Below are 144,179 nucleotides of genomic sequence, written 5' to 3' on the forward strand. Positions count from 1 at the left end.
GGTAAGGAAGAAGTAAAAGTATCTCTATTTGCAGATGATATGACCTTATACACAGGAAGCTCCAAAGAATCCACAAGAAAACTACTGGAACAAATAAAAGATTTCAGTAAAGTATCAGGATACAAGATAAACATACAAAAATCAGTTGGATTCTTCTACACGAACAAAGAGAACTTTGAAGAGGAAATCACTACCATTGCAAATCAATACCATTTGCAATAGCCCCCAAGAAGATGAAATACTTAGGAATAAATCTAACCAGAGTTGTAAAAGACCTATAAAGAAAACAAGACATTACTTCAAGAAACCAAAAGAGACCTTCATAAGTGGAAAAACATACCTTGCTCACGGATAGGAAGACTCAACATTGTGGAAAATATCAATTCTACCCAAAGGGATCTACATGTACAATGCAATCTCAATACAAATTCCTATGGCATTTTTTAATGAGATGGAGAAATAAATTACCAGCTTCATATGGAAAGGGAAGAGGCCCCAGATAAGTAAAGCATTACTGAAGAAGAAGGATAAAGTGGGAGGCCTCACGCTACCTGATTTTTAGAACCTAACAGCCAGGTACTAGTACAACTAGTACAAGATGCATTAATTGGTCTCAACCCACCTGGAGCAAGGGAGAATGAAGAACACTAAAGACACTGTAATAAATTTGAAAACCTAGAAGAAATGGATGAATTCCTAGAGATATACTACCTACCTAAACTAACACAAACAGAGGTAGAACAACTAAATAGACCCATAAGAAAAGAAGAGATGAAAAAGGTAATCAAAAATCTCCCCCCCTCTACCAAAAATGCCCTGGCCCGGACAGCTTCACTGCTGAGTTCTACCAAACTTTCAGAGGAGAATTAAAACCACTACTACTAAAGGTACTTCAGAACATAGAAAAGGACAGAACACTCCCAAACTCATTCTATGAAGCCAGAATATCCCTGATACCAAAACCAGGTAAACACACCCCCCCCCAAAAAAAAAAGAAAATTACAGACCTATATCCCTTATGAACTTAGATGCAAAAATTCTCAACAAAATTCCAGCCAACAGAATTCAGCAACATCAAAAATATAATTCAGCATGACCAAGTGGGATTCATGGTATGCAGGGACGGTTCAACGTTAGAAAAACAATTAATGTAATCAAGCATATAAATAAAACAAAAGACAAGAACAACATGATTTTATCAATCAATGTAGAAAAGGCATTTGACAAAGTTCGACACCCATTCATGATAAAAACTCTCAGCTAAATAGGAACAGAAGGAAAATTCCTCAGCATAATAAACAGCATTTATACAAAGCCAACAGCCAATATCATCCTAAATGGAGAGAGTCTGAAAACATTCTTCTTGAGATTGGGAACAGACAAGAATGCCCTTTATCACCACTCTTATTCAACATTGTGCTGGAAGTCCTAGCCAGAGCAATTAGGCTAGATAAAGAAATAAAGGCATCCAGATTGGTAAGGAAGAAGTCAAAGTATCTCTATTTGCAGATGACATGATCTTATATACAGAAAATCCTAGTGAATCCTCAAGAAAACTACTGAAACTAAGTGAAGAGTTCAACAGAAGATCAGAATACAAGACAAACATACAAAAATCAGTTGGATTCCTCTACACCCACAAAAAGAACGTCAAAGAGGATATCACCAAATCAATACCATTTACAGTAGCCCCCAAGAAGATAAAATACTTAGGAATAATCTTACCAGAGACATAAAAGACCTATACAAAGAAAACTACAAGACACTACTGCAAGAAACCAAAAGAGACCTACATAAGTGGAAAAACATACCTTGCTCATGGATAGGAAGGCTTAACATTGTAAAAATGTCTATTCCACCAAAAGCCATCTATGGATACAATGCAATTCTGATCCAAATTCCAATGATATTTTTTAATGAGATGGAGAAACAAATCACCAACTTCATATGGAAGGGAAAGAGGCCCTGGATAAGTAAAGCATTACTGAAAAAGAAGAACAAAGTGGGAGGCCTCACTCTACCTGATTTTAGAACCTATTATACCGCCACACTAGTCAAAACAGCCTGGTACTGGTACAACAACAGATACATAGACCAATGGAACAGAATTGAGAATCCAGACATAAATCCATCCACATATGAGCACCTGATATTTGACAAAAGCCCAAAGTCAGTTAAATGGGGAAAAGAGAGTCTTTTTAACAAATGGTGCTGGCATAAGTGGGTATCCATCTGCAAAAAAAAAAAAAAAACAAGACCCATACCTCACACCATGCACAAAAATGAGCTGTAAATGGATCAAAGACCTGAATATAAAATCTAAAAGGATAAAGATCATGGGAGAAAAAATAGGGACAATGTTAGGAGCCCTAATACATGGCATAAACAGTGTACAAAACATTATTAACGATGCAGAAGAGAAACCCGATAACTGCAAGTGCCAAAAAATCAACCTCCTATGCTCATCCAAAGACTTCACCAGAAGTATAAAAAGATTACCTACAGACTGGGAAAAAGTTTTTAGCTATGACATTTCTGATCAGGGTCTGATCTCTAAAATCTCCATGATTCTGTAAAAACTCAACTATAAAAAGACAAATAACCCAATTGAAAAATGGGCAAAGGATGTGAACAGACACTTCGCTAAAGAAGGCATTCAGGTAGTTAACAGATACATGAGGAAATACAACCATTAGCCATTAGAGGAATGCAAATCAAAACTACAATGAGATTCCATCTCACTCCAACAAGGCTAGCATTAATCCAAAAAACACAAAATAATAAATGTTAGGTTGTGGAGAGACTGGAACACTGCTGGTGGGAATGTAAAATGGTACAACCACTTTGGAAATTGATTTGGCACTTCCTTAAAAAGCTGGAACTAGAACTATCACACAATCCAGCAATCCCACTCCTTGGAACAGATCTTAGAGAAATAAGAGCCTTAACACAAACACATATATGCACACCCATGTTCACTGCAGCACTGTTTACGATAGCAAAAAAATGGAAACAACCAAGGTTCCCATCAATGGAGGAATGGATAAATAAACTATGGTATATTCACACAATGGAATATTACACATTTAGAAAGAACAATGATGAATCTATGAAACATTTAATAACATGGAGGAATCTGGAAGACATGCTGAGTGAAATTAGTCAGCCATAAAAGGACAAATATTGTATAAGACCCCTATTATAAGAACACGAGAAATAGTTTAAACAGAGAAGAAAATATTCTTTGATAGTTACGAGGTGGGGAGGGAGGGGAGAAGGGAGGGAAGGAGGGAGCTAGAGGGGTTTTCACTAATTAGATAGTAGATAAAAACTATTTTAGATGAAAGGAAAGACAGCATGCAATACAAGAGAGGTCAGCACAACTGGACTAAACCAAAAGCAAAGAAGTTTCCTGAATAAACCGAATGCTCGAAGGGCAGCGTAGCAGAAGCAGGGGTTTGGGGACCATGGTTTCAGGGGACATCTAAGTCAATTGACATAATGAAATCTATTAAGAAAACATTCTGCATCCCACTTTGGAGAGTGGTATCTGGGGTCTTAAATGCTAGCAAGTGGCCATCTAAGACGCTTCAATTGGTCTCAGCCCACCTGAATCAAAGGACAATGAAGAACACCAAGGACACAAGGCGATTACCAGCCCAAGAGACAGAAAGGGCCACATAAAGCAGAGACTACTTTAGCCTGAGATGAGAAGAACTAGATGGTGCCCGGCTACAACCGATGACTCTCCTGACAGGGAACACAAAAGAGAATCCCTGAGGGAGCAGGAGAACAGTGGGATGCAGACCCCAAATTCTTGTAGAAAAAACCAGACTTAATGGTCTGACTGAGACTAGAATGACCCTGGAGGTTATGGTCCCCAGACCTTCTGTTAGCCCAAGACAGGAACCATTCCCAAAGCTAACTCTTCAGACAGGGATTGGACTGGACTTTGGGATAGAAAATGATACTGGTGAAGAGTGAGTTTCTTGGATCAAGTAGACACATGAGACTATGTTGTCATCTCCTGTCTGAAGGGAGATGAGAGAGTAGAGGGGTTCAGAAGCTGGCCATATGGACAACAAAAGAGAGAGTGGAGGGAAGGAGTGTGCTGTCTCATTAGTGGGAGAGCAGTTAGGAGTATATAGCGAGGTGTTTATAAATTTTTGTATGAGAGTCCAACTTGATTTGTAAACTTTCACTTAAAGCACAATAAAAAAAAAAAAAAGAAGAACACCAAATACACAAGGAAACGATGAGCTTAAAAGACAGAAAGGGCTGTATTAACCAGAGACTCCATCAGCCTGAGAATAGAAGAACTAGATGGTGCCTGGATACCACCAATGACTGCCCTGACAGGGAACACAACAGAAAGTCCCTGATGGAGCAGGAGAAAAGTGGGGTGTGGAACTCAAATTCTAGTAAAAAGACCAGGCTTAATGGTCTGACTGAGACTGGAAGGACCCTGGAAGACTTGGCTCCCAGGCTCTCTGTTAGACCAAAACTAAAATCGTTTCTGAAAGCCAGTTCTTCAGACAAACATTAGACTGGAATATAAGACATAAAATGATATTCGTGAGAATTGTGCTTCTTAGCTCAAGTAGACACATGAGACTATATGGGCAGCTCCTTTCTGGAGGCAAGATGAGACAGCAGAAAGGGATAGGAACTGGTTGAATGGACATGGAAAATCCAGGGGTGAAAGGAGGTGTGCTGTCACGTTGTAGGGAGAGGAACTAGAGTCACATGTGTGTATAAATTTTTATATGAGAAATTAACCTGAACTGTAAACTTTCACTTAAAATACAATAAGAAAAAAATATATAAGCTTTAGGGAAATCCCCAGAGTAAATAAATATGCTGTGTTTTAACCTTTTTCATGCAACTAATATTAAAAAAAAAAAAAAAAAACTTCTATTAAAAGGAACCTCCAATGAACAAACTTGAAAAGGACATTAAGAAAACAATTTCATTTACAATAGCACTGAAAAGAATAAAATATCTAGGAATAAATTTAACCAGGAGATGAAAACTTGAATGCTGAAAACTATAACATTGTTGAAAGAAATTAAAGGACATCAAAATAAATGACAAAATATCCCATGTTTGTGGATTGGCAGAATTAATATTGTTAAGATGTCAATACTACCCATAATGATCTATAGACTCAACTCAATCTCTATCAAAATTCCAACAGCTTTTTCTGCAGAAATGGAAAAACCAGTCCTCAAATGCATATGGAATTGCAAGGGTCTCTGAATAAACAGAATAACCTTGGAAAATAAAAACAATGAAGGAGCTCTCACACTTCCCAATTTAAAAATGTACTACAAAGATACAGTAATCAGAACAGTGTGGTACCAGTATAGGGATAGATATACAAACCAATAGGATAGAATTGAGAATCCAGATACAAGCCCATATATCTATGGCAAATTGATTTTTGACAAGGGTGCCAAGTCCATTCGATGGAGAAAGAATAATCTCTTGAACAAATGATTCTGTACAACTGATCTCTACATGCAAAAGAATGAAGTTGGACCCGTACCTCACACTATACATGAAAATTAATTCAAAATGGCTTAATGACTTATACGTAAGAATTAAAACCATAAAATTGTTAGAAGATAACATAGGGGTAAACCTTTAAGACCTTGTTTTGGTAATAGATTCTTAGATATGACACCAAAAGCAGGAGCAACAAAAGAACCAAAAAGATAAATTGGACTCAACAAAATTAAGTTTTGTGCATTAAGGGACATTCAAGAAAGTGAAAAGAGAACCAACAGAATGGTAGAAAATATTTGGAAACTATACATCAAATAAGGGTTTAATATCCAGAATACAGAAAGAGTTCTTATAATTTAACAAAAAAAAGACAAAATAAAAAAGTAAAAAAATGGGCTTGGCTAGACAGTTCTCCAAAATGATATATAAATGGCCAATAAGCACATGAAAAGATGATCAACATCATTAGTCATTAAGGAACTGCAAATTAAAACCACAATGAGATACCCATTCACTCCTGCTAGGCTGGATAACATTTTTAAAAAAAAGGAAAATAAAAAGTGTTGAAAGGATGTAGAGAAATGGGAACTCTTGTGCATTGCTGGTAGGAGTGTAAAATGGTGCAGCTGCTGTGAAAAAGTCTGGCAGTTCTTCAAAAAATTAAACATAGGATTACCATAGGGCCCAGCAATCCATTCCAGGGTATTATATCCAAAGGACAGGAAAGCCAGGAGTCACACAGGTATTTGTATACCAATTGTTCATTGTGGCACATTCACAATAGTCAAAAGTGAAAATAACCCAAGTGTCTACCAACAGATGCAGGGATACACAAAATTTAATATTAAACCTTCAAAAAGTAAAAAAGAAGAAAAATCTCAAAATTCTTTACATACAATAAAGTTGCCATGGCATGTTAGGTCTGGTTCATTTTCCAAGGATAAGACAGCACCCTCCTGGTCTTTTTAATATACAATATGTAAAAAAAAAAACATGACAATATGTTCTCTCAACAAAAGTAATAATATATGAATACGGAAGACAATCGGGGCCACAAGAAAATAATTAATTTAGAAATTGTGACGACCTTCCAAAAAAAATTTTTTTTTTCAGTTAACAATCTTTTAAAAAATAAACATATTTCCTTCATTATGACAATAAGTTTTATGTTCCAAAAACATAGTTTTAGCTTCTGAAAAAAAGAGAGAGAGAAAAAAAAAAACTAGCCCATTTGAGCTCAGTGTTTTCCGATAGAACCTAATGTATGTGACTGCATATCTAGATGAGGTGTCTGTCTAATAAATTGTGATGGAAATGTATCTGAGAAAAGCTTAAGTTGAGATTTCTATAGAAAGCTGGGCCTGAACTCAAGGTGGACTTAGAGTAGAATTCTTCTAATGGGCTTAATTTCGGGAACTCTGTTTAGAGCTGATTCTCTTGTTCCCAGGGCCACTCTCTGAAGAAACAGTGTGAAAATTATCTGAATCCAAGGACGAAGGGGAAAGCTCTTAGAAAGCTAATGGGCTCTAAAAGCCACATCATTTCATCTCGCTCGAACCCTTATTGGCAGCATTAAGCAACTGAAAGATGAAAAGTACTCTCTGAGGGCATGATTTTCAATATTATTAATCTTCTCACAGTTGAAGTTTTGTGTTCAGAAAAGTGCTGAAGAAAACCTCAGCCCTGTTAAGCAGTAATAATGTGGAAACCTGGAGGGATAAAACACAACAGTAATTGGAAGATGATACAGTGGTGAAAGAGAAAGGGGTTCACCTTAGAGTTCAACAGCAATAAAAAACGAGGGAGAGAGATTTTTCATGGTCAGTAGAGATGAGGCCAGGATCCTCAAATTTGCTCGCCTCATCTTAACAGCAGTAATTGTGTCATAGAGAGCTACGGTCGGTACATTTTCTCATCTAGGGCAAACCAGGTCTTCCAAGACACCAGAACTTCCTTTCTCAATATATTAAAAAATATCCAAATGCTTTAGAAGAAAGCATTTTCCATTCCATAAAAGCACCCCCAGTGAATATTCTTTAAAAAACCAAAACCAAACCCAGTGCCGTCCAGTCAATTCCGACTCATAGCGACCCCATATTCTTTAGTGGCATAAAATTCAAACTGCCGGCATTTTGGTGAGCAGCTAAAGCTCTTAGGACACCCTGGTGGCATAGTGGTTAAGTGCTACAGCTACTAACGAAAAGGTCGGCGGTTCAAATCCACCAGGTGCTCCTTGGAAACTCTATGAGACAGTTCTACTCTGTCCTGTTGGATCGCTATGAGTCAGAATCAACTCGACGGCAATGGGTTTGGCTTTGGAGCCCTGGTGGCTCAGTATTTAAGAGCTGTGGCTGCTAACCAAAAGGCCAGCAGCTCAAATCCACAAGACATTCCTTGGAAACCCTATGGGGCAGTTCTACTCTGTCCTGTAAGATTGCTATGAGTCAGAAGGGACTCCATGGCAACGGTTTAGGTTTTGTAGCTCTTAACCACTAGGAAACCAGGGTTTTCTATTCAGAAAAAGCACGATGAATTTTGTGGTTTGAGCAAGTCAGAGCTCTAGAAAGTGCTTCTGGGTAGAATGGGGCCATCACAAATGCAAGCCCTGCCTCCTACACTGTGATTTTTATACCCATCCCAAAAGATTCTCATGTTAATTTTCAGGGTGGTTTTTTTCTAGACCTAGCTCCCAGAAATTCTCTGCCCCTTTCTTTAAGCCTCTAGCCCCAGAACACCAAACCCTTCAAGTGTTCCAAAAACCCAAACCCACTGCTGTCGAGTCGATTTCTACTCTGCCCCATAGAGCTTCCAAGAAGCGCCTGGTGGATTAGAAGTGCTGACCTCTTAGTTAGCAGGGTTTCCCTACAAGTGTTACAAACTTAATTTTTCTTTTTATTGTAAAAATTGTTAATTAAATAAAATCAAGAACTTTTAATAATGCAAAACTTAAGAATATTACCATCGAGAGCTATTTTATATACTAAGATTAACGTGAAGGAGATTTCTACCTTTACCGTAGTAAAAACAGAATTATTTTTAGAGAGAAAAAGATAATCTGAAGTCCTTAGGAGATAATTTAGTACAACACATATTATTACAGAAATCAGAGATCCTGAGAAAATTACTCCAGAGAGATCCTAGTTTCCTCATTCCTGATATTATACAATTTGAGGAGCTATTTTTCCATGGATCCATGGGCTCATAGATGGAGATCGTGGAGGCTGGGAACCAATTACAGTAGTACGATTTTGTCCATGTATTTATGTATAATTTTTCCTAGGGAAATAGTGCATAGTTTCCATCAGATTCTTAAGGGGGTCCACGACTCAAGTGAAACTAAGAGTAACTACTTTAGTCAGTGTTCAGTCAAGTTTCTTTACATATTTTGAGGTGGACATTTGTAATCGGCTTCCCCACCATTCATCCTCCTCTTTTACAGGGACAATTCCAATTTTTATTTGGGGATACACATTTCTTTACACTTAGTCCATGCCTGAACTAGCTTTACCTTTGTCTAGATCCAATGCCTTCTTTTTTTGTTTAAGCTAATCTAGTTTGTGTTCTTCTCAATTTCCAATGGAAAGTGTTCAACAGGTCACTTTATCAAGCACAGGTTATTTGTCCTCAAGTATTTGGCTTTGCTTTTTGCAGACAAAGCAAAGATTGGCCACCATAAGTGCTCTGACATCCATTTGCTGGAGCAGGTTAAATAGAATATGGGAAAACAACGACCTTGTGTTACTTTCAGGTCTCTATCAGTCAATTTTGCTATCATCAGATTTGGCTTTTTTTTTTTTTTTGCTACCATCATAACCATTATCTTTTCTGCTGTTGCTTCGTTGCCTCAGGGGCTGTGGTTGCTGCCAGTCGTGCTGCTTACTTGCTGTTGTAGCCTTAACATTACTCCTACCTGAGGAGGTGAGAGGTCACTTTGTTACTTGCCCTTTATTATAGGAAATCGTACATATTCAGAAAAGTAGAAGGAGTAGGCATCTGGTTAGGATGTAGTCATATCATATCCACCCTTCCACCAAAACAACTAGAGAAAGTCAGATAAACGATAAACCCACTGCTGTTGAGTCAATTCCAAATTCATAGCGACACTACAGGACAAAGTAGAACCACCCCATAGAGTTTCCAAGGCTGTAAATCTTTATGGAAGCAGACTGCCACATCTTTCTCCCAGGGAGCAGCTGGTGGGTTTGAACCACTGACCTTTCAGTTATCAGCCAGGTGCTTAACCACTGTGCCAGCTAAATCATGCACACCAGAATTTTAAAGGTATTATACAGCTGTGGAAGCAACACGGATGAGAGAAATAACAATTACAGTGAGATGAGACCCTTTCTAAGTAAGTGGGTAATGACAGCTAGATGTCTTTCCTCTGAGGAGTATTTGCCAATTCTGAGCATGGGCTGAGGATAGGGATTAAACCACACAGAGGGGTTTGTTTGTTTTGTTTTGTTTTACACACAGAGGGATTTTGCAGGAGGAAAGAGAGATCAACAAAACTTTTAGATAACCCACAGAGTGGAAGAAGATACTCCTTTACATAATATCTGAAAAAAAATTTTATCCAGAATATATAAAGTACTTTTACTGATCAATAAGAAAAAAATAAAGAACCACACATCACAAAAGAGGATATCCAAAGAGCCAATGAACCCACAATAAGGTGCTCAACTTCACTGTTATTAGATAATTTCAGTTTTAGACCACAACATGATACCACTAAACTTCTGCCAAAAACGAAAAAGATGGAAAAAAACCAAGTGTTAGCAAACATGTGGAGAAACTGGAATGCTTATATAATGCTGGTAGGAATGTAAATTGTTATAATTCCCCTTTGGAAAACAGTTTAATGATACCACCTACAACAAAACACATACCTACCCTATGACTCAATAATTCACTCTCAGGAAAATACTGAACAAAAAACATGCAATTATGTTCACCAAAAGATATGAATTTGAATTATTCGTAATGGCACAATTTGTCACAGCAAAAAAAAAAAAAAAAAAAAGGAAATGACAAATGTTAATCGATAGTAGAATGGGTAAATAAATTATGTTTAAATAAACATTCATGTATTGGAATATATCAGCAATCACACTGAAGGATTTATAAACAACTCAGAAAAATCTCAAAAGTCCAACGTTGAGTGAAAAAGCAAGTCACAAAAGAGTATACACTCTATGATTGCATTTATATAAAGTACATAAAGAGGCAAAGGAATGATGTTAGCAATCACCCTTGGGAAAAAGGGGTGTTATTAAAAAGAGCACAAATGGGATCTTCTGAGGTTCTAGTAATGTTTTGTTTCTTCATCTCGGCGCAGTTACATAGGCCTGTTGACTTTCTGAAAATTAACTGAGGTTTTCCTTATGATATATGCAGTTTTTGTTATGTACGTAATATACTGATATATGTATGTAATATATGAATACAATGTTTTAAAAAGAATAGACAGAATAGTATTACAAACTGCCATGTAACCATATCTCAGCTTCAATTATCAATTTATGACTAATTTTGTTTCAACTTTACTCCCACTTCGCATATTATTTTGAAGCAAATTCCAGATATCACATCATTTAATCTGTAAATATTTTAGTCTGTATCTATAAATCATAACAAAGAAACAAACAAAGCCTGCTGTTGCTGTTGATTTCAACTCACGGCAACCCCATATGTTAACAGAGTAGAGCCGAGCTCCGAGCTCCGAGGGTTTTCTGGGCTGTGATCTTTACAGAAGGAACCCAGGGGAGCAATGATTAAATATTAGGCTGCTAACTGAAATGCAGGTATTCTATCCCTCCCAACAGCTCCATAGGAGATAAACCTGGCCATCTGTTCCCGTAAAGATTATAGCCTAAAAAAATCTGTAGGGCAGTTCTAGTCTGTCTCATGAAGTCGTTTAGAGTAAAAAATCGACTTGATGGCACTTAACAACAATCTTTACTGAAGCAGGTAACCAGGCCTTTCTTCCAAGGCACTGCTGGGTCGGTTTTAACCACCAGTCTTCAGGTTAGTAGTTGACTGCAAACAATTCGCACTACCCAGCAACTTTATAAATCATAAGGAATCTTTTAAAAATACAGCCACATAGTAAAACGTTATTACACTAAAAAAATTACCAATAGTTCCTTAATATAAAAAGATGAATCTAGTGTTCAAATTTCCAAACAAAGCACGTACACTTTTTTTTTAACGCTAAAGAGCCATTATCTAGCTTCCCCTTTTACCCATCTCCCTCATTCTGTCTTCCTAAATAATCCTGGAATAGTCCCAGAATGCCAAGTTTTGAGTTGTAGCTCTACAGTATCCTGCTGAATTACATCAGTTAAATATTTCTTAGGTAATTCCCTACAGATTCAGTCCTAGATATTTTGCAAAGAGAAACAAGGAAAGCATAGGATGCAACTGACTATAGACACTTTGGTAAAAATTTTAAGTCTCAGAATCAAATTTATCACATTTTTGCTTTCAACCTAAACAAAAGTAGAAGTGTGACTGGCCTGAGTACTTGAAAGATCATATTATATAACTCCATCTGTGTACAGAAGGATAAGGGAAAGCTGGGGTACTTTCTCTGGATCCAGAAGTCTATTCTGTAGGGACGGGATCTTATTTCTGCAGTCTTTCCTGTGCTTTTTTTTTTTAATCTGTTTTTTTTTTCCAGCCCTGTGAATATCTATATACACACAACTAATTTTAGTTAATCAACAATAGTTTGTTTAATGAATAAAGGATGATATTCCCTGAATATTTTATACACACATGCACACACACATGAATTCTATGTGTAAAATCACCCTTTCCTATGGACCTCTATAATAGCCCTTTCTGGGTTTATTTAAAAATTTTTTACTATATATTCTATTTTCAGAATGATTCATATAAGCAAGTATACTTGATGAAATTTCTTCTTAAAGATCAATACTTGCATTTTCACAATACATTATAAGAAGGCTCATATGATAATTCCAATGGCAAAAAATGGGAATTTAGCTTTCTGTAGTGTATTGTAGCTTTGTGGATTAAAATGGCATATAGTGATAAACTGGTCATGTTTATCACTGTGGTTTGGATATTTATATAAAGGATTTATGGTGCTTCTTGAACACAGGATGTTTAAACAAATGATACTCTATTTTATGATGTCAAGAGGAATTTATATTACCATACCCACATTTACTCAGAATGTCTTAATGTTAGAAGCTTGAGTCATCACTGAGGAGGTTAGTGTAAGCTCCTGAAATACTGTGGTACATTCCCAGTTAAGTTTTCGGCTGATAAACTGTGGTGACCAAAGCAGGCAAGTACATTGGCGGAGCTATGGATACTAATTCTTCCCTGACCACGGTATGCCTCAGCAGCAGGTAAGCAGAAGATGGAAGAAATTCCTGCTAGTTTAATCTCTTCTTGAATATATGGGCACTGAGTGCACCCTTCCAATAAAAAATAAATACATCCAAAATTAATGGGGAAATTCCTGCTTGATTTTGATCAGTTCTTTCTTCTTCCGGTGTCCAAGAGACATCTTGCTTTTTTTTTTTTAAGAATGAATTTTAGTGTTGCCGAACACAGGAAGGTGAGTCCTTGTCTGGTGCGCTCAGACTTGACACCGGTCTTTGAGAAAGAGAAAAGTAAGTTTATCGCAATGCGCAGAGCAAGGAGCCAGGAGGAAGTTCCTCAGATCCGACTCCCCAAGCTATGGGGAGGGAGGGCTTATATGTTATTTGGGCAGCAAGATGGCATCCACACAGGCATACTGGGGAGGGAAAATTCTAGAAGGCAGCCAAGAAACAGGCGACGTAGTTCTCGTTGGACCTCTCGCTTCAGAATAGGGTCCGGGTGATGATTTTCCTTCTGATTCATTCCATCTGTTGCTGCATCCTCTGTTGAGATCAATTAACCATCATAGCAGGCCCTTCTGAGAACATGGGGTGGGCTAAATCTGGCAGTCTTTTCTGACTAATGGAAAATCACTGGCATTTGTAGGGTCAGGTTACAATAGTACTTTTTCTGGGTTATCACAGGCATTTTGGTGAGAAATTGGGAAAGGCTATGTATTAAAAGGAATGTTTTTTGCTGTAAGGAAAAAAGAAAACCTTTATTGTTTTATTAGCAAAAATACAGAGCAACGCAGTTCCGGAGTTGGTTCAGTAGCTCAATGAATGATGATCGATGATAGTGTCACAGAATCAGTTCATTCTCTGTACTACCCTTCTTACAATGCCAGCTTCCACTATCACGTTGGTTGCCTCATGGTCACAATATAGATGCCATGGCTCCAGGCATTAAATCCTCCTGTGGCAATGCCCAAGGATGAAGAAAAGATACAGACAGAAAAAAAGAGTCTTTCATCATGTGGTTCTCTTCTTTAGTCAATTAGAAAAATTGTTTCCAGAATCTCACTTCCTCCAGCCAATCTCCTCATGTCTTGAGTTCTAGGTATTCACATTCAAATCAAACACTGAAAAAGTCGAATAAGATTGCCATGATTCACTCAGACCAATTATGGTTTATCCCCTGGAGCTCGTCCAATGGAACTCAATATTAGAAAAAATACACAGCAAATGGACCTCATGTAGGCAGATAACAACATCTACCTCAGCCTGCACTGTGGTGTTGGCCATGTACCGTTTTGAATAAAATTCTTTCCATGATCTTTACAACATTGCATTCTCCAAAATGCATGTGCACAGAATGTCAGATGTAGGTAAAAAAATAAAAAATGTGTAGAGCAAATAAATAAACAAGTCTGTACAACTTGACCAGGGCAAAGTTATAAAAGCTTCACAGAAACATCCAAATGCCTTGTGAGACCGAGTTACTGGGCTGAGGGCTGCAGACCATGGTCTCCGGGGACATCTACCTCAATTGGCATAACACAATCTACAAAGAAAATGTTCAACATCTGACTGGTGAGTAGCAACTGGGATCTTAAAACCTGTGAGCATTCATCTAAGATACATCTACTGATCCCATCCAGGCTGATACAAAGCAGAATTAAGAAGACTAAAGATACAAGGGAAAGATTTGTCCAAAGGATTAATGGATCACAACTACCACAACCTCTACCAGACTGAGCACAGAACAATTAGATGGTGCCCGGTTACCAGAAATGACAGTTCTGTTGAGGATCACAATACAGGGTCCCGGACAGAGCAGGAGAAAAATGTACAGCAAATACAAATTCACAAAAAAAAGAAGACCAGACTTGCTTGTCTGACAGAGACTGGAGAAACCCCAAGAGCATGGCCCTTGGACACCATTTTAACTCAGTACTGACATCACTCCTGTGGTTCACTCTTAGGGCAGAGGTTAAACAGGTCTATAGGGCCAAAAATAACACACATGAGGGACATGCTTCATAGTTCAATCATGTATATGAGACCAGTGGGTACACCAGCCCAAAAGCAAAGATGAGAAGGCAGGAAGGGGCAGGAAAACTGGACAAATGGAAACGGGGAAACGGGGGTGGAGAAAGGGAGACTGTTGACACATCAGGGGTTTGGAACCAACGTCACAAAACAATTTGTTATTAACTGATGCAAAACTAATTCACTCTATATTCACCTAAATCACAATAAAATAAATAAGTAAACAAATAAACCCAAGTTATCATTTCTTAGTATTTTTAGTGCAAAGATATAATATTATACTCTTCATATTTTAATAGAAGAGTCGTAAGTCAGTTTACATATTAGAACATAAACTTGCTCTAGCTAAATGAGTACCTTGAGAAGAGGACAACATTAGAGAAGAGATTTTCAATCCTATGGTAACACTGCAAAGAATCAGTAGGAAGGAGTATTAATAAATGAATGCAAATTATTTCACCACCATGCAAAACTAATTAAAAGTGTATGTATTTCTAGTGATAGTTCATCTTTATACCCCAGACTACCAAGTTATTTTAGTGTAATCAGAATCAAATAGTATTCTGAAAATGTATCAAAGAACCAAAAAAGACAGCACAAAGACCGCTGGAGGAAGGGAGGATCAACAAACGAAAATGAAGATTACATCATTGTTACTATTCCACAACAAATGCATCTGAGTTTATCTTTTTCCTAAATATTTATTTTATTTGCTAAGATGGATTTCCTGATGTTCTAAATTTTTCATATGGTTAGACACACTGTGGCCAGATAACAACACTAGCTTCTAAAACTGGGAAATTGCTTCTTAAAAAATCAGAAGACTTGACAACACTAGGTCCATGTTCCCATATGGAAACACTTCTCTTGAGCATAATAAAAATTGCATCCTTTAGACCTGTGTATCCCAAACTTTAGTGTGGATGAGAATCAGCTGGGATCATGTTAAAATGTATAACGGGATTCAGTAGATCTGGGGCTAGGCCTGAGATTCTGCATTTCTAATAAGCTCTCAGATGATGTTACTGTTGCTGGTCTGTGGGCCACATTTTGAGTAATTGGGCTTTAGACAGGACATGGGCTCACCATTTTGCCCCAGTCCTCATTTATATCACCTGTCTGGTTTCTATAGGCATATGAGTTTTCAACTTTTGCTCTACTTACTCACTTTGGTCGATTACATTTACGCCAAAGGCCTCAAATACACCTCAAGCTTAGAAATTTATCTTAATCTTCAGCCCAATGACACCACCCATCACCCAGAAATAGAGTTATCTCAGAAAAAAGCAGTCCCCATTCACCTACCCACATTGAATTGCTTACAGCTCCTGTTTCTTCTACTTTCTACAAGTCTTTTCTACCCACCAGGCCTCGTTATTCTCACATCCACTTCCCCAATCAGGCCCTCCTCATCTCCTGCTTGTTAGGACTTCCTAACCTGTCTCCCTGTCTTTAATTTTTATGCCTTTCAATCCTTTTCCTCAGACCAGCACCAGACTGATTTTTCTAAGAAACAAGTTGGATTTTGCTCCACCTTTTTTAGTGTCTCGCACAACCTACGAGATGATAGACAAAGTCCTTAACGATCTAGCTTCTACTTACCTACGCAACCACTCACCTCTCAACTTTATGCTCCAAGAGTTGAAAAACTTTATCAGACTCTTTCGAACTCTCAGGTTTTTGTCCGTATCGTTTCTTCTCCTAAAATGCCTTCTTCACTATCTCTTGACTTCCGTAAGCATACCTAAGTGCCTTCCCTTCTAGGAGAAGGTCTTCACGCCGGAAGCCATGTCTTTCTGTTTTTGTTGGTATCTTTAACATGTAGTCCAGGAGGTATTCAGCCAATGGTAATTGAATGAACATATGATTTACAATTATTAGTTAATATTTGGTCATGTATTCATCCTAACATTTGATTTCAATTTGTATGCTAAGATTTATTTGAAATGTTGTTAGGTATAAAGGAAAGTTATTCTTCATGATATTGGATTTGGTAATGGATTCTTAAACATGACACTAAATGCACAAGCAACAAAAGAGAAAGTGAATAATGTGGGCTTCACCAAAACTAAAAACTCCTGTGTATCAAACAATTCCATCAAGAAAATGTTAAGTTTGTAAAGAAAATGTTCTACATCCTACTTCGGTGAGTAGCGTCTGGGGTCTTAAAAGCTTGCGAGTGGCCACCTAAAATACATCTATTGGTCCCATCACGTGTGGAATAAAGGGGAACGAAGAGAATGAAAGACACAAGGAAAATATCGGTCCAAAAGACTAATGGACGGGATGGTAGGGATGTGGGGAAACTGGAGCTGACGTGCATTACTGCTGGGAATGTAAAAGGGGGCAGCTGCTGTGGGAAACAGCTGTAGTGGTTCCTCAAAAAGTTAAACATAGAATCACCATGTGACCCAGCAATTCCACTCCTAGGTATATACCTAAAAGAAATGGAAACGGCAGTTTAAACAAAAATGTATATATGAATGTTCATAGAAGCACTATTCACAGTAGTTGAAAGGTTAAAACAACCCAAATATCCATCAACAAATGAATGGATAAACAAAATGTGGTATATCCATACAATGGAATATTATTCAGCCACAAAAAGAAATAAAGCACTCATGCGTATTCCAGCATGGATGCACCTCAAAAATGTTATGCTAAATGAAATAAACTAGACACAAAAAATCACATTTTATATTACTCCATTTAATGAAATATGTGGAACAGGTAAATCATAGCCACATAAAGCAGATTAGTGGTTGCCAGGGAAGGGGAGAAACTACTTAAGAGGTGCAAGGTTTCCTTTTGAGGTGATGAAAACGTTTTGGAACCAGATAGAGGTGATGTTTACACAACGTTGTGAATGGCTAAATGCCACTGAATTGAACGTTTTAGGATGGTTTTTTTAATGTTATGTTATGTGAATTTTTTAATGTTATGTTATGTGAATTTTTTTTTTTTAATGAAACCCTGGTGGTGTAGTGGTTAAGTGCTACGGCTGCTAACCCAAGGGTCAGCAGTTCGAATCCGCCAGGTGCTCCTTGGAAGCTCTATGGGGCAGTTCTCCTCTGTCCTATAGGGTCGCTATGAGTCGGAATCGACTTGATGGCACTGGGTTAATGAAAAAAAGAAAATTATAGTATTTCCCTTGGTGTTTTGAATAGCAGTGAAGTGACTTTCAATTTACCTTTTGTTAGCTATCAACTGGTTATTTCCCTGGGGTCCTGTACCCAGAACCTCCCAATGAGAATGATAAATGATTCATCAAATATTAACCTTAATTTGGATAAATTTTCTACTTTAATGTGCAAGTGAGTAATCCTAATTTGTTTTATTTTCTTTAAACACAACACAGGATATCTATATTAGGAAGGATTTCCTTTTCCCGTATTGACAGCAATGTTTTTTTTTTTTTTAATTGAGCATGGTCAAGATGAATCACACTCTCAAGGCTCAGTGTTTATAAATGAAAATAATCACATGCGGAGCGCGACAGAAGGAGTAGGTGAGGCAACTTGCTGATGAATGGAGAGGATTAAAAGTTCGAACAGACAACGGGAGATACTGTGGAATCTCTTTCCCTAACAGTCCTTTGAAGTCAGATAGTCAGATACATTGTCTTTGGGCAAGTCACTCCAGCACTCTGTGCCTTATTTTCCTCATCTGTAAAATGGGGAAAAGAAAGGATCTGCCTCATATGTTGTGAGAATTTACTGGGTTGATAAATGTAAAGCACTAAATGAGATAATATGAAATTTGGCACATTGTGATCATTCCATAAATGTTATATATCAGTATAGTGAACACGGTCCAGTACTTAACTGTAAGTATCTCGGTGACTCTGGAATAAAGAGTTTTGACAAAGCAGAAGGCACTATTTTCCCTTTTATTACAGCAACTCGAAATTACCCTACAGTCATTAAAAAGTACTCTGTAGTCACTTCCTCAAAGGTTTATCATGTTCCCCAAACCACAATAAAGCACCTTTGACTTTAGAAGATTCCAAGATTTACTGTTTCTCTACTTGAAAGTTTCATAAATGTTGTCTTGACTGTGTTCCTAACGCTTTCTCTGTTACTGAAAAATGATCATCAGCATAATAAATAAGCATTTTGTAATGCTACTCTTAAAATCCAGATGAATATGCTATACAGTATTTTATCTAATAAGTGTTTTTTTCTCATACTTGGTCTACTTTGTTACCTACATAACCTTGGTGAAGCTGGTTTTACTATTTCCATTTTGTGGGTAATGGATCGGAAATTCAGAGAAATTAAATGACCATCCTAAGATTTTAAAACTTCCAGGTAGAGGGTTGGAGCTCAAATTCTATGCCTTAACATGACTTTTTCTTCTCCTGGAAAGGTCTGGGTTAGCAAAGCTTAGGTGGGGTCTTCTGTGGGTAAAAGTAGCTTGGAAAAATGGCATGGGTTTACTGATTTCCTACTGGAAAGACAAGACTTGTTTTTTTTTTTGGTTTTAACAAAGAGAAATTTATTCTCTCACAGCCTAGTAGGCTACAAGTCCAAATTCAGGTGGTTAGCGCAAGGGGAAGACTTTTTTTCTTTGTCAGCTCTGGAGGAAAGTCCTTCTCATCAATCTTCCCCTGGACTAGGAGCTTCTCCGTGCAGGAACTGCAGGTCCAAAGGATGAGCTCTCCTTCTGGTGCTGCTTTCTTGGTGGTATGAGGTCTCCCACTCTCTGCTTGCTTCCCTTCCCCCGCCTTTTTTTTTTTGAATAATTTTTATTGTGTTTTATTTCTTTGTATTGCTGAATCTTCCTCTCCATATGGAAGGTGAATGATTACATTTCTTAGTCCCTCTTTATTATTTTAATGTTGTCTTATTTTATATAATACCATCGCCTTTACCCTGTGTTGGGCTTTTTTTTTTTAATCTTGCTTTGTTTTTTTTTTTGGATTTCTCTGTCTGGGTTGACTTCTGGTTGCTCTGCCCAGTGTTCTAGTCTTGGGTTGATACCTGATATTATTGATTTTCTAACCGAAGAAATCCTTTTAGTATTTCTTGCAGTTTTGGCTTGGTTTTTATGAATTCCCTCAACTTGTGTTTATCTGGAAATGTCTTAACTTCACCTTCATATTTAAGAGACAGTTTTGCTGGATATATGATTCTTGGCAGGTAATTTTTCTCCTTCAATTTTTTAAATATGTCATCCCATTGCCTTCTTGCCTGCATGGTTTCTGCCGAGTAGTCCGAGTTTATTCTTATTGGCTCTCCCTTGTAGGTGACTTTTCTTTTATCCCTCGCTGCTCTTATAATTGTCTCTTTATCTTTGGCAAGCTTGATTATAATATGTCTTGATGACTTTCTTTTAAGATCTACCTTATGTGGAGTTTGATGAGCATCTTGGATAGATATCTTCTCATCTTTCACAATATCAGGGAAGTTTTCTGCCAACAAATCCTCCACAATTTTCTCTGTATTTTCTGTTATCCCTCCCTGTTAGGGTAATCCAATCACTTGTAGGTTATTTCTCTTGATAGAGTCCCACATGATTCTTAAGGTTTCTTCATTTTTTAAATTCTTTTATCTGATTTTTCTTCAAATATATTAGTGCCAAGTGATTTATCTTCGAGTTCGGAAATTCCAGCTTCGACTTGCTCAATTCTGCTCCTCTGACTTTCTATTGAGTTATCTAATTCTGTAATTTTATTGTTAATCTTCTGAATTTCTGATTGCTGTCTGTCTATGGATTTTTCCAGCTTATTAAATTTTTCATTATGTTCCTGAATAATCTTTCTGAGTTCTTCAGTTGCTTCATCTGTGTGTTCCTTGGCTTGTTCTGCATATTGCCTGATTTCCTTCCTGATGTCCTGAAGCGTTCTGTATATTAAACTTTCGTATTCTGCATCTGATAATTCAAGGAATGCACTTTCGTCTAGAAGATTCCTGGATTCTTTGTTTTGACAGCCTGTTGAGGTGATCATGGTCTGTTTCTTTATGTGACTTGATATTGACTGTTGTCTCCAAGCCATCTATAAGTTATTGTATTAGTTTATGCTTGCTTACTGTGTCATAGCTTCTTGCTTTGTTTTGTTTTGGTATACCCCTATGGGTTGCTTGAGTGAGCTATCTTGATTATTTTCTCCTTTGGAGCTCTGGTGTCCTGTCCCCAGGTGGCTAGAGCTGTTATCAGGTATATCAGTTTAGGAGTCCATTCAGTTTTCTTGTATGAATTCAGCTCAGGTTTCCGGGTAGCTGATATCAAGTGTGTGGTACAGGCTCTGTCCTACAGTCTTAGAGCGGCAGGGGTGATTGGTGTATATACCTGTATCTGATTGCAGCAGGGGATCATGCTCTGAACAAGGCTGGGGGCTGAGAACCGACCCCCAAGTGTCTCTGAGGAAAACATGTCTCTGTTCCCTAGAGCGTGCTGGTGGGTGGGCTCTGCAGAGGGACCATGGGCACCCAAAGTTTTTGTTATAAGGACTGGGAGGTACCAGTTATCCCTGGACCCCTGTCATGGGTGGCTGAGTGACCCAAGTGGAGCCACCAGTCCTTAGGTCCACATTGTGGGTAGGTGAGGACCTTGTTTAATAGGCAAAGCAATGTCAAACGTCAAACACCCACCTCTCCACCACACAGCTGAAACAGTTGGAGTTTGCCAACAAGGGCCTATTCTCCCGAAGTAGGCCCTCACGTCCATGCAGAAGGGAAAGGTGCTCAACAGCCATGGACGATTTATGCCTGGACAGGAGCTGCTTCTGTCCTGAGCTCCCCTCATTAATAAAAAAAAATATATATAATGGAGCTAGCAAATTATCTTTTCCCCCCAGTTGCAAATTTTTTCCTTCCCCAAGGCCGGTAGGACGGCTCCAGGTGCTCACCACGGTCTATCTCAGGCCTAGGGATTCAGCTGCTGAAGCTGGCTTGTGGGTGGAGGGGGGCGCGGTAAAATATACACAAGTGCTTAGCTTTTGCAGAGAGTGCCCTTCTCCTCAGGTTCCGGAGGTGTGAACGGGCTGTGTGGCTGGCTGCTTCTCCCTGAAGAAACTGCGGCCGAACACTAGTACCAGCCTGCCGCCATTCCAGGAATGGTGCCTGAGGGCTCTCTAGAATTCAGGTCCGGTAACTCCTCTCCGCTTCTGAACGGCCTCTTCCTCCCCCTGCCCCTCAATTCATTGTCTAAGCTTGCTTTTGATGCTCAGGGCTCCCAGCTTGTCACAAATATACTCGTTTCACTTGTTTTTTCGGGACTTTGTGGTAAAGAGGGCTCAATGGAAGTGTCTGTCTATTCCACCATCTTGGCTCCACCGGCTTCGACAGACTTGTTTTTTATTGTGTTCTCTATAGCTGTCCATATCAAAACCAAACCAAATGCCATCAAGTCAATTCTGATTCATGGTGACCCCATGTGTTTCAGAGTAGAACTCTGTTCCATATGGTTTCCAGTGGCTGTGATCTTTTGGAAGTAGATCTCTAGGCCTTTCTTCCGAGGTGCCTCTGATTGGATTAGAACCACCAATCTTTCAGTTAATAGCAGAGCACATTAACTGTTTGTACTACCCAGGGACTCCCACAGTGGGGCATAGTTTTAATTTATAATGTTGAAATATTATATTTATTTTATCCCTGGTAAGTCCACAGAAAAATAAAACCAAAGACAAATCCATTGCTGTTGAGTCAATTCAGACTAGAGGACAGAGTAGAACTGTCCACAGGGTTTCCAAGGAGTAGCTGGTGGATTCAAATGCCAACCTTTTGGTTAGCAGCCAAACGCTTAACCATTAAGCCACCAGGGCTTAAACAAACATTAAAGATCAGCTACTTTTTTTTTCTTTTTAATAACCCACCATTTTATAATTTTAATGTAAATGTAGGTCATTCTCTACTTAAACTTTTGAGTTTCTCAAAGAATATGGTGAATAAGGTACACCATTTCAGTTTTTAAGGGGATCAATGATTGTATAACCAAACATATTTAATAGGTACTTTTCTGTATCACTTCTGGTTCTTTGAAATTCTATTATTTCAGATAATTCAGTGCTGTATTTTAATTTTGAGAAGTTATTTTCTTGTAAAACCACAGTATTTCATCCTACCAGTTCCAGTTTTGGTCATTTTCTTTAAGTTGGCTTCTTTGTTTTTGTTTCGATTTAAACCTTTCAGAGATTTTGTAATGCAAATGATATGTCTGTTATTAAAAGTTTATCTTTGACCACTAAATAATAACCAGAGCTTATTAGTGTTGAAAAAATCCTTACTGATTTAGCATCCTTTGGGGAAAATTTTTTGTAACAATTTCCATAGTCATCACTTTTTCACTCATGGCATGATTTGCTATCATTTTCATGTTGAATTTTAAAAATCATGACTGCAAATTGCAATACTCTGCGCGCTGTTTAATGATAACAATCATATGCATAATTATCATCAAATTTTCCAACTAATTTAGGCATAAATGAAAATCTTCTGCACGGAGAAATAGCAGAGTTGGGACTCCAATAGTATTTTTATATTCAGGCTATTGATATTCAGAGAAGAGTCAGATTCATGTTAAACTTTGCCCAACATCGTTATGATAAACACAGAAGCCCCTTCCCATCTATAACTAGGTCATTTAAACACTGGGGTAGATTATACTATTATTTACCATAACAAAAGTCTGGCACGATTGTGATGTTTTATTATGCCCAATGTTATTGAAATACTTTTAATCAATAACCAAAAAACAAACAAACAAACCCATTGCCATAGAGTCAAATTCCAATTCATAGTGACTCTACAGGACAGAGTACAACTGCCCCATAGGGCTTTCAAGGCTGTAAATCTTTATAGAAGCAGGCTGCCATATCTTTCTCCTGAAGGGCCACTGGTGGGTTCAAACTGCCAACCTTTTGTTTATCAGATGAGCATTTAAGCACTATGCCACCAGGGCTCCTCTTACTAATCAATAATAGGTGTAAATTATCAAACCACTCTAAGCAAGATCACAGAGAGGCGTTAGTTTTCACACTAAAAGGATACTTTCTGGACATCATTTTCTTCATTTTTTATGCAGATTTCGCAAAAGCTAAAATTTTCCACCATTTAGAAATGCTCTCATCTCACGAGGTTCTGGATGGCAGTCTCTTTTTTCCTTCCCTTTTCTCTGAACATCCTCATTTTTTCCTTCCTTTGCTGTCTCCAGCAAGTCAGAAACCTTGAAGTCATGCTAATCTCTTCTTTCACTAATTCCTACCCTCAAACTTCTGTAGTGTATATGTCCCAAAGGTCTGATAATTCTACCACCACTGTTCAGAACTTTTTTCTTTTCCATCTGATGACTACAACACCCTCCTTATTGATTTCACTGACCTTACTCTTAGCTTGATTACTTAATCCCCTACAATGCTGCCAATGTAATATAAAAAAACAAACAAGCAAGCAAAAAAACATGAACAATCCCATTATGAACAATACGGGCAACCCTGTTACAAAAGCACCAACAATATGGACAACCTACAGTATGGAGAACTCCATTACAAAAGCACCCAAAGTCCTTCATGCTCTTCTCTCCTGCCATTTCTGCATGAGAATTCATGTTGCAAACAAGCCGTACTACTTTCAATTCCTTGATTGCAATATCCTCTCAGTTCCTTGATTTTCACATGCTATTGCTTCTACTTGTAGTCCCTGGGTGGTATAAACCACTAACACACAGCTGAAAGGTTGAAGTTTCGAGTTCATTGAGGGACTTTGGAAGGAAGTCCTGGGGATCTACTTCTTAAAAATCAACCATTGAAAGCACAACGGAGTACAGTTGTATTCTAGGACTCATGGGGTATCCATGAGTTGGACTCAAGGACAACTGGTTATTCTTTCTACCTACAATGATCTTGCTTGTATGCCTCTTCCCTACTATACCCAATTTTCTCCTTGTTAGCTGCTACTTGTTAAATAAGATCCAGCATGGATCCAGCACTTTCTTCACAAAGCCGCTCCTGACCAACCTCCCACTCATAGCTGTGATCCCATAGCACCTGTGGAGGAGACTATCAACAAACACTCTCTCTGTTTCTCCTAGGCACTACATGTCCTAGCTTTACTTGCAGTTATTGTGGCCATGTAGCCACAAAGGCATGGCCCAAAGCAATGCCCCTTGAGCTACTCCATGCTCTTTTCCTATCCATGGCTGGATAAAAATAAACATGGCAACTTAGGAAGGCATGAGTTGAAGATTGCAGAGTTACTATGCGGTAGGATCTTTGCTCTCTGAACCACCACTTGAAGAAAAGTTTCTGGTTGGTTACAAATACTTGTTTTGAACTTTGACTGAAATTGATGTTGTTAGCTGCTGTTACATTGGCTCCAACTCATGGCAACCTTATGTATAACAGAATAAAACATTGCCTGGTCCTGCACCATCTTCATGATCATTGGTATGTTTGAGTCCATTTTTGTGGTTATTTTGCCAATCCATCTCATCAAGTGTTTCCCTAGTTTGTATTGAGCCTCTACTTTTACCAACGATGATGTCCTTTTCCAGCAATTGGTCTTTCCTGATGACAAGTCAAAAGTGAGTAAGTGAAAGTCTCCCATCCTCACTTGTAAGGAGCATTCTGTTGTGTTCCTTTTAAGGTTGATGATTAAGATACCAACTCTTATTACTACAACTATCCCATGCTAATACACTCTGTTGCAAATGTCTACTTCTTTCTTCCTCATTAAGCTGGCAGCTTGGGAGAGCTTAACATACTACCTAGTAAATAGTTACAGCTCAATCGATGCTTTAATTAATAACTGAATGAGTGAATGAAAATGGTTTAAAGAAAGAAAACGGAGAATACATCAGATAGAGGCACCTTCAATCAAGCTGTCACATTTAACGTTCAAATTTAGCTAGAGTTAATAAACAGCTTTCACAAGGTAATGAGCTACTCTGTTTAGAAATATGTTTTTCTTTGGACTGTATCTCTAATAGAAATAGATATATAGCCTGAGGCATTTGTCATAATTTATTTTGGGTAATTTTGTCTTGGATAATTCAGTCTTTCTCCAATTTACTGGTATATAACAGATTTTAGCAAGTAAATGAGAAGTCTGCAGTCCTTTATTTACTTTTCTTTTATTCAGTAGGAGGATGGCAATTAGTCTTCTGTAAAAGTTAGGTAATTCTCTCAGGGCCACCACTGCTAACTACTTTGATTTATGATATTGCATTATAGAGAAGCCATGGTAAATCAAATTTACAGGCAATAAAAATTAGACGATTGTTTTCGAGTAGCCAGTAATCAAATTTCAAAGCTCAAATTATGAAAACTTAGAGTTCATCCATTAGTTATATAAGGTAGCATAATAAAAAGGCATAATATTGACTCTTAGAATGAACCACTCCTTTTATAATTATATAGGACTATAAAAGTGGGTGTAACCTACTAACTGTGAGAAAAGGAAAGTTCTCTACTCGGTTACTGATGTCCGCCCGAGTAACATCAGAAATATGATGTCCATGAATAAAGGTAACCATAATTTTTATTCAATGCCTTATAACTTTCCTGTTTTAAAAGGAGAATGCCTCAGATTTCAGATGTTACAGGAGTCAAGGTTTCTGTTATTTGAAAAAAAATCTTGTAACTATGCTAATTATATAGCTGGAATGGCAGTTTGGGTTTCAGTTGTCAAGAATGTATGTTCTCATCTTATGTTTCATATTATTTATTCTATCTAACCTAGTGCCCATGATGAATTGGATAAGACAAAAAAATTATTATACATTTAACTATTTAAATTGTTTGAGCCACCATTCTTAAAAATTTACCCAGTGGCTTATGTCTTGGGAATCTGAAAAAGTTTTTTTTTTTTCAGAGCTAGTATAAATTAACTGATATATACACAGATGGTCCAAACCAGCCCTTGGCAACTGCATACTAGAGTGATTATTAGAGCAATCACTAAAAATGCAAATCTGATAAAATTATTTAAAATGTGAGGTATACAAAAAAGCTGATTAAATTAGCCACCCCGTCCCCACAGATAAGAAATAACTTGCTAAGAATCAATTATGTAATAGCAAATAGTAATTCAAATTTTAGAATAAAATAAAATATGTACTTTTATTTTATTTGTATCATATGATTATAAACCTGCATACCCACTGCCCCAAAAAAGGCATATATGTTATTATTTTATTTAATCAGTTGGTGGAATTTATCTTTACGTTGTGAATTTTTAATTTTTAAATATTTTCAAGTTAACCTAAAGCAATAGGCAAAATTAAAAATGTGTTTCAATGGTACCTGGCAGTGAATGAGAGATACAACAGATTTCTCATACTACTCATTATGAAAGTACAATTGAACCCACCTATTTTTTTTTTTTTTGATTGATTACAGGAATTCTATATGGTCCAACTTTACCTGCTATGCATATAATTAATTTGGTCCCATGCCATTTTAGATTGAGACACTAAGAGCACAAAGGAAAGTTCTTTTCTTTTTAAGCATCTCTGTTATTTACCTTAATAATTTTATTATATTATAGAACTTTTCACAGAGAATTATTATATGTACACATTTTATGGAATACAGAGGCGGCCTTCAAGCATCTATCACAGCAGTTATTAATAGGGAAACAACAATCAGAGCTAGGCCAAGCAGCACTTCTTCCCTGTCTGCTTTGTATTTAGCAGCAGGCAGCAGTAGTGTTTGCCTGTGTGCTGAAGCAGAGTGTGCTCCAGGAAGACAGGGAGCTTCTGTATCCAGGAGAGAAGACAAGGCACAACCCTCTCAGCAGCACATGGGGCTCCTCCCACATAAACACCATCTACTTGCCTTAATGGATAGAAGAGCATAAAAATGGTGGCGTGGCATCAGACCTCCTCTAACTTCAGGAGGGAGAAGGAGAATCACCATTAGCCGCAGCCCAAAGCTGATTCCTATGAGATGAAGGTCAGACACCTCCTCTATCCACCCTTTTTACCAATTCTGACACCAGCCGTCCCTCCCACAGCATTCTCTACTTCTCTGCTGGGTTCAATAGTTCATTGCAATGGCCTCACAGAATTCACAGACCATACTCACAGTTATGAGGTCTATTGGGGAAGTACCAGGCTACAACTCAGGATCAGGATCAAGATCAGGAAGCATGGAGGCAAAGTCTCCCTTCAGTGCAGGACAGCTCTCTCTGTCTCTTCTTGGCAGTGCAGGACTCCTCTCAGCCCACTGAGGACTGGCCTCCTCTCGGCCCCTCAGGACAGGCCTCTCTTCTTGGCTCTCAGCCTCACTCAGGCCTGGCCTCTGCCCTGCTCAGGCAAGTATTACAAAGCCCTTTAGCTCCACTGATAAATACCCGGAAGCACCCCACTCCACCAGGAACCCTACTGCCCAAAGGCGCTCAGCTCTCTCGCTCCATAGGTAGGCACATCCACTACTTCTCCTCACTTGGTGGGCCAGGAAGCCTAACACAGCCAACTTAAATTGGTCTCCTGGTTCTGCTGCTGTCATTTCTCTGCCACTGGATTCTGCCGTTTTTACTGTCACTTCTTGCCATCTCTGGTGTTACAGCTCTCTCCTGGGTCTAGGAGGTTCTCAGAGCAGGGACCCAGGGTCCAAAGGAAGCATTTCACTCCTGGCTCTTCTTCTTGGTGGTAGTGAGGGCAAGTTAAGAAGAATATGTGTTTTAGGGGATATAAATGGGTGCAGCAGTAAGAATGCAGAAGATAACATTCCACAGAGATTCTGTGCTGCCAGCTGACACCAGGGACAATTACAAAGGAGGGGTTGTGGCTTTGTGCAGCCTTCTTCACAGCACCTCTTCCACCACTGGAGCTCCCTGATCCTGATATCCCTCTCTCCCAAAGGCCACTACTGCCATCTGATGCTTGCCACCATGACAAGCCCTCTGTCCCAGCTTCCAAAATGATCCCTTCAAGACTCTTCTTAATTCCCTTTTTGCCTTAGCGTACTTGTTCAGTGAAGTGTTAAGAGAAAAGCAATTGATCAAAGTAATTCATGCTAATTTTAAACAAGTAATGAGTCCTAATATACCCATAAGGCATTCCGTTTTAAAATGAGGACATAATGTATGTAAAATGCCAGGCAGAGTAGTGGCTCAATGAAAGTTATTCTATTTCCCCTGCACCTCTGGTTCTTTTCCTTATTGGTTTTTCCAAATACATTACCTACGTCAACTAAATAATAGCAGGGCATGCAGCTGATCCCTGTTCTGTATTCCCTAATCATAGATGCTGGTGGGAAAACTGTGCAGGCGGTAAAGCTGGACCACTGCATCCTCCACCAATCTTTCAGCAAGCTACATTAGTGAGTCGACGCCTGGGTAGTAACTTCAATACTACCCTTCCAAGGAATTACATTCCACTGGCGGAAGGTGGAACTGATGGCAATTTGCCATGCTGATTAGAAGATTTTGGGGTATCTCCCCATAGTTCCTCAACATTATCATGACTACCCTACATACCCCGTGTAGCCTCTAGCTCAGGCAGTCCACACACATTTATTGAGTGCCCTCGGCTCTTTGTGGGTTCTGGATCCATTCGGGTCTTGCGTTAAGTGCTGCAGATCACAAGGTGAATGTGACATAATTCGAGGCTTTAAACCATCAGTTTGTTGCACTGTGGTGGCCTGAGTGTTGCTATGATACTGGAAGCTGTGCCACCGGTATTTCAAATGCCAGCAAGATCAGTCATATTGGACAGGTTTCAGTGGAGCTTCTAGACTAAAACAGACTAGGAAGAAAGGCCTGGAGATCTGCTTCTGAAAATCAGTCAATGAAAACCCTATGGTTCACAGCAGAATAGTGTCCCATGTAGTGCTGGAAGAAGAACCTCTGCGTTGGAAGGGACTACACAATGTCTGCAACATGCTAACTTAATATTATTAAAATGTTTCATTTTGTCCTAGATAAGGTTTCTAAGAATCAGAAGGGACTGGAAGGCAACTAATAACAACAAAGGGCTCTAGAGGAGTAGTTTTGGCCTGGGCAAAGTATAATCAGCGTTGAAAAGAAGTTTTCCTGCTTTCTAACTTGGAGCTTAAATGTAGTAGCAACAGTTTCAGAGGCTCCTTTGTCTTTAGGAAAGGCAGGGAAATGTACAACTAGCCTGTCCATTCTGCAAAATTTACACCTCTGCGGTTGACTAATTCAGTTCAGGTCCATGAAGACAATAAGCCTTTCAAACAAAGTTCAGGATAAACAAGCTTACGCCAGTCAAAAATGACTTAGGTTCAACTGTCATTATTAATAGTCATTCTTAAACACCAAGCAATAAGGAGGATTAATAACAGGAGGGGCCAGTCCCTGGGAGACATCATCCTTGCAAAGCAGAGGGTCAGTGAAAAAGAGGAAAACTCTCAAAGAGATAGATGGACAAAGAGGCTGCAACAATGGGCTCGAACATAGTAGCAATTGTGAGGATGGTGCAGGACCGGCAGTGTTTTGTCCCACCTGATGGCACCTAAGAACAACAACGTTGTTATCCACAGGAAATGGGTCCTCAAGTTCAAAGATACTCGATCAAGTCCCTCAAGTTAGTGCTAGAATTTAGTCCTTTTCTAAGTGCCTGGAAAGAGAAGTGTTTTTGAAATCCTTATTTCCACATCAAAAAGGCCGCAAAAGGAGGTGGACCTAGGAAACTCACGGGGACTTTAGTGACAGGAGACCCCAAAACGAAAATATCTTCCGAACGTACCGTGTTTTTAATTCTGTCTCTCCTTCTCACACCCCCCCCCCCACAGTTGGGGACTGCAGACTGGAGGCGGGAGGTGGGGTGGGGAGAGGTGGAATCAGTGGATTCCACCCTGACCTAGCACACTTGACAAGAGCTGTGCTGCTGGAGAGAGCTGGAGGGACGGGTAAATCGTGCTTTCTATCTACTAGCGGCGAGTCCTGGGCAGACGCAGCGTGGCCACCTCCTTGTTCTTCTTGCACAGGAGGTCTGTGTCCCTGCCTCCTCCCTGCGCCCCGCCTGGCATCTGCGCTATAAGTACCCTGGGCCAGAGAACTCCCTCCAGAACTTCTCTTGGCCCTTCGCAGAGGGAGTTTTCCGCAGCCGGAGGACCGCACGGGGCGTGGGAGCTCGGGGCTCCAGGCGCGGACCGCCGGAGCGCTTCTGACGCCAGCCACCGCCTCCCGGCCGCCTCCCAGCCACCTCCGCCGCTGTTTGGCCGGGTTCCGGCCGCTCACCGCGCCTTCCCCCAGGTGCCGGCGCCCGCGGGGAGCAGGTGCACCAGGTGGCGTCCGGGGTGGGGTCAATGAAGCGCAGCCTGAAGAAGATGCTGCGCCTTGGAGAGAAGAAGGAGCCCCAGGATGTATTGTACGAGGGCGTGGAGGAAGCCGCGGGCGACTCGAAGGACTCATTTAAGGTACCCAAGGCGATCGGCGGGCGGGACAGGGCTGAAGTCCGAGTGGGGGCCGGTTCTCAACTTTGTCCTCCTCGGTTCGAGGTTTCCTTGTTGGCAGCGCCTGGAGAGGAGGACCCGAAGCCTGAAGGGCGAGGGGGGTGCTGGCTTTGGGTTGTGTGCGCAGCAGAAGGGGAGATCTCAGAGGTGGAATCCCGGGAGGCCACGCTGGGAAAGCCGGGAGGCCACGGGGCGTGCTTTGCCGTTTTTGTTTTCTTGCGTCCGTGTTTTACCTATTCTTGCTCTCAGATGGGCATCTACAGTTGGGGGAGACATACCCAGAAAGTACCTTCGGCAGGAGGTAGAAGCAGGCAGTTGCCTAAAATCAAGACACTTTTGGAGCAGCACTTTGGGTGCTGTTTCACTTGGAGAGTTTTGTAGGTTTTATTTAGAATCACACAGCTAAACGGGTGTATCAGAAAGTGGAACAGCTGTTAACGAGGTACACTGGGGTTGAGAAGAATTCCTGTCTAGTAGAGTTAGACAGAAACCATGCTTGCAATGAGGTATTGCAGGGAATGCTCCGGGTGAAATGAAGACAAAAAAAAAAAAAAAAACCCGCCGCCACCAACAAAAAACAAAACTCATTGCCTTATTTTTCAAGTTGATTCCGACTCATCGCGACCTTATAGAACAGAGTGGAACTGCCTCATAAGGTTACCAATGAGAGGCTGGTGGATTCGAACTGCCTACCTTTGGGCTAGCAGCCGATTCCTTAACCATTGGGCCACCAGGACTCTGAAACAGAGTCAGGACTGGCAAATTCCTCCAGGGATTGAGGGGTCAGGAAAGAATTTATGGCGACCCTTTAAAGACAGGTGGGTGTTCTCTAGAGGACTCCTTAAGGACTGGATGGCACCTTCTATCCCTTATGTGCGTCCAGGAACCAACTTTCTGACTCAAAGGCAGCACTAGCTACCAGCTGCTGGCGCAGCTTGAGGAGCAGAGGGTATCGGGATGCTCAGAAAACCGCTGCTGGATTACTGGGATCCTGCAGAGCACGTAGAGGTAGAGAGTTACATATTTTGTTTTATTAACTGCAGTAATTCCAGATAATTATGTCAAAATCCCAGTGGTTGGACTCATCACAAAGCAACATGTATAACGCTGGAGAGTTCTGAACTCTAGGGATTTCTTGGTGGCTTCCTGATTAAAAAGATATGGTGTATAGCATATTTTCTCCAGCAGACACACACACACACACACACACACACACACACACAAAATCTCAGGAATGCTAACAAAATCAAAGGATTGCAGAAAACTGAAAAGATGAGAAATGTGGAGAATGACCTGACTAATGTCTTTAGCCTTTTCCAGTTACTTTCGTTGAAGAGAGTTAAGACTTTAGCATTTGACCTTTCATTTATTATCTTTCAACTTAGTTTCCCTCCTTTTTTGTCCGTTTTCTGCTTATATGCATTTCAGTAAAGCAATATAAAAACTGTGCTATTTAATGTCTTGGTTTTTAAGGGTTTAGAATTAGCTTTTCTAAGCATTCTGGTTTATTCTCTGTACCTTGTCATATAGTTCAGAATCCAAAGGAATATGAAGTGGCCTGTGACAATAGAAATATGTATTGAATGAATACAGTAATTTGTCTAAATGACACCCTCAGCTTACTTTCAGAATATTAGAAAATCTCTTAACGTGTCAAGGACTAAATTCAGAGAGTTGGGGGCTCTTTAACACTTCCAAAGAGCTTGGGTAAAGTACTTAGCTGTTGTCTTTGTCGTCGTGAATTCAGTAGTACCTTGTGGGCATCCGAATCTAGTACTTGCTCTAAAGCGCGTGTAATTGGCTTTGTGTTGACAGCACAGCTCTGAACAAGCGTATAACTTGCTTTTTCTGATGCCCTGGAATGAGCAGTGTAGTTCCTTTATTATCTCCCTAAGAACCTACCAAATTCAAATGCTAAAATGCTTCCAGATGGATTCAGGTAAACGTTTTCTTTGGTGAGACATTGAGAAAAAGCCAATTTTTGCAAGAAACTCGTATTTCTTTTATTACTGAAAATGTAAGTTTGGAAATGGCTGGATGCTTATCATCGTATCCTGCATTCACTGAAGATACTACTAAAAAAAAAAAAACTTTTTTTTTTTTTTTAGCTTATAAAAAATTCGGTTTTATCTTGAGGAGTAATACATCTCTATTTAAAGGACTACCATAGAAGAATGGTTTCTTAGGTACTTATCTATGGCCAAAACCCGTTGCCCAGAAGTCATTCCAACCCAAAGCGACCCTACAGGACAGAATAGAACTGCCCCGTAGGGTTTCCAAGGAGTGGTTGGTGGAATCAAACTGCCTAGTTTTTGGTTAGCAGCTGAGCTCTTAACCACTGCACAACCAGGGCTCTTTATCTGTGATAGCAGAAGCAAAAACCAAAGTGCAAAATTTTAAGAGACTAAACCCCAAACCAAACCCACTCCCATTGAGTCGATTCCCACTCTTAGCGACCCAATAGAGTTTCCAAGGAGTGCCTGGCAGATTTGAACTGCTGACCTTTTGGTTAGCAGCTGTAGCACTTAACCACTACGCCACCAGGGTTTCCTTTAAGAAACCAAAAAAAAAAAAAAAAAAAAAACCCAGCGCCATCGAGTCAATCCCGACTCATAGCGACCCTAAAGGACAGAGTAGAACTAACTGCCCCATAGAGTTTCCAATCCCTTAAGAGACTATGTTTTTATTTATTCCAACCTGACATTTCCTGTTTGAGTCCTAATATGCTCAATTCTTTATTAGCTGTATTAAATTACATTAAATACTTTAACATTTTATTTGATGATAGTTTTTATTTTTTAAGTAGTGAGAAATGCTTTGGTTGTCTTTCAAATGCAAATTAAAGTTTCTGAGACATATTACCCAACCCACTGCCGTCAAGTCGATTCCAACTCATAGTGACCCTATATGACAGAGTAGAACTGCCCCATAGAGCTTCCAAGGAGCACCTGGCAGATTTGAACTGCCAACCTCTTGGTTAGCAGCTGTTAGCACTTAACCACTATGCTACCAGGGTTTCCATATTACCATGTGTCAATTGTGCCCAATCGTAGGTAGAATTAAAGCAAGTATCTGGGTCATTTGTTTTGAGGAGGTTTTTGCATTTTCCAAGAATAGTCATTTTACAGTAGGTTTCCTGAAAAGCTACAGTCTTGCAGAACATTTTGCTTGGATCCATGTGAAAAAAATATTTGCCAAGAAATAGTTTTGGGAACTTTTCAGGCAAGCGTATTTTTTTGACCACATACTTGGAAAGCTAGAAGGAACATTGAGAAGTCATTTTAGTGTATATATTGCTGTAAGTCTAAAACGAAGTTCCATTCGCCAACCCCCAACCCCCCTCCCCTTTTTTTCTATTCGTTCTTAAAATCTCTAGGGAACTAACATTCATCGAGTAGTCCAGGGTCATTCTAGAGTGTGTAAGAGTCCATATGGCCTCACCTGCTGCCCTATAAGAGACCTGGTATTTCCTTTCTCCCTCCCAACCTCCCTTCCTTCCTTCTTTTTTTGTTTTTCCCTCCTTTTCCTTCTTTCTTTTTTTCTTCCTTTTTCTTTTCCTCACTCTCTGTCTGGAAAACTTACTTACACATATAAAACTATTATGGAAAATTAAGTATACAAATGTGTAGTACACATTTAGTGTAAACGATGAGTAAAACGAGAAATCAAGAAACAACTAGGGAGTGATCTCAAACTCTTTTGTTTGGTCTCAGAAGCCTTTTAAACTCTTAAAAAAATAATGAGGATCCTAATAAGCATTTATCTTATAAGTTAAAATACAAAAAAAAAAAAATTTTTTTAAAGTTTGAGAATTCATAGCACACATTCCAGTCACTGTCAGAACCGTGATGTCACCACACATCTTGTGGCCTCTGGAAATCTCTGCTGCACACTCATGACAGGATGAGAGTGAAAAGGGCTAGGTTAGAGGATGGCACAGTCCAGCTCTCACGGAAGCCTCATGAAGGAAATGGGCTTTGGGAAGGCTGTAAGAATATGTAGCCCTGGTGGTACAGTGGTTAAGAGCTTGGGTGCTAACCAAAAGGTTGACAGTTCAAATCTACCAGCTGCTCCTTGGAAACCCTATGGCGCAGTTGTACTCTATCCTATAGGGTTATGATGAGTTGGAATTGACTCAAAGGCAACAGATTTTTTTTTTGGTTTTTTGTGGAAATACAGGCAGGTTGGAAACAGGGAAAGAATAGAGGTGCATGTCATTTAGGTGGAAAACATAGTAAACACAAGCATGGTGTGAATGGAGAGCGTGGCATGTACTGGAAGGACATATCTTCTAGAATATACCATTAATGTTCAATTTAGGTTCATGCCAAAGTTTGGCTTCAGACTCAATTTTGGGCCAAAATCTTCAATTATCTTTGGCTTTTGCCTTATCTTTGGCAATCAAATAGTGAAATACCTAACTTAGTGCCATTTCTGGCCTATTTGACCTGGTGTGTGATCAATGACATCATCATATCTAAACAGTGTAACCATGTTAGCAATAGAGAGTAATGTATGTCACTCATATTTATTGATCATACCTAAATATTTACTTTCAGATACAAGCAGGAATTCTAGAAGCATCTTTTAATAAAGCTCTTATGGGTCAATTGAAGTATAATTAAATACTGCTGATTTTGAAAATTCTTAATTTTATATTTCAGTCAGATATTAAGACTTTTAAGCAGTTGAATAGGGACATAGAATGTCAGTTAATACAGATATTAAGAGAGGATGCATTGGTTAATTTTAGGAAGAATATTATATATTTTTTGTACCAAAATATTTATACAAAATCTAAACAATTATACAAAGCAATATAGAGACAGGTTACAACATAAGTCATGAAGGCCTTTAACAAATTTGTTGTTTACTGTTGTCAGTGTTCTTATGGCAAACAAAATGTACAAAGATTAATTTTTATCAAGTTAATTCTATTTAGGGCATTTTAAGAAAAAAAAATTCTATTTGAGAATTGTCTTAGTTATCTAGTGGTGCTATAAGAGAAATATCACAAGTGGCTGGCATTAACAAACAGAAGTTTATTCTCTCACCAAAGTCTGAAATCAGGGTGCTAGCTCTAGGGGAAGCCTTTCTCTGTGTCTGCTCTGGGGAAAGGTTCTCATCAATCTTCCCCTGAATCTAGGAGGTTCTTAGTGCAGTGACCCTGGATCCAAAGGGTGTGCTCCTCTCCAGGCTCTTCTTTCTTGGTGGTAGTAGGTCCCTCTCTCTCTGCTCCTTCTCTCTCCTTTTTTCTCTTTTAAGATAAAAGGTGATGCAGGCCACACCCCAGGAAAGTACCCCTTACATCAGATCAGGACTGTGACCTGAGTAAGGGTGTTGCATCCCACGCTAATCCTTATTAACATAGCCTAATTTACCTAATTAACCACAGACAGGGATTAAGATTTACAACACACAGGACAATTATATCAAATCACAAAATGGAGGACAACCGCACTATTGAAAATCATGTCCTAGCTAAGTTGACAAATATTATGGGGGGAAACAATTCAATGCATGACAGAAATTCTTCAGATCTTATGAGATAAATTAAAAGTAGAATGTCAACTCTGCTGCCTCAACATTTTACAAGGAGGAAACATAATGTCATCCATAATAAATCATCTTCAGTCCAGACATAATAAAAAAGGAAGGGTTAGAGAAAAATGAGTTATTCAAAAAGCTCTTGTTCCCCTCCTACCTCAGTGGGAAGTGAGGGTCTGTTTGGAATTGCAATTTTCCAGGCTAGTAACAGCAGCCAAGCATGCTAAAACTTATTAAGCCTGTTCTATGAAGTGTCTAATTTTAAAAATCTTATTATTAAAAGTTTGAATAATTTAAACAGCTTCAGCAAAATTTCATATTTATTCTTATATTCCATGGTTCATTCTATGATGGTCAAATTAGACCTCAGCTTCAGCTTCTGCTGAATGTTGATTTTTATCATTCATCGTTCAGCCAAGATATATATTCCATGAACCCTTGCTCAAATTCTGACTGTACTTACTGTGGCTTGGGCAAACTACGTAACCTCTCCGTGCCCTGGTATCTGGCCCAAAGTATGTGCACACTAATGTTAGCCTTTACCACGTGCAGAGAGGAAGGAGGAGGAGATAGACCTGACTCCAGTGACCCAGTAGCAGAATCCCAGTGGCACAAAGAGGAGGCATTACTTGTCCCAGAGGAAGAGGTGTACCTAGGGTTATGGTAGGTGTGGCAGATGTTGCACTGGCTCTGGGCACCTGGTGCTACTGAGGAGTTCGGTATGGCCAACAGCATGTCTACAAAAAATGGCCCCTATGGCAAGTGCTGAAATTGCACCCCTGTCCAAACATCTGACACCCATCTTTTAGATAACTTTACCATAATATCAGCTAAAAAATAAAAGTCAAGCTCATTAATCTTTTAATTAACATATTACTGTGCTTGAAGAAGGATGTTGGGCCATACCGGGTTAATAGAAACTGCTCAGTTTTGCACAGGGCTGGTGTAATACTCTAGATGGGCCACTGCCCTGGGGTGAGTGGGCAGCCATTTTAGATTACTGACCGAGCAAAGTACATGCTGGTGCTTCACAAAGATTATTCTAGCTGTGGTATATAGGGAAACGTTGGATGGGAATAGATGGTAGGGAGGCAGGCCAGTGAGAGGACAGTTAGTTCAGATTCCCAGATTGAACAGTCCTTGTGTTCTCGAGAACCTTTCTATCTAACCAGAATTCCTCACACTGTATTTAAGTACATTTTCTGTTGACAAAGCGAATTCCTTTGTATCTTCATGACGCTTACCATTTCTCAGATCACATTCCTTAAGTTTACTTGAAAGCTTTTCTCAAGGCCTTTATTTCTATAGAAAATACAGGTGTATCATTAGAAAGTCAAAATATTTCATTAATGTACTTAACCAAGCATTTTCTTGCACCTTCTTTATATTTGTAAGCATTTTGTGCTTCTCATGAAAATTATTTACCTAATCATAAGTATGATAAATACTTTTGAATGATGATAACCTTTTCTCAGACTATAAAATTATTAACTTTATTGTACTTTAGACGAAGGTTTACAGAACAAACTGGCTTCTCATTAGACAATTAGAACTCATATTGTTTTGTGACATTGGTTACCAACCCCAAGACATGTCAACTCTCTCCCATCTCAACCTTGGGTTCCCTATTACCAGCTTTCCTGTCCCCTCCTGCCTTCTAGTCCTTGCCCCTGGGGCCGGTGTGCCCCTTTAGTCTTGTTTTGTTTTACAGAACTGACTAATCTTTGGCTGAAGGGTGAACCTCAGGAGTGACTTCATTGCTGAGCTAAAAGGGTGTCCAGGGACCATACTCTTGGGGTTTCTCCAGTCTCTGTCAGGGCAGTGAGTCTGGTCTTTTTTTGTGAGTTAGATAAAATGATTAATTTTAAATACACAAGTTTTACATATGCTTGTCTGCGGTAACAATTTTTTATATACACCTAGGTGATTTTTGAAAGGCATGCATGTAGATTACAAAACATGATCAAGAAACGAAGCAGATCGAGTCGCTATGATGATGTGAATGCCTGTCCTTTGCATCATGCTGCAGCGGAAGGTCAAGTGGACCTGATGGAGATGATCATCAATGACTCCTGTTGTGACGGTATCATAATGTTGCAATGTGTGCGGCATAAATCCACCCCCCATTAGATTTATTGGGAAACATGGTATGAGGTGATTCTGAAGGGTATATCAGTGCCAGATTGTAAGGGCCCTGAATATCTCACTCAGGAGTCTGAGTTTCCTTACAGGCCAGTGCTCCTCAAATTTTTCCACGGAAATACTGCAGAGGAGAATGCAGATGCACCCCTAGGGATCCCGGACACCCTCCATATAACTTTTATGTACTGTTCTATAATATTTCTATTGATATTATTCTACATTCTAAATTACTTATTGAGTAAAATGGATACTACAAGAAGATGTAACACTCCTCCACTTTCCATCAGGACACCTAACCTTGTTAGAGAAACTCAACCATAGGCAGTGGGGTGGTGGCTGCCCCAAGAAGTTTTTAAGCAGTGAGGTGGTATGATAACATTTTTATTATATAAGATAATTCCATCAGTATTGTGTAAGATGGATTAGAAGTGTTAGGCCAATTAAAATGCTATAAAGGTATTTTTGTAGTAAAGAGAAGAGTCCACCAGGGTTTTGCCATTGGAATAAGGAGAAAAGGAGCGATTCGAGAGACATTTTGCATGTAGAGTCAACAGTGCTTGAAAACAGATTGAATGTGAGGAGAAAGTGGCAGAGATTTGAAACTTTGAGGTTCCTAATTTAGGAAATTAAGCTAATAATATAACCATCCTGAAAAGAGGGCGTATAAAAAACAAAAGAGAGGTGAATGCGAGAGTGTGAGGAGATAATGAATTTGATTTTGGTCATACTGAGTTCGAAAGGCCCAGGGGACATCCACTTGGATGTCCACATCTTTCTTCCACGGAGCTGTTGGTGGATTTTAACAGCTGACCTTTCAGGTAGCAGCCAAGCTCTTAACCACCTCACCACCAGCACTCCTGCAGGTCACCACAAAACCCTTAAACTAAAAGTCCTCAGTGACCTTTCCAGAAATGATTCCTGAAGAGTGGTAAAGATAAAAGCCAAATTCAAGTTGTTTGATTAATGAATGAGCCCTTATTTAATTAAGTTTGGTGTGGAATGGAATGTTGAATGGAGTGCTTTGTCATGATCAGAAAGAATGGTCAAGGAATGTGTATGTGTGTGTGTGTGTATTGTTGAAAATGAGAGACTTGGATGAATGAAAGGAGATAGTGGAGAAATAAAAACAGGAGAGAAATTGGAAACATCCCAGATATCCTAGATGGTCCCCATATTATATCTGAGTGCATAATTTTTCCCCTTCCTCAGACACACAACTATACCAACACTAATTAATAAAGTTGATAAAACAGAAAGCCGTATCTATTTTAGAATAGATCTGAGACACCACAGGGTGAAAAGGCATATTCTTTAGGCTGAGTTCACAGGGTCAATAGTGCAATATATTGTGTCATAGAACTATGTGGGCACCATATATGTGGTATGCGGGGCTCAAGCTCAAATGCTAACCCTGTGCTCTATTAGCTGTGTATCTTTTTTTCATTACCATTTTCTGAGCCATTGCTATGGGCCAGCCACTCCGCTAAGGTCTTTGAAGACATTATTTAATATTAATTTCTCAAGAACTTTGCAAAGTTATGAGAAATAGAAGAAAACTGACGATCAAAGAGGTACAGTAACTTGCACAAGTCCTTACTAGCTGTGTGAACTTGGCAAGATTTTTAACCTCTCTGAACCTCAACAGTTTCATCCGAAAAACAGTCATGGTAGATTGCAGGACTCTTGGGAGGGTTGAATAATTGTCGTATGGAACCTAGTAAAAAGCCTGGCGTGTAGTTATTGCTTTTATGTAATCTCAAAACCTTATGACAAACCCAAAATTCATATTGGAGATAAAAAAAAACCTGTAGCAATAGGAGGATCTATTCTTAGGTGGTTAGTTTTGTCTTTTTGACAAGGTCAGTGATATGTTTTGCACCCCCTAAAGGTGCCCGGTACCCTATTTTAAGCAAATAATGCTTGTTATAAATTTTTGCATATATTGCTCAACCCCCGCACATTTTTCGTAAGCGCAAAATAGCAATATTTTTTTACATGTCGCTAACATCAATTTCAGTTTTGGCTTTTTTTTTTTCTGCCCAACAAATTTAATGTTAAGTCTTTGTTTTTGTGCCTATTGATATGGAGATTTGTTTGCCATCAGCAGACCCTCGCCAGCCTACCTTGAGTTTCTAAAGCAGCCTCTCTCCAGACAGGCTTCCTTCTCTGTTTTGCAAACCACTTTCTTCAATGCAGGACGAAATCACTTTTTACACCCCAGAAACAGCCCTCGCCAGGCCCCAGCCCAAGAGTTGCATGGATCTCCGCACTCAGGGCCGGAGAGGCCACTCAGGCCGGACAAGGACAGCACACCAAAGATGAGCCCATTGAGCCCCGCCATCCTGCTGGCTGGTGGCGGTGCTCAAGCCCTTTGACTCTCCTGCCCCTGCTGACGCCACTAGGCAGGTATGAGAGCCAGTCACAGAGGGGCCAAGCATCCCTCGCTCGGACGGTCCGGCTGGCCACTCGGGGCCCCACAGGGCCGGGGCAGTAGTGTTAGCACCCGTATCGCCCTGCTGCCCAGCTTCACGCCATTTGCACCACTCAGGGAGGGTGGCAGCCCCGGGCCCAGCCCTCCGCCCCACCTACTTGGAGGCAGATTGGCTACAAGGAACTCCATGCTCTCAGGCCCAGCTGCGAACTGTCCCAGAGCAAATGCACAGTTTCAGTTGTTTATTTTCCAATTACAGGGTACTACCACACACTTGATCCATGACTTCTTGACCGTGGCCTATACCTTTATTATACAAATATGATCAAAAGTAACATTTTTTGGATTGTCAATTGAGGATGAACGAGGCTGAAATTCACTTCTGGAAATGTCACGGAACATGCATAGTGTATGCATGGGCATGCTATGCCAGAATTTTTTTACATAATTTTGTCATTTCCTCCGTGTTACATGGGTGGTTGCGCGTTATTTACGTGGGCACACTATTTGTGAAAACATGGTGTATGTTTCTTAAGAACCAAAGCTATATTTTTATTTTCAATAGAGAAGGCATCGACTGTTATAACACCACTTGGCGCGGAATTTATATTCAGACTCGAATATAGTCGAAGCCAAATCTAATCCATATTTTGGTGTCTTTTTCTAGTGCTGAATGTGATGGACAATTATGGAAATACCCCTCTGCACTGGGCCACAGAAACAAACCAGGTCGAAAGCGTTAAATTTCTTCTCAGCAGAGGGGCAAACCCCAACCTCAGAAACAACAACATGATGGCGCCGCTCCACATAGCTGTGCAGTGCTGGCACAACGAGGTGGTGCAGGTGAGGCTGCCAGTGGCGCACACACGGCCGGGCGTGGGCTCCCCCTGCCGGGGAAGAGTGGCCCGCCAAAGCTGCCAGGGCAAACGAAGTGAAGTGGTTCCACGTTTTGATGATGATAGTGATGGAGAGGCTGATGATGACAATAACAACAACAACAGTATTTCCAGGATTATTTACTAGTCCTTATGTACCAAGCACTTTTCTAAGAGCTTTTTTATGTTTTAGTTTATTTAATCCTTATTTTAAAAAAAGACTCTGAGTTAAAATTTTTATTATCCCCATTCCATAACTGAGGAAACTGAGACACAGAGAGAATTACGTAACTTGCCTACCATAGAGTAAATGGCGAAAACAAGAGTTTGCCAATTTTGTTTTCATCTTTGTTTCCAAGTTAAGGCTTTCCCACTTTTACCTGAGTGATTTAATGACTAAAAGGAGAGCTAATGAGTGACTTGGGGAAAAGGGAAAACATAATTTTGATTTGCTGTTTTAGTTGAAGAATAGATGGCTTGCCATACTATTGGTATATTTCTTATTTTGTTTCCAAAGCTTGAGCGTGGTTTTGGTCAGTAGAGGAAAGCATGGAAACAACAAACAAAAATAAAAAGCCAGATCAGCTGGTGTTCAGTGGACTTCGTCTCATGGTGACCCTGGGTGTGTCAGAGTAGAACTGTGCTCCACAGGCTTTTCGGGGGCTCATTTTTTGGAAGCACGTCCAGGAATTTCTTCAGAGACACCTGTGGGTGCAGTCAAACCTTGTAAGGCACCTCTGGGTGGACTCGAACCTTTCAGTTAGCAGCTGAGCACTTAGGCATTTGTACCACCCAGGGAGGCGGCCCTATAAATGCCTAAAGGATAAGATTAAGGCCATGGCTTTTAAACTACATCTTAGGGTCTCACAGTGTGTTTCCACATACTAGAAAACAAACATGCATACTGAAGTGGAGTGCAGTTTCCTAAAGGATCATACTCCAGGGGTTCATTTCTAAGATAGGCGATTTGGGACTCATAATAAGTTTTCTGGTAGAAACAATATTGCGAGTGATGATGTGGCTATTGTGATGTTGTGCTAGGCCAAGCCAAAACTCACTTTATCTGTGAGTCAGCAAATAGGTCCCAGAAGTGTCAGTGAACTTCTCACTCCCGTTAGCCCAGACGTGGTTCTCCCAGAAGCCTGAGTCCTGACTTCATTAAGCCTGTAGAGAGGCTGTGGGGGAGCCCGTTTTCCACTTTCCCACTGTACCTTACATGTAGCTTTATCATAACACCTAGCACATGCAAAATTATAATCAAAGACTCATAGGTTTTTCTCCCGCACTTGCCAGTTATGTCCTTGAAAGGGGTGGGACCATGTCTTACTAATTTAAATATCTCTGTTCTTCAGTGCAGTGCTGGTAAATGATGGCTGTTGAATGGAGTTAATTAGTTAATTAATGGGTATATGGGGGTACTGACTAAAGAAAGTGAGAGCTGAGATACCAGTGTACAAGAAGATGGGTGAGGTTCCCTCAGTGGGAGCAGCCCTTGAGAAGGTTATTTCTGATAATAGACTTCTTTTTTTTTTTTAATCTACATTATCCATGGGCCAGGTGCCTGCTTCTGTATCATCTGGGTTGGGCCACTAGTGACTGGAGGGATCGCCTGAGATTTCACGTGTTTCCCCATGGAGTTTCTTCTGAACACTCTTCTCAGAAACAAATGACCATTGGCTTAATTAACCTTGGCTGTGAAAGCATGATTTGGGAGTTCAGTGGCAAATAGCAATTGAAAAACTCTTGTAAATTAGAAATCAGAAGTCTTCAGACCAAGAAATAAAGAACGACAGGTATCCCATAGAAATAGAAAAGATTGTTCAGAAATTAGCCCATACGTGATTTATGAACTAGATGGTGGACATAATGGAGATTTTCCTGCATGACACTAGAAGGAGAAGAAAAGCAGAATTATAAAAGAACTGGAATTGTTTCTCCCTTACTTGATCTTATAAGCTACAGAAAAATGTAAAAATGTTTCCAATTCCCTCTGTTTTACCAAAAGTGAAGAGGAAAAGAGAAGAAGGAGAAGGAATTTTGGATGTCTCCCTGCATGCTTGCGAGCAATAGTCCTACTGGTCTGCCTCCCCAGTTATGCCCATGGGCCAGGCCTGCAGGGATGGCCCACCAGCCCATGCCATTTTAGAATGTTTCTCCACTGTCTGCTTCGGCAGCCTTCCCCAAAAGCCTTTCACAGCTGCCTATATGATTTTAAAGTAAAAATAATCATTACCCGTGTATCACCTAACATTTTTGCACAGACTCCCAATGGCATACATATTTTCCTTGAGGCACATTGGCCTCAGGGGTTAGGGAGAGGCCCTTGTTCTCAATGGCCTGTAGGCCTCAGTACTCGGGGTTGAACTTTAAATTATCCAGTTGTTTGATCTTTCTATGAGACTTCTAGATTCTCATCTAAGAAACCCCTGGAGGGCTCACTCACTTGCTAAGCTTCCAGACTTGCCAGGTAGTGACTGAATTGAAGTGGGTGCCCAATTTAGTTGCTTTCTCTGGGACCCCTGCCACAGAGAATTTAACACAGCTTTTTAAACAGATTGTGGTTATGGTAGAACATTAGTAACACTCAAATGTTACAAATCTAATGATCTGTGATTCCAAGAAAGCAAAATCCCTTCTTATAGCCATTTATAATATACTTTAAGGAAACCCTGGTTGCGTAGCAGTTAAGTGCTATGGCTGCTAACCAAGAGGTCGGCAGTTCAAATCTGCCAGGTGATCCTTGGGAACTCTGTGGTGCAGTTCTACTCTGTCTGTAGGGTCGCTATGAGTCGGAATCGACTCGACAGCAGTGGGTTTGGTTTTTTCTTTGGTTTTGGTAGGTTACTTTACATGTGAATTTATAGCTTCTTAGGTACAGAAAATAAAAGTGCTTAAGTCTGTATGTTTCCACCTGCCTTCATCCACCAATAATTTCCTTATATGTCCTTAAAACAAAATATACTAAAAATTGCACTATTATTTTCTTTTTTATGAGCAGTACTAATTAGTAAGCCTAATTTTTTTTGCTGATACTCACACCAGGGTATTCTATTAAGAGGGGGCTGTGGTAGGATGTTGTATGCTTTTTTTTTTCAAGGTTTCTAAGAAACAGCCTGTTTAAAAAAAATCTTCTTGAAGAATTTAGTTATGAGTATGTGTTATAGTGTTATTATAGTCTTGCTGTAAGAGAAAAGGCCTCTAGTAGGTCAATTCAAAGATTTCCCTCTTTGAAGAGACATTTATATGAGATAATTATTTTTGCGGTTAATTATTGTTAGACTGAATATAAAATAAAAATTGTTTAAAGATTTACAGATTCTTGACCAATAATTGGCTGACAGTAAACCAGTTGAGGGAGTAAGAGATCTTCAATTAAGTTCCTTTAGAAAAATTGCTTAACCATTTTATCAAGCATGCTGATTTCTTACATCTTAGAATGTAAAGAACTGTTCCAGACCAAGTTTGAGTTAATTAAGTTAAGCTATGCCAAAGTCACACGAAACTCGATTTTCTTTCCTGAAGAGAAAGGAGTTTCAATTGACATTTTCCAGAATGCTTACAGTAGAGGTAAAATAAAAATAATGGGCGGGGGAGGAGGCAGTGGGCAGGGAAGAAACTCTCTCTCTCCCACACATACATTCCAATGGCCGTAAATTTATTGTCTCAAAGCTGTTGGTTAACATACCAAAAAACAAAAAACAAACCCGTTGCCTGCGACTCGATTCCAACTCATAGCGACCCTATAGGACAGAGTAGAACTGCCCCATAGAGTTTCCAAGGAGTGCCTGGCAGATTTGAACTGCCAGCCTCTTGGCTAGCAGCTGTAGCACTTAACCACTATGCCACCAGGGTCTCATAGCTTACTTAAATAAGAAGTATTGAGAGAGCTACGTTAATATTGTCGATTCTTACTCTATTTCCAATTCCATTATTCAACATCGGCTTAGTCGGTGTTGTGCTAGAGAAATCAACATTATTTCTATTTGAGAAATTTATTTAGTAGCCATTATGTGCAAGATTTTTAACCAGATGATTTTTTTTTTATTGTGCTTTAAGTGAAAGTTTAAAATTCAAGTCAGTTTCTCATATAAAAACTTATACACACATGGTTATGTGACCCTAGTTGCTCTCACTACAATGTGACAGCATACTCCTCCTCTCTACCCTGTATTTCCTGTGTCTATTCAACCAGCTTCTGTCCCCGTCTGCCTTCTCATCTTGCCCCCAGACAGGGGCTGCCCACTTAGCCTCATGTGTCTCCTTGAGCTAAGGAGCACACTCCTCACCAGTAGCATTTTTGTCTTATTGTCCAGTCTAATCTTTGCCTGCAGAATTGGCTTCGAGAATGGTTTTAGTTTGGGCTAACAGAGAGTCCAGGAGCCATGACCTCTGGAGCCCCTCCAGTCTTAGCCAAACTGGACAATAAGTCTGGTCTTTTTACTAGAATTTGAGATCTGCGTCCCACTTTTCTCCTGCTCCAACAGGGATTCTCTGTTGTGTACTGTCAGGGCAGTCATTGGTGGTAACCAGGCACCATCTAGTTCTTCCAGTCGCAGGCTGATGGAGTCTGTGGTTTATGTGGCCCTTTCTTTCTCTTGGGCTCATATTTACCTTGTGTCTTTGGTGTTCTTCATTCTCCTTTGCTCCAGGTGGGTTGAGACCAATTGACGCATCTTGGATGGCCGCTTGCTAGCTTTTAAGACCCCAACCACCACTCACCAAAGTGGGATGCAGAACGTTTTCCTAATATACTTTATTATGTCATTTGACCTAGATGTCTCCTGAAACCATGATCTCCAGGCCCCTGCCCCTGCTACTCTGTCCTTCAAAGTATTTGTTTGTATTTAGAAAACTTCTTAGCTTTCGGTTTAGCCCGGTTGTGCTGACTTGCCCTGTATTGTGTGTTATCTTTCACTTCACCTAAAATAATTCTTGTCTACTCTCTTTAGCCAGATAACTTTTAATTGTCTGAGGAGGGAGAGATATAACGATGGTCCCTGGCATCAGAAGGCTTGTGATCTAGTGGAAGACATACCGTATTTTTACACAAATAATGAGCACTTTCTATGTTTGTTTGCACGTCGTTCCTGCCCCCTACCCCCGCCACCACCCAGGTATTTTCCTAAGTGCTGCTGTGCCAATTTTTGTTACAGGTTGCTGCAAAAAAAGTATCATAACGAGCTTACGAAAGTATCTGGGGGAAAGGAGCGGTTGGCAAACAAACATAGAAGGCACACGTTATTTGTGTAGAAATACAGTAATATCCTATTTGGAAACCGGCAGTTTAGCTTTTTGATGGTTATTCTACCTTCTTTTGTGTAGGTCTTAACTGAGCACAGAAGTACTAATATTAATTTGAAAGGAGAAAATGGAAACACAGCTGTGGTTACCGCCTGCTCCAAAGATAATAGCGAAGCACTGCAGATTTTGGTTTGTATATTAATTGCTTTTTTCTTGTGTCTTTATCTTTTTGTTGGTACAACATGATATTTTTTAGTACAACATGTTGATACTTACAACAGGTCTTCCAGTTTCTTTCCTTAGCAAAATATAAATTTTAGAAAATATGTGAGAAAAAATTGTTCTGTGTGTTTTTGGGGTATATACACATACCCCTTAGTTCCTAAAAGGATCTGAGATTGCTTACAGAAGACTAACACAAAAGTATTAAAGAAGATAGAGAGAAAATTGAAATGAGTCATAATAGTAATTCCAGATCTTGACAACTACCCAAACAAGAAAACTGTAGACTAATTTCACATGTAAATAAACATAAATGCAAATCTTAAATAAAATACTAGCTAATTAATCCATCAAAATAATTAAAAGAGTAATATGCCCTACTGTGTTGACCTTGTCCAAGGAATGTACAGACAGTTCAATATTAGAAAATGCATTGATTATTGTACATCAATTGGCCTGAGGAGATAAGACTTATTTATCTAGCAAGTCTTCTACAAATCTGTAAGAAAATGACGATGTTCTAATAAAAAATTGGAAAGGACACAGAAAATTTAAGTAATTTTTCTAATAATGAAAGAGAAACAAAACGATGAGACATCACATTTTTCATCTTTTAATTTTAAAGGATGAAAAAATCTTGTTGATAACTAGTGTTAGGGAAATTTTGATGAGTCAGGAAATTTCATTCACTGCTGATGAGAATACCTTTTGACTCATCAATTCCCATTCTTGGAATATATCCCAAGGAGATAATGAAAGCTCTAACAAAGTCCTATGATTAAGGACATTAGCTTCAGTGTTACAAATATCAGAGTGAGAAAATTGGAAAAAAAAAGTTTGAAGTCCACTAATAGGGATTGATTACACAGTTTTGAGTATGCAAGAATGTTCTTGATAATAGCATGTAATTGATTAACCACTGAAGGTATATACTTGAGTATTAAAATTATATTCTTTATTATAAAGAATATTATTAAGTAAAAGTTTTTGTGAACAGTATGATAAAAATTACCTTAAAAAAAAAAAAAAAACCTGTTGCTGTTGAGTCAATACAGGGACCCTATAAGACAGAGTAGAACTGCCCCATGTGGTTTTCAAGGGGTGGCTGGTGGATTCAAACTGACCCAAAAATTACGTATGCAAAGAAATAAGACTTAAAAAAATACTCTTTTAAAATGTAAACTGATTCTGTCTCTGGGAGGTGAGATTAAAGGCGGTATTTTCTTTATCACACTTTTCTGCCCTTTCAACATCTTTTCTTTGTGACAATAAAAAGGTATTTAAAACAAAAGTACAGTTCAATAATCCTTAAAAAATGGTAGTTGAAAATGATGGGCACAGTTAGAAAAATAATATAATATTCAGTTGTTCTAATGTCCTTTTAGTAAAGGTCTTTTCACGAATGAAAATACCTAACTCCATAGTTTAACAAGAGTGCTGGTCTAATCATTTATTAATTTTACAGAAATGAAGAACAAAGGGTCTGGAAAATATTATTTTATTTGCATAAAGAATGGGGGTTGGTTTGGATAAAGAATGGTAAATGTATATAGGAGGAGTCATGATAATGTTTAAAATGTTCCCAATAATCCCCTTGAAAATGTGTGAATTTTCATTTTCTTGGTATCCTGTTGATATTTTGTGTCTATAGCGTACTTCATTTGGAAAGGACAGATGGAAAACAAAAAGTGTCTTTATATCAGAATCTTGGCCTAGGGCCAAAATTACTTTCTTGCCTAGATTTCATACCATATGAAGTTTTTCCAGGTATTTTTAAATAAATTCCAAAGTTCATCAATATACTAGGATTAAGGGCTCAGAATGTGGTCTGGGAGAGACACATAAATTCTTGTTCACCCTTGTGGTTTGGGGTTTAACTCACGCAATTTATTTGACTTTTTTTTGGTTCTTTTTTTTTTTTTTTACCCTCCAGTTTAATAAAGGAGCTAAGCCATGCATACCAAATAAATGGGGATGTTTCCCTATTCACCAGGCTGTGTTTTCAGGAGCCAAAAAATGCATGGAAATAGTATTAAAGTTTGGTGAGTAGAGGCTTTCCTACATTACTTACCTTAAAGAAGTCTATTATTGGGGAGGTGGGGAGGGAGGATGCTATTAATCTGACAAATATTTAATAGAATTTGCACATGGGCTTTTATGTATGCCTAAGTGTTTTCATTATTGATTTTAAACATTTAAGTTACCTGGAAACTTATTTTTCTTCTAAAGGTGAAGAACATGGATACAGCAGACAGTGTCATATTAATTTGGTCGATAATGGAAAACATAGTCCTCTCCACATGGCGGTTCAAAGTGGCGACTTGGAAATGATCAAAATGTGCCTGGACAATGGTGCACAGATAGATCTGAGGGAGGTAATTGTTACTATTTTATGTAACATGCTTATTTTAGAATTTCCCAAAATGCTTTGTAACACTTTTACAATTAATTTAGATTGAAAATGCGTACCAAAAAAACCCAAACCCTTTGCTGTCAAGCAGATTCTGACTCGTAGTGACCCTTATAGGACAGAGTAGAACTGCCCCATACAGTTTCCAAGGCTGTTAACTTTATGGAAGCAGATGGCCACATTTTCTCCCAAAGAGTGGTTGGTGGGTTCGAACTGCCAGACTTTCAGTTAGGAGCTCAACGCTTTAACCACTGTACCACCAGAGCTCCTGAAGATAAATACAGCAGGAAGAAAATAGATACTGAGAAGCAAAACAAGGAAACATCCCAAATTTCAACCTATATAAAGAATTTCGAGAGCTACCAAAAACAATTGCAGCCACAAACACAGATGCAATAGAGTATGTATCCAATTTAACTGCCGTGAAATTAATCCAATTTAACTGCCATGAAATAAGTTATGGCTAACATTCAAAAGATAATGTATGAATGTTGTCATCTAGGTACATTAAAGCCTACTCATGAACCTTTTGTGTTCATAGTTCTCTTCTGAAGAGTTATCATATTTTAAATTAAGGACAGCTTAACTAATTTGTAAGGATCTGTATGTGGAGTTTAAATAAATAAATAAATATATATATTGTAACTAATTTGTAAGGATCTGTATGTGGAGGTAAAGGCAGAGCTAAGGTGCTCACCTCATGCCAGTCATCTGACTGCAAGTATAGAGTTCTGGCTTCCTTTTTGCCTTCATCTGTCCTGGTGTCCAATCCCTTGGGGCTTTTGGGTGGTAACATGCTTGTTTCCCAACTACTACAAAGTACAGTCATTTTTGAAGGATGAGGAGATTAGGAGGAGAGGTACTGCCTCTAAACCCCTTCAACACAGAAATGAAGAGCTTGCATCAATGATTAAGGGTCTGAAATCACTTTATACACTGGATACTTACAGTAGTGATGGTTTTTACACTTCTGGGAGAAGAATGTCATTCAGATAACAATGGTAGAAGTATACATTAAGAGCTGACGGATTTCAAGGAAGCCTAGTTGCTACCTATAATGTTTATATTGATGACTTTCGGTAGCTGAAACTGATCACCATCTTCTTAAATTCAGTATTCCTTAATTTCGCTGACCTGTGAAGAAACTCACAACTGAAATTGTACTATAGCCTTAAATTGAGATGTAAACATTGATTCTGGTGTCAAAACTGTTCACAGAGTGGCAAGTGCACAGCCCTTCATTTTGCTGCCACCCAGGGAGCCACAGAGATTGTTAAGCTGATGATATCCTCCGATTCCAGTGATAGTGATATCGTTAACGCAGTGGATGGAAATCAGGAGACGCTGCTTCACAGGCAAGTTTCCCACCTAGCTTTCCACCTGTCGGTCTTTACCTGTTAAACTACACCCTGCAAGTGTAAGTTAACAGACTAACAGAGATTCGAGAGTTCAAAAGAAAAGAACAAAGGTAACAAAGATCCAGTGGTTCAACTGGGATCGCTGTGTTCCTCTAGAGTCAGAGTGCAATGCTAAAACCCTTTCAAGACCATATTACTTTCACTTAAAAAAATTTTGTTTTGATGCTATGTGTTTTCAATAAAGGGAGGAATGTTTACTAATTGAGTGTGTTAAAATTTTTGGTTGGTAATATAGGATTTGGAGAAATATCACATGGGCAGAGATTTTTCCACAAAACGTTGGCAGCAGTCTTGTACCCTGTTTAATGGGTTCAATCTGTTCCAAGAATTTTTGGATGGTGGAGCCTTCCATTTTGTTACATTGAAAACCTCTGGTTCTCCAAATATCACACACACACACACACACACACACACACACACACACACAAACCAAACTCACCAGGGCTCCCAAACTATCATGTAGGAAGCCATAAGTATGCTTACAAGGATTATCTAGCTGTACAAAAGCCAAAAGAAACAAAACTGTAACCCATTCACACTTCCTGGATGCACTGTCACATACATAGCCTCCTACCTTAGTGAATTTTTGCCAAAGAATGCTTCTTTCATTTTTCACCATTACACAAGGGGGCAGCAAATACTTTTAGTGAGAAAAGGAGCCTCCCAAGAAACCTGAGAGCCCAAAAATGTTTGTGGACAGCTTCTCTCCCAAGATTCAATAAAGTTTAAATAGATTTTCACAAAATAAAATCTCCAGTGGCATATTCTGAACCAATTCTTAGGCCAGTGAATATAGGCCCAAGATTAATTTCCTAGACACTGAGAAGGTCAATATACAAGTTTTTCCAGGCCCTTTCTAAACTGTTCCAGTTCCTCATGTACGTCTTATAATTTTTCATGAAGATAAGGGAGCAAGATACATATGAATATTCCACTCATTTCACCCTATTCCCTTACCACCCACTCCCATAAGTGTAGATATTTTCAAAACATCAGAAAACTATGGCCAAGCCCAAAACAAGCTAAATACTTCTGTGGAGTATAGCAGAAAGCATCTGAAGATGTAGGTTTACTAGATGTTAGGACAGGAAACAGGCAGTGTAGACTGAAGGTTCAATACCTTTGTGAAGACGAGGACTAAATGCTCCCTATGTGTGTGAAACAGGAGGCTGAGATGAGCCTACTCAAAAAAACCCAAAAACACTGTGACCATGACAGAAGCCAAGAATCACAGAAAAGAGCTGAGATATTCCTGATAGATAACTGGACCAGAAAATCTACAATATCCCGCAGGGAAAAAGAGCCTCCAGATACCAATATAAGGATGTGGTTCTAAACTGGGGAGGAGGAGGTGGATGTACACATTAGCAAAACCACCACACGCAATGGGATAAATGAGTAGAAAGGAACTCCAAGGAACTCCCACTTAGAATGGATTTGCAAGCTAAAATCCCATACCATAAAGGAAACTAAGACAAAACAGCAAAGTCAACAAAAGGCTAACTTACTTCCAAGGAAATAGAGATCATGGGGCAATCTTGAAAAGAATTTGGAAATAAAGATATTTAAGACCCTCAAAAATTTAAGAGAAGGAATAAATATTCATGTAAATATCATGTAAATATACATACATTAAAACAACAGAAAGTTATGAAAAATGAATTAGCATATATGAATCAAAAAAAGGACTGGTGATATAAAAAAGATCAAGTTAGAAACGCTAGAAATTTAAAAAAAAAAGGAGGCATTGACCATTGAAATATAACTTAGATACAATAGATAGACTAATCTCTAGACCTGAGATTCTCAAACTGCTGCACATTAGAATCACGAGGTGTGCTTTAAAATGCCAACACCAGTTCCTACCCCAGATTAAATCAGAAGGGCCCACAGGAATCCATGTTTTATTTTTAAATTCCTTAAGTGACTCCAATATTCAGCCAATTTTGAAACCCAATTATCAGGGTATACCTAGAATAATTTTGTCCATTTAGGACACAGTTTTAATGCACAAATATGCATAAAATGGAATTATTCTAGAGAAATAAGTATCCTTAGCCTGTTGATACCCTAACTGCCCAGACCCAGTGGCGTCAAGTCGATCCTGACCCATAGCGACCCTACAGGACAGAGCAGAACTACCACGTAGAGTTTCCAAGGAGCACCTAGTGGATTCAAACTGCCAACCCTTTGGTTAGTAGCTGCAGCACTTAACCACTACACCACCAGGGTTTCTGATACCCTAACTAATGGATTTTATTCCCTAACTAGACGTTCTCAACTTGGGTTACCCGAAGGTTTGCTGGGCCAGTTTAGTCCAAGTCTGATGAATCTGACACTGACCTAGGATTCTGGAATGCCGTTTGAATAAAATCCATTGCCGTGGAGTCGATTCCAACTCATAGTAATCCTAGAGAACAGAGCAAAACTGTTCTACAGGGTTTCCAAGGCTGTGACCTTTCCAGAAGCAGACTGCCACATCTTTTTGCCACATCTGTTTCCCACATGGCAGCTGATGGGTTTGAACCTCCGACCTTTAGGTTAGCAGCTGAGCACTTAACCACTGTGCCCCCAGGGCTCCTTTGCTCTTTGAATAGCCAGTTGCTTTTGGAATTTATCTTGAGGCACAAAGCTTGAGGCTAGAATTCCTTTTGTTACTGTAGTGTAAAGACCTCAGTACTTTGTTCTGGCTAAAACAGTGAGCTTTGTTGCAAGGAACTTAGGGTTCCAGCGATTACCCTTGTCCTTCTTGGCTCTGTAACCCTTGGCAAGTCAGTGAACCTCTCAGAATCCAGGCGGCTAGGTCTACTAAAATTTTGCATTACCAAGGAGCTCCCAGATGATGTTGATGCTGCTGGCCTGAAGATCACATATGAGTAGCAAGGCTCTAGATTAGGGAGATACAATAACAAAATTATTATTTTAAAAGAAATGGAGCCTTAATATCACCATGTATTTGCTTCCTAAAAGTATTTAGTATATTATATTTAATATAATTTAAAAGTAATGCAACCCCTTGTGAAATTAAGCCAGCTGATTCTGAAATTTATATATAACTTGAATAAGAACAAAGAAATAAGACTTGCAATAGGAAAACAGTTTTAAAATCGTTAGCATTAACATGTATTATGGTATTTTAGGAAACCCTGGTAGTGTAGTGGTTAAGTGCTAGGGCTGCTAACCAAAGGGTTGGCAGTTCGAATCCACCCGGCGCTCCTTGGAAACTCTATGGGGCAGTTCTACTCTGCCCTATAGGGTCGCTATGAGTCGGAATCGATCGACGGCACTGGGATGGTATTTTATATAGACTGAAAATTTTTATTTGGTTAATTAATTAATATTATCATTATGACTTGATGTGAAGTGAAACCAAAATGGCTTTAGTCTGCACCATAATTTTTTTTCCCCTGCTTCACAAATGCTTGGAACATCATTGCTGCCCTGACAAAGGGAAGCGCTTACGTTGTGAGCATTTTGAGCCCTGTAAAAATTTTAATGAATCTCAGGGCAGCTTGCCTGCAGCTGGTGTTATTTCCCATGATCACCGTGGTAACAGGGCCATTTCTTTTGTCCTTTGTTGTATTGCCGATGGGATAGAAATTCCTGCGTACTTCAAAACAATTGTCATGAGGATTTCACAGAGAAAAATAAGTTTACTAAAAGATAAGGAAGAAAATATTGTAATGTATTTGACTTTTTTCTGTTACTATTATTTTAGAAAAATTACCCTAATCAGAATCAATCACAGGCTTTGAAAGATCACTCATTCTCTAATATTTTGTCATGTTATTAAATGACAAGTGAAATTTGCTTTCTGAATATAGCAGCTTTATTTTATACATTCATATCCACAGCACCTTAACGTTTGTAATTCTTTTTTGCAGAGCCTCATTATTTGATCACCATGAACTTGCAGACTATTTAATTTCAGTGGTAAATATTCAATTGACAGGTTTATTTTCTTTATTACTGTTTATAATTGAAAAAGCTTATGGTTACATAAAATGGATTTTCAAAAATAAACCAAAATTTAATTTCCTGCTTATCAGCAAAGAAAGTTTACAAAAGAATGATTGACATATTTGCAAATAGAGAAATACTGCATGTCAATATGTAATAGCCAACCTTGGTTACCATGAAGCTTGAAGTACCAAACTGTGCTTTTTTAAAAAAAATTTATCACACATTAGGTGAAAGTTTACAGAACAAATTAGTTTCCCATTTGATAGGTTGCACATAAAGTGTTCCGTGACATTCGTTTCATTCCCCACAATATGTCAGCACTCTCCCCATTTCTGCTCTAGGTTCCCTGTTTCCTTTCGTCCTGATTTTCTCCCCCTTCCTGCCTTCTCACCTTTGCCTTTGGGCAAATGTTGCCCTTTTGATCCCAGATAATTGATTGCCTTTGGTATATCAGCTGTTGTTTATTTTATGGGCCCATCTATGGTTTGACCAAGAGGTGGCCTCCGGGAATGGCTTCAGTTCCAGTTCAGAAGGATGTCTTAGGCCATAATCTCAGGGGCTCCTCCAGTCTCTTTCAGACCAGTAAGCCTGGTCTTTTCTGTGAATTTGATTTTTTGTTCTACAGTTTTTCTTCTGCTCTGTCTGAGACCCTCTGTTGTGATCCCAGTCAGAGCAGTCAGTGGTGGTAGCCAGGCACCAGCTAATTCTTCTGGTCTGGGGGTCATGTAAGCTATGGCTCATGTGGTCTATTAGTCATTTGGACTAATTGCTCCCTTGAGTGTTTGGTTCTCTTCACTTTCCTTTCCTCCAGATGGTAAAAGACCAGTGGTTGTATCTTAGATGGCTGTTTGCAAACTTTTAAGACCCCAGATGCTACTCACCCAAGTAGGATGCAGAACTCTGTCTTTATGAACTATGTTGTGCCAATTGATGTAAATGTCCCCCGAGTATATGGTCCTTCACTTTTGAGCCTAGGAACTTTGTCCTATGAGGTGATTGGTTCTGTCTAATAAGTTGCCCTGACTCTGGTGGCCCTTGTGTGCTCTGTCATCTATATTAATATATAAGCCTCACCTACAGTTATGAATGTAGAAATATCCACCGCCAAACCTGTGTCTGCAGATGGGTATGTTCCCTTACACTCTCTCACACCTCTTGGCATACCTATCAACCTATGTATCCATATGTAAAGTATTGTTTGCTAAAGTATTGTTGCAAGATTGTACTATAGTGATTATTGTTGTTGCCGTTTGTTCTTGTGTTCCTAAGTGTGGTTTTTGATACCCTGTTTTCACTTGATATAATAGTAATGTTTGAGGTATGGTATAGTCCAACATGAACCAAGAGAGGGAGGTCGGAAACAATAAAAAAATTATTATATTCATAGTCCCTGGTACTCACAGGAAACCCTGGTGGTGTAGTGGTTAAGAGCTATGGCTGCTAACCGAAAGATTGGCAGTTCGAATCCACCAGGTGCTCCTTGTAAACTCTATGGGGCAGTTCTACTCTGACCTATAGGGTTGCTATGAGTTGGAATCGACTCGACGGCAATGGGTTTTTTTGGTTTGGTGTTCACAGCGCACCTGGACGGGTCCACAGGGGGAAAACACAGGGGCGGTCACAAGGCAGAGAGGGAGCAGGACTGTGGGCAAGCGCCTTTATTGTGGTTTTCTGGGAAACGTGATAGGGGCAGGTCAGAGCACACAGGGATTTTATTGGTCAGCTATTGTTGAAACTCGTGCTTTGGCGATTGAGGTGTTTACCAGATGGAAAACTGAGGGAATCTATAATCTAGGTATAGCAGACATGGGTAGAGAAGGGTTCCTTGGTGTAGATATTAAAACATCATATTACAGAAGCTAGAACATGTAGTTAATACATAACCCATATTGATGTTTTTAATGCTAGAAGTTTGTGGGTACATTGCAAGGAACGTTATTCTGACTGCCTGTGAACTGGTCCTAGGTGAGTGTTAGGCTTGGGCTACTCGACTTAGCATAACTGGCTTTGAGGTGGAGGCAGGACAGTTGGAACATGTCAGCTTCGCCTTGCATTGTAAGTTTCTACACCAGCTGCCTCAGTACTGTCTTTCAAACAGTGAAAAACTGGGGAACTAAAAAATATTTTAGAAGGTCTGCTGCAAGTGAATTCATGAGATTTTTTTTTTCACTCTAAGAAGTAGAAGTCAGCTTTTTAATTTGTTTTTTAATAAAGCCTTTTGTTTAAGCCCCATGATCTCCGCAACGAATGTAGTCCCATTTGTAGTACTTGACGTGTGTTTGTCGTCAGTCACAACTACAGAAATTGTGATATTTACATAGAAGAGTCCTGGGAAGAGACTCAGTATACACCAGAGTTTATGACATGTATGGTTGCATGCAAATAAAGCGATCTCTTTAACTGGCAAGAAAACTGTACCACTGTGCTTTCAAGTGGTTACTGCTGCTATATTCGTACACATTCAGTGGGCCCCAAAAGGGCAAATATTCACAATCATAGTTTAAACTTATTTTTATTCCTCTTTCTAAAATATATAATTCTTACCATGAAATTTTAAAAAGCCTTTTTTTTGTCATATCAAATATTATAACCATCACACATAATGGTAAATGTTTTCCTACTCATTTCAAAAAACCTGTCATGTGACTTTAAATACAAATTTTCTCAAGTAGATATTTAAATTAAAAAGTTATTGCAGGACTTGAAGTAAAATACATGAAGTAGATTTTTTTAAAAAAGTGGATGATTTGTTTTGAGTTTTTTATCACATGCATAATTTTGGAAGATCTTTAAAATGTGGATATTTAAAAATCATTTCTTAAAGTGAGAACTAAACTAATGCTATAGATGAAAGAGTTTTATTTTTATGGTTAAAATAGTGATAGAAAGCTGTTGACAGTTGTCAGTCAAAAGATTAACATGTAAGAATTTTTTTGTTGTTGAAATTGTAAAAGAATGCCTTGATTTCTGATGTTACAACATATAAATTATAGGAAAATTTCCAGAAATTCTATAGTTTATCATAAACTTGAATGCTAGCTATATTCACTCTATCGCAGTGAATTACTGTGATTTACAGATTGCAATGTAAGCTGATTTATTTGTTCACATGCTCTTTGTTGAATGACTTGTTTTCTTTTAGGGAGCAGATATTAACAGCATTGATTCTGAAGGACGTTCTCCACTTCTGTTAGCAACTGCTTCTGCATCTTGGAATATTGTGAATTTGCTGCTTTCTAAAGGTACCAAGAAGAGCCCAGCCAGGCCTTTAGAATCACTATTAAATTTGGTTAAATAAACATTTATTAACCATCTATTGTGTGCAGGGGACACTGGGCCAGGTACTATGAATAAAAAGATGAACAGAATACTTCCCATGTTTTCTAGAATAATTTTCATTCCAGTAAGGGAGTGTTACATAAAACAATAGTTTCAGAAAAATAATAGACAATATTTATAAATCAATTATTTCCCAGGCATTTTGATGAACACTTTATCAACATTCTTTCAATGAATGAGTTCTGTGTGGTGTAGATACTGTAACTATCCCTGGTTTAGGTACTTACCTGGTGCCATGAGAACACAGAAGACAGAGATCTCTCTTTCTTCCCCTCCTCTTCCCCAGTCTCCAATCTCTCCATATTTATATTTTATGGTTATACTTCGTATATTAATGTAACATATCACATATCCCCCCCACACGTACACACGTACACACTGTTACATAAACTCAATATATTTAGTTTTCTCATCTAAATAATATTTCCTGTAAGTTAAAGGTTGGCAAAGTCAGAAATCTTTTATTTTCTCAAATTGAAAATGCACCATAAGCCATGCTTTAAATAAATGAGTAAAATTTATATTTATATTGTGCCTTTTTTTAGGTGCCCAAGTAGACATAAAAGATCATCTTGGACGTAATTTTTTGCATTTGACTGTACAACAACGTTATGGATTAAAAAATTTACGACCTGAGTTTATGCAGGTAATTTATATGTGTCTATGAATTCCCATAAACTGAGCTAGATTCAACAGAGTAAAGTGATTTTGCTTATTATAATTTTTATTACTATGAAGGCTGACTTTGGAATTTAAAATAGTATTTTAAAATAAAGATGTCATATTTGAATATTTATTTATAACATGATGCTAATAATCATACTAGTTAATTAGATTGATTAATTAGGGATTGCTTTTTCTAAATTGTGGGAAGTTTTCATATACCCCCGTCTATAGTATTTTTTTTTTATAGTAAGGATACATACTTAATCAGTCAGTTTTGTTTCATTGTTTAACCATTATAAATTGCATGTCAGTGAAATAGTTAATCAAGTACATGAATGAATTAGTAATACTTCATCATCAATTAAGAAAAACGATAAATATGTTTATTGATTTGTTTAAGCTACTCACTTTTCATTCATTTTTTACTTAATATGCATTTAAAAGATAGAATAAATCTGATTTTAACATCCCACTGAGCACAGTTCTACTCTGACACACATAGTGTTGCCAATAGTGGGAATCAACTTGAGGGCAACTGGTAAACTGGTAATTTTAACATCCCATCTCTTTTCTCTTACAAAACGTATTAGTGTTAACTGATAAGAGTTATTTGGAGGAAAAAAAAGGAGGAGATGAGCAGTGGGTCCGTGGTGAAATACATTTTGAAAATGCTTGTGTAAGGGTTCACAGCTGGGTTAAAAACATTCAAGCATTAAAGTATATTCCCAACTTGCAGGACTTTTCAGAGCCTTTAATATGATAGATAATGTACATTATAGGAAAACAGAGTCTGTAACATTATCCATACTTATTTTACTCTAGTACCCTTTAGGCTATTTACATTTTCCCCTTTGTTGGAAAATTCTATACTATCCCACAGTATAGTTTGAAACATGGTTCTTTAGCATTATAACATAGCTATATGTGCCTTGATGGCACAGTGGTTAAGAGCTACGGCTGCTAACGAAAAAGGTCAGCAGTTCAAATCTACCAGCAGCTCCTTAGAAACCCTATAGAGCAGTTCTACAGTGTGCTATTGGGTCACTATGAGTCAGAATCGACTCAATGGCAAAGGGTTTGGTTGTTTTGGTTTTATGTAGATATTAATTTTTCCCACAGATGCAACGTATTAAAGAGCTGGTCATGGATGAAGACAACAATGGTTGTACCCCCCTACATTATGCATGTAGACAGGGGGTTCCTGTCTCTGTAAATAACCTGCTTCACTTTAATGTGTCTATTCATTCCAAAAGCAAAGATAAGAAATCACCGCTGCATTTTGCAGCCAGGTAAGGGTCAGTCTGCACACTATACGAGCATGCCTTATATCTGTTTAATATTTGATTTGAAAAGATGAAACTTAATCTTTTCTCAAGTTATGGCCGTATCAATACCTGCCAGAGGCTTTTACGAGACATAACCGATACAAGGCTTTTGAATGAAGGTGACCTTCATGGAATGACCCCTCTCCACTTGGCAGCAAAAAACGGGCATGATAAAGTCGTTCAACTTCTCCTGAAGAAAGGCGCATTACTTCTCAGGTGAGAATATATAATTGGAATATTTATATATTCTTTTTTATTAATTAGCTATTTTCAGGATTTTTTCTATTTTATTTTTAATTATGATACATAACTTTATAGCTCACTATGAACTCTTATTTACCTTATTTAATTCTCAAAACATATATAAATTCTCATATATTGAAAAGGAAGTTGGCAGTATTTGCAGTTGACGAAAGAAGACATCAGGTTCAGAGGCTTGAAGACCTTGTTCAAGGTCACCGAATAAGTGGTTTTGAGTGTGGTAGTTCTCAGAACTTTTGATACAGCTCCTCATGTGTCACTTCATACTGCCGCGTTTTCATGCAGATACAAAACTGTTTGCATAAGTACGTGTGTATACGTGTGTGTGTACACACACACACACAAACATCCAAGTTCAAAGACCCTCTCCATTCAATCTGGTGAATGATAATAACAAAAAGTTCCCTTCTAGCTATAATAAAAAAATAGGAGACACATTAAAAGTTGTTTAACTTTGTTATACTTAAAGGAAATCTAAGAAAAGGAGCAAAACCAAGTTAAAAATACGTAAGCCTAATTAAAAAAAAGTGGCAGAGCTAAATATATAAGGATGAATTATCTTCTCAATTCAGGTAGGTTGTCGCAAAGAGCTCATTAGGCTAATGTCCTAAACCAGCATTTTTTATCAGCATACCAATACCGGCAAAGTACCCTAAAATAGCTGCTCACGCCTACTGAAATTAAATGCTGTCAGTGCTTCACACATTGTTTCTATGTCTAATTTCAAAAAGTATCACTCATGTGACAAGCCTTCATGGTATGTACATCTTGAATCTTTGTGAAAAAGGACATTTTCCAAATGGACTGAGTAAGCATACTTGAGAGCACAAAAGGAAAAATCTTTTGAGATCTGAACTCTTAGGATAATATGTGACACTAAGCTGAGTATCTGATAGGCATGTACTATAAGATATTTTTATTATTAGTGTTATTATTTTTAGCAGTAACTATTGACATGAAGACTAATATCGTCATGGAAATTTTTGACATAATGCTTAATGAAAGAATAAAAGAAGATTTAAAATAGCAGATATAAGCACACTGTAGCTTTGGAAAAAAAAGTGCGACACAGAAATGCTAACTCTGGTTTCCCCCACTCGCAACTTTTTGGTGGTGTGTTGATATACGTTCAAATTTTTTTTAATAATTTTTATTGTGCTTTAAGTGAAAGTTTACAAATCAAGTCAGTCTCTCACATATAAACTTATATACACCTTACTGGATACTCCCATTTACTCTCCCCCTAATGAGTCAGCCTGCTCCCTCCTTCCAGTCTCTCCTTTCATGACCATTTTGCCGGTTTCTAACACTCTCTACCTTCCCATCTCCCCTCTAGACAGGAGATGCCAACGCAGACTCAAGTGTCCACTTGATACAAGTAGCTCACTCCTCATCAGCATCTCTCTCCAACCCATTGTCCAGTCCAATCCATGTCTGATGAGTCATCTTTGGGAATGGTCCCTGTCCTGGGCCAAAAGAAGGTTTGGGGACCATGACCGCTGGGATTCTTCTAGTCTCAGTCGGACCATTAAGTCTGGTCTTTTTATGAGAATTTGGGGTCTGCATCCCACTGTTCTCCTGCTCCCTCAGGGGTTCCCTGTTGTGCTCCCTGTCAGGGCAGTCATCGGTTGTGGCTGGGCACCATCTAGTTCTTCTGGTCTCAGGATGATGTAAGTCTCTAGTTCATGTGGCCCTTTCTGTCTCTTGGTCACATAATTATCTTGTGCCTTGGTGTTCTTCATTCTCTTTTGATCCAAGCGGATTGAGACCAATTGATGCATTTTAGATGGCCGCTTGTTAGCATTTAAGACCCCAGACACCACACTTCAAAGTGGGTTGCAGAATGTTTTCGTAATAGAATTTATTTTGCCAATTGACTTACATATCCCCTGAAGCCATAGTCCCCAAACCCCCGCCCTTGCTCTGCTGACCTTCGAAGCATTCCGTTTATTCAGGAAACTTCTTTGCTTTTGGTCTAGTCCAGTTGAGCTGACCTTCCCTGTATTGAGTGTTGTCCTTCCCTTCACCTAAAGTAGTTCTTATCTACTATCTAATCAGTGAATAACCTTCTCCCACCCTCCTTCCCTACCCCTCTCATAACCACAAAAGAATGTGTTCTCAGTTTAAACTATTTATCAAGTTCTTATAATAGTGGTCTTATACAATATTTGTCCTGTTGTAACTGACTAATTTCACTCAGCATAATGCCTTCCAGATTCCTCCATGTTATGAAATGTTTCACAGATTTCTCACTGTTTTTTACCGATGCATAGTATTCCATTGTGTGAATATACCATAATTTATTTATCCATTTATCTGTTGATGGACACCTTGGTTGCTTCCAGCTTTTTGCCATTGTAAACAGTGCTGCAGGGAACATGGGTGTGCATTTATGTGTTCGTGTTAAGGCTCTTATTTCTCTAGGATCTATTCCAAGGAGTGAGATTGCCGGATTGTGTAATAGTTCGATTTCTAGCTTCTTAAGGAAGAGCCAAGTCAATTTTCAAAATGGTTGTACCATTTGACATTCCCACCAGCAGTGTATAAGTGTTTCAATCTCTCCACAGGCTCTCCAACATTTATTATTTTGTGTTTTTTGGATTAATGCCAGCCTTGTTGGAGTGAGATGGAATCTCATTGTAGTTTTAATTTGCGTTTCTCTAATGGCTAATGATAGAGAGCATTTTCTCATGTATCTGTTAGCCGCCTGAATATCTTCTTTAGTGAAGTGCGTGTTCATATCCTTTGCCCAACTTTTAATTGGGTTGTTTGTCTTTTTGTGGATGAGTTTTGACAGAATCATATAGATTTTAGAGATCAGTTCCTCGCTGGAGATGTCATAGCTGAAAATTTTTTCCCAAACTGTAGGTGGTCTTTTTACTCTTTTGGTGAAGTCTTTAGATGAGCATAGGTGTTTGATTTTTAGGAGCTCCCAGTTATCTGGTTTCTCTTCATCATTTTTAGTAATGTTTTGTATTCTGTTTATGCCTTGTAATAGGGCTCCTAACATTGTCCCTAATTTTTCTTCCATGATCTTTATCGTTTTAGTCTTTATGTTTAGGTCTTTGATCCACTTGGAGTTAGTTTTTGTGCATGGTGTGAGGTATGGGTCATGTTTCATTTTTTTGCAAATGGATATCCAGTTATGCCAGCACCATTTGTGCTATCTTTTCCCCAATTAACTGACACTGGGCCTTTGTCAAATATCAGCTGCTCATATGAGAATGGATTTATATCTGGGTTCTCAATTCTGTTCCATTGGTCCATGTGCCTGTTGTTGTACCAATACCAGGCTGTTTTGACTCCTGTGGCTGTATAATATGTTCTAAAATCGGGTAGAGTGAGGCCTCCCACTTTCTTCTTCTTTTTCAGTAATGCTTTACTTATCCGGGGCTTCTTTCCCTTCCATATGAAGTTGGTGATTTGTTTCTCCATCACTTTAAAAAATGTCATTGGAGTTTGGATTGGAAGTGCATTGTATGTATAGATGGCTTTTGGTAGAATAGACATTTTTACTATGTTAAGTCTTCCTATCCATGAGCAAGGTATGTTTTTCCACTTATGTAGGTCCCTTTTAGTTTCTTGCACTAGTACTTCGTAGTTTTCTTTGTATAGGTCTTTTACATCTTTGGTAAGATTTATTCCTAAGTATTTTATCTTCTTGGGGGTTACTGTGAATGGTATTGATTTGGTGATTTCCTCTTCGATGTTCTTTTTGTTGATGTAGAGGAATCCAAGTGATGTTTGTATGTTTATCTTGTAATCTGAGACTCTGCTGAACTCTTCTATTAGTTTCAGTAGTTTTCTGGAGGATTCCTTAGGGTTTTCTGTGTATAAGATCATGTCATATGCAAATAGAGATAATTTTACTTCTTCCTTGTCAGTTCAGATGCCCTTTATTTCTTTGTCTAGCCTAATTGCTCTGGCTAGGACCTCTAGCACAATGTTGAATAAGAGCGGTGATAAAGGGCATCCTTGTCTGGTTCCCTTTCTCAAGGGAAATGCTTTCAGGCTCTCTCCATTCAGAATGATGTTGGCTCTTAGCTTTGTATACATGCCCTTTATTATGTTGAGGAATTTTCCTTCAATTCCTATTTTGCTGAGAGTTCTTATCATGAATGGGTGTTAGACTTTGTCAAATGCCTTTTCTGCATCAATTGATAAGATCATGTGGTTTTTGTCTTTTGTTTTATTTATGTGGTGGATTATATTAATGGTTTTTCTAATGTTGAACCAACCTTGCATAAAAAAAAAAATACCTGGTATAAATCCCACTTGGTCGTGGTAGGTTATTTTTTTGATATGTTGTTGAATTCTATTGGCTAGAATTTTGCTGAGGATTTTTACATCTATGTTCATGAGGGATATAAAAAAAATCTGTAATATTCTCTTTTTTGTGCTGTCTTTAGCTGGTTTTGGTATCAGGGATATGCTGGCTTCATAGAATGAGTTAGGTAGTATTCCATCATTTTCTATGCTCTGAAATACCTTTAGTAGTAGTGGTGTTAACTCTTCTCTGAAAGTTTGGTAGAACTCTGCAGTGAAGCCATCCGGGCCAGGGCTTTTTTTTGTTGGAAGTTTTTTGGTTACCTTTTCAATCTCTTTTTTTGTTATGGGTCTATTTAGTTGTTCTACTTCTGATTGCATTAGTTCAGGTAGGTAGTGTTTTTCTAGGAATCCATCCATTTTTTCTAGGTTTGTAAATTTGTTAAGAGTACAATATTTTGTAATAATCTGCTATGATTCATTTAATTTCAGTTGGGTCTGTTGTGATATGGCCCATCTTGTTTCTTATTCGGGTTATTTGTTTCCTTTCCTGTATTTCTTTAGTCAGCCTGGCCAATGGTTTATCAATTTTGTTAATTTTTTGCAAAGAACCAGCTTTTGGCTTTGTTAATTCTTTCAATTGTTTTTCTGTTCTCTAATTCATTTAGCTCAGCTCTAATTTTTATTATTTGTTTTCTTCTGGTGCCTGATAGATTCTTTTGTTGCTCACTTTCTATTTGTTCAAGTTGTAGGGACAGTTCTCTGATTTGGCTCTTTCTTCTTTATGTATGTGTGCATTTATCAATATAAATTGACCTCTGAGCACTGCTTTTGCTGTGTCCCAGAGGTTTTGATAGGAAGTGTTTTCATTCCCATTGCATTCTATGAATTTCTTTATTCTCTCCTTAATGACTTCTATAACCCAGTCTTTTCTGAGCAGGGTGTTGTTCAGTTTCCAAGTATTTGATTTCTTTCCCTGATTTTTCTATTATCGATTTCTACTTTTATGGCCTTGTGGTCTGAGAAGATGCTTTGTAATATTTCGATGTTTTGGATTCTACAAAGGTTTGTTTTATGACCCAATATGTGATCTATCCTAGAGAATGTTCCGTGTGCACTAGAAAAAAGAGTATACTTTGCAGCTGTTGGGTGGAGTGTTCTGTATACGTCTATGAGGTCAAGTTGGTTGATTGTAGCAATTAGGTCTTCCGTGTCTCTATTGAGCATCTTACTGGAAGTCCTATCCTTCTCCGAAAGTGATGTGTTGAAGTCTCTTAATATAACTGTGGAAGTGTCTATCTCACTTTTCAATTCTGTTAAAGTTTGTTTTATGTATCTTGCAGCCCTGCCATTGGGTGCATAAATATTTAATATGGTTATATCTTCCTGGTAAATTGTCCCTTTAATCATTATGTAGTGTCTTTCTTTATCCTTTGTGGTGAATTTAACTTTAAAGTCTATTTTGTCAGAAATTAATATTGCCACTCCTGCTCTTTTTTGATTGTTGTTTGGTTGATATATATTTTTCCAACCTTTGAGTTTTAGTTTGTTTGTGTCTCTAAGCCTAAGGTGTGTCTCTTGTAGGCAGCATATAGACAGATCGTGTTTCTTTATCCAGTGTGAGACTCTCTGTCTCTTTATTGGTGCATTTAGTCCATTTACATTCAGCGTAATTATAGCTAAGTATGCGTTTAGTGCTGTCATTTTGATGCTTTTTTGTGTGTGTTGTTGACAATTTCATTTTTCCACTTTTTTGTGCTGAGAAGTTTTTCTTTGTAAATGGTGTGTTCCTCATTTTCATAGTGGTTGACTTTATGTTTGCTGAGTTGTTATGTTTTTTTTGGTTTTTATTTTGAATTATGGAATTGTTAGATCTCTTTGTGGTTACCTTAATATGTACCCCTATTTTTCTAAGTAAAAACCTAACTTGCATTGTCCTATATTGCCTTGTTTTCCTCTCCATATGGAAGATCTGTGCCCCCTGTATTTAGTCCTTTTTTTTTTATTATTGTAATCTTTTACATAATGACTTCAATGATTCCCGGTTTTGAGCATTTTTTCTTTTCAAAATTAATCTTACTTTGTTTTTGTGATTTCCCTATTTGAGTTCATATCAGGATGTTCTGTTCTGTGACCTCGTGTTGGTATCTGATATTGATTTTCTGACCAAACAATTTCCTTTAGTATTTCTTGTAGCTTTGGTTTGGTTTTTTGCAAATTCTCTAAGCTTGTGTTTATCTGTAAATATTTTAACTTCACCTTCATATTTGAGAGAGAGTTTTGCTGGATATATGATCCTTGGCTGGCAGTTTTTCTCCTTCAGTGGTCTATATTTGTCTTCCCATTGCCTTCTTGCCTGTATGGTTTCTGCTGAGTAGTCTGAACTTATTCTTATTGATTCTCCTTTGTAGGTGACTTTTCTTTTATCCCTGGCTGCTTTTAAAATTATCTCTTTATCTTTGGTTTTGGCAAGTTTGATGATAATATGCCTTGGTGATTTTCTTTTTGGATCAATCTTATATGGGGTTCGATGAGCATCTTGAATAGATGTCCTTTCATCTTTCATAATGCCAGGGAAATTTTCTGCCAACAGATCTTCAACTATTCTCTCTGTATTTTCTGTTATCCCTCCCTGTTCTGGGACTCCAATCACACACAAGTTATTCTTCTTGATAGAGTCCCACGTGACTCTTAGGGTTTCTTCATTTTTCTAAATTCTTTTATCTGATTTTTCTTCAACTATATTGGTGTCAATTGCCTTATCCTCCACCTCCCCCGCTCTGCACTCCAATTGCTTGATTCTGCTCCTCTGACTTCCTATTGAGTTGTCTAATTCTGTAATTTTACTGTTAATCTTTTGGATTTCTGAATGCTGTCTCTCTATGGATTCTTGCAGCTTATTAATTTTTCCACTATGTTTTTGAATAATCTTTTTGATTTCTTCAACAGCTTTATCAGTGTGTTCCTTGGCTTTTTCTGTAGATTGCTTTATTTCATTTCTGAGGTCATCCCTGATGTCTTGAAGTGTTCTGTATATTAGTTTTTTATATTCGGCATCTGGCAATTCCAGGATTGTATCTTCATTTGGGAAAGATTTTGGTTCTTTAATTTGAAGATTTGTAGAAGCAATCATGGTCTGCTTCTTTATGTGGTTTGATATCGACTGCTGTCTCCGAGCCATCTATAAGATATTGTAATGATTTATATTTGCTCACTGAGTCTTATCTTGTTTTGTTTTGCTTCAGTATACCCAGATGGGCTACTAGATTGAGCTGTCTTGATTGTTGTAGCCTTTGAATAACTCATGTCCTATTACCAGCTGGTTTGGGCTGTTACCAGATATGTAAGCCTAAGAATCCATTCACTATTCTTGAGTAGAATCAGCTTAGGTGTTCTGATTTTGGGTCACCAAGTGTGTGGTGTAGACTGTCACCTATTAACTTAGAGTAGTAGTGGTGATAGTTGTGTGCACCAGATTCTAGTAGTGGCAGGGGGTCATACTCCAAGGAAGGCAGGATGCTGACAGCCTTCCCTGACGTGCCAGTGAGGTAGGTGTGTCTCTATTCCTAAAGCACTTTGGTGGGTGGGCTCTGCCGCAGCTGTACCTTAGGCACCCAATGCTTGTACCTCTAAAGATTGATAGGCTCAGTATCCTCAGACCCCTTTGGCAGGTGGCTAGGTGGTTTGGGTGGAGCTTCAGCCCTCATTTCTCTGCTGTGGATCAGTGAGGACTCTGTTTAATAGGTAGAGATATCAGACCTGGAAAACTTGTCTTTCCAGTGCTCTGCTAAAACAATTACAGTCAGATCTCTATCAGACTTGCCTTTGCATTATAATAGCCACCTTGTTCCCTATAGGGATGAAAGCCAAATACTGTGGATCTTGTATGCTTGGCTGGAGCTGGTTCTGTATTTTTGTTCCAGTTTAGGGAAGTCAGGGAAGGATTTTTCATCCCCGGGCTGTTAGTAGCTGCTTCTCTCAGGCCAGGAGCATGCGTTAGGAAAAAAAAAAAAACCCACAGAGCACTTCACTCCCTAGCCCAGGAAATTCCAATGTTAATGAAGCCACCTGGGGCAGGGAGGGGAGGGATCAGATAGATAGGAGAGAGTAGCACCCAGCAATATAGACAAAGTTACTTACCTTGCTTGGTGATGACTGTTTTATCTGAGATTCCTGAGGCGGTGTGTAGCCTGTGTGCACTGGCTGGGTCGAGATTGCCCCCGAGGGTCAGGCCTGCATCCCATGCTTGTGTCGTCTCAGAAGCCGTGGTCAGCTTCTCTGCTCCTAGTCCAAAGCCCAGCACCAAGGTTTCCTGACTGGGACACTGCACTCCAGGCTTCAAAACCAGTCACTGCTTCCCAGTGATTTCTCCTCCTGTCAGCCGCCGTTGTTGTGCTGCCTATGTGCACTGGCTGGGTTTCCCCCGAGGTTACTTCAGGGTGCTAGGGCTGAGTCCCGTGCTTGCGCCCTCTCAGGAAGCTGTGCTCAGCTCCTCTGTGCTTAGTCCAAAGCCAGGCACCAAGGTTTTCTGACTGGGACACTGGCTCCAGGCTCTGAAAACAGTCGCTGCTTCCCCGTGGTTGCTCATTCTCTCGTTAGCTGTGTCAGTGTGCAGCCTGCTTGTGCTGGCTGAGTCTCTACTGAGGTTACCCCAGGGGGTTAGGGGTTAGGGCTATGTCCTGTGCTTGCCCCTTCTCAGTAAGCTGCAATCAGCCCCGCCACTTGGCACCAAGGAACCGCAAGGGCTCAAGGCTGTGGAGGGGGATGCTGGTTCCGGAAGTGGTCGCTGCTTCAGGGCCCAACTTTTCACTCCCCTGTCACTCAGGTCAATTCTTTAGATCTGTGTTTGATGGTCAGTGTTCGTAGATTGTCACGTATGTGATCAATTCAATTGTTTTTCCAAGTGTTTGTTGCAAGAGGGATCCGCGGTAGCTTCTACCTAGTCAACCATCTTGGCCCCACCTCCATATGTTCATATTTTAACCCACTAAATAGATATGTCTGAAACACACCTCGGGTAGCTCATTTAAGACAATTGGGCTTGAAAATTGCTGATTTATTAGAAATGGTCAGACAGCAATAGGTTTGGTTTGGTTTTGGTTTTAATAAATATTTCATTGCTAGGTCTCAATTATGCGTTTTATTTTTTTGTCATCAGACCCGCCTTTCAGATTACTGAGCCAAGTGGCATCACTTCCCATCTTCCGTCTGTAAAGTATATGTACATATGCAAACATCTTTCCTTAACCCTTTCACAGTGACCACAATGGCTGGACTGCTTTGCATCATGCTTCTATTGGCGGGTACACTCAGACCATGAAGGTCATCCTTGATACCAACTTGAAGTGCACAGATCAGCTAGATGAAGAAGGGGTATGTACTGTGTTCCTCCTATCGACCCCAAATTCTAGCATAGAACAAACTTCCAGAATTGTAACAAAGACTTCTTCTTAGATACCCTCTTCCCTTCTCTGCCTCATTCCCAGCCATTTTGGGGGTTCTTAACACCCAGAATCTTGGAATGGGGAATGAGTAGCAGGGAAGAGAATAAGGAGAATTCCAAAGGTTGGGCCCATGCCGAGAACCCTTTGCCAGTCTAGCAGAGGACCATCCACAGACCTGTGCAGACTGGTGAGAAAACTTCCAGCTATCCCTGGCCATCTAAGAATGATGAAGAGGGCAGGATGAGTTTTCAATGAAACTATATGTGTTTGATTTGAAGAACTGTCCCTCCTTTTGCTATTATGCCCTTTTATAGGAGAGTGAGAGTATTGAAATGTATGTTCTTTCATGAAATGATGGAGATGGAAAAGTATAGTTGCTTTTTTTTTTTTTTTTAATGTTCTTATGTGTCAAAACTAAAAATTGGCAACCTAATAACAATCTCCCTCTCTTTTTTTTTAATCTGGAAACTTCTTCTCTAAAAAAAAAAATAGATGATAAATCTCCCAGGAATCTTCTCTTTGTGTTCACTCTAGCATCTCTACCCCCAGAGTATGTCCTTTGTCATTTTAGAATCATCCCACTGCAAAAACAAAGCAAAACTGAACATGGAAATTCACACATACAGGCCCTCTTCCCCCCACTTACCACCATATTTGAACTATTTTTTTTTTTTTCTAGTGTCATCATCGAGTAAGCTTATTATTTTGAATCCAGGTTCTGAACACCAGTTGTCAATTTTGTGTATGCAGCATTAAATTGTTAGTTTTTCTAATGCTTTCTTTGAAACAATTCAACAATGAAACAAGGCAGTAAAGTAACCAAGCGATGGTTAGCCATTGTCACTGCATTTTCTGTGTTCTGTTCTCTCTAAAAGAACACTGCGCTTCACTTCGCTGCAAGGGAAGGCCATGCCAAAGCCGTTACACTTCTCCTGAGCTACGATGCTGAAATCGTCCTAAACAAGCAGGATGCCTCCTTCTTGCATGTTGCAATTCACAATAGGAGGAAGGAGGTGGTTCTTACCACCATCAGGAACAAAAGGTATGCTGCCTTATTGTCCAGTATCATTAGTATTTTCTGACATGAGTGATGGTTCACAACCTCACAGGAAATAAAAGAGAGAAAAAAGAATAATTTTTATCATAAATTTAAAAATTTATCATAGGTTTAAAAATGCCATTTGTTTACATAAATGATTTAGTTAACATTTTGGGTAACAACAGACAAGTTGCTTAACCTCTTTGATCTTCGGTTTTCATTTCCAATACATAAAAAAAAAAAAAATACATGAGAGGTAAGTATTAACCTTGGTAGCACTTTTGTGAGACTCAGGAGTTCGTGCACTATAACCTCCCGCACCACGGTCATTGTTAAGTAAATTCTGCCCCATCCTACCTGAAATTGCCCCACACTCTGTCTTAGAAGGAGTACAACCAGAACGCTCCTTAGAGGCAAGGATGGCAAGACTTCATCTCACATACTTTGGACATGTTATCAGGAGGGACCAGTCCTTGGAGAAGAACACCCTGCTTGGTAAAGTAGATGGTCAGTGAAAAAGAGGAAGACCCTCAACGAGATGGATTGACACAGTGGCTGCAACAATGAGCTCAAACATAGCAACGATTGTGAGGATGGTGCAGGACAGAGCAATGTTGTACATAGGGTTGCTATGAGTCAGAACCAACTGGACGGCACCTAATAACAACAACTTATGCCAACAGAAACCCTAAAAGTGGATGTTGGTGCCATCTAATGAAATTTTTCTTAACACATGATCTTTCGTGGTTGTTGGTTTTTAAACCATACTCTAAGGATTTTTAATGACAGAGCCGGAGGGTAATTTTTCCCATTTCTCATACACAAGGTTTTCTATATAATCACAGGTAGATAAGTGCAAGGGCCCAGCGTCATCCAATAGAAGACAGAGAGATGGACACCCTCACAACCAAGGTGTATCATTTTGAGCATGGGCAGTCTCAAGAAACCCCTGCTGATCATTAGTTTGAAACACTAGTTGATGCATGTGTGCAACCAGAAGTTCTCTGGCGATAGTGCAGATATTCTAGATGGATTTTACTGACAGAGTTAATGGAAAATTTGTCTGGCTGTTTTTAGAACCAGCTTCCTAACACATAGACAAGATCTTGGAGATAAAAAAGCTCTTCTTTGCTTCCTGTTGCAGATTTATCCCCTTTTTAATAATGTAGGCACATTCTTATCCCATCCAACTGAATAAGGATGACAAGAAGGGGAAATCTCTTCAGTGTTCTGGCAGAGTTTATCCTTACTAATGTACATGACACATGTTATTCTGTCATTTAATTCCATGCATAATGCACACATTGATTACGTATTAAGTATTATGTGCACAGTACAATGCTGCTGAAATACGTATGTGAATGTGGGTATCTCTACCCAACACAGTCAGCTCTGAAAGTACATACGATTTCATGACTTCAAGAGGAAAAGAAGACGAAAGCCTGCCTTCTTTGGAAGGCATTTAGGGAAAGAGAACAGTGATTATAACAGCCATCCTGGAATTTGCCTGTATTCCTAATGTCCACTAATGAACAAGGATCCCATTTATGGATTGACCTTGGTTGGAACCAGTGTGTGATCATTACATTGTGAGTGAACTAAAATTTAGGTTTTTTCTGAAAATGTAATCTTGAGGTTTATCTGGTACCTTCATCATTGTGCAGAACAGATCAATACTTGTGTTTGTTTGTTTTTAATAGATGGGAAGAATGCCTTAAGACTTTTAGCCATTATTCTCAAAGTAATAAATGTCCCATCACAGAAATGGTGGAATACCTCCCTGAATGCATGAAAGTAAGTTCTCCAAACAAGATCTCTTCTAGGTACATGCCTGGCATATAATATGTGAGAATTTATTGTTGTAATCACAAACTAAATTTCCGTCTTGACATAATGTTTCTAGTTTTCCATAGGCTTTAAGGGATGTTAGCCAATAAGTATTTACCGAGGATCTATCTGGTTTTTTTTTTTTTTTAATTTGGTTTAAAGAATCCTACTAGTGGCTATGTGGAATATAAAAAAAATATAGGAAATGGATTTCCTATTCAGACTATCCAAGGCTAGAGCAGAGATCAGACTGGTGGCTGCTGGCTGAATGAAGCCTATGGGCATGTTTTCTTTGATAGGTGTGTTGTTGTTGTTTCAAATTGGTGTTAATTGCTAACACTTAAAACTAGGACACTTATCTTAGGATCCAGATATCTGGCTTCCTGTAAAAATCATATCTAGTGACTGGGGCTACCTTCTTACAAGTCAAGGATCTGAGAAGCAACTGCTTCCTGAAGATGAGCGAGCACTCTCCCATGGCCACACCCCACCTCTGCCTTTTGTATACCCAGCTCTAAGGCTTAGCGTTAGTTGCCACATATTGTCATCCTGGTGCAATTCCTTTACTTATAATAGAGAGATATTTCTCTGTAGCTGCCTCTATGAAAAGAGCAAAGGTAAAAGCCAGCCCAAGGAGAACCAATGTTTCAAGAACAGTAGAAAGGAGCTCTTATACTTGGCATGGTTCATTCAGTTATATTACCTGCCCCATGTCTGCAGGCATGTGAACATGTGACTCCCTGTGCTAGAATAAACATACACCTGACCCCCTTCCAGGCAGACACTTAGCTGAGCACATGAGTGTTAAAGGGATGCAGATAAAAGGCCCTCTGGGAAAGCTGAGATTTGAGGATTGTGACAGACATAGAATGACCAAGAAAAGGGAATGACTGGACATTCAAGGGGAGACATATGTTCAAAAACAGATTAGAACACCATGTTTGGAGCCTGCGAGCCATGGGATTTAATCTTGGCTGTGCCTCTTGCTGGGCCACTTTATCCAAGCCATTTTACTTCTCTGAGCTTCATTTTCTATTTTCTTTACCTCTAAAGCAGCGATGCTGATAACAATCTTGCAAAGTGGTTACAAAATTAGACGTAAAATATATAGTGTTCAGGATAATGGTTGGCACACATCATACCCCTGACTATTTTGATGCTACTTCTGAGTCGGAATCAACTTGATGGCAACGGCTTTATGATTACTACTGCTGCTACGACTCCTACAACTATTAGTACTGGCACCGTTGTTTTTATTTATTCAATAAGCACTTATAATATGCTGTTTTATGTGCATTTTTTTTCTTTATGATGTCTGGTGGAAACTGGGTCCAGTCTGGTGCAGAGACGGCATGCAGATAGCTTTTTAGGTGCATGTATCTCATTTTTTTTTATCTCAACAAAAGCACATGAATATTAAGGGTTGAAAATTCATTAATGAATAATCAGACATACAGGCAGAGTTATATATAATGATGTTCCCTGCCGCATTATTTATAATAGAAAAAATATGTTAAAAATATTCACATAAGAAAAAGACCTGAAGAAATTATGCTAAAATGTTAACAAGAATTACGTTGGTTGTGGGATTATGATTTTCTTTTCTTCTTTATAATCTGTTGCCATTGAGTCAATTCTGACTCATAGCGACCCTGTAAGACAGAGTAGAACTGCCCCGTAGGGCTTCCAAGGAGTAGCTGGTGGATTCAAACTGCCGACCTTTTGGTTAGCAGCCAAACAGTTAACCACTGCACCATGAGGGCTCCATTTCTTCTGTATACTACTATATATTTTCTAGTTAGGTTTCTATAGTGATTAGTATTACTTTAATGTTGTGAATATTTCTTCAGTAAAATAAGGCAACTTAGATGACTTTCAGTTTAGGCTCACAACCCTCATTTGAATTACTTATACAGCCTTTCTGAAAATAAGTCATTCAGTTGCTTTTGTAAAACACCCCGAGGCAACCCATTGTTTATTGTACCTGTGCTGATTATGACAAAGTTCTCAAACTATAAAATCACAACTGCCTCCCTGGTTCTGCCTTGCAAAGCACTACTGACTAGTCTTTATTTTCCATAGTAGTCCTTCAAATATTTGATGATACCTATTAATGTCATCAATACTGCTGGCTCAGTTGCCAGCACAGTCTTCCTTAAAACTTTCTGAGTTCCTACCATGGTGTCTGGAACTGGACCAGGGCCTCAGCACCCACCAGATGAGGCTGATTGCTGTTTCTTCCCTTCAGGGTACTGTCCAACCCTCTACCCCTTCATCTTGTAAGTAGGGTCCTTTGATGCTCCAGGAGCTCCTAGAAGCATTGATGGGGTTGTTCTGGGGCTTGTGTCCAGTCCCAGTTCTAGGAGGGCCATATGGCTAGTGTGGTATTTTCTTTCTGAAAATGTTTATGTAGTCAGGATCTCCATCAAAATATTTGCCCAAGGCGCCACAAGCCTTAGGGATGGCCCAATTGCTCCTATAAGTGTTCTCTTCCTGAGTATACATCTAGAGGACCTTCAGATATTTCTTGTTACAACATCTCTTCCTACCATCTTGTCCACCCCGCTCTGGACACATGCTTTGTACTGTTGCTTACAAGTGTGATGCAGAAGCAAACACAGTACTCCAGGTCCAAGCAATTCAAAAGATGGGACTTAGCCCATAGAAAGAACCCAGTGCTAAGCTGAAAAGTCTTGATTAGAGACAGTAAGTTGTCATCCTAAGACGGTTAGCAAAGGAATCCTTAATACTTGTGTGTTCTCTAGAAGCCCTAAAATATATCAAATCAGAGGCAAAAATAATCTGTTACCCAAATTTTAGTAAATACAGCTTTATTCTCATTCTCATGGTTTTTTCTGAATCACTTGGTACCTCTGTCTCATGCAGTGCTAATTGTAACGCTATTTTCAAACTTGTTCCTGCATCACATGGATTATAATTTGTCCCTGAGCTGAAAGAAGTAAAGGAAAGGGGACATTTTGCATGTTATTTTAGAAATAGACAATATCCTGTGTCATATTTAGTCTCCGGCCCAAGTATTTTAACTGATTTATGCTGTCCCAAAGGTACTTCTGGATTTCTGCATGTTACACTCCACTGAAGACAAGTCATGTCGAGACTACCATGTAAGTTTATTTTATCGTAATGGTTTGAAGTTTATCATAGTTCTTTGAAGAATTTAAAAAATAATATTACTATAGTTTCAGTTTCAAAAGATGGTAATTCCTGGTTTTATTTGTTGTGTTATTATATTATCTACTTCTGAGGGAATTTTTCCCCTTTGATATTTAGTTTTCCCTCAGCATTTTAATTGTCCTTAATAGTATTATTCAGGGTTATTTTTAATCTTTCTGTCTTCTTAGGGAGCTCTGGTGGCACAATGGTTGAGAGTTTGGCTGCTAACCAAATGGTCAGCAGTTCAAATCCACCAGTCGCTCCTTGCAAACCCTATGAGGCAGTTCTACTCTGTTGTATAGGGTCACTATGAGTCGGAATCCACTCAAAGGCAATGGGTTTTTTGGTTTTTATATTTTCTTAGGTTGTTTCATCTGAAGAATATAATTCTAAAAGATCTATGTGCTCTTTTGAGAATCCATCTTTTTCCATAGCTATGAGTTAATAAGCAATGAAATAACAGCTTTTCAGTATTCTTTTTTTTAAACTAAAATATGCAATAATTTAATTTAACTTTTCTCCAGATGAAATGGCTCAACTTTATTTAAATCACTTAATTTTCAACAAAATTGTAGGCTTGTGTATTTGGTTTTCCAAGAACAACTTTTACTGTCTATACTAAATATAATTTTTAAAACCTTTATATCTTCTACAGATCGAGTATAATTTCAGATATCTCCAATGTCCACTAGAGCTCACCAAAAAAATAACTCCTGTAAAGGACGTTACATATGAGCCTCTTGCAACACTCAATGTAAGTCCAGTGTTTTCAGTATCCAGGTAGTTTCTGCATGCAAAGTTTTGGTATCATAGTCCCAAAGCTGATGGAGATGGAAGGGGCCTAGAGAAATTTCCAGTTTTATAGCTGTATGTCTGTGTATGCCATGTAGCTCAACCCTTCATTCTTTAGTAAAGAAAGCAACCGTTCTCTATAATGGCTGTATTTGATCCTCCTAAAGTCCACACTCTTTGTCACATCAGTCCTAATGGTCACATCAGACCTGCCTCAATTGAGTTTCCATGTAAAACAGGAACAGTACAGGGCTGACAATCCATAGCTTAGTGCTTGTCCCCCATCCCCGTCCACCTTAAATGTAGGGTTATGGATTGAATTATGTCCCCCCAAAATCTGTGTTGTAAATCCTGACCTCAATGCCCATGGTTATAATCCCATTTGGGAATGGAATGTCTTTGTTATGTTAATGAGGCAGGATTAGTATGGGGTGTGTCTTGAGTCCATCTCTTTTGAGATCTAAAAGAGATTCAATAAGCAAGCTAGGGAGCAGAGTTGGGGGAAGATTAATGCCAAGCCACATGGAGATCTCCAAAGAACCAGGAAACAAGGTGAAGAGAGAAGAACCTTCTGCCAGAGCCGACAGAGAGGGAAAGCCTTCCCCTCGAGTTGGCACCCTAAATTCAGACTTCTAGCCTCCTAAACTGTGAGGAAAATAAATTTTTGTTTGTAAAAGCCAACCGCTTGTGGTATTTCTGTTATAGCAGCACTAGATAACAAAAGGAATACACAGAGTCACTGTACCAAAAAGAATTGGTTGACGTTTAGCCATTTTAGGAGGTAGCATATGGTCAAGAACTGATGATGATATTGAAGGAAGAAGTCCAAGCTGCACTGAAGGCATGGATGAAAAACAAGGCTCCAAGAATTGACAGAATACCAGTTGAGATGTTTCAACAAATAGATGTGCTAGAAGCTCTCACTCATCTATGCCAAGAAATTTGGAAGACCTCTAGCCAATCAACTAGAAGAGATCCATATTTGTGCCCATTACAAATAGAGGTTATCCAACAGAATCAGGAAATTATTGAATAATATCATTAATATCACAAGCAAATACAATTTTACTGAAGATAATTCAAAAATGTTTGCAGCAGTATGTCAACAGGAAATTGCCAGAAATTCAAGCTGAATTCAGAAGAGGACATGGAAGGAGAGATATCATTAGTGATGTTAGCTGAATCTTGGCTGAAAGCAGAGAATACCAGAAAGATGTTTACCTGTGTTTTATTGACTATGCAAGGGCGTTCAGCTTCGTGGATCATAACAAATTATGGTTACATTGTGAAGAATGAGAATCCCAGAACACTTAATTGTGCTCTTGAAGAACCTGTACTTAGATCAAGAAGCAGTAGTTGGAACAGAAGGGGATACTGCATGGTTTAAAGTCAGGAAAGGTATGCATCACTGTTGTGTCCTTTCACCATACTTATTCAATCTGTATGCTGAGCAAGTAATCTGAGAAACTGGATTATATGAAGAAGAATTCAGCATCAGGATTGGAGGAAGACTCGCTAACAACCTAAAATATGCAGATGAGACAGCCTTGCTTGCTGAAAACGAAGAGGACTTGAAGCACTTACTGATGAAGATCAAAGACCACAGCCTTCAGTATGGATTACACCTCAACATCAGGAAAACAAAAATCCTCACAACTAGACCAGTAAGCAACATCATGATAAATAAAAGATTGAAGTTGTCAAGGATTTCACTTTACTTGAATCCACAATCAGTGCCCATGGAAGCAGCAGTCAAGGAATCAAACGGGCAAATCTGCTGCAAAAGACCTCTTGAATCATTTGGTGACCCAATTATTTTCTGCTTTGAGTTTTTTGATGATACCATGTATTTCCATCAATGGACACATGCTGAATCATTGGGCATGTCTGAATTTTTGTTAGGTAATATGGATTTTTTTTTCATACCCCCTCTTACAAGCCTACTCTAAGTGTTTAGTGGTACATATAAAGTACCACTAATTATACCCCAGAGCTCCTTCTGGAGTCTACTGGTACATATGTGTAACAAATTAAAATTTTCTTTTTTTTTTCCCTACCAAAAGTTCAGACATGTCATATAATACCCTGTAAAAGTAGTGCTTTGTGGCACACACCATTTTCTTCAGTTTCAAACAGTCATAAAGGCACCTGCCTCATAGTGGCATACATTATCAGTGATACAGCAGCTTTCCAACAAACCCCAGAGGCTGCAAAAGTTCATGCTCACTATATGTACTGCTGGGCACAAAACGGTTTAAAGTGTTAAACAGCAAAGACGTCACTTTGAAGACTAAGGTGCACGTGAATCAAGCTGTGGTATTTTCAATAACCCCATATGCGTGTAAAAGCTAGACAATAAATAAGGAAGATTGAAAAAGAATTGATACCTTTGGATTATGGTGTTGGCAAAGAATATTGAATTTACCATGGAGTACTAGAAGGACAAACAAATCTGTCTTGAAAAAGTACAGCCAGAATTCTCCTTAGAAGCAGGGATGATGAGACTTCCGTTCATGTACTTGAAACATGTTATGAGACGGGACCAGTCCCTGGAGAAGAACGTCATGCTTGGTAAAGTACAGGGTCAGCAAAAAAGAGAGACCCTCAACAAGATGGATTGACACAGCAGCTGAACAATGGGCTCAAACATAGCAATGATTGTGAGGATGGCACAGGACTGGGCAATGTTTCATTCTGTTGTACGTGGGGTAGCTATGAGTTGGAATCAATTCGATGGCACAAAGCAGCAACAATTGTTGAGTGAACAAGAAAGCATACAGTATGATTTCAAGTATGTGGCATTCTGGAAGAGACGAAACTGTAGAGACAATTACAAAGATCAGTGAATGCCAGGGGTTCAGGGGGAGGTGGGGAGGGATAAATAATAGGTGGAGCACAGAGCATTTTTAGGACCATGAAACTATTCTGTATAATACCATAATGGAACACATGACATTATGCATTCATCAAAACTCACAGAACTGTATAACACAGAGTGAACCCTAATGTAAACTATGGTCTTTAGTTAATAATAATGTATTAATAATAGTTCACTGATTGTAACAAATGTACCATACCAATGTGAGACAGTAATAATAGGAGAAACAGTGTGTAGCTGGGAAGGGGGCTGTATTAGAACTCTGTCATTTCTCAACAATTGTTCTGTAAACCTAAAATTGCTCTAAAGAAGGTCTATTTTTTAAAAAAGCAAGTTGAAGACATAATTGGACTAAAAACAAATGCAAAATAAATGTGTGTATTTTCTATGGTTTATATATTAGTTTCTGCACACACATGTTTATATGTAGAAATACAGGAAAAGATTAGGAAGGATACACAACAAATTAAAGATGATGATACTTCTGGGGAATGGAGTGGGGCCTGGGATTGGCGGTTGGATGTGGTGAGAACTCTGGACTTACGTTTTGATATTTTAAAAAAGAATGCCCTTATACATTTTTTGAATAATTAAAAACTAATTTTGAAATAGATACTGGTTCTCAATAGCTCTCATAAAAATTTATAATCTAAAGATGAATTTAACTACTCTTGATATAGACTCTACTATTTAAACCCCTTCTAGAAAGATAAACCTGAATTCCTTCAAGTACAGGAATTTATAACTCTTGCTTATTTATCTTTAATGCCCTTTCCAGTTGTAATCTTGTATATGATTAAAAAATGTATGTTATCTCAACTAGCCAAACATCAAAGAACACAAACTGACTCAAATAATTGCATCTGTATAAAGTCATGATCTCTAGCTAGTGAGTTTTAAAAATTATTCTTGAAATCATTTTTAATTTTTTAAATTTTCTAAAGTAAGCAGTGTCGCTTTCATAATAATATAAAAATAAAGTTATACGCCAGCAGAAAAAGCTTCACTTATACTCAATATTTTAATATGCTTTGTTTTATTGTTCTTATTTTCAGGCAATGGTACAGCATAACCGCATAGAGCTTCTCAACCACCCTGTCTGTAAAGAATATTTATGTATGAAATGGTGGGTATTGAGTAGTATTTCCTTTTTACCAATGCTTTGCTAAATTTATTTAAAAAGTCTTCCAAATTAGTATATTTTAATATTTTGTACTATAGAAAGGAAATGGGTAATACAGGGCAAATTTTGGTATTAAAAATGCTGGCATTGTTTCTCTTTGGCATTAAATATTTTGAGGGGAAATCATCATATAAGACATGAAAAGGCACCCTAAACCCTGTAGATCAGTGGACAACGAGGTGAGAGGTGTTGGCTATGGAAGAGCATGCAGCTTGGGGTCAGAACATATGGGCTAATGTCTCGGCATCTCCATTACATCATGCAAGTCATGTTTGCTCAGAAATTGAGGTTTTTTTCTGAAAATGAAAGAATTAGAAGATTTTCTTGGCTCTAAATTTCAGTGAATGTAACAATGAGATTTCTGAGAGAGATTATAATCACGTGTTCCACAGGCATCATAAGTAAATATTTTTGATTGAAATGAATCAGTTATGATGTGGTTATTTTCTTTCTAGGCTGGCTTATGGGTTTAGAGCCCACATAATAAACCTGGGATCTTACTGTCTTGGTCTCATACCTATGACCTTTCTTGTTATCAGTATAAAGCCAGGAATGGGTTTCAACTCAACTGGAATCATCAATGAAACTAGTAATCATTCAGAAATGTTAGACACCAAGGTATTTTCAACTGTTTTTTTACTTCAGATTTCTAAATAAAAGATTAAAGAAATATTTTGATTTTTTTTTAAATTAGGACTGCTAAACCCATAATAAAATTGAAATATCAGGAATTTGATTATTCTAAGTGTCCTACACAATTCATATGTGGTATCCAATGTCTCCTAAAATCCTTTGTGGAATGAGGAGGAGTATAAATGAATAGTCTGTAAGCTAATTTAATAGGAATTGACATGTGTGAAATACTAGCTTGAATGCTGAAGTACTTAACTTTAAAATAGGTCTATAACAAAGCAGATTTATGGTTGCCGGGGGCGGGGGGCATGAGAAGATGGGGAGCAAGTGTTTGTTTTATGGGTACAGCGTTTGGGGTGATGAAAAGGTTCTGTAACTAGATACTGGTGATGCCTGCACAACGTTGTGAAAGTACTTAATGACACTGAATTGTGTACTTTAAAATGGTCAATTTTATGTTACGTGTAGTTTACCACACAATAAAAAAATGAAATAGGTGCACAAATTCATATTCTTTTAGAATTAAATTGGCAATTTTTGAACATCTTTTAATAGGAAATTATAACGAATATGTGTATCTCTGTGTTTGCCTCAGTAATTTTCTGTTTAAATCAAATGTGGACAGTACTTAGAAAGAGATGAAGCAAAAAATATTTAATAGTGGAAATTATGAAAAAGTTAAAAGTGTTTTATTTTATATCCCTAATAACTACTTGTCTTATACTTTTTTATTGTTGCAGAATTCATATTCTATAAAAGTCTGTATGATATTAGTTTTCTTATCAAGTATATTTGGATATTGCAAGGAAGTGGCCCAAATTTTCCAACAGGTACTTAATACATTTTATATTTCCAAATATTTTAATGTACAGAAAATAAATTAATTGCTAAACTGCTATTTGAAGTATTATGACAGAATAAAATCACATAGCTTGACTAATGTATAGACTAGAAATACTTAGCATCATCTTTTTAGAACATAAAAATCATATTATTTTATGTAATGGTACTGCACATCTGAAAAAGATATTTTTACCAGTTCATGATGGGTGTGTCTGGCTAAAAATGTCCATTATGAATTATTTTCCTGCATTTTCTCTGACTGCAGTTTTAATATTTTGATAACACAATAGTTAGATTTTGACTTTCATCATTTTGAATATAAATGTTTATAAAGGACCTACTTGGCCCAGGACTTCATTTCAAAGGGGTTTTTCCTTGAATTTATGTTAAAACAGTAATGATTTTCTTTTTTTTGCAAAAAAAGTCAAGTCATAATAAAATTTGGGAACTTTCCATAGCATAATTCTTACTTTACACTCCACTTTTCTTAAGTGGGTAAACCGAGTTCAGATCAGACCTGAGGATTAAGTAGATAATGTGGCAGGCCTTGCTGTGGTTGATAAGTGGCCCAGATCCTCCAGTTCTCAGTATGATGGTTTGAAGCCTTTTCTTCTTCTTTGCTTTGTACATTTTTTTGTGACTGTTATTATTATTACTTTTTTTTTTTTAGTTTAGCAAGTTTTTTTTTCTGTAATTGTACTTTAGATGAAGGTTTACAGAACTACTTTCTCATTAAACACTTAGTATACAATGTTTTATGACATTGGCTACCAACCCCACGACATGTCAACACTCTCCCTTCTCAACCTTGGGTTCCCCATTACCAGCTTTCTTGTCCCCTCCTGCCTTCTAGGCCTTACCCCTGGGCTGGTGTGCCCCTTTAGTCTCATTTTGTTTTATGGGCCTGTCTAATCTTTGGCTGAAGGGTGAACCTCAGGAGTGACTTCATTACTGAGCTAAAATGGTGTCCCGGGGCTATACTCACGGGGTTTCTCCAGTCTCGATCAGGCCGGTAAGTCTGGTCTTTTTTGTGAGTTAGAATTTTGTTCTACATTTTTTCTCCAGCTCTGTCCGGGACCCTCTATTGTGATCCCTTGTGTGACTGTTATTTTTTGAGTCATATTCCTTTTTTGCAGCACCTTATTTTCTGTGAAAATTTCCTTTGTTACATTATGTAAGCACATACATATTTGCATTAAAAAATGTTGGTGATAAAAATGCCTTGCACTTGTCTATTATTATACATTCCAAGTACTTTCATGCATGTGTTTTTAGTAAACTGTCACAATTCTGAGAATTAGAACCTATCATTCCATTTCACCTAAATGATTTAGGGATGCCTCTCTTGACATTATTTTAATTTCTTAAAAAAAAGAATTATAGATTATAGTCTAGATTTAACTATTAATTTGCATGATTAATCTATCAGATTTGGTCTCTACATTTTCTTATTGATGGTCAAATGGTCTACTGCCCAGGAAAGCTGACATTCAAAACACAAAATCTTTAAGAATGTCACAATGATTTGTTCTCATTTCCTAAGTAATTCTCAGTACATGTCTCAAACCTCCTTAGAAGTAGGTTGAATTCATATGTCAAGCCCATGTGTATCTGAGGGATCCACACATGTGTGCTTATATAGACAGAAAGATCCCAGGAATTACTGAACCAGCTTGTAGCCCTTGAGAAGCCTTCTTAAAATTGACTGGAGCTCTAGGGAAAGCCCAGAAACTTGTAGGATCTCCTTAGACATCAGACTCCCATAGTGCCGGGTCAATAGACAACACTGGGCCATCACCAACACTGATCCACACCTAAGGGCCCTCAAGTCAGCCCAGAATGGCAGGGTTGGCCCTATGACTTCTCTCCAGCTGGCTGAACTGCCAGAAAAAATGGTGTTACTGGTTACGTATATATAAAACTATCCATAAGAGGCTGGGTCTCTACATGTGGTAATTCTTCATTCTTTTTATCCCCAGAAAAGAAGTTACTTCTGGGATCATAGCAACGCACTTGAATGGATTATCTACACAACAAGCATCATTTTTGTGTTGCCCTTGTTCACTGGTATACCAGCTCATGTGCAGTGGCAGTGTGGAGCAATTGCTATATTCTTCTATTGGATGAACTTCTTACTGTATCTTCAGAGGTGAAACTAGCTTGAATGATTTCCACACCCTTAGGCATTTTTAATATCAAAAGAAACACTACTGCAACTGGCATAAATTTGTAACTGGCTTATTCATCTTTTTCCAGTTGCTTTAAAATGTAAAGATACATTTTATGTTAAGGAAGAGTTCTGGAGTTCAGAGTCTAGACCAGCAATTCTAAACCTTGGCACTACTGACATTTTGGGCTGAAGAAATCTTTGCTGTGGGGACTTGGTCTGTGCATTGTAGAATGTTTAGCAGCATTCCTGGCTTGTACCCAATAGTTGCCAGTAGCCTCCCCACCCAATTTTTTTTTTAATTTTAATTTAATTTTTTTTGTACTTTAGGAAGGTTTACAGAACAAACTACTTTCTCATTAAACAGTTAGCACACATATTGCTGTATGACATTGGTTAACAACCCCACAACATGTCAACACTCTCCCTTCTCGACCTTGGGTTCCCTATTGCTACCTTTCCTGTCGCCTTCTGCCTTCTAGTCCTTGCCCTGGGCTGGTGTGCCCCTTTAGTCTTATTTTGTTTTATGGGCCTGTCTAATCTTTGGCTGAAGGGTGAAACTCAGGAGTGACTTTGTTACTGAGCTACAAGGGTGTCTGCGGGCCATACTCTCAGGGTTTCTCCAGTCTCTGTCAGGCCGGTAAGTGTGGTCTTTTTTGTGTGAGTTAGAATTTTGTTCTACACTTTTTTCCAGCTCCTTTGGGGACCCTATTGTGATCCCTGTCAGAGCAGTCAGTGGTGGTAGCCAGGCACCTTCTAGCAGTACTGGACTTAGTCTGGTGGAGGCCATGGTAGATGTGGCCCATTAGACCTTTGGACTAATCTTTCCTTTGTATGTTTAATTTTCTTCATACTTCCTTGCTCCCCAAGGGGTGAGACCAGTGGAGTATCTTAGATGGCCGCTCACAGGCTTTTAAGACCCCAGATGCTACTCACCAAAGTAGAATGTAGAGCATTTTCTTCATAAACTATGTTATGCCAATTGAGCTAGATGTTCCCCGAGACCATGGTCCCCACAGCCTTCAGCCCAGCAATTCTGTCTCTCAGGGAGTTTGGATGTATCTATGGACCTTCCGTGACCTTGCCTTGGACAAGTTGTGCGGGCTCAAGGGGTGTCCAGGGGCCATACTCTCAGGTTTCTCCAGTCTGTGTCAAACCAGGAAGTCTGATCTTTCTTTGTAAGTTAGAATTTTGTTCTACACTTTTCTCTAGCTCTGTCTGGGACCCTCTATTGAGATCCTTGTCAGAACAGTTGGTGGTGGTAGCTGGGCATCATCCAGTTGTGCTGGACTCAGTCTGGTGGAGGCTGTAGTACTTGTGGACCATTAATCATTTGGACTAATCTTTCCCTTGTCTTTCGTTTTCTTCATTCTCCCTTGCTCCTGACGGGGTGAGACCAGTGGATTATTTTAGATGGCTGCTCACAAGCTTATGAGACCCCAGACGCTACTCACAAAAGTAGAATGTAGGACATTTTCTTTACAAACTATATTATGCCAATTGAGCTAGATGGTCCCCGAGACCATGGTCCCCACAACCCACATCCCAGTAATTTGGTCCCTCAGAGAGTTTGGATGTGTCTGTGGAGCTTCTGTGACCTTGCTTTGTACAAGTTGTGCTGGCTTGCCCGGTGTGTATACTGTCTTACCCTTCACCAAAGTGTCTATTTAGTGTTTTTCTAGCCCTATTTTTTTTTTTTTTTTACCCTACCCTCCTCATAACCATCAAAAATTGTTTCTTTTTGTGTGTAGACCTTTTCATGAGTTTTTACAGTAGTGGTCTCATACAGTATCTGTCCTTTTGTGATTGACTTATTTCACTCAGCATAATGCCCTCCAGATTCATCCATGCTATGAGATGCTTCGAAAATTCATTATTGTTCTTCATGGTGGCATAATACTTCATTGTATGTATGTACCATAGTTTGTTTATCCATTCATCTGTTGATGGGCATCTAGGTTGTTTCCATCTTTTTGGTATTGTGAACAATGCTGCAGTGAACACAGGTGTGCGTATGTCTATTCATGTGACGACTCCTGTTTCTCTAGGATATAGTCCTAGGAGTGGGATTGCTGGATCATATGATATTTCTATTTCCAGCTTTGTAAGGAAGCACTATATTTTTTCCAAAATGGTTGTATCATTTTGCATTCCCACCAGCAGTGCCTAAGAGCTCCAGTCTCCCTGCATCCTCTCCAGCGTTTGTTATTTCCTGTTTTTTTGGTTCGTGCCAGTAATGCTGGTGTGAGATGGTATCTCATTGTGGTTTTGATTTTCATTTCTCTAATGACTAGTGATTGCCAGCATTTCCTCATGTGTCTGTTGGCAGCTTGAATGTCTTCTTTGGTGAAGTATCTATTCGTTTCCTTTGCCCATTTTTTAATTGGGTTATTTGTCTTTTTGTTGTGGAAGTGTTGGACTTTCCTATAGATTTTAGAGATTAGACCTTTGTCTGATTTGTAATAGCCAAAAATTCCAGTTATCTAGCTTATCTTCTGGAGTTTGTGTGTTGTTGGTTATGGTTTGTATCTGTTAATGCCATGTATTAGGGGCCCTACGGTTGATCATATTTTTTCTTCTATGAACTTTATAGGTTTTGGCTTGATATTTAATCCACTTTGCATTAGTTTTTCTGTATGGCGTGAGGTATGGGTCCTGTTTCATTTTTTTGCAGATGGCATCCAGTTTTGCCAGCACCATTTGTTAAACAGATTGTCTTCTCCCCATTTGATGGACTTTGGGCCTTTGTTGAAGATCAGGTGACCGTATGTGAATGCATTTACATCTGGGTTCTCAATTTTGTTCCATTGGTCAATGTATCTGTCATTGTACCAGTACCAGGCTGTTTTGACTACCATAGCTGTATAGTAGGTTCTGAGGTCAGGTAGTGCAAGTCCTCTTACTTTATTCTTCTTCAATAGTGCTTTAATTATCTGGGGCTTTTTCCCTTTCCATATACAGTTAATGATTAATTTTTTCATCTCTTTAAAGAATGTTGTTCGTACTTGGATTGGGATTGCACGGCATTTATAAATTGCTTTGGGAAGAACTGTCATTTTCATAATGTTGAGTCTACCTATCCATGAGCATGGTATGTTTTTCCATTTATGTAGGTCTCTTGCAGTAGTGTTTTGTAGTCTTCTTTGTATAGGTCTTTTACATCCCTGGTTAGAGTTATTCCTTAGTATTTTATTTTCTTAGGGGCTATTATAAATGATATTGTTTTTCTGATTTCCTTTTCATTGTTCTCTATTGGTGTATGGGAATCCAACTGATTTTTGTGTGTTTATCTTGTAACCTGCAACTCTGCTGAATCTTTCTATTAGTTCTAGTAGTTTTCTTATGGAGTCTTTTGGGTTTTCTATGTGGAGTATCATATCATCCTCAAATAGGCACAGTTTAAATTTTTCATTAGCAATTCAGATGCCCTTTATTTCTTTTTCTTGCCTTATTCCTCTAGCTAGGACTTCCAGCACAATGTTAAATAGCAGTGATAAAGGCATCCTTGTCTTTTTCCTGTTCTCAAGGGGAATGTTTTCAGTCTCTCTCCATTAAGAATGATGTTGGCTGTTGGTTTTGTATAGATGCTCTTATTATGTAGAGGAATTTCCCTTCTATACCTATTTTATTGCCTTCCTCTTCATTGGAAAGTTCTACACCTACACTGTTTATTCTCTTTATTGTTCTGACATTGTTGCCATTTTATCAGGAATGGGTGTTGGACTTTGTCGAATGCCTTTTCTGCGTCAATTGAGATGATCATGTGATTCTTCTCCTTCCTTTTATTTATGCGGTGGATTACATTCATTGATTTTCTAATGTTGAACCATCCTTGCATACCTGGTATGACTCTTACTTTGTCATGGTGTATTATTTTTTTGATATGATGCTGAATTCTATTAGCTAGAATTTTGTTGAGAATTTTTGCAGCTACATTCATGAGAGATATTGGTTTGTTTCTTTTTTTGCGGTGTCCTTGCCTGGTTTTGGTATCAGGATTATGCTGGCTTCATAGAATGAATTCAGAAGTATCGCTTCCTTTTCTATGTTCTGAAATAGTTTGAGTAGTACTGGTGTAAGTTCTTCCCTGAATGTTTGGTAGAATTCTCCAGCAAAGCCATCTGGGCCAGGGCTTTTTTCTGTTGGGAGTTTTTTTTTAAATTACTTTTTCCAATCTCTTCCCTTGTTATGGGTCTGTTCAGATTTTCAACATCATTTTGTGTTAGTTTGGGTAGTGTGTTTCTAGGAATCTGCCCATTTCCTCTAGGTTTTCAAATTTGTTGGAGTATAGTTTTTCATATGATCCTTTTTATTTCAGTTGGGTCTGTTGTAATATCCTCCATTTCATTTCCTATTTGGTATATTTGTGTCCTCTCTTGTTTTTCTTTTATTATTTTGGCCACTGGTTTGTCAATTTTGTCAATACTTTCCAGGAACCAGCTTTTGGTTTTGTTGATTCTTTCTATTGTTTTTCTATTCTCTATCTCATTTATTTCTGCTTTGATCTTTATTATTTCCTTTCTTCTGGTGGCTGTGGGCTTCTTTTGCTGTTCTTTTTCTATTTGTTCAAGTTGTGTTGCTAATGTTTTGATTACGTCCCTTTCTTCTTTTTTTGATGTGTGCATCTATTGCTATAAATAGACCTCTGAGGATTGCCTTTGTTGTGTCCCAGAGGTTTTGTTACAATGTGTTTTCATTCTTGTTTCATTCTAGGAATTTTTTGATTCCATCTCTGATTTCTTCTATTACTCAGTGGTTTTTAAGCAGGGTGTTATTCAGTTTCCATGTAATTGTTTTTTTTTTCCCTTACTCTTCCTATTGTTAATTTCTACGTTGATGGCATTGTGGTCAGAGACGATACTTTGTATTATCTCAATGTTTTGGATTTTATTGAGGGTTCTTCTGTGGCCTAAGATGTGTGGTCTATTCTAGAGAATGTTCCATGTGTGTTGGAAAAGAATGTGTATTTTGCAGTTGTTGGGTGAAGTGTTCTATATATGTCTCTGAGGTCAAGTTGGCTGATTGTGCCCTTCAGATCTTCTGTATCTTTGTGGAGTTTCTTTCTAGATGTTCTGTCCTTTATCGAGAGTGGTGTGTTGAGTCTCCTACTGTTATTGCGTAACTGTCAGTTTTTCTTTTCAGTGCTGTTAGAGTTTATTTTATGTATTTTGGAGCCTTGTCATTGGGTGCATAGATGTTTATCATGGTTATATCTTCATCATGGATCGTCCCTTTAATCATTATATAGTGCTCTTCTTTGTTTTTTATGGTGAATTTTGTTTTAAAGTCTATTTTATCTGAGATTAGTATTGCCACTTCTGCTTTTTTGGTAGCTGTTTGCCTTATATATTTTTTTCCATCCTTTGATACTTAGTAAATTTTTGTCTTTTTTTTTAAGATGTGTCTCTTTCTTTCTGGTTACCTTGAAATTTACCCTTATCTTCCTAGGTTTGAACTAGTCTATTATTATTGGGTATCACCTTGCCTTCTTCTTCATTAGAAAGTTCTATACCTACACTGTTTATTTTCTCTTTTATTGTTCTGACATTGTTGTCATTTACGGATTAATCTCTCTGGTTCCCTGTTGTAATTCTTTGGTTTCGGATAGTCCTTAAGAGATCATTTCCCAGGTTGGTATCTGGCTGGTACGATCTTGCATCCTAGATTCAGGCTGTGGCATAATGTTGTTTGTTCCCAAACTGAAGGACTCTCTTTAATAATTGTGTAAGTTTGGTTTGTTTTTTTACATATTCCCTTAATTTCTGTTTACCTGGAAGTGTCCTAATTTCACCTCATATCTGAATGCGAGTTTTGCAGGATATATTATTCCTGGTTGGCTGTTTTTTTCTTTGAAGGTTTAATATATGTCATCCCATTGCCTTCTTGCCTACATGGTTTCTGCCAAATGATCAGTGCTTAGTCTTATTGTTTCCCCTCTGTGTGTGACTTTTCATTTTTCTTGAGCTGCTATCAGTATTCTTTGTTTATCTTTGGTTTTAGTGACTGTGATTATGATATACCTTGGTGATTTTCTTTTGGGGTCTATTCTATATGGGGTTACTTGAGCTTCTTGGATGGTCAGCTTTTCATCTTTCTTAATATTAGGGAAGTTTTCTGTCATCAGTTCTTCAATGATCCTCTCTGTGTTTTTCGTTTTCTCTGCCTGTTCTGAAACTCCAATCACTCACAGATTTTTGCTTTTGATTGTATCCCACATAATTCTCAGGGTTTCTTCATTCTTTTTTGTGATTTTTTCCTCAGGCAAAGTTGTAACCAAGTATTTGTCTTTATCTTCACTGATTATGTCTTCCATTGTTTCAAACCTGCTTCTCAGCTCTTCTATGACACTACTCACTTCTGAAATCTTGTTTATCTTTTGATTTCTAATTGTTGTTTTTGTATGATTTGTAGTTGTGAATTTATTTTGGCATTTTGTTCCTGTATTAGTTTCCTGAATTCTTTCATTTTTTTTTGTCTGTATTTTCCATGAATTTGTCTATTTTTTCCTCATCTTTATGTCTGTTTTGTCTGTCTGTTATCCTCTTGGATAGCTCTGAATATTAGAGATTTTGAATTTCCTGCTTGTCAGGTAGTTCTAGTACCTTCTACTGGAAATTCATTTGGTGTTTTATTTTGGAAGACTACTGGAACCATCCTGTCCTGTTTTTAAATAGTTTTTAAAATTTTCTGCTGTCTTCGGGACATTTAGTTATTTTCTTCCTTTATTGATTGTAGATTTGATTGTTTTGTCCTGCTTTTTTGTTCCATTTGGTTATGTCTGAGCCAGTAGGCTGTGCATTCTTTGTTTGTCTGTGGGCACTATACTTTTCATCTCCTTGTCCAACAGGCAGGGCCAGTCACTCAGCTGTGGTGCAGCACAGCAGGTCCAGCTGAAGGGGAGGGGCTGGGATGGGTTGTTTGTGGCACATACTAGGGCTGAGAGGGCGGGCCAGAAATTAGCGTAAGGCAGGTTTTGGTAGGCTGTGCCTGTGCTGCTTGGGGATGTGATGTTCAGCGCATGGTGCAGGCAGGCAAGAAGCGGGGGAGGTTGTGATGTGTGGTGCCAAGATGGGTATGCGAAAGAAAAGAGAGAAGCAGGAGCCAAAAACAAACGAACAATAAAAAAGAGTGCTAAGGGAGCTTGCCATTGGAATGGAGAGATAAGAAGCCAAGAAATGGAGAAAAACAAAAAAGGAAAAGGGAAAAAGAAAAAAGATCAATAAAAATTAGGGAAAACATAAGTGAAAAGAAAAGAAAAGCTCCCAGGGATCCCACTAGTGTGGCTGTGAAGACCGGGGAAGTAGCTCCTAGGCCGTGCAGTACAGCCTGGCTAGAAGGGACCCCCAAGCTGCAAAAAGAAAAAGAAAACAAACCAACAGAATAAAACAAAAAAGGAAATGTTCCCAGGGATCCCACTGATGTGGCTTCGCAACCGGGTAAGTGGCTCCCAAGCTGGGCAGTACAGCTTGGCTAGAAGGGGCCCCCAAGCCTCGAAAAGAAAAAGAAAACAAACTGTCTTAGTCATCTAGTGCTGCTGTAACAGAAATACCACAAGTGGATGGCTTTAACAAAGAGAAGTTTATTTTAGCCACAGTAAAGTAGGCTAAAAGTCCAAATTCAGGGTGTCAACTCCAGGGGAAGGCATGCTGTCTCTGTCGGCCTTCTCATCAATGTTCCCCTGGACTAGACGCTTCTCTGCACAGGGACCCTGAGTCCAAAGGATGCACTTTGCTCCTGGCACTGCTTCCTTGGTGGTGTGTGGTCCCCGTGTCTCTGCTCACTTCTTTCTTTTATATGTCAAGAGATTGCCTGAAGACACAATCCAATCTTGTACACTGCATCCTGCCTTGCTAACACAACTATAGCCCATGCTCTCTCGTTAACATCATAGAGGCAGAATTTACAACATATAGAAAAATCCCACAATATCAGGAATCATGGCCCAGCCAAACTGATACACACATTTTTGGGGGACATAATTCAATCCATGACACAAACAAAATGAAAAAAGACTCCAGGGATCCCACCAGCATGGTGGTACAGTCCGGGTAAGCAGTCCCCAGCTTTTTAAGATGACACAAAGCTGGCACACAGAGCCAGGTGTTCAAGAAAAAGGAGGGGGAGGTGGTGAGAGGCAGGGAGGAAACCAAAAGAAGCTGAAAAAAGCAACACCAGCAACAAACAAATGGCACTGATGGAGCCAGCCAGTGTGGGCAGAGCGAATCCAAGTGGCACAGGGATAGAGCCGGTACCTTCCAGCCAAGAGACTTTGGCTGGTGGAAGCAGTGGGGGTAGAGCGGGGGGGTGGGGGGGGGAAGGATGGGGGGGTGGGAAAGTGTATGTCACTGTATACTGGGTGGTGTCTCTTGCTGGGAGCTCCCTGAATCTGCTTTCCCATACTCCCTGTCTGCCAGTCTCCAATGTGTTAGTGGGGTGAATCCAAGCAGCATAGACCCTGCTCTCTCAGCCCAGCTAAGCGACCACAGCCAGCTAGGAAGCTGCAGAGGCTGAGCAGCGGGCAAGACGATGTGGGGTGGGAAAGCATATATTGCTGGTTACTGGGTGCTCTGTCTCCTGCTAGGAGTACTACAAAGCTGCTTTCCTGTACTCTCTGTCTGTCGATCTCTGACAGGAGTCCAAGATGCAAATCTGTGCTGTGTTAGCTGATAGGGTTGCTCCGCACTTATCTCTCCTCACTGTCTGTTCTCTGTCAGTTTCTTATTCCAGTAGGTACTTGGCTGAGTTCTTTCTCTTTATTTGATGCTTAGGGTTCCAGGGTTGACATTTGTCGGTGTTTTACTTAGTTTTTTGGGTCTTTGCTGTGGAGGGACTGTGTGGTGCTTCTGTCTATAGCACCATGTTGGCTCCACCTACCCCTCCCACCCAATTTTGACAGCCAGGCATATCTTCAAACTTTGCCAAATATCCCCTGGTTGGCAAAATTTCCCCTGGTCAACCATTGGTCTAGACAAATCTTGGTTAAATGTGGGGAGCCAATAGGAATATGAAGATTGGCTATTCCTGTTGTTGTTAGGTGTTGTCAAGTAGGTTCCAACTCATAGTGACCCTAGACCCTATGATTACAGAATGAAACACTGCCCAGCCCTGCATCATCCTAACAGTCATTGCTATATTTGAGCCCATTGTTGCAGCCACTGTGTCAATCCATTCAGTTGAGGGGCTCCCTCTTTTTCACTGACCCTCTACTTTACCAACTTGATGTCCTTCTCCAGGGACCGATCCTTCCTGATACCATGTCCAAAGTAAGTGAGATGAAGTCTCACCATCCTTGCTTCTGAGGAACATTCTGGCTGTACTTCTTCTAAAACAGATTTGTTCATTCTTCTGGCAGTCCATAGTATATTCAATATTCTTTGCCCATACCATAATTCAAAGTCATCTATTTTTCTTCATCTGTCCTTATTCACGGCCCAGCTCTCACATGCATATGAGGCAATTGAAAATACCATGGCTTGGGTCTGGCACACCTTAGTCCTCAAAATGAGATCTTTGCTTTTTAATACTTTAAAGAAATTTTTTGCAGCAGATCTGTCTAATGCAATAAGCCATTTTATTTCTTGACTGCTGATTCCATGGGTGTTGTTGTGGATCCAAGTAAAATGAAATCCTTGACAACTTCAGTCTTTTCTCTGTTTATCATGGTGTTGCTTTTTGGTCCAGTTGTGAGAATTTTTGTTTTCTTTATGTTCAGGTGTAATCCATGCTGAAGGCTGTAGTCTTTGATCTTCATCAGTAAGTGCTTCTAGTCCTCTTTGCTTTCAACAAGCAAGGTTGTATATAGACCAAGATACAGTTGTTTGAACAGAACGAGGAGATACTGCGTGGTTTAAAATCAGGAAATGTTATTCCTGTTCTACCTGGTATTATTTAGTAAGGTGATTGTTCATACCACATTTACTACTTTTGGGAAAACTACTCAAAATGAAATGATAGATATAGGGAATAAAATTGACCTATGGGAAAAAAACAAGTCAAAAGAATCTAATTCTAGAAGATAGAAAAGGCTAGGCCGCCATACCTTCCGCAATTAACAAATGTTAAGTTAAATATATTATTTCATTATTTCACATTGTATTTATAATATCAGGAGATAAAAGTTATCATTAACATTGTATAAAAGAAGAAACTGAAACTTTGAGTAAGTAATTTGCCCAGGATCTCAGTAAGTCAAGACATAGGCATTTAACCACAGTCTTTGTAACTCCAAGGGCTGTGCTTTTCCCACAGCATTGGCTGTATCACTGTGTCATGAGCACAGTGACATAGAGTGGAGCCCAGACCCTTGAGATAGGGAAAAGCATGATGGGAAAAGCAGTGGTCTGGAGGTCAAGAGAATTCAAGACAGGCCTTGGCATTGTCACTTCCTCACTTCTGCCATTTTCAGTGACCTTGGCAAGTTACTGGACATGTCTGGAAACTTGGTTTCTGAGACTCTGAAATCCCTTTAAGCTTTATAATCTTGCGACTCCCTCTTTTAACAAGTTGTCTTTGCCAAAGGAAAAATAAGTCTGTGGACAGATGACACACCCACCATCTATCCAAACATTTCACAGTGTAAGTTGCTGGGGGGAAAAGGAAACCAAAGAAGGCTGTGAGACTGGTGAATATAAATCATCTATCACATGCTGCTTGCCAGTAGGGGGCTTCGGGTTGCATGAGCTCATGGAATCAATCCCTACTCAATGCATCACACAATTCACCTCTAATCCTGTTATTCTTCATCAAGCTGTTGGTGGCACTATTTTGTATTGGGAAGCAGTATTTTGGCTAAACGAAACCAAACCAAACCCTTTGCCCTTGAGTCAATTGCAACTCATAGTCACCTATAGGACAGAGCAGAACTGCCCTGTATGATTTCTAAGGGGTGGCTGGTGGATTGAAACTGCTGACCTTTTGGTTAGCAGCCTGAACTCTTAACCACTGGGCCATCAGGGCTTCATTAGTTTGGGTAGCATTCTTATTTATTTATTGTTTTATTTTAAAGTTATTTATATTTATTTAAGTGCTACAGCTGCTAACCAAGAGGTTGGCAGTTCAAATCTGCCAGGTGCTCCTTGGAAACTCTATGGGGACAGTTCTACTCTGTTCTATAGGGTTGCTATGAGTCGGAATTGACTCGACGGCAGTGGGTTTTTGGGGATATATTTATTTATAAATATTTTATTTATTATTTTGCTATGGAGAATCTATGAGTTTTCTCTCCTACTTGAGGTGAAGTAATGTCTAGTGATCAAAGGGTAAAATTATTAAAGATGAAGATGAATGCAAAGGGAGAGAAAAGAGAAGAAACAAACAGCTTGATGAGCAGTCTGAAAATAGGAGGTGATTGCTCACAAATTCTCGCGTCTACTTTTTAAAAAATAATTGGCCTCAACCATCTCACGTGTGAAACCAGGTGCCTGACTTTATGTATAGTAAATGTTGATACTGAATAAAATACAGTTGGCCATAAGAGTGAGTAAATATCTTAATATTTATTTATTTTTCTAGATTTGAAACTTGTGGCATTTTTATTGTTATGTTGGAAGTAATTATGAAAACCTTGTTGAGGTCAACGGTTGTGTTTATTTTCCTTCTTCTGGCCTTCGGACTGAGCTTTTATGTCCTCCTGAGTGTACAGGTGAGGTCTTCGCATCAGTATTGATGGTGTTGCTATAGATATTGGAAATACATATTGAAACTTAAATTTTGATGGCCTAGAAAATTAATATAATAAAAAAAGCCTTTAATACTTCATCTTATTTTGTTTCTTCTGATAATAATAGCATTAGATTTTTATTTCAGGAAAAAATATAGTCTTACGAAATTACTTTTTCCATCGTCAAAAAGTTTGTGTTAGAAGAATGCTTGTGTGTAATGAATGCATGATGATTTGTTACATATACAAGAGATTTTTGGTAACTTTACCACCATTTTATTTAATGTTTTTTTTTTAAGTCACAGTAGTTATGGTTGTATTTTTTTTTTTAAGTAGTTTAATAAAATCTTTGTAGTTCTACTCTTTAGGCAACATTTTTTCATTTTATGCATTTTGTATTTCATTTTTACCTTACTGCCTTTTCTCAGGATGCCTTCAGCAACCCAGTACTGTCAATCATCCAGACCTTCAGCATGATGCTTGGAGATGTCAATTACCGTGATTCTTTTCTAGAACCTTTTCTGAGGAACGAATTGGCATATCCAATTCTGTCCTTTATACAGCTTATTTGCTTCACAATGTTTGTTCCAATTGTCCTCATGAATTTACTTGTAAGTAATTTATCCTTGTATTTTCTGGGTTGTTGTTCATTTAGGGCAAGTAATAATAATTATTCTTAGCCTCCTTAATACGCTTCCATGGGAGAAGAAGGGTGACTACAAAATGTGTTTGTTTAATGTTCATTTAGTGCCTGGGGTGTGCCAGGCATCATGTGAAGCTCTGGGCACACAGTGGTGCATTCAGCTGGGGAATACTCACCAAGCATCTTCTGAACGCCAGGCACTGTTCCAGGTGCTGAGAAACAGTGGTGAACAAAACAGAACAATCCCTTGATTATGAACTAGTCATGAAGTTAGGGAATAAGCAAATACATATGAAGCATAATGTCATGGGGTGGTAAATGGTATGAACTATGAAGCAGGGTAAGGGGATAAAGATGGATGGTGTGTGCTGCTTTAGGTGGGTGTAAGGGGTCAGTGGTCAGGCAGAGGTTATATGGAGTAAGGGTTAAAACCTTGTCTCTGCCCTTGCATTTCTCATTGACCAGAGATTCAAGTGGGCAAGAGTCATACAGAGGGTGTCTGCAGCATTTGGACGTCTCTTGAAGAGTCCCTCTATCAGATCTCATTTCTCAGCTTAATCCTTCCTATGTGTTTTCACCACACTGATGTTCTGATGATGAAAAGCTGAACACATCAGTTGTTCTTTTAAATTTCTTTCTGTGACTCATCAGGAGCGCCAATCAAGTCCAAAACCATCAGCATAGAATTCCAGGGTCCTTGTGATGTTGCTCAACTCCTACTCTGAGCCCAAAAACATTCACTGAGGGCTCAGGTTCACCCTGCCCCTGGGCTTTGCACAGGCTGTTCTTTTGCCTGGAATACCCTCCTCCCACCTTGGGATCACTCTTCCTGAGCTTTCAAAACTCAGCTCAAGCATCATCTCCTCTGGGCAGGCCCCTTCTTTGTGTTATCATAGTTTTGGGGACACAGTTGTTGTAATAATAATGAAATCTGCTTCATAGGTTGTGTGAGGATTAAACCAGGTAACACAAAACACTTAAAACAGTACGTGGCTTATGATAAGAATTCAATAAATGTTAGCTACTATTAAATATTAATAATTGATCTAGTCTATGACTCACAAACTCAGATGTCTTCAGAGCCCAGACAGAAACCTGAAATGTGTGAAGCAGCAGGTGTGAGACAGTTGGTTTTGCTGGAGGCAGTTGTAAAACTAGGAAGAACATCTATCTAAAGCCTTGCAAGTCCTTATAACAAAACATTATAATGGCAAATAAAACCTATCTGCTGACTATATATGGCTGTCAGTGCTCTAATTTGCAAGCCCTGGAATACACTCTTTCATTGTCCATTCACTCAGCAAATACTGTGTGTACCTACTATACGTCCTGTTCTGTTCTAAGCACTGGGCATACAGTGGTGACCCAGCAGAGCTCTTCTCTCATGGAGTTTACTAGACTCTGACCTCCTTGAGAGCAGGGACTGGCTTTCTCCTCTCTGACTACAGCATGCAGGATGCTGGCTCAGCTTTGGCAGGTACTAAGTGGATAACAAATAAATGAGTGGATGTAGCTAATTTAATATGTATTTAATAGAACTGAGCTAATAGCTTCCCCTCACCTAATTCCACCTAGCTATAGATTTCTAGATGGTGGTTTTCACAAGAGCCTCACCCACCCGTAAAGTGTACCTTTCTCTGCCAAACATAGGCAAGATACAAACTCGTTTCTTCAGTTCAATGTTTTAACTTTTCCATGCTGTCAAGTCAGTATTGTCTCCTTTAGATTATAAACCCCTGGGGTTTCCAGCTGTGTCGTATGGGTGCACCCAATTGCATTTGGTATCTCGTTGCCCCTGTCCTCTCCAAAGTGCTGCACATATTTTTATTTGTAATTGAGATGAATTTCAGACTATTTTAGTCTCTTGCATTTTTATGATAACACTTAAGATTACTGGACCTACCAACGTGGACGTCACTGTGGCAAAGGTGTACAGGTTTTGCAGTTTTCTGTAAGGTGTATCAGTAAAGCATTTTGAGGTCATTATCGGTCAATTACATACCTACTCCCTCACTTAATGTGTCAAAAGTTAACCAGCAAGACCTTAAGTGTATTTTTAGATGAACCATTAAATTGGCAATGAGTAAATGCTGTGTTGTCTTGCAGATTGGTTTGGCAGTCGGTGACATTGCTGAGGTCCAGAAACATGCATCGTTGAAGAGGATTGCCATGCAGGTGAGTATTATATTTAAAACTTACAGAAGTTAACCATTGCCGTTGAGTCTGTTCTGACTCATAGCAACAATTATGATGTTGCCAATTTCTGTACTCGGTATAATTGTTCATGTATGAGAATAGCTAATTTTCTGATAACTCAGTTATTTTATACAGATATTTTCTCAATACTGAGAAGTAACATACTGTGCCTGTTTGCATGTTTTCTGATCTGTCTGCTACAATCAAAATGTCAAAAACAATTAAAAAAAAAAAGATGACCCAGAACAATCTAAGCAGAGAAACTGAGAAATTGCCCAGGCAGTCCTCTTTTTATGTCAGTATGTGGCCAACTGTTTATGTGGCCAACCAGATAGCTAGCTGCTGGGCCAAGAAAGATCCATCTTGTCACAGGCCAGCTGTTTGAAGGCGCTCTTCATATCCTGGCTATAGAATTACAGGGTCTTCTTTTTTTTTTTTTATCCACAGTGTATTTTATATTAAAGTTTTAATGCATATATGAAGTTTTGTCCCTGTGATAGCACTCTCTCTCTCATTTCTCTACATGACTTGATTCAAAATTTGCTAGAGTCAGAGATTTTAGGATGGGCCCTTGGATGTTGAATCTTGTGAAGTAGTTTCCCGTCATCTTACCTTTCTATGCTTTGTCTCTAAATTTCAAATTTGAATGAGAATCTCTCATGTTTTAAAAATATCTCACAGTTAGTTGAATATATGCATTCAGAAAGCAGGACCAGTTTAAAGGATCATTCAAGAGAAAGAAAAATTCATACTCAGATACATAGCCTTCTGTTCACTCTGTCACACTTCTTTCTTCTCTGTTATTTATTCATCTATACATTGTCATTTACATTTTTCAAAAAAACAGTGTTCCACTACATGGTATGTGCAAAACAGTATAACTTAAGGATTCAGAGGAATTAAAATGATGTGATCCTAAGGAGACAGGCAGTAATGCATTTCACACAGGGACATTTGTTCCTCTTACAAAGTCAGTTCAGACTTGAGTGGAGACAGGAAGGTGCCTGGGAGCAGTGCATGCTGGGGGATGTATTCATTACATAAATTAGAAGTCCCTCAGAGGCAGGAGTTATGAGTATTTTGAGAGGCTGGGAGCTCTTGGGGTGTTTTTCAATATTGATATCCCCAACTTCTAGCACAATGCAGGCAACTGTAGACACTTCATGAACACACACACACATCCGTCCATCTGTCCATCTATCTATCCATCCATCTACCCATCCATCTATCCATCCATCTATCATCTATCTACCTATCTAATCTATCTACCTACCTACCTGCCTACCCACCTACCTACCTACCTATCAATCACTAAGAAAGGAAACCCATGGAGTGCATCTTAGTCTTCAACACGGAAAACCCGATAGTTAGAGGAGATAAAGATGCTTCCTTACTCCAGTGTAGTCACACTCAGTGGATCCCACAAGACCCAGAGTGGACTCAAAGCTTTGCTTGCCAACTTCCCTTGGGACTCTATTTGAGAGAGAATATCCACCATCTCCTATGCAGAGGGTGAGCAAGTTAAGATACACCACGTACTTTATCTGTTGGCAAACACTGTGCCTGAATAGATCTTTCCTAAGCACGTTTGAGTGAGTAAATAATAACATATGACTTATAAAAATATATACATGGGAAGGGGAAAGGAATATTACCTAAAGACCCATGGGAAAAAAAAAAAGAGCTCTAAAAATTATTTGTTATAAAAAAGGAAAGAAAACTTCTACTTGATGCTGTTAATAAAATATAAGAAAATAGCTCTGTTGGTGCAGTGTTTAAGTGCTTGGCTGCCAACCAAAAGGTCAGTGATTTGAGCCCACCAGCTGCTCTGTGGGAGAAACATGCAGTAGCCTGCTTCCTTAAAGATTTACAGTCTTGGAAACTCTTTGGGGCAGTTCTACTCAGTCCTATAGGGTCGCTATGAGTCAGAGTTGACTCGACAACAATGGCTTCGGTTTTTTAGTTTGGAAGTTAAAGGAGAGAAAAGCCAAGAGGAAAGTAGAAATGAAAGAGAATTGGGTGAAACACAAAAAGACAGCAAGAGAATGTCAAATATAATAAACTCATCATCAAGTTGATTCCGACTCATAGCGATCCTATAGAGTCAGGGTAGAACTTCCGCATAAGATTTCCAAGGAGAAGATGGTGGATACCAACTGCTAACCTTTTGGTTAGCAGCCGAGCTCTTAACCACTGTGCCACCAGAGCTCCAATAGCTGCTTTAAAATCTAAATTTGAGAATCGACAATACAGAAAATCCAATTGTCAATGTGGCAGGTACACTTAAGAATATTTAGACTTCAGAAAAAAAAAAGATGAAGGGAAAATTATGCAAAAATATGGAAAGTAGGATCAAAGTTTTAACTAATAAGTATTCCCAAATAATGCAAAAAAGAAAAAGTTATTAGAAAAATAAAGTGAATTTTCAGATTGAGAACGCTCACTATGTATCAGATGAAATTAATGAAAAGAGACTCATTCCCAAGCAATCTTTGCAGCTGTTTTGATGCTTGAGGATTAAGGGGGGAAAAATGAAATTCTCAAGTGTAAAACATAGAAAAACTTCAAAGGAAGAAAAATCGTGCCTGCTTCAAAATTCTCCTCTGGAATATTAAAGGCCAGGTGATGATGGAGGAGATGGCAAAGAGTTTTGCAGGTAAAATATTGTAACTCAAGATTATATACCAGCCAAGTTATTATTCATGTGTGAAGGCTAATGTGTTATTTTTATACTCACTGGGACTCCAGAAAACTTATCTACTGAGATCCACAATAACCAATTAAGAAATGAATCAAAGTTAAGAACTCCAGGGAACTGGTATAAAAGTAATGGTGGTAAACATTGAAACCAATTAAACAGTCAAACTTGTGTAAATAATTATATATGTGATTAATAAATTTAGTGCAAAAATTTTAAGCATCTAGCAAAAGAAAATTTTATGTTTTAAAAAAGTATAGCAATCACAGGTTTTTGCTCCTGAATTAGTTAGAAAAGGAGTGGAAAGAAGAGCAAAGAAATTAAAAGAACATTTAAATCTCTTAATTTCTATAGGAGAGAGTTAAAAGTTATTGGTTGCTCTTTGATTTTATAATTATAGAATACTGATTTGAGAATGACCTGCATCAGCTTATAGATACCACGTAATCAGTAATGAGATGTTAATTTTTTGAATCACTGCGGAGAATAAAAGCAAGCACAATTAGTACATATATATATAAAATACTAATTGTATAAGCACAGTTAGTGTATATATATATAAAATATTAATCATATAAGCACAATTAGTTTATATACATATACACGTAACACACATATGGTAAAGAGCAGGGAAATGAAAATAACACAAAACAAAAAGGATGACTGAAGTAGGATCAAACTGGATAGTGATAGTAATTCTTTCATTCAACAGATCTTTATCGAGCACTTACTATGTTCCAGGCACTATTATAGGAGCTGGGGATTCAGAGAAAACAGAAAAAAGATATGTAGCTTCTATTCTTTTGGGAGACCAAAGGCAATAAATCATAAAGAAAATGTATAGTATGTTAAATGGTGATTAAAAAAAAGGAAGAAAACCTAGTGCCATTGAGTTGAATCCAACTCATAGTGACCCTATAGGACAGAGGAGAACTGGCCCATAGGGTTTGCAAGGAGCACCTGGTGGATTTGAACTGCTGACCTTTTGGTTTGCAGCTGTAGCTGTTAACTACTACCGCACCGGGGTTTCCTAAATGGTGATAAATACTAGAAAAATAGAGAGGACAGATAGGGAGTGTGTTACCTGGGGACTGGGGACTATAATTTCGAACAGTGTGGTCAGGGAAATCCTTACCACCTCACCATTTATGAATATAAATCAGTTAAATGCCCATATTAAAAAGCATGTGGTCTCAGATTAGAAAGCAAAATCTCACTACGTAAAGATTACAATAAACACATCTGAACAACAGACATGAAGGGCTTTTTAAAAAAATTCAGAGATAAATTTGACAAACACACACCAAAAAAAAAAGATTCACAGTATAAGAATTAAACTGAATATAAATGCAAGGTAAAAATATTAAACAAGACAAAAGACTTTATCTTTACAAAACAGAAATGATACTCAAGAGACGTTATGGATAAACTATTTTGCACCTAATAGCACAGCATTAAAGATGCCTAAAATACTCTTAGATATGCTAGCTCTCACACTCTTACTGGTTACCTTTGTATTTCCCCAGCTGCTTCTCCTTGTTAAAGGTAGATGAGTCAGAATGGACTCAACGGCAGTGGGTTTGGTTTTTTGGTATTCAGACCACTCCCATTTCCTAGTATTGTAACCACCCCCAGAGTGTGGACTTAAGTCCTTTTCTTCTTTATATCCCCAGCGTCTAGCCCTCCCCTGCACAGTAACTATCTGCTGACGTAAACTGAACTTCTTTAAAAGACTTGCCCACTGGCTGCATGTTGCCGCCCTTATCCGTGGATGAGGCGAGAGGTAGGGGCCGGTGACTGCAGGCTGGGGCTCAGGAGACATAATTCAGGACACAGGAATCAGGTTTCGTTTTGCTGTATTAATGACTACTCTGTGCAGTGTGAGAATTCCAGATGCTAACTAATGATTCCTACCAATAAACCCACAAAAAATTTTAGGTGAAACTTCATACCAACTTAGAGAAGAAACTGCCGCTCTACTTCCTACGCAGAGTGGATCAGCAGAGCATCGTCGTGTACCCCAACAGACCCAGACACCAAGGGGGGCTAATGGTAAGTGCACAGCAAAGAACTGCTTAAGTAACGTGATACTTCTTGGCATTCATTTTGTGCTGTCCTTAACGGTACGCTTTTGTAGACTTTGAACCTGCTCTGCCTGTGGGACAGTAATAGCTGGGGTGAAGGTGATAGGCAATGAGGAGGGGGATGTTTGTTTTCCTTTTGCAGGTGGCTCACACGTAGCATCTGTGTTGAATATGCACCGCATCCCTAGGAGAGCGGGTGGGTGGGTAGCCCAGCTGTACCATTTAAGTGTGTTTTTCACAGTACAGGTATCCTTTGTTTCTCCTTGTCACCTATTACTTACATTTTTGTGCAGATACATGTATATGTATGTGTGTGGGTGCGTTATAGGAAATACATGAAGTAATAGAAAAGGGCCTATACTAGAGAGTCAGAAGACCTGGGATTCCCCCCCTACCTTTACGAGTGCTCCGTCGGAATTTGTTGCAGGTTAATTTTCCTCTGCCATAAAGTGATGAAGTCAGTCTAAGTACAAGGCTAGACTTTCTTCTAACCCCACACCCTCACCCTATCTGATTTCACTTATATCCGTAGTTGAAATTACTACCTAACTGCAGAATGTTCAGGAATTAGCTCTCCTTTGTGTCCCAGGCCCATATACCCAACTGCCTCTTTGCCATCGCCATTGGTATGTCTCAGAGTTACCTCACATTCAGCGTGTTCCACACCAGACTCATGAGCTTCCTCCCATGCCTCACCCCCTTCCCACACCTGCAGAAAAAGAGTGAAAGAATCCTGGTTCTTCTTCGAAGTCCCTTATCTCAGTTAACATCAACACCATTCATTTACCTATGCACCCACCACCCAGTAGTCATCCTCAACAGCACCCTTCCTTCCCTTCCTCTCCTCATGTCCACTCAATGCCCACGTTTGTCCATTTGACCTCCAGGGTGGCCTGTGCAAGTCCCCACCTTCTCTTGCCTGAACTCCCAGAATTACTTGATTACTGGTCATTTCGCATCTGCCCTTAATTCTCTCCAGTCTGTCCATGGCTTAAGAGACACTAAATTAAAACACAAATTAATAAGACAACTTTTGGGAAATTTCCCCATGTGAAATTTTGTTGGTTGATTCCATGGTGACACATAATGACACAGAGCAGTTTTCCAGAGTTAATAAATAATCCTGTATAGAAGGACAGCATTTGATGGACATTTTTCTCAGGAAATTATAAAGTGATTCACTTAAGCCCTTGTGTAAATAATCTCCAATCCCAGGTTCCCTTCTTCTGTATTATTTCTGTATCTTGCACTTTCTTCTATTGTATGGATTTGTTTTAGAGCTCTTAACATTTCTGTTTCTTGTAACAGGCATTGAGCTCCTCTAGGGTCAAGGCTGTGCCTTGTGACTATCTACACTGGTACAATCAGTGCAGTGGCTGAGTTATGGCATGTGTTCAAGAAATATTTCTAGAATTGAGTTCAACCTGAGTAACCATTCTGTTTTAACCCACAGTGTATGTTTCACTATATGTTCTCCGTCCAAGAAGCAAGACAAGAAATACCAAATGTCGATACATCTTTAGAAACAGAGATATTAAAGCAGAAATACCGGTGTGTGTTTTTCCTTCTATCTGTATTTGAGAAACTTAAAATTCTTAAATAGTGAAACATGATATAAAGTTATATTGTATAATTTTTTTATTTACCTTGTATATTAAGTCACCTGGGGGCAGTGGTGGCTCAGTGGTAGAATTCTTGTCTTTCATGCAGGAGACCCAGGATTACTTCCCAGCCAGTGCAGCCACCAAGCTCATTCGCCACTTGTCTGTCATTGGAGGCATGCATGTTGCTATGATGCTGAACAGGTTTCAGCAGAGCATCCAGAATAAGACAGACAAGGGAGAAAGGCCTGGCAATTTACTTCTGAAAATCAGCCAGTGAAAACCCTATGGATCACAAGGGTCCGATACTGTTTTGCATGGAGTCACCGTGAGTCAGGGACTGACTAGATTGTAACTAACAACAACATATTAAGTCGTGCTTTATTGAATGATGTTGCTAGTGTACCAAACATCTAGAGATATTTTTTAGACACAACAGCTTATTTACTACTGTTGGTCAATCACTTTGCCTTCTAAGCAAAAGTAAAAGAAAATTAAAATGCTGATTTATTTAATATTGGAGGCAAACCAAAAAATGAAACCAAACCTGTTGCCGTCAAGTCGATTCCAACTCACAGCAACCCTATAGGACAGCGTAGAACTGCCCCGTAGAGCTTCCAGAGAACAGCTGGTGGATTTGAACTGCCAACCTTTTGGTTAGCAGCCGTAGTTCCTAACTGCTGTGCAACCAGAGCTCCAATATTGGGGGCAGTAGTCTAAAATGTGTTCTCTATGAACCACCTGCATACATACATCATGCACCAAACTCTGAGGGCTCTTGGGAATCTCTGCAGAGGCTATAGAGTGTGCAGTTGTTAAGCATGAGGGCTTTAGCGTTAGTTTACCTGAGTTAAAAGTGCTGCTCAACTACTAACTGTGTGACTCTGAGCAAGCTACTTAGCCTATCTGTGCAACAGTTTCTTAATCTTTAAAATGGGAACAAAAATAAACTAGCCATGAACTAACAGTGTAATTGCAGGAAGAATCACTTAAACTTTCTATAGCCTTGGAGATTTTTAGGGATCTACCAATATGTAGGGTTGCTATGAGTCAGAACCAACTCAATGGCACCTAACAACAACACAGTTCTAGAATTCTGTGATACTTTATTTTGGCAAATGTCAAAAATATGTATTCCATAGAAGGATTATGTCTACCCTGAGGCTATAACCTGAGCAAAATAAATCTGATACAGAACACTTCTAGCCCCTGGGCCCACCTATACTCAGAAGGGCTAAAAATATAATTGAAAATTAATTCGTGAAATAAATATGTCTTTTAGGCTAAAGGATCTCACTTCTCTTCTGGAAAAACAGCATGAGCTCATTAAACTCATCATTCAGAAGATGGAGATCATCTCAGAGACAGAGGATGAAGATAACCGCAGTTCTTTTCAAGACAAGTTTAAAAAAGAGCAGTTGGAACAAAGGAGAAGCAAATGGAATTCAGTGTTGAGAGCAGTAAAGGAAAAGACCCAGTGCTCTTAGCACTAGTTACCCGAACCTGCAATGGAGCTGAGTCTAATTTCCAATTTGGAAGCAGTGAGGAAGAAGCAAAATTCTGATTCTGATTTTACTACATGTGAAATCATGGTTCCTTCATAGTATATAAAAGTAAACAGTTTCTTTCTCTTGATTCGTATTTTCTGCCAGTGACTGTTTTGGGGAATATCCTCAGTGATACGTTCAAGTTTGGACTTCACCTCTCATTTTTTGAATGTGTAGAAAGATAATTTGCTAGAACATACATTTTTAATGATAAAGAGTAGTAAATGTAACTATTAGTCTAGAATGCAAATGTCAATACTGGATTCCTGCTTGGTAATTATCTTATATAACATGTAATGCCTTAGATAGTAGTCTCAAGTATTAGATGGGGTTCTGATCTCTGAGATGCTTTTTTGTGTTGAAAGAACCTGTGAGTGGAATCCTGTGTACTCTTGTCTCTTCCTATTATGATAAATAGCCTACCTTTTGTGCTAATCCGAACACACCCGATGTCACTTTGAGCCATGTAGTTGACCCATAACCTGTTGCCATTGAGTCGATTCTGACATGGTAACCCAATAAGACAGAGTAGAGCTGCCCTATAGAGTTTCCAAGGAGCATTTGGTGGATTCAAACTGCAGACCTTCTGGTTAGCAGCCGTAGCCCTTAACCACTATGCCACCAGAGTTTTCCCATGTAGTTGACGCCAGATGGACTTCATGGTGTGCATGAGTTTTACTGTACATAATACATGTTATTTCGGTATTTTTTGTTTGCCAATTATCATAATAAATGTAAAACGTATATGCTGGCTGTCAGTGATTATTGTGCGAGTCTTTTATTGCATTTAGTTATTTTGAGATTTGCAAAAAATGCCTTACCACATATTCCCCCTTCCTTTTTTTTTTTTTTTTGATGTCCAGAACAAGGTGCAAATTAATCACAAACCTCTTCATTGATCCTTTCAAGGTCCTTCTTTTATTTTCTCTTTCACCCCAATTCTCATTCGTACTCCCTTACTACCCCCAGGAGGCACCCACTCCAGTAAATTCGTCTTTGGCTATACATGTATCCTTATGTTATGCTGATGAGTGTTATTAGAGTGTATTTGTATTTACACAGATGGTGTTGTGCTCTGGCTCTTGTTCTTTTTCTTGCTTTTTTCACTGAACATCATGTTTACAAGATACCACTGTGTTACCATATGTCCATTGTAGTACAGGGCTTCAGACAGCTGTTTACTATTTCTCTGCATGTACCCACCGTGCTGTACTTCTCTATTCTCCTACAGATGGACATCTGGGTTGTCTCTACTTCCCGGTTCAACATGTTCATGCTTATAAAAAGAGGTAGAGTGCTGAATGACAGAAATATTATTATAAAACCAGACATTTTTACATTTGTGGCCCAATAGGGCATGTGGCCTAGAGGCCGTGTTGCGTGTATCTTAATCTCTGATATGAAGAGGAAGATCTTTGTTCTTTATTTTTCTTAAAGCAGAAAGGCCAGAAATTCATAGTACAGGAGCAATAACCAGGGCTCTCCAGATCACAAATCAAAAATGGTCTGTTACAGACTGAATTGTGTCCCCCCAAAATGTGTGTTGTAAATCCTAAAAACCCTATGCCTGTGGATATAATCCCACTTGGGAATAGGACTTATTTGTTATGTTAGTTAGATCATGTCAGTGTAGGGTATGTCTTAGACCAATCACAAATGAAATATTAAAGGAACAGATTAGACAAAGAGAAGGAGGGGAAAATACATACCACGTGAAGGTAGCCAAGGAACAAAGGAACAGAAGCTGAAAAGAGACAAAGACTTTCCCCCAGAGCTGACAGAGAGAGAAAGCCTTCCCCTAGAGCTGTTGCCCTGAATTCAGATTTCCAGCCTCCTAAACTGTGAGGAAAATAAATTTCTGTTCATTAAAGCCACCCACTTGTGGTATTTCTGTTATAGCAGCGTTAAGAAACTAAGATAGGTCTTTTACAGTCTTCGGACTCGTCAGACTCTCTGCAGCACTGCACACTATATGGACTCTCAGTCTATCTGTATTGAACACTGTTGTGGGGAATACTGAAATGCATAGGTGATCTTCACTGCTCTCAACAAGTGTAAGTTTAATGAGTCATCATTTATTTCCCCAAATTTTCTCCTCCTCTTACCCCTAAACACTGTATTCTCTGCTTCTTCCACTATTTTTCTGACTGTTCCTTCTCTGCTTTCTTGACTGGCTTCTCTTTCCCACTCACTAGATGTTTACATCCCTGAGTTCTGTACTTAATCCTCTTCCCTAGTTTCTCTTTGCTATCTCACCGTTATCACAACTTCAGTTATTTGACAGGTGGATATATTCTCTTCTGCCCCTTCTCCCAAAGTCCAATCCTGCATTTCCATAGTTCTTCAAATTAAATCTGAATTCAATTTGGGGGGATATGGAACCAAACATGTTCCTCCTGATTTCTTATTTCCCATAAATGACACCACTATTCTCCAGGGCTCCTAGATTTGAAACTGACATACCATGTAGATTAATCTTCTTAAAATGAATCTCTAAATTGTCACATCCATCCTAAAAAGCTTTAAAGGTTTCCCATTTCCTTCATAAGTAAACTAACCTTAAACTGGCCTCTCAGCCTAATTTATTTAGTCCTATCTCACAGTATTATATACACCTCATCCAAATCAGAAGGCTCATTGTTTCATTAAAAAACCTCATGGATGTGTTTCAATGGCCTGGATGGTACAAGCAGTTTGTGCTCAGTTGCTTACGAAAAGGTTGACAGTTCAAACACACTCCACGGAAGAAAAGTCCTGGCAATTAGCTTCTTTAAAGATTACAGCCAAGAATACCCTATGGAACAGTTCTACTCTGTAACATATGGGGTTGCCATGAATCGGGGCCAACTCAACAGCAACAACAACATCACTATGCTCTTTCTTCCATCAAAAATACCCTCTGTCTCTGGGAAGTCTCAAACATTTTTCCCCGTATAAATCAATGGTAATTGATTTTGCTTTAGGCCATTTTGGCTTACAAAAGCTTTCATAGAAATGCTCTGCTTTCAGGTAGCTGGAGAAACATGTACTACTAACAGCAGTTGCTTATTGAACACTTCATGTCTGCGACTTCATGTACTAAAAACCCAGTGCCGTCAAGTCGATTCTGACTCATAGCGACCCTATAGGACAGAGTAGTACTAGGCACTTTATATACATATAATGCAATGTTCTTTGTCTTTTAGATACTGACAATATGACTTAATGAGAATAGGTAACAATGTATCAAGAAATTCGAGGAGGTATAATTAAAACACAGGTCTTCCTGACTGCAAAGCCTATGTTTGTTCCACCAAAATATATTTCTTCTTTGAAGGATCTTATACACATATGAAAGCAGAGAATACCAGAAAGATGTTTACCTGCATTTCACTGACTATGCAAAGACATTCTACTGTGTGGATCATAACAAATTATGGATAACACTCAAGAATGGGAATTCCAGAACACTTAATTGTGCTCATGAGGAACCTGTACATAGATCAACAGGGAATCATTCAAACAGAACAAGGGAATACTGCGTGGTTTAAAGGCAGGAAAGGCGTGCTTCAGGGTTGTTTCATTTCACCATACCTATTCAATCTGTGTGCTGAGGAAATAATCCGAGAAGCTGAATTATATGAAGAAGAATGGGGCATCAAGATAGGAGGAAGATGCATTAACAATCTGCGTTATGCAAATGATACAGCCTTGCTTGCTGAAGAGGACTTGAAGCACTTACTGATAAGGATCAAAGACCACAGCCTTCACTATGGATTACGCCTCAACATAAAAAAAAAAGAAAACAAAAATCCTCACAACTGGACCAATGAGCAACGTCGTGATAAATGGAGAAAAGATTGAAATTGTCAAGGATTTCATTTTACTTGGATCCACAATCAACACCCATGGAGGCAGCAGTCAAGAAATGAAAAGATGCATTCCATTGGGCAAATCTGCTGAAAAAGACCTCTTTAAAGTGTTGGAAAGCAAAGATGTCACCTTGAAGACTAAGGTGTGCCTGACCCAAGCCAGGTGTTTTCAATCATCTCATATGCATGTGAAAGCTGGACAATGAATAAGGAAGACCGAAGAAGAATTGACACCTTTGAATTGTGATGTCGGAGAAGAATATTGAATATACCATGGACTGCCAAAAAAACGAAAAACCTGTCTTGGAAGAAGTACAACCAGAATGTTCCTTAGAAGCGAGGATGGTGAGACTATGTCTCACATACTTTGGACATGTTATCAGGAGGGATCAGTCCCTGGAGAAGGACATTATGCTTGGCATTTTTTTTTTTCCTTTTTGTTTTTCTTTGTTTCTCGGTTTCTTGTCTCTCTATACTTTCCTTTCTCCAGAATACCTGGTGCCATGTGCCATTTTTGCTCTTCTAGACAGGCTGTGCAGCACCACTCAGCTGGGGAGCCACTTCCCTGGTCTGCACCATCAAACCAGGGGGCTCCCTTGGGGCTTTTTTTATTATTTTTTTTCTTCTCCCAGTTTCTTGTCTCTCTCTGCCTCCCTTCATTTCCTTTCTCCTCGGCACCTGGTGCAGGGTGCCATCTCCACTCCTTCTTGACAGGCTATGTAGCACTGCTCAGCCAGGGAGCCTCTTCCCCAGTCCATGCCACCACGACACCATCGAGGCATTTTTTATCTCTTCTTTTCTTTTCTGGGTCTCTTGTCTCTATCTTCCTTCCTTACCCTTCTCTTGAACACCTGGCACTGTGTGCCATCTCTGTTCCTTCTTGATGGGCCGTGCATCCCTGCTCAGCTGGGAACCCACCTTCCAGTGAGCTTCCTTGGAGCATTTTTTTTCTTCTTTTTTTTCTCAGTTTCTTATCTCTCTCTATGTTCCTTTCCTCCTCCCAACCACCTGGCATCTTTTTTTTCTTTTCTTTTTTTCTCGGTTTCTTGTCTTTCTCCACGTTCCTTTCTCCTCAACACCTGGCCACATGTGCCTCTTTTTTTTCTACCTATTTTTTTTTTTTTTAATCTACTTTCTTATCTCTCTCTCCCTTCCTTCCTTTTCATTTTCTGGCACACCTAGCTGCATGTCCTATATCTGTCCCTTCTTGATGGGCTGTGGCACACCACCCAGCTAGAAAGCCACTAGCATTTGGCTTCCTCAGGTCTGCACCACTCCAATACTAGGCTCCCTCAGCACTTTTTTTTTGGCTTCTGTTACTCTCTCCTCTTTCTCTTCTTTAACACACCCACTTAGCTCCACTCATCACATCCTCCCCTCTCTCTCCTGCCTGTCTGCACTGACACAGGCACAGTTTACCAGAACCTGGCCTGCACTGTCCCCAGCCCCACCCTATTGGCCCCAGTACATGCCACAAATGACCCATCCCAGCCTGTCCCCCTCCATTGGTCCTGCCCTGCTGCACCATAGCTGAGTGACTGGCCCTGCCCATTGGACAAGGTGGTGAGAAGTATCATGCCCATAGATGAGCAAACAACAAAGAACGCCCAGCCTGCCTGCTCAGACATAAACAAATAAAACAAAAAATCAGGATGAAACTAACAAATCTACAACCACCAAATGAGGAAAATAATTACTGAATGCCCCAAAGATGGAAGACAATATCAAAACAGTATGGTTCCAGTATGTGTCTAAAATAAAACACCAGATGACTTCCAGTAGAAGCAAAGGAACTGGAACTACCTGATAGGGAATTCAAATCTCTAATATTCAGGGCTATTGTCCTAGTTGTGTAGTGCTGCCATAACAGAAATACCACAAGTGGATGGTTTTAAAAAAGAGAAATTTATTTTCTCAGTCTAGTAGGTTACAAGTCCAAATTCAGGGTGTTGGCTCTAGGGGAAGGCTTTCTTTCTTGTCAGCTCTGGTGGAAGGTCCTTGTCCTCAATCTTCCCCTGGTCAAGGAACTTCTCAGGTGCAGGGACACCACGTCCAAAGGACATGCTCTGCTTCTGGTACTACTTTCTTGGTGTTATGAGGTCCTCAACTCTCTGCTTGTTTCCCTTTCCTTTTCTCTCTTAAGAGAGAAAAGGTGGTGCAGGCCACACCCCAGGGAAACTCCCCTTACCTTGGATCAGGGAAGTGACCCGAGTGAGGGTGGTGTTACAATCCCACCCTAATCCTCTCAACATAAAATTACAATCACAAAATAAAGGACAGCCATACAATACTGGGAATCATGCCCCAACCAAGTTGCTATACACATTTTGGGGGGGACATAATTCAATGCATGACAGCTATCCAAGAGCTGAGCAAAGCAGCAGACAAAGATGAGGAAAAAATAGACAAAATCATGAAAAATACAGACAAAGTCATGGAAAAAACAGACAAAACAATGGAAGAATTCAGGAAAATAATACAATAACAAAATAAACTCACAACTAGAAATCATACAAAAATAGCAATTAGAAATCCAAAAAATAACAAGATTTCAGAAATGGACAGTGTAATAGAAGGTTTGAGGAGCCAGTTTGAAACGATGGAAGAAAAGATCAACAAAGTCGAAGAGAAATTCTTGGATACAACTTTATTTGAGGAAAAATCAGAAAAAAGAATGAAGAAAAAAAATGAAACCCTCAGAATGACATGGAATACAATCAAAAACAAAAATCTCTGAGTGATCAGTGTTCCAGGACAGGGAGAGAAAATAGAAAACACAGAGAGGATCATTGAAGAACTGCTGACAGAAAAATTCCCTAATATCAGGAAAGATGAAAAGCTGACCATCCAAGAACCTCAATGAACCTCATACAGGATACACCCTGAAAGAAAATAACCAAGGCATATCATAATCACACTTGCTAAAACCAAAGACAAATCCTGAGAGCAGCTCGAGAAAAACAAAAAGTCACATACAGAGGGGAAACAATAAGACTAAGTTCTGATTACTCGCCAGAAACCATGTGGGCAAAAGGCAATCGGATGACATACATAAAACCTCGAAAGGAAAAAAATTCCCAACTAGGAATAAAATACTGTGCAAAACTCTTGTTCAAATATGATGGTGAAATTAGAACATTTCCAGGTCTTAATCATATAGCTCTGCTATAGCAGAAATACCACAAGTGGATGGTTTTAACAAAAAGTTTATTCTCTCACAGTCCAGTAGGCTAGAAGTCCAAATTCAGGGCACAGCTCCAGGAGACAGCTTTCTCTCTAGGCTTTCTCTGTTGACTCTGGAGGAAGGTCCTTGTGATGCATCAGCCTCCCCTTGGTCTAGGAGCATCTCAGTGCAGGAACCTCAGGTCCAAAGGATGTGCTCTGCTCCAGGCACTGCTTTCTTGGTGGTATGAGGTCCCCCACTCCCTACTTACTTCCCTTTCCTTTTATCTCTTGAGAGATAAAAGGTGGTGCAGGCCACACCTGAGGGAAACTCCTTTTATATTGGATCAGAGATGTGACCGGTTAAGGGTGTTACAATCCCACCCTAATCCTCTTTAACATAAAATTGCAATCACAGAATGGAGGACAACCACACAATACAGGGAATCATAGCCCAGTCAAATTGATACATACATTTTTGAGGGGTCATAATTCAGTCCGGAATTGACTCGACGGCACTGGGAATTCAGTCCATGATATCCAGATAAACAGAAATTAAGGAAATATGTAAAAACCAAGTAAAATGTACAAGAATTATTAAAGGGAGTCCTTCAGTTAGAGAAACAACAACAACAGACAACAGCCTGAATCGAGGACACAAAACCACATCAGCCAGATACCAACTAAGGTAATGAACTGTCGAGGATAACACAAAACAGAAAGATGCACATCAGAAAACCAGAGAGGTTACTCTGTAAATGACAAAAATGTCAGAACAATAAAAAGGGTAATAAATGGTGTAGGTATAGAACATTCAAATGGAGAGGAAGTCAACGTGATACCAAGTAATAAAAGACTGGTTCAAACTTAGGAAGATGAGGGTAAATTTCAAGGTAACCATAAAGAAAATTAACAAACCTACTCATCAAAATAAAGAAGAAAAAATAAAATCTCAGTAAACGGAAAATCTACAAAAATGAAAGAAAAGAAAAAAAATCTGCAAACAAAAGGAATTCAGCACAGGAGAGTTAAGAGGAACAAAGAAAACATCAGCACCAGAAAAAAAGCACCACAAAATGACAGCAATAAACTCACACGTATCAATAGTTACACACAACAGAAAAGGCCTAAATGCACCTGTAAAGAGAGAGAGAGTGACAGAGTGGATAAAAACACAGGACCCATCAATATGCTGTCTACAAGAAACAAAGATATCAATTTATTAAAAATCAAAGGACAGAAAAAATACATCAAGCAAACAGCTACCAAAAAGAGCAGAAGTGGCAATACTAATCTCAGATAAAATAGGCTTTAAAACAAAATTCACCATAAAAGACAAAGAAGTGCATTATATAATGATTAAAGGGATGATCCATGATGAAGCTATAACCATAATATCTACACACCCAATGACAGGGCTCCAAAATACATAAAACAAACTCTAAAAGCACTGAAAAGAGAAATCAACAGTTCCACAATAATAGTAGAAGACTTCAACGCACCACTCTCGGTAAAGAACAGAACGGCTAGAAAGAAATGCAACAAAGATACAGAAGATCTAAAGGTCACAATCAGCCAATTTGAACTCACAGACATTTATAGAACACTCCACCCAATGGCTGCAAAGTATGCATTCTTTTCCAACACACATGAAATATTCACCAGAATACACCACATCTTAGGCTACAAAGCAACCCTCAACAAAATTCAAAACATGGAGATAAAACAAAGTATCTTCTCTTATCACAATGCCATCACAACAGAAATTACAACAGGAAGAACAAGGAAAAAAAATCTAATACATGGAAACTGAATAACACCCTGCTGAAAAACCACCGGGTAATAGAAGAAATCAAAGATGGAATTAAAAAATTCCTAGAATCCAATGAGAATGAAAATGCATAATATCAAAACCTTTGGAACACAGCAAAGGCAGTTCTCAGAGGTCAATTTATAGCAATAGATGCACACATTGAAAAAGAAAAAGGGACAAAATCAAAACGTTAGTTATGCAGCCTGAACAAACAGAAAGAGAACAGCAGACTAAGCTCACAGCCACCAGAAGAAATGAAATAATAAAGACCAGAGCAGAAAAAAATGAAATAGAGGACAGAAAAATAATAGAATCAATAAAACCAAAAGTTGGTTCTTTGAAAGGATCAAAAAAATTGATAAACCATTGGCCAAACTGACAAAAGATGAACAGAAGAGGGTGCAAATAACCCAAATAACAAATGAAATGGGGGATATTACAACAGACTCAACTGAAATAAAAAGGATCATAGCAGAGTACTATGAAAAACTGTACTCCAACAAATTTGAAAACCTAGAGGAAATGGACAAATTTCTAGAAACACACTACCTTCCCAAACTAACACAAAGTGAAGTTGAAAATCTCAAAAGACTCATAACAAGAGGAAAGATTGAAGAGGTTAAAAAAAAAAAAAAACACTCCCAACAACAACAACAAAAGCCAGGTCCCAGATGGCTTCCCTGGAGAATTCTATCAAAAATTCAGAGACGAGATTATACCAGTACTATACAAACTATTTCAGAAGATAGAAAAGGAAGGGATACTCCCAAATTCATTCTATAAAGCCACCATAACCCTGATACCAAAACCAGGAAGACACCTTTAGAAAAGAAGATTACAGACCAATATCTCACATGAATATAATGCAAAAATTGTCAATGAAATTCTAGCCAATAGAATTCAGCATCACTTAAAAACAAAAACAAAGCAACCAAGTGTGATTGATACCAGGTATGCAAGGATGGTTCAACATTAGAAAATCAATGTAATCCACCACATAAATAAAAGAATCACATGATCATCTCAATTGCCACAGAAAAGGCATTTGACAAAGTCCAACACTCATTCCTGATTAAAAGCTCTCAATAAAAAGGTATAGAAGAGAAATTCCTCAGCATAATAAAGGGCATCTATATAAAACCAACAGTCAACATCATTCTTAATGGAGAGAAGCTGAAAACATTCCCCTTGAGAACAAAACAAGGATGCCCTTTATCCCCAGTCCTATTCAACATTGTGCTGGAAGTCCTAGCTAGAGCAGTAACGCGAGAAAAAGAAATAAAGTGTCTACAAATCGGTAATGAAGAAGTTAAACTGTCCCTATTTGTGGATGATATGATACTATTCATAAAAAGCCCAAAAGACTCCACAAGAAAACTACTGGAACTAATAGAAAAATTCAGCAGAGTAGCCTGATATAGCAAAACATACAAAATTCAGTTGGCTTCCTATACACCAATAAAGAGAATGATGAAAAGGAAATCAGGAAAACAATATTATTTATAATAGCTCCTAAAAAAAATAAAATAGGAATAAATCTAACCAGGGATATAAAAGACCTATAGAAAGAAAACTACAAAACACTACTGCAAGAAATCAAGAGACCTACATAAATGGAAAAACATACCATGCTCATGGATAGGTAGACTCAACATTGTGAAAATGTCAATTCTATCCAAAGCAATCTACAAATACAGTGCAATCCCGATCCAAATACCAAAGCATTCTTTAATGAGATGGAAAAACAAATCATTAACTTTATACGGAAGGGGAAAAGGCCCCAGATAAGTTAAGCACTATTGAAGAAGAATGAAGTCAGAGAACTCACACTACCTGTCCTCAGAATCTACTATATTGCTAAGGTAGTCAAAACAGCCTGGCACTGGTACAATGACAGATACATTGACTAATGGAACAGAATTGAGAACCAAGATGTAAATTCATTTACCTATGGTCACTTGATCTTCGACAAGGGCCCAAAGTCCATGAAAAGGAGAAAAGACAGTCTTTTTAACAAATGGTGCTGGCAAAACAGAATGTCCATCTTCAAAAAAATGAAACAGGACCCATACCTCACACCATACAGAAAAAAATAATTCAAAATGGACCAAAGACCTAAATATAAAACCAAAAACTACAAAGATCATAGAAGGAAAAATAGGATCAATGCTAGAGGCCCTAATACACAGTATTAACAGGATATAAACTATAACTAACAACAGGCAAACTGCAGAAGAAAGGCTAGATAATTGGGATCTTCTAAAAATAAACACTTATGCTTATCAAAAGACTTCACCAAAAGAGTAAAAAGAGAATCTACAGACTGGGAAAAAAAATTTGGCTATGAAAAATCCGGCAAAGTTCTAACCTCTAAAATCTATAGGAAAATCCAATACCTGTATACCAAAAAGACAAATAATGCAATTAAAAACTGGGCAAAAGATATGAACAGACACATCACCATAGACGACATTCAAGTGGCTAACAGCATGAGGAAATGCTCTCAATCACTAACCATTAAAAAAAAAAAAAACCATTAGAGAAATGCAGATCAAAACCACAATGAGATACAATCTCAACCTTGCATTACTGGCATGAATCAAAATAACGCAAACAAACAAACAAAAAACAGAAAATAACAAATCTTGGAGAGGCTGTGGGGAGATTGGAACTCTTATGCACTGCTGATGGAAATGCAAAATGGTACAACCATTTTGGAAAATGATATGGGGCTTCCTTAAAAAGCTAGAAATAGAAATACCATATGATCCAGCAATACCACTCCTAGGAATATGTCCTAGGGAAATAAGAGCCATCACATGAATGCACACCCACGTTTACTGCAGCATTCCTCACAATAGCAAAAACATGGAAGCAACCTAAGTACCCACCAATAGATAAATTATAAATAGATAAATGCATAAACAAACTATGGTACATACACACAATGAAATACTACAACTATAAAGAACAATGAAGAATCTGCGAGGCATCTCATAACATGGATGAATCTTGAGGACATTGTTGTTGTTGTTGTTAGGTGCCGTCGACTTGGTTCTGACTCTTAATGACCCTATGCACAACAGAACGAAACTCTGCCCAGTCCTGAGCCATCCTTAAAATTGTTGTTATTCTTGAGCTCATTGTTGTGGCCACTATGTCAATCCACTTCGTTGAGGGTCTTCCTCTTTTCCACTGACCCTGTACTTTGCCAAGCATGATGTCCTTCTCCAGGGACTGATCCCTCCTGACAACACGTCCAAAGTATGTAAGACGCAGTCACTCCGTCCCCGCTTCTAAGGAGCATTCTGGTTGTACTTCTTCTAAGACAGATTTGTTTGATCTTTTGGCAGTCCATGGTATATTCAATATTCTTTGACAACACCACAATTCAAAGGCATCAGTTCTTCTTCTGTCTTCCTTATTCGTTGTCCAGCTTTCACATGCATATGATGTGATTGAAAATACCATGGCTTGGGTCAGGCGCACCTTAGTCTTCAAGGTGACCTCTTTGCTCTTCAACATTTTAAAGAGGTTCTTTCCTGCAGATTTACCCAATGCAATGTGTCTTTTGATTTCTTGACTGCTGCTTCCATGGCTGTTGATTGTGGATCCAAGTAAAATGAAATCCTTGACAACTTCAATCTTTTCTCCATTTATCATGATGTTGCTCATTGGTCCAGTTGTGAGGATTTTTGTTTTCTTTATGTTGAGGTGCAATCCATACTGAAGGCTGTGGTCTTTGATCTTCATTAGTAAGTGCTTCAAGTCCTCTTCACTTTCAGCAAGCAAGATTGTCTCATCTGCACATCACAGGCTGTTAATGAGTCTTCCACCAATCCTGATGCCCCGTTCTTCTTCATATAGTCTAGCTTCTTGGATTTTTTGCTCAGCATATACAGATTGAATAGCTATGGTGAAAGAATACAACCCTGACGCACACTTTTCCTGACTATAAACCAGTCATTATCCCCTTGTTCTGTCCAAACAACTGCCTCTCGATCTATGTAAAGGTTCCTCAAGAGCACAATTAATTGTTCTGGAATTCCCACTCTTTGCAATGTTATCCATAATTTGTTATGATCCACACAGTCAAATGCCTTTGCATAATCAATAAAACACAGGTAAACATCCTTCTGGTATTCTCTGCTTTCAGCCAGGATCCATCTGACATCAGCAGTGATATCCCTGGTTCCACGTCCTCTTCTGAATTTCTGGCAGTTTCCCTGTCAATATACTGCTGCAGCTGTTTTTGAATGATCTTCAGCAAAATTATGCTTGCATGTGATATTAATGATATTGTTCTATAATTTCCACATTTGGTTGGATCACCTTTCTTGGGAATAGGCATAAATTTGGATCTCTTCTAATCAGTTGGCCAGGAAGCTGTCTTCCATATTTCTTGGCATAGACGAGTGAGCACCTCCAGCGATGCATCTGTTTGTTGAAACATCTCAACTGATATTCCATCAATTCCTGAAGCCTTGTTTTTCACCAATGCATTCAGAGCAGCTTGGACTTCTTCCTTCAGTACCATCGATTCCTGATCATATGCCACCTCTTGAAATGATTGAACATCAACTAATTCTTTTTGGCATAATGACTCTGTGTATTCCTTCCATCTTCTTTTGATGCTTCCTGCGTTTTTTAATATTTTCCCCATAGAATCCTTCACTATTGCAACTTGAGGCTTGAATTTTTTCTTCAGTTCTTTCAGCTTGAGAAACACCAAGCATGTTCTTCCCTTTTGGTTTTCCATTTCTAGCTCTTTGCACATAACATTATAATACTTTACTTTGTCTTCTCGAGATGCCCTTTGAAATCTTCTGTTCAGTTCTTTTACTTCATCAATTCTTCCTTTTGCTTTAGCTGCTGGACGTTTGAGAGCAAGTTTCAGAGTCTCTTCTGACATCCATCTTGGTCTTTTCTTTCTTTCCTGTCTTTTCAATGACCTCTTGCTTTCTTCCTGGATGATGTACTTGATGTCTTTCCACAGCTCATCTGGTCCTCGGTCACTAGTGTTCAATGTGTCAAATCTGTTCTTCAGATGATCTCTAAATTCAGGTGGGATGTACTCAAGGTCATATTTTGGCTCTCGTGGACTTGCTCTGATTTTCTTCAGTTTCAGCTTGAACTTGCATATGAGCAATTGATGGTCCATTCCACAGTCGGCCCCTGGCCTTGTTCTGACTGATGATATTGAGCTTTTCCATCGTCTCTTTCCACAGATGTAGTCAGTTTGATTTCTGTGTGTTCCACCTGGTGAGGTCCATGTGTATAGTCACCATTTATGTTGGTGAAAGAAGGTATTTGCAATGAAGAAGTCATTGGTCTTGCAAAATTCTATTATTCGATCTCCGGCATTATTTCTATCACCAAGGCCATATTTTCCAACTACTGATACTTCTTCTTTGTTTCCAACTTTTGCATTGCAATCACCAGTAATTATCAATGCATCTTGATTGCATGTTTGATCAATTTCAGACTGCAGCAGCTGATAAAAATCTTCTATTTCTTCATCTTTGGCCCTAGTGGTTGGTGCGTAAATTTGAATAATAGTCATATTAACTGTTCTTCCTTGTAGGCATATGGATATTATCCTATCAGTGACAGTGTTGTATTTCAGGATAGATCCTGAAATGCCCTTTTTGACGATGAATACAACAATATTCCTTTTCAAGTTGTCATTCCCAGCATAGCTGACTATATGATTGTGCAGTTCAAAATGGCCAATACCAGTCCATTTCAGCTCACTAATACCTAGGATATTGATGTTTATGCATTCCATTTCATTGTTGACGATTTCCAATTTCCTCGATTCATACTTCGTATATTCCAGGTTCTGATTATTAATGGATGTTTGCAGCTGTTTCTTCTCATTTTGAGTCATGCCACATCAGCAAATGAAGGTCCCGAAAGCTTTGCTCCATCCATGTCATTAAGGTTGACTCTACTTTGAGGAAGCAACTCCTCAAAGTACATCTTTTGAGTGCCTTCCAACCTGGGGGCCTCTTCGTCCAGCACTATATCAGACAATGTTCCGCTGCTATTCATAAGGTTTTCACTGGCTAATGCTTTTCAGAAGTAGACTGCTAGGTCCTTCTTCCTAGTCTGTCTTAGTCTGGAAGCTCAGCTGAAACCTGTCCTCCATGCGAGGCCCTGCTGGTATCTGAATATGGGTGGCATAGCTTCCAGCATCACAGCAACATGCAAACCCCCATAGTACGATAAACTGACAGACATGTGGGGGTTGAGGGAATTGTGCTGAGTGAAATATGTCAATTACAAAAAGACATATATTGTATGAGACGCCTACTATAAAAACTCATTAAAAGGTTTATACACAAAAAGAAGCAATCTTTGATGGTTGCAAGGAAGACAGGAGTGGGGATGGAAAAACACTAAATAGACAAGTAGTAACTTTGGTGAAGGGTAAGACAGTACACAACACTGGGCAAGCCAGCACAACTTGTCCAAGGCAAGGTCATGGAAGCCCCATAGTCACATCCAAACTCCCTGAGGGACCAAATTACTGGGATAAGGGTTGTGGGGACCATGGTCTCAGGGAACATCTAGCTCAATTGGCATAACATAAATTATAAAGAAAATATTCTTTATTCTACTTTAGTGAGTAGCATCTAGGGTCTTAAAACCTTGTGAACAGCCATCTAAGATAATCCATTGGTCTCATCCTATCAGGAGCAAGAGAGAATGAAGAAAACCACAGACAATGAAAGATTAGTCCAAATGACTAATGGTCCACAAGTACTACAGCCTCCACCAGACTAAATCCAGCACAACTACATGATGCCTGGCTACCACCACTGACTGCTCTGACAAGGATCACAATAGAGGGCCCTGGACACAACTGGAGAAAAATGCAGAAAATTCTAACTCACAAAAAAAGACCAGACTTACTGGTTTGACAGAGGCTGGAGAAACCCTGACAGTATGGCCCCAGACACCCTTTTAGCACAGTAATGAAGTCACTCCTCAGGTTCACCCTTCAGCCAAACATTAGACAGGCCCAAAACAAGACTAAATGGGCATACCAGCCCAGGGGCAAGGAGTAGAGAGGAAAGCTGGAAATAGGGAAACCCAAGGTTGAGAAGGGAAGAGTGTTAACATGTTGTGGGGTTGGCAATCAATGTCGCAAAACAATATGTGTACTAATTGTTTAATGAGAAGCTAGTTTGTTGTGTAAACTTTCATCTAAAGTACAACAGAAGAGGAAAAAAAAGAATATCCTCCGTCTCTGGGGAAGCCAGCAAAACTTGACTAAGGCAAGGTCATCAAAGCTTCATAAAGACATCCAAACTCCCTAAGGGACTGAATTACTGAGCTGAGGGCTGGGGACCATGGTCTCAGGGGACATCTAGCTTAATTGGCATAACATAGTTTACAAAGAAAATGATCTACATTCTACTTTGGTTAAGAGCATCTGGGGTCTAAAAAACTCGTGAAGGGCCAACTAAGACACTCCACTGGTCCCATCCCATCTGAAGCAAGGGAGAATGAAGAAAACCAAGACACAAGGGAAAGATTAGTCCAAAAGACTAATGGACCACAACTACCACAGCCCCCACCAGACTGAGTCTAGCACAAATAGATGGTGCCCGGCTACCAACACCAACTACTCTGACAGGGATCACAATACAGAGGCCTGGACAGAGCTAGGGAAAAATGTAGAACAAAATTCTAACTCAGAAGAAAAGGTGAGACTTAGTGATCTGACAGAGACTGGAGAAACCTCACGAGTATGGCCCCTGGACACCCTTTTAACTCAGTACTGAAGTCACTCCTGAGTTTCACCCTTCAGCCAAAGATTAGAAAGGCCTGTAAAACAAAACAAGACTAAATGGGCACTCCAACCCATGGCTAGGATAAGAAGCCAGGAGGGGACAAGCGAGCTGGTAATGGGGAACTCAAGGTTGAGAAGGGGGTGTGTTGACACCCCGTGGGGCTGGCAACCAGTGTCACAAAACAACACATGTATTGTTCAATGAGAAACTAATTTACTCTGTAAATCTTTATCTAAAGACAAAAAAAAAAAGTGTCCTCTGTCTGGCTATTTTAAAAGCTCAGTTTAAATGGTACCTCCATCTTGAAGTCTTCACTAATGTTTCCAACTGAATATGCTGAACTAGAGTCCCTGAGTGGTATGAACAGTTGACACGCTTAGCTGCTAACTGAAATGTTGGAGGTTCAAACTCACTCAGAGATGCCTTGGAAGAAAGGCCTGGTAATCTACTTCCAAAAAATCAGCCATTGAAAATCCCATGGAGCACAGTTCTACTCTGACACACATGGAATCACCATGAGTTGGAATTGACTGAACAGCAACTGCTATTCTCTGGACAGGCACACAGTGTGTTTCTTTCCTGGCACTTCTGCATGTTAAGGTGGCCATGACTTACCTCCCCACTAGGGAAAGCCTCTCTGAGGTTCAGGGCTCACTCTCAACATTAGTTTCATGTGATATGAAGGATTACACCTGGAACTGAAGAATAAAGCAACTGAGTTAGAAAAAAGCAAGAGAAACACTCAACAATAATCGATCAGAAGATAGAATAAATGAACTAGAAGACAAAGTAATCGAATTTATCAAATCTCAAGATAAACAAGAGAAAAGAACAAAGAAAAGCAAGAAAACCCAAACGGAAATATGGAATTCAATTAAGAAATTTTTACCACAAAACATGGATTCAAGCCACCTGCCACAAAGCCAATACTGAGACAGGAGTGAGGTAAGCAGCAAGGGAACTTTATTGTATACATGTATACAAGAGACAGAGGGAAACGGGCTCCTCCAAAGTCTGCCTGTCTCTCAGAGACTGACTGGACGGCTTTATAGGGTTTGGGTTTAGGTTTGAAGAATCTGAAGAATGGCAGTTCCCCCTTAAGGGGGCATGTTGACCTTTTGTGGGTATTCTTAGAGGTCCTCTGATGTCATCCTAGTTTCATACACAAGATGGGCCCCCGTCGTCTAGCTGTCTCATCCCAGATCTTACTTATTGCTGTTCTGCTTCTCCAAGAGGAACGTAGATTAATTTTAAGCTTCACAGAATCAGGGAGAAAGGAGAGGGAAGGGAGGAATCAAACCACAAATCACAAAATCACCAGATTATGCAAAAGTGAACTACACAAGCCATGTAGAAACAATGTTACGATACCCCTACAATCTTTTTCTCACACTGCCCCTTTCAAAATCTAACATCAGAATTGTTGGAATCCTAGAGCACTCATGACAACTATAAAGGCACAATAAGAATTTTCCAAGAGATAATCAGAGAGAATTTTCCAGACCTGAACAGAGAACTAAGCCTGCAAATATGAAGCTACATGAACTCCAGTTAAAAGAAATACAAAAAGATAAACTCCATGCTATATCATAAAAAAAATTCTTGAAAACTAAAGACAAGGAGAGAATTCTGAAAGCAGCAAGAGAAAAAGGCATTTCATAAGAATCAATGCAAATTTCTCCCCAGAAACTCTAGAGGCCCGAAGACAATGGAATGACACATATATCATACTGAACAAAACAATTGTCAACCAAAAATGCTTTACCCAGTAGAACTGTTGTTCAAAAATGAGGGGGAAATCAAGACATTCCCAAGAAAACAGAAGCTCTGAGAATTTGCCACCACCAGACTAGTTTTGCAAGTATTACTCAAGGGAGTACTCCAAATGGAAAGGCAAAGTATTAGATAAATACTTGTATCTATACATGGGAAAAATATAAATAAAAAATAAGAGAAGGAGAGATCTCCAAAAAACAACATGGGCAATCATAAGGACTAAGTATATGATATTTTCAGGAAATAAACTCAATAACTAAATCCTACGAACAATACAACATCAAATTTGTAAGAAATAAGTACAAAGTAAACTTATCAAATATAGGTTGTATATTGATGCTAATGGAGACATACTAAAAGAAATGGGGGAGGGAGGAGCATATCAGGAATAGATTTAATATGGTAAGGTTGTATGTTAACTGTTGTTCATACATTAAACATTGTTGGAATTGTAAGTTATGCAATATAACACATGTAGTAAAAAAAAAAAAAACCTAAACCCATTGCCGTCGATTCCAACTCATAGCGACCCTATAGGACAGAGTAGAACTGCCCCCATAGAGTTTCCAAAGAGTGCCTGGTGGATTCAAACTGCTGACTTTTGGTTAACAGCCGTAGCACTTAACCAGTACGCCACCAGTTTTTCCCCTACACATATGGTAACCACTAAGAAATCACTGAGAAAAAAATACTCAGAAGAAAAGAATGAAAAAAAACAAAAAGGTTCATCACAAAACAGCCAAATATGAACAAAAACAGAAGAATCAGAATAAAACTCAAAAAAGATATGAAACACTCAAAAGACAAACAGCAAATTGAGTGAGGTAGTAATTTTCAGCTTTAACCTTTCAGTAATAACCTTAAACATGAATGTTTTAAATACCTCACGAAAAAGACAGAATGGATAAAAAATTGTGATCCACCCTTTTACTGTCTCCAAGAAGCACACCGTAGACATAAGGGCAGAAACAGACTGAAAATAAAAGGTTGGAAAATAATATTCCATGAAATCAAGAAACAAAAAAGAGCAGGGGTGGCCATACTGATCTCAGATAAAATAGACTTTAAATCAAAATCTATTAAAAGAGATAAAGACGAACACTACATAATAATAAAAGGATCAATCCAGCAAAAAGACATAACAATTATAAATATATATGCACCTAACAGCAAGGCTCCAAAATACATAAAACAAGTACTCACTAATATGAAAGAAATAGACAACTCCACTACAATAGTAGAGGACTTCAACACACCATTTTCAATTATAGACAAAACATCTAAAAAGATCACTGAGGATATTGAGAATTTAGATAAAACCATAAGCCAATTGGATCTAACAGACATATACAGAACACTCCACCCAGCATCAGAACAATACACATTCTTCTCCAGTGCACATGGATCATTTTCCAGAATAGATCATATGCTAGACACAAAATAATTCTCAACAAATTTAAAAAGATTGAAATCATACAAAACATCTTCTCTGACCAAAAGGTAAACCAAAAACCAAACCTGTTGCCATCAAGTTGATTCTGACTCATGGTGACCCTATAGGACAGAGTAGAACTGCCCTATAGAGTTTCCAAGCAGCGCCTGGTGGATTTGAACTGCTGACCTTTTGGTTAGCAGATGTAACACTTAAGCACTGAAGCTAGAAATCAACAACAGTAAAAATAAGGAAAAAAAAATACATGGATACTAACTAATACACTACTAAAACACTGTTGGATCATAGAAGAAGTCAAAAGTGAAATTTAAAAAATTCCAAGAATCAAATGAAAATGGAAACCCAACATACCAAAACCTTTGGGACACAGCAAAAGCATTACTCAGAGGGAAATCCATAGCAATAAATGCCTACATTAAAAAAGAAGAAAGTTCCAGAATTATTAACTTAAACCGTTGAACAAACAGAAAGGGAAGAGCAAAAGAAGCCAAAAGCTACCAGAAAAAAAAAAAAAAAAGAAAGAAAGAAATAATGAAGATCAGGGCAGAAATAAGCAAAATAGAAAAACAATAGAAAGAATCAACAAAAGTTGGTTCTTTGAATCAATAAAATAGACAAACCATTGGCTAGACTGACAAAAGAAAAAAAAAAACAAAAACAGAAGAAGCAAATAACCAAATTAAGAAATGAAATTGGTAACATTACAATCAATCCAATAGAGGTAAAGAAGATCATAACAGATTACTATGAAAAAATGTACTCCAACAAATTCGAAACCTAGGTGAAATGGACAAATTCCTAGAAAAACACTACCTACCCAAACTGAAACAAACAGAGGTAGAAAATTTAAACAGATTAATTACAAAAGAAGAGATTGAAGATGTCATCAAAAAAAAGCTTAAAAAAAAAAAGGCGCAGGACCAGATGACTACACTGGAGAATTTTACCAAACATTCCGAGCAGAGTTGATACCAATCCTACTCAAACTCTTCAAAAACAAAGAAGAGGAATGAATACTACTGAACTCTTTCTATAAAGCTAGCATAACCCTGATATTAAATCATGCAAAGACATCATAAAAAAAGAAAATTATAGACCAATACCCCTTATGAAGATAGATGCAAATATTTTCAACAGAATTCTAGCCAACAGACTTCAGCAACATATCAAAAATGTCATATACCATGATCAGGTGGGATTCAGCCCAGGATTACAAGGGTGGTTCAACATTAGAATATCAATCAATGTAATCTACCACATAAATAAAACCAAGGACAAGAACCATATGATTCTATCAATTGATGTAGAAGAGGCATTTGATAAAATTCGACATCCTTTCCTGATAAAAACTCACAGAAAAATAGGAATAGAGGGGAAATTTCTCAACATAATTACGGGTAAATGTACAAAACCAACGGCCAACAGTATACCTCAATGGAGAAAGGCCGAGAGCCTTCCCTTTAAGAATGGGGATGAGACAAGCATGCCTATTATCACCACTCTTATTCAACGTTGTACTGGAAGTCTTAGCAAGAGAAATAAAAGGTATCCAAATCAGAAAAGAAGTGAAACTATCTCTATTTGCAGATGACATGATCATGTATAGACATAGATGACCCTAAAGATTCCACAAGAAAACTGCCAGAATTAATAGAATTCAGCAATGTTTCAGGGTACCAAATCAGTTGGGTTCCTCTACACTAACAATGAGTACTCTGAAAAAGAAATCAGGGAAACAATACCATTTACAATAGTCTCCAAATCAATAAAAATACCTAGAAACTAACCTAACCAAGGACTTAAAAGACTTAAACACTACTACAGTAGACCGAAGGAGAACTACAAAAATGGAAAGACATCCCATGCTCATGGATTGGAAGACTTAACATAGTGAAAATTCTACCACAAATGATCTACAGATAAAGTGCAACCCTGAAACAAATCCTAGCAACATTCTTTACTGAAACGGAAAAACTAATGATCAACTTCATATGGAAAGGAAAGAAACTCTGAATAGCCAAAGAAATGTTCAAGAAAAATAACAAAGCAGGAGGCCTCATACTTCCTGGCATCAAAACATACCATACAGCCACTGCAATCAAAACAGCCTGGTATTGGTCTAACAAGAGACACACAGACCAGTGGAATAGAATTGAGAAGTCAGAATTAATCTCAGCCACCTATGGACTGGAGCCCTGGTGGTGCAGTAGATAAGACTACAGCTGCTAACCAAAAGGTCGGCAGTTTGAATCCACCAGCTGTTCCTTGGAAACCCTATGGGGCAGTTCTACTCTGTCCTATAGGGTCTCTATCTGTCAGAATCAACTCTACCTACGGTAGCGAGTTTGGTTTTGCTTATCTATCGACAACTGATTTTCAACAAGCGGTCAAATTCCATTCAATGGGGCAGAAACAGTCTCTTTAATACAGAGTGCTGGCAAAACTGGATATTTACCTGCAGGAAAATGAAACAGGACCCATACCTCACATCATACACAAAACTAACTCAAAATGGATCAAAGACCTAAATGTTAAACCTAAAACCATAAAATCCCTGGAAGAAACCACACGGAGAAAACTATGGGACCTAATCTTTTGTATAAATAGAGTAACAAACATAACAACAAATGCACAGGTAGAAGAAGACAAAATAGCTAAAGCGTACTTCATAAGAATTAAAAACTTATGCTCATCAAAAGACTTTATGAAAACAGTAAACAGATAACCTACAGACTGGGGGAAAATCTTAAAAGATGACATATCTGATAAGGGTCTAATTTCTAAAATCAATAGAAAATTATAACTCAACAATAAAAAGACAACATAATCACAAAAATGGGCAAAAGACATGAACAGAATATTCACTAAAGAGGACATCCACGCAGCCAGTAAACATGTGAAAAGATGCTCATGATCATTAGCCGTTAAACCAAAAAAACCCAAACCCACTGCCATCGAGTTGATTCTGACTCATAGCGACCCTATAGGACAGTAGAACTGCCTGATAGAACTGCCATTACAGAGATGCAAATCAAAGGTACGATCAGATACCATCTTACCCCAGCTAAAATGGCATCGATAAAAAAATAAAAAGATAACAAATGTTGGTGAGCATGCGGGGAAATTACAACCCTTATCCATTGCTGGTGGGACTGTAAAATGGTATAGCCACTATGGAAAATCGTATGGAGCTTTCTCAAAAAACTAGAAATAGAATTACTCAATGACCCAGCAATCCCATTCTAGATACATACCCTAAAAAAAAAAAAAAAAGACACAGACATACGCAGACATACGTTCATTTTTGCTTTATTCACAATAGCAAATAAATAGAAACAACTGAAGTACCCATTGATGGATGAACTGAATAAGCAAAATGTGGTACATACATACAATGGAATACTATGCAACCATAAAGAACAGTGATGAATCCGTGAAACATTCTAACATGGATAGGCCTGGAAAGCATAATGCTAGGTGAAAAAAGTCAAGTATATAAGGACAAATATTGTATGATTTCTCTTTTATAAGAAGACAAGAACAGACACATACAGAGAGATCAACGTTCATTGGTGGTTACCAGGGAGAGGAGGAGGGGAAAGTATGCTTTAGATAGTATAAGCTTGTTATTTTGGGTGATGGGAAAAGTGGTGCCAAATGTGGGTGTAGTAAGTATAGCACAACCAAAGTAAATGAAAAAAAAAAATCTCTTGAACGCTGAGAAGTGCTCAAGAGAAAAGATTGCCTGTAGTAAAGAATTTGACACTTTTAGGATGGCAACAACTCAAAGACCAAAACATATTATTTGAAAACAAGATACAGTCTACCCTCATTATTTGCAGGTTGCATATTTGCCAATTCGCTAAAATTTATTTGTAACCCTAAAATGCACACCCTCTGCACTTTTGTGATCATTTACAGACTTGCACACATGCAGAGGGATGAAAACTGAATTGCCCAAGAGAACTTTCCCTGCTGAGGTTGAACAAGGCAATGCTCTGCCTTCTCGTTTCAACTTTCGTATTGTAAACAAGCATCTTTTGTATCTGGTGCCACGCTTTCCACATTTTTATGTTTTTTGTTGATGATTTCACTGTCTAAACTGACCCCCAAGCATAGTGCCTACGGGCAAGAAGACTGTAATGTGCCTTATGGAGAAAATAAATGTGTTAGATAAACTTCGTTCAGGCCTGAGTTATAATGCTGCTAGCTGTGAGTTCAATGTTAATGAATCAACAATGTATTTTAAATAAGGTGGGTTTCATTGAACAGATGAAAATGTGACCAGAGGCTCACAGGAACAGAATCCTGTATTTTCCCTAGGAGCAATGGTTCTGTATTTTGCAAATTCAGTGTTAGCAGCAACTTTATAGAACATAAGTACTGCAAATAATGATAACTGACTGTATAAATGTTTATCCTTATACGAATTTCCCAGGCTCTCTATATTTTAGGCCACAGATTTATTTCAAAGGCTGATTTTTAACATCAATGAGGTTTAAAAGGCAGTTTGGAAATTTGCTGCACCCTTAAAAAGCAATTAATTATTGGTCATAGTAGGAAGCAATTTTTGAGTTTTTAAATCCATCAAAGTACATCTAAGTTTAACTTTAAAAAGTAACTCAGCTAGAACATGCAGTGCACGCAGTGTGGATGGAGCACAGTGCTGCCCGATCCAGGAGCAGGGGCCAGCAACCCCATAACCCAGGCACCTCACTCTCCACGAACCATGGGGAACAGCACCTGATCAGCTACAAGATCTGGTGTGCCATTAAGGTGAAATTGCCAGACTGGGAGCTGAAAAACTTCCTGATGACATTACAGCAGTGATGTCTAACAAGCAAAGTCACAGCCAAGCGATGGAGTACCGGTCTCTGATTCTTGGGATCACGAGAGTTTGGTTCACACTGTGTTAGGCAAACTTTGTTCTGTTGCAACTAAACCTTCCAATCTGAAGTCTTCTGTCACCACCATTTTTGATAATAACATGCCTTCAAACAAGAAGAGCTTCAATGGGGGAGATGAGAGAAGACAGGAAGCTATGGGTCACCCCTTGCAACTTACAGCTCCAAACCTTAAAAAGAATTCCAGCATTTCTATAAGTTTCCAGGAGGCAATAGGAGATTGATGATGTTAGAACTACAGCCCGACTGATGTCAACAGTGAAAGCTCTGAGGAACCTGCACTCTCTAGAGCTGTGATTGATATTGAACCTGAACCAGAAGACTCCATTAACAAAGACCTCCATTTGATGCTGAAAGATCCCTTATCTCAGAAAAAAGCTACAGCGACAGTGACATATAGTTCTGTTCCCCCTTCTATTGAAATTTATCAGCAACCTGCAAGCCCAAAGGATAAGGTGGTACTAACTAAACAGGCTTTCAATGTCAACTGCATCGGAGCAGTATTTAGGTTGCCAATACAGGTAGTCCCTGACTTATGACAGGGTTCTGTTTCAACAACTGCGACATCAATCAGTTCTGACATAGTCAAATACCTCTTTTTTTTTTCTTTTAGTTTTCACTATTATTGTCTTTTATTATCAGTACCTTTATAGATCCAATCTTTGAACACCTGAGAATAACATCAGCAAATTACACACTGCAACACTGTGATGTAGCACATATTACTAACAATAAGATGTACAACAACAACAAAAAACAGACTGTCATAGGTACAGTTCATCATAACTCAAATACGTCGTAAGTTGAGGAAAAAAAAAAAAAAGAGGACGGCCTGTAAATAGATACACAGAACAGTCAGGTATATAAAATGGCACTTTCATGTGAGTCAGAAATTCTTATCAGCTTAAAGGAGATATACTCCCCTCTCCAGAACTAACTCTGAAAAAATGAGTATTGAGGAAGAAAACTTTCACAAGAAAAAACTATCAGTGGTAAATTCAGTTGTTATGGTTTAAAAAAAAATGATAGAGAAGGAGGAGGATAGTGACAATGGCTCACGGTCAGGAAGGGTCTCAGCAATGTGTAGGTGCCAACAAAACCTGAAAAGAAGGCTTCTCTTCCCCCTTCTAAACAAACTGACAAGAATCTAGTTTTGAAGTTATACCAAAGCTCAGGAAACTGTATGAGAAACAACCAATTCTTCTACCAGTTGAAAAACAAGTTGCTGTCACGTTGACTCCGACTCATGGCAAACCCATGTGTGTCCCAGTACAATTGTGTTTTCTAGAGTTTTCAATGGCTTATTTTTTTAGAAGTAGATCAGGACTTTCTTCCAAGGCACCTCTGACTGGGCTCAAAATCTTCAACCTTTTGGTTAGCAGCCAAGTACTCTTTGTACCGCTCCGGGACTCCAGCATTTATAATAAGTATACTCTGAATATGTTGGTGGGTTATAATCTGAATGTGGTGGTTTCGTTGTGATTGAGGATTATACCAACATGGGCTTCACTGATGCTCTCTGCCTATGAGGACTTGGAGAGGGAAAAAAAACAAAAACAAAAACAAAAACCCACTGCTGTCGTCAATTCCGACTTATATTGACCCAATAGGATAGGGCAGAACTGCCCCATAGGGTTTCCAAGGCTATAATCTTTACAGAAGCAGACTGCCACATCTTTCTCCTGGAGTGGCTGGTGGGTTTGAACCACTGACCTTCAGGTTAGCAGTTAAGTGCTTTAACCACTGTGCCACCAGGGCTTCTTTTGCAGGGAGGGGAGTGTCCATTAAAAGCCAGTTTGCTGCTCTTAGTTTCCCTTCGACTGTTACACAATTACCATAACCCACTTAGCTGAATTAAAAAAATGGCAAAAGTGTTGAGTTTCTTAGTCATTCAGATTTACTTGTAATTTTTAAGAGTGATCAGTTTTAAGAAGCATGTTAATACAGCAAATCGTGGGGTAGGTCTTGACACGTGTGACATTTTGCTGTTTGGGTAAAATGTTTATTAAGATTCATTTCCCTGCTTGGGAAGGACTAACCCATTGCCATCGAGTTGATTCTGACTCATAGCGACTGTATAGGACAGAGTAGAACTGCCCCATAGAGTTTTCAAGAAGCACTTGGTGGATTCAAACTGCCAACCTTTTGGTTAGCAGCATGGCTCTTAACCACTACCCCACCAGGTTTTCCTGGGAAGGAGTAGTGGAAAAAAAGTAAGAATGTAATATTTTTGATTAAACCATTTACAATTGCACAAATAAGTTCAATTTTTACAATGTTTGTGTTCACTCTTAAAATCTGCTTTTAAATAAATATTTTGGGAAGCCATCGCTATAGAAAAAATATTTCAGTTATATGCACAAAGTATCAGTAAACAAACAGTAATCAGCTATAGAATTTAAGCTCACAATATGAATATCTTCAGATTCTGAAAAATGACATTTTAGGAAATAACTACAAATGAATATAGTGAGAGTTACTACCGAAGGTAATTTTCAAAATCTAAAAATCTGGTTTCGACAGTTTATTTCAAATGACAGTGTTGTACTGTTAGCTACAGATGGGTAAGCAGTAAACTAGGGCTGTACTCTCGGGCTGTATTAACACCCAGAGCTTTACATGTACAATTCAAAATATTGGTTAAGGCAAGAAGTATCGGATGCCTTAGCATTAAACAAGGAATGGACCACTGATAAAAGATAACCACTTAGTCACTGAGCAACTATCATAATCTTCAAAGAAGATTTAAGGCATCACAAACCAAAATACGTTTCCAACTTAGTCTTATCACGTAAATGTTCTCAAGAGTGGGCTTCAGGCAATGGTTTCATCTCTGTATCATTAGTAACATTTGTGACCTGCAGAATTCCCAGCTGGCTTTAGCCTGTCTGCACTGAACTTTTAAAAAAAGTTAGAAAAAAGGCAAACTCTCTGTTCTTCTGGGGCTGTGTGTATATATTTTGGCTATTCAGGATGTAAGGTGATGGAAAAACGCACCTTTTGTTTCATTTTTCATCATAATGAAGACCACCATTTGACATGCGGGACAATCCCCCTAGATAAGACAAAAGCAATAAAGCACAGGGCTGAAACACGGAGGCAAGAATGTTCCCCACGTTTCTATTGGGCGCTGGGTAGTTGTTTTATGATATTTTCAAACTTATTTTTAACTAACCACGCTTGAACCCAGACTTTGGAAAAGGAGACGCCTATGACTCCTTTCTTGCAGCAAATGTTAAAAGAGAACAGGATCTCTAGAGGACTGTGTGTGTTAGGACAGGGGGACACGCAGGCAGAGGTTTATAGGGAAAATGACAACCCGTTCATAAACTAGCCCTGTTCACATTTCAAAGGCCAAGCAGACTCTCAATCTGTTTGCATTTCAGAGTTGTGGTGGTGACTAAGGGCTGGTAGACATACTAAATCACTCATTTTGCTCAGCAAGGAGTCAATTCTGTTCAAATCCAAGTTAAAGATACTATTTCATACCTGACGCTCAAAACTAAAGATATATAGGTTAAGAAATATCTTTTGCAAATTGTTAGGTAGCCAAGATTATAATTTTAACAGAAAACCTATCAACACCCCAAATAAAAGGTGACAGCAAAAGAAACGGGAGATATGAAAAAAGCTTTTAAAAAGGAAAAACATCAAGAAATCACAAAAATTCAAAAACATAAACACACTATACAAATAAGACAAAACATCAGTTCTGACAACACATCTAAGCTTCAGTAAAAGACAAAACAGTCTCTACTCAGGTTAAGAACTCTCATTACTAGAGAAGAATGTAAAGCAGTATTATATAAAGACGAGCAAAGATCGATCTACAAATGCAAACAGCGGGAGTGACAAAATTAATTTAACACAAAGAACTCAAGGGAAAAATACATAATTAGACAAAGATATTGCTTTACCTTGTTAAAGGTTTATATCTATAATGAAGTCATGAGTTATTAACCTTTTTGTTCCAAAGAAATTATCAAAATATGTCAAGCTATAACTGGTAGAAATGAAACATTGGTAGAAACGCTGTGGGAGAATCTTATCACAACTCCATTAGCCTAATCCCAGCTCTACATTTATGAATTGTGTGACCCACAAAGGTTATTAAAACACAGTTTCCAAAAAGCCCTGGGGAAAAGGGGTTGCTAGGCCAAGGCAGCCATCAGGATGACCAGCTGCTAGAGAAATGCAGGTGCCAAAATTAAGTCCCCAGACTAGAACAGGGCCCGGCCAGAAAGACGGGCCTTTATAAGACAAGAGAGTTTATAAAGCCTTTAAATCCCTGGTTATATTTTGTAGTGTCACCTCTTCACCTGACCCAGGTTAACCTCTTTTTATTCAGTCCACTTTTTTCCCCTCCAGTTTCTGACATTAATATCTCATTTTGAATAACAGATTAGTTTTTAAAAATTTATATCCCGTGGAACTTTAGTTTATGGGTAGGGAGAGAAAATAATAACTAAATTTGAGTCAATACTGAATGTGGATGTCTTCCCCAGGTACCTGGGTTTTAATGACAAAAAGAAGGAAGCTACCTTAGACAATGTGCCAAGTGAGGGGCCATTTAACCATCCCTGTGTCCTCCCTTTGCTAACTATTTCACCGCCTCAACTTCAGCTGTGTGAGACCTGCCCTACCTGCTGCTGTTAGGTGCTGGCTGACGAGTCAGTTCCAACTCATAGTGACCCTATGTACAAAAGAATGAAACATTGCCCGGTCCTGTGCCACACTCACATTCATTACTATGTTTGAGCCCATTGTTGCAGCCACTGTGTCAATCTATCTTGTCAAGTATTCCTCTTTTTTGCTCACCCATATACTTACCAAGCATGATGTCCTTCTCCAGGGATTTGTGCCCCCGATAACATGTCCAAAGTACATGAGACAAAGTCTCACCATCCTCCCTTCCAAAGAGCACTCTGGATGTATTTCTTCTAATACAGGTTTGTTCATTCTGTCAGTCCATGGTATATTCAATATTTTTTGCCAACACCATAATTCAAAGGTGTCAATTCTTCTTCAGTTTCATTATTCATTGTCCAGCTTTAGCATGCATATGAGGTGACTGAGCATATCACGGCTTTGATTACACACACCTTAGGCCTCAAAGTGACATCTTTGCTCTCCAGCAGGTCTTTTTCAGCAGGTTTGCCCAATGCAATGCATCATTTGATTTCTTGACTGCTGCTTCCATGGGTGTTGATTATGGATCCAAGTAAAATGAAATCCTTGAAAACTTCAATCTTTTTGTCTGTCTATCATGATGTTGCTTGTTGGTCCATTTGTGATGATTTCTATTTTCTTTATGTTGAGGTGTAATCCATACTGAAGGCTGTGGTCTTTGATCTTCATCAGTAAGTCTTCAAGTCCTCTTCACTTTCAGCAAGCAAGGTCGTGTCAACTGCATATCGAAGGTTGTTAATGAGTCTGCCACCAATCCTGATACCACATTCTTCTTCATACAGTTCAGCTTCTCCGAGTGTTTGCTCAGCATACAGATTGAATAAGTATTTCCACATTCTGTTGGATCTCCTTTCTTCGGAATGGGCACAAAATACAGATCTCTTCCAGTCAGTTGGCCGGGTAGCTGTCTTCCAAATTTCTTGGCATAGATGAATGAGTACCTCTAGTGCTGCATCCATTTGTTGAAACATCTCATTTGGTATTCTGTCAATTCCAAGAGCCTTGTTTCCTGCCGTGCCCTTCAGTGCAGCTTGGACTTCTTCCTTCAATATCATTGGTTCTTGATCATATGATACCTCCTGAAATCGGTGAATGTCAACCAATTCTTTTTGGTACAGTGACTCTGTGTATTCCCTCCATCTGCTTTTGATGCTTCCTGCGTCATTCAATAGAATCCTTCAAAACTGCAACTTAAGGCTTGAATTTTCTCTTCAGTTCTTTCAGCTTAAGAAATGTGGAGCATGTTCTTCTCTTTTGGTTTCCTAACTCTAGGTCTCTGCACATTTCATTATAATACTTTGTCTTCTCGAGCCGCCCTTTGAAATTTTCTCTTCAGCTCTTTTACTTCATCATTTCTTCCATTTGCTTTAGCTGCTCTACACACAAGAACAAGTTTTAGAGTCTCTTCTCACATTCATTTTGGTCTTTTCTTTCTTTCCTGCCTTTTTAATGACCTCTTGCTTTCTTCATGTATGATGTCCTTCATGTCTTCCCACAACTCCTCTGGTCTTCAGTCATTAGTGTTCAGTGTGTCAAATCTATTCTTGTGATGGTTTCCAAATTCAGATGGGATATACTCAAGGTCATATTTTGGATCTCACGGACTTGTTTTAATTTTCTTCAGCTTCAACTTGAAATTGCATATGAGCAATTGATGGTCTGTTCCACAGTCAGCCCGGCCTTGTTCTGATCGATGATATTGAGCTTTTCCATCATTTCTTTCTACAGATGTAGTTGATTTGATTCCTGCGTTTTCCATCTGGTGAGGTCCGTGCATTTATTTGCCATTTACGTTGTTGAAAATGGTATTTGTAATGAAGAAGTTGTTGGGCTTGCAAAATTCTATCATGTGATCTCTGGTATCGTTTCTATCACCAAAGCCATATTTTCCAATAATCATTCTTCTTCTTTGTTTCCAACTTTGCATTCCAATCACCAGTAATTATCAACGCATCCTGATTGCATGTTTGATCAATTTCAGACTGCAGAACTTGATAAAAATCTTCAGTTTCCTTATCTTTTGCATGAGTGGTTGGTGCATAAATGTGAATAATAGTTGTATTAACTGGTCTTCCTTGTAGGTGTATGGATATTATCTTATCATTGACAGTGTTGTACTTCAGGATAGATCTTGAAATGTTCTTTTTGATGATAAACACTACACCATTCCTCTTAAATTTGTCATTCTTGGCATAGTAGACCATATGATTGTCTGATTCAAAATGGACAATACCAGTTCATTTCAGCTCACTAATGCCTAGGATATCAATCTTTATGTGTTTCATTTCATTTTTGATGGCTTTCAATTTTCGTAGATTCATACTTCGCACATTCCACATTCTGATCATTAATAGACGTTTGCAAAGTTTCTTCTCATTTTGAGTCATGCCACATAGCAAATGAAGGTCCTGAAAGCTTGACTCCATCCATGTCATTAAGGCTGACTCTACTTTGAGGAGGCAGTTCTTCCCCAGTCATATATTGAGTGACTTCCAGCCTGAAGGGCTTATCTTCTGGCACTGTATCAATGTTCCGCTGCTATTCATAATGTTTTCACTGGCCATTTTTTTCAGTAGACTGCTAGTTCCTTCTTTATAGTCTGTCTTAATCTAGAAGCTCTGCTGAAACCTGTCTATCAAGGGTGACCCTGCTGGTATTTGAAATAGTAGTGGCAAATCTTCCAGTATCACAGTAACAGGCAAGCCACCACGATATGACAAACTGACAGACGAGTGTTGGCTGCTCTACCTAAGCTTTTGAAATTTAGTCCTGCTCTCTGACCCTTCCATATGTGGTTCTTCACAGGTTTGTCCCATATTCCCTCATCCTCTTTGAAAAGCATACTATTTAAATAATTGGTCCTGATTGTGAGTAGGATTGTTTTAGTGGTATCATGCACTCTTTTGCTGGGATGCCAAATATTTATTCTTGACTCTAGTATGTTCCAAAATCTTACCACTCAAAGTGTGGTCTGTGGGCTAGCTGCATGGCATCACCTGGGAGCTTGTTAGAAACGCAGAATCTCAGGCCCCACTCAAGTCTCATTGAATCAGAATCTGCATTTTCACAAGATCCCCTGGTGATGTGCATGCACATTAAAGTTTGGGAAGCACTGTTTCTCAAAGTGTTTTCTGAGGAACACTAATGTGATTGAATGCTTCACTTAAATCTGTGGTTAAATATGGGACATGCTACATACTTTAACCATCAACACTCCTTGCCGCTCTGCCTTGAGGTCTCAGAATGCACTATGCTATAATAAACGCTCTGATAAAACCGATAGTAAATAAACCAGTTAACTTTTTTTAACTCATTATTTTCCAAACTTATTCTTCTATGTATCCCCCATCACATAGTAACCTCAACATCCTTCAGAATTCAAAGCTCTGTGGAATACACTTTGGAAAATGCTGGCCTAATGGACATAACATGATGAGAGAAAACAAAGCACTAATTAGGCCCTTCTTTGAATTTCAGTTCCCTCACCTATGCAACGGGGATAAAGCTGGTTCTATTGACATTAAAGGGCAAGACAGAGAAAAACATGAATAGAAAATGCAACTCTTTGGGAAAATTTCATTCATTTAGCCAATCACTTAACAAATATTTGTAAACACTGACTTTCCCTACGTCCAGATTATTTACATTTGAATATTATGAGTAAATTATTTTCTATTGCATTTCTAGATGGAGTAAGTATTTTGCTGTTTAACAAGGTCACTGACACAACCATAATGAAAGCTAAATATAAGCAACTCAGTAATTGGAGACATTTGAAATAAAGACCATTCCTGCATGTCCAGAGCTGTACGCACTTGTACATGTAGTCATAAGACAAATGTGAAAGCTACTTGATGTTTACTAAATAACTTTTCATTGGCTTTTAAAAAATATTTCAGAGCCTTTGGAATTCAAGGATTTCTTTCATACAAAGTGAGAGGCTTCTCTTAATTTGCGGTTTAATTAAAGCGAAAGTTTAAACTCAGTTAGAAAAATGAAGTATTTTTCCTAGTCACCTCCCCAATTTATTTGTGAATTACAGACTCTTTCTGCTTCAAACTCTGCCCAGCAACAGATGCATCTAGTCTTAAGAGATTACAGGGTCCGAAATAAAAGGGTGCAGAGGGAGGATTAGTAATGAGTATCACAGTCCAGGGAAGATGAACCAAGGATACACTGAGGCCCTGAGCCACAAATTGCGCCTGGGGTTAGTAGGAGATACATTGCTTTTCAGGACATAGACACTACAGCATCAGGCTAGATGTTTACAAGAGATAAAAACCCAGAATGTTTACAAGAGATAGATTATGGAAAGGGACTTAACAAAATTGTATGAAAACAATTCATTCATCTGTTTAACACTAGATGGCAGTGAATGATAATAACCAAAACCCTTTGCCTGCGAGTTGATTCAGACTCATAGCAAGGACTTGAGTGTCATTATTAGTTGCACCTAGTGGAAAAATGGTTAAGTGCTCAGACTGCTAACCAAAATGTCAGGAGTTCGAATCCACCAGCTGCTCCTTGGAAACCATATGGGGCAGTTCTACTCCGTCCTGTAGGGTCGCTATGAGTCGGAATCGACTCAATGGCATACAACAACAACATGGACATATTTTGGCTGTCCTGGGTCTTGATACCCAAAAAAAGAAAATCACCTAATCCACTCTTGCCTCCTTTCACTGTTTTAAGCAATAATCCAAATTAAATATGTATTGTTATTTTCATGTGCCATCTATTTGATTACGACTCACAGCTACCTTACAGGACAGTATAGAACTGCCTCATAGGGTTTCCTAGGCAATAACCTTTACAGGAGCAGATCGCCAGGTAGCCAGGTCTTGTCTCCTGCAGAGTGGCTGGTGGGTCAGAGCAGCACAGTGCTTTAACCGTTGCACCTTATAAAAGGCATTATTTTTTTTCCTCCTCCAGGGGCAACTTCTCTCAGTCTCCTGCCAGTTATACCCAATTGCCCCTACTCTTCATTCTGGTGCTTCCTTGTATTGTAATCGTTCACAGTTATGTATGCCTTAATGTATGCTGGAAACCCTGGTGGCGTAGTGGTTAAGAGCTACAGCTGCTAACCAAAAGGTCAGCAGTTTGAACCCACCAGGCCCTCCTCGGAAACTCTATGGGGCAGTTCTATTCTGTCCTATAAGGTCACTGAGTTGGAATCGACTCGACAGCAATGGTTTTTTTTTTTTTTATGTCTTTCAAGTATATGTATACACACATATTTGCGTGTGCACATATGTGCATGTTTGCAAATGTGTGTATGTGTGCACACACGTGTGTGTATATATAAGGACAGGGGTCACCTCATCCATTTTTTGTGGTGCCATCAGTGCCTAGTCAAATGCTTTACACATGAAAGGCTCTTAAGAAATACTGAATCTTTTTGAAGTATGTATTTTATTAGTTTTTAACCTTATATGAAACAAGTTCACTGTACTTGTTTTCTAATTGTTAGTCTTATTCTCCTAAAGTGTATACAGTAATATTCCTAACGGAAGAGATCGTATTATTTTTTTATATCCTCTTCAGGAAGTAGAATTTTACAATCTTGAAGTCAGAGTTTAAAGAGACCTAACAGTCTAATTTTCTGCATTTTTCAGATGAAGAAACTAAGGTCCACACAGGTTTAGTAACTTGCCGGTGAGTGAAGGCATTGGAAATAGAATCAAGGCATCTCCTGCTTACTTTTTAAAGTTCCAAGCCGAGTACCTAAACGTGCTGTATGGAAGAAGCAGGTCCTCTCCAGTTTGGAGAGAGGATACCGGGCGAGGGACACGCCCTGCTTATTTTCAGCTTCCCCGGCTTTGAAGTAGAGCTAGATGTGACAGCGGTCCCACCCAGGCTCCCTGCACACTGTAGTCAGGAGCAGGGCAGACAAGTGGGTACAGAGGGCAGGTTCCCTTTGAGACAGTGAAACAACCCCCCTCCAAACGGTGGGTGTAGGCCCCTAAGGTCGCTGCCTTCAGGAGGAATGAGGTGTGATCAATCCTGAACTTAAAGGGGGAGGGCAGCTTCGGACTGAATCTGTGACTGTGCACACCTCAGCTTGTCACTATCGATGTTCGGTGGCTGCTTTGTGTCCCGGGAAGCCGATGCACCACTGACCTGGAGACGGCGCCTAGAACGAGCGTCCTCCGCCTGCGCCCGCGCCTGCGCTCGCGCCTTCTGCTTCTCAAGCGCTGCGCGCGGCCCGCGTCCCCCGGCCCCAGCGGGCACCCGAGCCTAGCCCTCCCTCTGATTCGGGTGACTCACCCGGCCTGGTCTGCCGCCCCTGCCCGGGTGGCCTCAGGGATGCATGACCCCCAACTCGCAGTGGGGCAAGGCCTGACGACCCTGACCCTCGGAGACAACTTGCAAGCGCTGAGCGTTCTCGGGACACGAAGCAAGAGGGCGGGTAGCTGGGGTTTGCGCTTACTGGCGAGTGCAACAAGCTGTTGGAGACTACCAAAACCAACCAAACCCAGTGCCGTCCAGTTGATTCCGACTCATAGCGACCCTATACGACAGAGTAGAACTGCCCCCATAGAGTTTCCAGGGAGGCCTGGCGGATTTGAACTGCTGACCCTTTGGTTAGCAGCCGTAGCACTTAACCACTAAGCCACCAGGGTTTCCTGTCAGAGACTAGAGCACTTGAAACAGGGCACCTGACTGGTCAACTTGCTCTACTTCCTCCCAGCCCCAGGTCTTGTCGGGGTTACATAAATATACACTTGTTCTTTGGAATGGTGGAGCCATGCTGGTTTGCTGTTTATGGTAAAAAACAAAAACAAAAACAAAAAACCTACATAGTAACTTTTCCTAAATTTAAGAAATCTGCAGGAGTTAAGGCACTGGGGCCTTTATGGGAACGCCATTTAACCTCAGATCATCCACTTATTCAATAACAATAAATATTCGTGGGAAATCTCCTAGATGTCAGGATCGTGCTAGGCACTAGGGTTAC

The 144,179-nt window shown here is 38.9% G+C and overlaps 1 protein-coding gene across 1 annotated transcript; it reads left to right on the forward strand.

The window, feature by feature from the left end:
• Positions 1 to 31,110: 31,110 nt before the first annotated feature.
• TRPA1 (transient receptor potential cation channel subfamily A member 1) lies at positions 31,111 to 107,772 on the forward strand. Its single transcript, XM_049853928.1, has 27 exons — positions 31,111 to 31,221; positions 38,728 to 38,887; positions 42,045 to 42,220; positions 47,575 to 47,682; positions 49,649 to 49,757; positions 49,945 to 50,090; positions 51,344 to 51,480; positions 55,428 to 55,476; positions 58,649 to 58,748; positions 59,391 to 59,491; positions 60,631 to 60,800; positions 60,888 to 61,052; positions 70,622 to 70,736; positions 71,683 to 71,849; positions 73,547 to 73,640; positions 76,739 to 76,798; positions 77,503 to 77,601; positions 81,573 to 81,643; positions 82,156 to 82,318; positions 83,074 to 83,163; positions 85,156 to 85,325; positions 96,855 to 96,984; positions 97,431 to 97,613; positions 99,752 to 99,820; positions 104,478 to 104,591; positions 106,077 to 106,174; positions 107,507 to 107,772. Exons 1-27 carry the CDS (start codon positions 31,111 to 31,113, stop codon positions 107,709 to 107,711), a joined length of 3,360 nt encoding a protein of 1,119 aa, XP_049709885.1. The 3' UTR covers positions 107,712 to 107,772.
• Positions 107,773 to 144,179: the final 36,407 nt, after the last annotated feature.

Source organism: Elephas maximus, chromosome 15 (assembly GCF_024166365.1).
Source record: "Elephas maximus indicus isolate mEleMax1 chromosome 15, mEleMax1 primary haplotype, whole genome shotgun sequence".
Lineage (NCBI taxonomy): Eukaryota > Metazoa > Chordata > Mammalia > Proboscidea > Elephantidae > Elephas > Elephas maximus.

Excerpts from the sequence above, each read along its gene's own strand:
- TRPA1 (XM_049853928.1), top strand. The coding sequence starts at position 31,111 with ATGAAGCGCAGCCTGAAGAAGATGCTGCGCCTTGGAGAGAAGAAGGAG. Across the intron at positions 58,749-59,390 it reads GAATTTGCTGCTTTCTAAAG|GTGCCCAAGTAGACATAAAA; the intron begins GTACCAAGAAGA and ends GCCTTTTTTTAG. Across the intron at positions 77,602-81,572 it reads AGCCTCTTGCAACACTCAAT|GCAATGGTACAGCATAACCG; the intron begins GTAAGTCCAGTG and ends TCTTATTTTCAG.